General features: G+C 34.8%; 1 protein-coding gene and 2 non-coding genes across 4 annotated transcripts; 1 reads left to right on the forward strand and 2 right to left on the reverse strand.

Moving 5' to 3' along the window:
* Positions 1–5683: 5683 nt before the first annotated feature.
* LOC128287666 (small nucleolar RNA R71) lies at positions 5684–5790 on the reverse strand. The gene has a single exon (XR_008278365.1). It is a non-coding gene; the product is annotated as a small nucleolar RNA R71 (small nucleolar RNA).
* Positions 5791–57668: 51878 nt separating this feature from the next.
* Positions 57669–68238, forward strand: LOC108456982 (type II inositol polyphosphate 5-phosphatase 15-like). Of its 2 annotated transcripts, XM_017755766.2 has the most exons (11): positions 57670–58609; positions 59121–59373; positions 60144–60954; positions 61911–62083; positions 63411–63495; positions 64210–64375; positions 64478–64518; positions 64624–64891; positions 65169–65292; positions 66005–66365; positions 66909–68238. In XM_017755766.2, the coding sequence occupies exons 1-11, from the start codon at positions 57952–57954 to the stop codon at positions 67263–67265; spliced, it is 3297 nt and encodes a 1098-aa protein (XP_017611255.1). In that variant the 5' UTR covers positions 57670–57951; the 3' UTR covers positions 67266–68238. The 2 variants fall into 2 exon arrangements, with proteins under 2 accessions (XP_017611254.1, XP_017611255.1); XM_017755765.2 differs by having other exon boundaries at positions 57669–58609; positions 64210–64518.
* Positions 68239–90359: 22121 nt separating this feature from the next.
* On the reverse strand, positions 90360–90466 carry LOC128287485 (small nucleolar RNA R71). Its single transcript, XR_008278185.1, has one exon. It is a non-coding gene; the product is annotated as a small nucleolar RNA R71 (small nucleolar RNA).
* Between the last annotated feature and the right edge of the window lie 53713 nt (positions 90467–144179).

Below are 144179 nucleotides of genomic sequence, written 5' to 3' on the forward strand. Positions count from 1 at the left end.
TCCATTGTTATGTTAATTTTATTAATTTTAAGCATGTGTAGCTAAATCCTTTAAGAGGTTAGTTGATGGAGATGTGGATAAACTAAAATCTTTGGACAAAGGACTAAATTGTAACAAATTGGACTAATTTGAATAGAACTAATTACTTAGGTAGTGACGGCCCTAAAGGAATTTTAAGATAAAGTTTGAACGAAAGGTAATCTTGTCATGCACCAATTTGTTAATCCCGGATTAATTGGCGAGATCAGAAGATAAACCAGACCTAATTCATCTATGTCAGTAAAATTGAGATCAGAAATCAACCAACCCCTATTAGTTATTTGCGCGATTTATGTTTCTAGTCCAAGATTTGGTGAACCACATCGAAGTCAACCAACCCCTATTAGTCATTTGCTAGATAATCCATCTAGTTTACATTTCTTGCAATTTAGTCCCTAGAGTAGAATATTTAATTTTCTTGCAAACTTATCTTTTATGAATCATCGTAATATAAAATCATATTAGTAGCCACTTATCCTCTATTGTGTATACTAGTTATTGCTTAATTGCCTCTTCCTTTGGGTTCGATCCTTGGAATGCTTTGATGTTTCAATGTAACACTATAATTATTACAACTGAACTATATGCTTGCAGTAAAATCAAACTTTAAAAAAATTTCATAAATTAGTTGTTTTAATGCGCACGTGCGTAGATGATCAAGTTGTGTGTGAGGTAATTCTCTTACAAGTTTGGTGTTTTAACCCTATTAGTCCAAGGGTCGTCTTTTTACATGTTTTGTGTGTTTACTTGAAGACAAGAAAGAGTTAAGTGTGGGGGAGTTTGATCTGTCGTATTGTCGTAATTTGATATGTCAAATTAGGCTTCCTCGTTATACTTAAAGAGCTTATTTTTAAGTATTTTTTATGTCTTTTTCGTATTTTTTAGGTTTCAAATGAATATTTAAAAATTGCCTCATTTTACTCATTTTGAGACCCAAATTGGCAATCATGCCACTGGGTGCCCTAACCTTCGTTTTAGTGGTGTAGGTAATTACCAAAGGCCAGCACGATATTAAGGCATCAAGGCATTAAAATCTTGATACCCTCATCAGTCTCGGGATCAAGAGTGATATCGCAATATCCCCTTAGGGTATCGTGATATCCAAGTGACAAGAAGACCCCCCATTTCAAGACTAACAACAATATCACAATATCACTGTCATCAGAGGGCAAAAAATGACACTAGAGGCAATGTTTGTCCATTCGAAGCACCAATCAGGAAAGTATCATTCAAGGGAATTTTGACCATAACTTTGGGTCAGAATTGCTGCTAAAATCAATGAAAAATAGCTGAGGAGAGAGGAGGCCACACTTGGGATAGTTTTTGCTTTAGTTTTCTTAAGTTTTCTCTTGGTTCTCCTTTTTTCTAGGGTTTCATATTTTTCATCTTCTTACTTAGCTGTAGATTTAAACTTTCTGAAATTTCCTTCTTGTTTTAGTTGTTCTTAGTGTTAGTTAAGGTAATTATTACTGTAACTAGGGTTTTTTTGCACTTTCATTCCATTTCTTCTTTTTAATGACATTTTCAAATTTGTTTAATGCATTTTTAGTTTCCTTTAGTTTTAGTTAGCTTTCATCTTTAATGTTCCTTTCTTCTTATGTTACTATTAGATGTTTATCTTTACTTTGGATTTATGTTTTTTCCATTCAAAATCTCAACTTTCTTATTTTTCTTAAGCTTTACTTTAATGGTGACCATGTTTCTTTCTTTTATGCCTATTAGTTTAGGTTTTATCATAAGTAACTAAATTCCTAAGGGGGTTGGTTGATGGAGATGTGGGTAAAGAAGGCATTCTAGGAAAAACTGTTTGAATTCTCCAATGGGAGTTTGGCATTTGTAAAAAAAAAGGGGTAAGCATAATGTGTCCATACTCAAGAGTTCTCCGTCAAAAAATTGATTTCGTTCAGGAAAGCAGTCTGATAATATCTTTTAAGACTTTTGGGGAGTATGACAATAAGAAAGAAAAAAATTGAAACGTGTGTAAGGGAATTTGTGCCATCACTGATTTTTGGTTGGTGAGGACAACTTAATTAATTTTGGAAATTGAGATTCTAACGAAAAAGAAAATTTTGGGGACAAAATTCCTCAAGTTGGGGAGAGCTGTAACATCTCCCCCAACAAAACCCTAGTGTTCAAATGATGTCTATGGAAGTATGGCAAAAAGAGTAAGTTTTGAGTGTGTGTTAAGTATAAATGTAACAGTCCGTTTTCAGTGAAATTGGAACAGTGGTTTTGAGACAACAAATTTGACTTCGAAAGAAAATTTATTTTAATATTATTTTATTGTCAGTATTACGATAGGAACATCGTGTAAAAATTTCGTTAAGAAAATTTTACTAATATCATGATTAATTGAGAAAAGGACCAAATTGCATAAAATGCAAAAGTTGAGCTAGAAGGATCAAATAGCTATGGGATTCAAAATTTAAGGCCCTTATATGGCAAATAGACCATTAAGAGGAGTTAGTAGATAAGTTTAATGATTCATCTATGAAAAATTAGAAAAAGAAAAGGATAAAATTGGAAAGATGAAAAATAAGATGATAAATAATAAAATAAAGAAAATATCATCATTTTATTATCATCTTTACCAAATAAAATATGGAAACCCTAACCATGGAGAATTGAAGAAAGAGAAAACTTATTTGGCCAAATTAGGTGAGTGCTCAAGTCCCGTTTTTAGTAATTTTTATATTTTCGAGATCGTAATAGCTTAATTTAGTTATCTCGGGGATTAATTTGCAAATTTATTAAAGTAATAAGATTTTTACATCGATGAATATGCATGAATTATGAAATTTATGGTAGAAAATGAAAGGTTGTCGATAGATAAACAATTTTTGTAAAGTGAATTTTCATGAAATTTTGATTTAGAGACTAAATTGTAAATATGTAAAATTTATGGAAAAATTCTAAATTTCATAAATTATATGAGTTGCAAATGTTATGTGTAAAAATTGGTTAGGCTTGGAATAAGAATTAAATTGCATAAATTTCATTTTCCGAGCCGAGGGACGAAATCATAATTAATTAAAAGTATAGGGGTAAAATGGTAATTTTGCCTAGGATGTAAATTGAATTGAATTGAATAAGAATTTTATTAAATTGAACTGCATTTACTCATATAGATCCGGATAGATCAAATACAGAGCTAGATCGAAGTAAAGAAAAAGTAACGGATTAGTAGCATACAAGTTCACGAACATTGTCGAGGTAAGTTTGTGTAACTAAATTGTGTATATTTATATGTTTGAATTGAATGTTGTGTATGCTATTGTATTGTTGTTATGAAGATGAAAATTAATATTATATCCGACAATGCCTGACAAATATCAAGTCCCGATTGAATAAATGAAATTGGTTGGATACAAGATTTCCCGAATTGGTTGCGGTTCTGTATATATTGCGGACACACCATAGCTCGAAAGAGCGTCCCATTGTTAGCCCTCTCGAGCTTTTTGTTATATGGTTCTTACGAGCTTCCCATTAATAGCTCTTCAGACCATCCCAATCAGTTGTGATTCTGCATGTGTTGTGGACACGTCATAGCTCTTTTCAGCGTCCCCTTAATGGCTCTTCGTGAGCTTTCTGATTAAAGGCTATTTGTGAGTGATAAACCGTAATTTATACATATTTTTATCCCATGCTTAGCATATTTTTGGATGAATTATCACTAGATTTGTGGAATTCGATGCTCCTAATCCTTTAATTTCATGTTTTATACTGAGGTGAGCATAGGAGAGTAAAAAGAGTGGGAAATGGGCCAAAAACGGAGAAAATGGGTCAACGTGGGAAATCAACACGGCCTAGACTTCCTTACACGGGTAGACCACATGCCCGTGTAGTTTTAGCAGACTCTAAACACAGCCTGGACTTCCTTACATAGGTAGACCACATGCCCGTGTCTATTTAACAGGCTTTAACATAGGTTGAACCACTCGCACATGGGCGTGTCACACGGGCGTGTCCCTGTCGAGCCCAAGTCTAGTTCTAATCGAAAAAGGGCACTTTGGAGGGCTTTGAGGCATTCTAAAGCCTATTTAAACACATGAGAGGAGGACTAAAAGGGAGACACACAGAGGAGGGGGCAAGGAATTACTCGAAGAAAGCCGATTGATCCATCTCAGAAGCCGGATTCTCCTTCAAGCTGAACATTTCCCTTCGATTTCCTTCGGGATTTTTGGGTTTCTTTATGTTTTGTTATTATTATTATTCTGAGATGTTTTCTTTTACACTTATGAACTAAATCCCCTAAATACCTAAAGGGAATGAAACCTAAGACGGATCTTGTTATTATTTTCAGAATTATATGATAAATATTTGATTTGTTCTTAATTATTAGTTCTTAATTCTTACTTTAATATTCCAGGATATTGATTCAAGTATTGATGTGCTTATTCAGAGGAGCAAAAGTCCCTGTCTAAGAATAGATCTAGCATAATTAAGCGGAGTTGATTGTACCCCTAGACATAGGGCGACATAATTTTTCTAGATTAGGGTTAAACCTAATAAGGGAATCCATACATCGAGTTAATGCAGCACTAGGGGTTTTCATTAGAAAGAGATTTCAATTAATCAACCTACAGTTAGACGTTGTTAGTCTCGAGAGAGATAATAATATAACTTAGGGATTTCTACGGATCAAGTCAAGTGAATAAATCGTCTGATTCAGAGTCAAATAACAAGTGAAGTCTAGGTGGATTTTTCCATGGGTATTGTCTAAATCAATCAGTTTTCCCAAAATTATTTCCCTAATTTACTTTCTGTGCATTCTTAGTTTAGTTAATTAGTTTAGTTAAAACAAATCCCCTTAATTTTAGGTTAGATAATAAAAAGAAAGTTAATACTAGTACTTTTAGTTCCTGTGGGCTCTACATCTCAGTCTTGCTATAAACTATACTACTGTTCGATAGGTGCGCTTGCCTTCATCGTGATAATAGTTGGTTTTCATGTACGGTCAATTATAAATTTAAAACTTATGAGGATTTGACGATCATCAAGTTTTTGGCGCCGTTGCCAGGGAACTAGGATATTAGGAACACTTAATTTTTATTACTTTAGCCATTTATTTTATTGTAATTTAAATTTTATTTTGTTTTTTGTTACTAAATTTTCTTTTTTCTTCTGGCAGGTTTTTATAGTTTATGACTAGAAGAAACCTGTCAGGGCCATTACTTTTTGATAGTGAGATCAATCGCACAGCTCATAGAAACAGAAGAGAAATAAGGTGAAGCCTAAGATACATAGAGGAAGAGCAAGAAGACGATATTCACACCACAACCAAAGAGATGGATGAAAATCAGGAAAATCCGCTACCTCTTCCAATTGCTGCTGATCCAGTAAATTAGAATCCTGCTCCACGCACTATGTATGATTATGCTAAACCTACCTTAACAGGAGCTTAGTCAAGTATGGTTTGCAAGATGAGGATCCAAACACTCATTTGGCAAATTTTCTGGAACTTTGCGACACATTTAAAATCAAGGGCATTTCTGATGATGCCATTCACCTTCAGTTATTTCCCTTTTCATTAAGGAATAAGGCTAAACAGTGGTTGAACTCGTTACCACGAGGGTCAATCACTACTTGGGAACAAATGACCGAAAAGTTTTTACTTAAATATTTTCCGCCTACTAAAATGGCTAAATTGAGGAATGATATCTCTTCTTTTGTACAAATGGATCTAGAAACACTCTATGATGCATGGGAGAGATATAAGGATTTATTGAGAAGGTGCCCTCACCATGGGTTACCTCTATGGCTGCAGGTTCAGACGTTTTACAACTGTGAACCCTTCAACAAGGCAACTTATCGACGCAGCCACCAGTGGAACTTTGAACAACAAAACACCTGAAGAGGCTTACGAATTTATTGAAGAGATGTCATTGAATAACTATCAGTGGCAAGTCATGAGAACAAAGCGGACAAAAGTAGCCGGTGTTTTCAACCTTGACGCGGTCACTATACTATCAAATCAGGTAGAGCTTTTAAATAAAAAGATTAACGGTTTGGGTGGTTCTACTCAGGTACATCCAGTGATGAGGTGCGATTCAAATGGAGGAGGAGTACACACAGAATATCAATCCTTCAACCATAACACCGAGGAGGAACAAGTTCAATATATGGGTAATAATTCTAGACCTCAAAATAACCCATACAATAACACTCATAATGCAAGTTGGAGGAACCATCCGAACTTCTAGTGGGGTGGCCAAGGAAATCAAAGGCCACAATATCCCCCAGGTTTCCAACAACCACCTTACCAATAAGAAAAGAAGCCGAACCTTGAGGAGATGCTAACAAAGTTTATCTCGGTGTCAAAAACTCATTTTTAGAATACCAAAACAACACTTAAGAATCAACAAGTGTCGATCTAAGGGCTCGAAACTCAGATAGGATAGCTCGCTAAATTAATTTCTGAATGACCACAAGGTAACCTATCGAGTAACACTGAATCTAACCCAAGAGAACAGCTCAATGCGATTACCATTCAAGATGAAGAAGGGTTAGTTGAACCTGAACCAGAACTAAGGCAAGGAATTGTGGTAAGTAAAGGTAAAGGTGAGGTAAACCACAGTGAGCGAAAACTGAAAAGTAAAGAGTACAAACCTCGTGTGCCATACCCCAATGCGACAAGGAAAGACCACACAGATGAACAATTTGGTAAATTCCTTAAATTATTAAAGAAATTACATATTAACTTACCATTTATTGAAGCTTTTTCGTATATGCCAAACGCAGTTAAATTTTTAAAGGAGCTTTTAGCGAATAAACGGAAGTTGAATGAGGCGTTGCATGTGGAGTTGAATGCAGTTTGCTCAACCATTCTACAGAATAAGCTAGCCAAAAAATTAAAAGATCTAGGGAGTTTTACGATTCCTTGTTTAATTGGTAGCTTAGATGTTAATAATGCATTGGCTGATTTAGGGGCTAGTATTAATGTCATGTCCTATAAAATGTTTAAACAACTAGGTCTTGGGAAAACCAAACAAACTAGGATGAGTATTCAGTTAGCCAATAAAACCATTAGATTTCTTAAGGGTATCATTGAAGATGTACCTGTCAAAATGGATAAATTTATATTCCCAATTGATTTTGTTGTTCTAGACATGGAAGAGGATAATGATGAGCCTTTAATGTTAGGAAGGCCCTTTTTAGCAACTGCTAGAACTATTATCGATGTTGGTACAGGTGAACTCACACTTCGTGTGGGTGATGATACAATCACTCTTCAAGCTTGTAATTCGAGTAACAAATCCAATATTGAGGGTGGTTGTATAAATCGTGTTACTAATACTGATCATGTGGTGCAACCTTCTTTGCAGGAAACACGTTTGACGAGCATAAATGAGCCTTGTTCAAGTAACAACAAAGGACCCATCTATGAAGAACGAAGGCTACAAATCGAAGAACTAGATGAATGGCAGACACGGAACTCGAGAACACACGATAAACCAAAACCACGCCATGACGGACTCAATGTTTCACCAAATCAACTTAAGGTTAGAGACCAAGTACTATTAGATGCAGCAGACGCTCGCATTACCACGTCTGAACCCAATGGAGCAATACCTTTTACGGTACTTAACATTTTCCCATACGGTACAGTCGAGGTAACTCATTCCAAATTCGGCATGTTTAAGGTAAATAGTACTCGTCTAAAACCTTATTTTGATAAAATTGATACCAGGAATGAAGAGTGTACACTCCTCGTACCACCATAACCATGCAGTAGAGAGGTAAGTCAAGCTTAGACTCTAATTAAGCGTTTCTCAGGAGGCAACCGGAGCACTAACAATGTTGATTTCTTTACATTTTTGTTTTTAACATCTAAATCATTAACTGAGTCCTTAAACACAGGTTTTCCAAATCCACACGGCCAGGCACACGGGCTTGCCTTCGGCCGTGTGCATACCACGGGAGGCGACACGGTCGTTCGATACGGCCGTGTGAGAACAGAGCAAAATTTTCCCCAACACGGGATTTGATACATTGCCACGGTCGTGCGACGTGGCCGTGGGCAATTCTGTCAAATCAACACGCACGTGCGACCCGGCCGTGTCTATAAACCGTGGTCAAAACTGCCAAATTAACACAGGCGTGTGACTCGTCGGTGCCCACCAGTCGTGTTCGATACTGTCAAAATAACACGGGCTTGGGAAAAGCAAACGAAGTAGGGCACGGCCGCACGACACGGCCGTGTGCATCAATACGCCCAAAGAACACGGGGGTGGGCTGAATTTCAGACGCGCCCAAATTTGAAAATCACGAAACACACGGGATAAAATAAAGGCACATGGACGTGCCCTAGAGCCGTGTGCCCCAATATCTATATAAACCATTCATTATTCATCATCCCCTTCCCCAAAACCCTAACCCTAGTCGCCAAAATCTCTTCCTTCCCACCAATCGGCCACCCCTAAACTCTCCACTCTTCTTCCATTTTCTCCCATTTCTTTCCCCTTTCCCCTTTTCTCACCCTTGCAAGAATCACACAGCCTCAATACCCACGCCCATGGCCGACCCCAACAACACCCCACAATCACGCGGTCACTCCTCCAGCCACCGGTCCTCCACTAACGATTTTCTCATCTCTTTTATTTTCTTGTGATGCATACTATCATGATAATCTTAATTTTTACCCTATTATCTACATTTTGCTACTAATTGCTTATCATATCATCCTCATTCTTAGGATTTATTTCACGTATTTTATACCATTTTCTTACCATTATTAGCTCCTTTAATCTTTTTTGTGTTGAATCTAGTCATGCTATCACTACGCCATTTGCCATAACATCTCTCTCATCAAGTTTGATTGCTTTTGGTTGAGTCTTGTTAGTGTTAGTAGTTTTTGTTTCAATTTGTTTGTTTAATTCATGGTTAATTTCTTGTCAAATTTGTTAGTATATGTTATCTTTTCTATTTAGTAGGATATAATAGTAGTTCTTCTTGCAGGTATATCATGTCAAATCCACGAGACAAGAAGACTGTCGTCCCCTCCTCGAAGAAGCACAAAGGAGCAGCATCCTCCTCGGGTCCTACCACCAAAATCCAGCACCCATTCCTACAGTTTACCTTGGGAACTCAAGAGGAAATTTTTCAGATACTATGGGACGGACCCCTAGGTGTGGGCTGTTGCATTGATTGGGCCGCACTCAAGCAGATCCAACTCGCTGACGCTGTCCAGGCCCTCTTGACTACTGACCCGTGGGGGCTCTTCTTCGAAATCATCGAGCCGACATACCTTGAGCTCACACTCGAACTCTGTTCAACCTTCCACCTTTAAGTCGTTATGACAGAGTTCAATGATCCCAGAACGGTCTAGTTCCGTCTCGGCGGTTTAGTCCGCCAGTTGAGCGTACCTGAGTTTGGAGTCGCACTGGGACTTTATACAGAGGAGTTCATGGATGACGACAACCTCGACAGCCTCCATCGCTACATCCACTACTCTCCTTCAAACTACTGGAAGGCCCTAGTCCCTGCTTCAGCCACTTATGACCCCAGCAGGTCCAAGGCATTGGCTCTTGCCAATCCCTGAGATATTTACACGGCATCCTAGCCCACACCCTGACAGGGCGAAAAGAGAGCACCGGCGTCATCAACACCAACAATGCCTACTTCTTATGGAGCATGGCGTATGGGCATATCTTCGACCTCGCTTATTTCATCACTCTCACCATTCTCCATCAGACGAAGCGGCATAGAAAGGGAGTTATTTCCATCGGCCCTTATGTGACTTTCCTGGCGTGGTATTTCGGTCTCCTCAACATGGCGGCACAAGTATCCTCCCTCACTCTCATCGGTCAGATGTCCCCACAAGGCATCTCGAGTATGCTGCATATGAGGATGATCGAGCGACGACGTGGATTTGATTCTCCTCAGTACTGCCTAGTCCAGTCAGCTGAGTAGGAGGACCTAGAGGACATTACTGATGATGTCCCTCCACCTCACGAGGATCTAGCCTTTCAGCCACCACCTATTCATCGTCCAGTTCATGTGGCGGCTTCACTCTCAAACATCTCTGAGCGCCTCACTCGATTCGAGCAGCAATGTTTTCAGCGCTTTGATCACATTGATGCAACTCTACATTAGATTTGTCAGCACCTTCACATCTCATCGCCGCCCCCACCTCACGAACCATCTGGCGATGAAGATGTTTAAAGACTTTTATTTATTATTTTTATGTTTTTACTTTTATCTTTTTAAAACAACTTTTTATTTTATTTTTCTTTAATTTTATTTTTACTTTATCCTTAGGTTTTATAATTTATATTAAAAAATTTATACTTTCGTCCATTTCTTTACGAGTAATCATGCTACTTTATATTTCCTAAAGAGTTATTGATTCTATCGCATTTATAAAGAGCTCCAAAGCTCACTATTACTTAGGAATTTACAACTCCACTGGAAAAGGTCCTCCACGACCGCCACGCCCTGCTCGACCACGACCATAGCTACCACTAGTTATAATATTCTTTTGGCGCAGCACATGTGGAACCCAACCTCTACCACCACCGGAGTATCCTCCTCCAATCTCATCCTTACCTTGGCCGATTACTCTCCATAACTCCAACTCAAGGATTCCATTTAACATTCATGAAGTTTCACCTCTCTCCCTATCCTATGATCTTATATCTATATTTTTCAGTAAATCTAACTTTGTATATTGAGGACAATGTACATCTAAAGTGTGAGGGGGTTATTTATATTATTATCAGAAAAATCCCTGAATTTTTTCTTGTTCTCAAATAATCTTCTCATATCATTATTAGAATGAATTTTGATTAACTTATGATTTTTATTGATATGTCTTGAATTAAAACATAAGCATTTATGCATTGATTGTTAGATTTTAAGGAATTAGAGAATCAAACATGATAAAGTTGATTTTTGAGAATTAAAAATTTTTTTTAGGTTGTTCCCCCAAGTTTAGGTATTATTTTAAGTTGAAATTCATAGGTTTAACATAAAAAAGCCATAATTTTTGTGAGACCTTGAGCCTTTAGAGCATCTATTATTTCTATCATGTTCACTTTTATTATTGCTATGAGTGCGTCCATATTGATTTGTTATTTTAGAACTTACTTCAATTATGCATGTCAAGACCACACTATTGATTTGATATGTCGAGATGATAAAGGCACTTAGGTTTAACCCACTCACTCCATGAAAGCCTACCTTTATAATTAACCCTTAGTGAACCCCCTTTAGCTTAACAAGTCATTCATTGATTTACCTTCAATACTAACCCATAAACCATTATTGTTGAAATCCCCTCATTTAATTTGATCCTTATTTTTGTCGAGATTTGTTTTGAATAAATTACTTAGCTATGTTTTATTTTTATCAAAATTCTATGTTATTTTGATTTGTTCTAAAAAAAATTATTATGAAATTATGTAATGCTTAGATTAAAACGATGTTATCCATGAAAAAAAGCTCAATTAGGAATGTAAATTGTCAATTGTAGTATTTTTCTAGTTAGGTAATTTTTCAATTCGACCCTGATTCTAACCTTCTTTTTCAGCTTATGAACACACCTCCTAACCAAAGCCACGTTACAACCCTCTAAAGACCTTTTGATTGATGTATCATCTCAATATATAGTGGTGGAGATTTGATTTTCACGTAAGCCTATGGTAATAACTTTTCATATTGACTGATGAGTGCTTAATTTGTTGTCCTTAAACACCTCGAGTGATTTGAGTGAATCTTTAGTGAGGATGTTGAATTCTGTGATATTTTGAATCAGAGGTGATTACTTAGATGAGGGAAGACACCTATGTTTTCGTGGTAAAATGCTCAACTTGGAATGTTTGAAACTTTGATGTTCTTCTAGTTGAATTCTCAATGTGTGATTACCTATGGTTTATTTTGAGATATTATTGATAGAAATTATAAGTTGAGAAAAATGCATTCTTAATTGTGAATTGAGGATTTTTCTTAAGGACAAGAAAACACTTAAGTGTGGGGGTATTTGATAAATCGTAATTTATACACATTTTTATCCCATGCTTAGCATATTTTTGGATGAATTATCATTAGATTTGTGGAATTCAATGCTCTTAATCCTTTAATTTCATGTTTTATACTTAGGTGAGCATAGGAGAGTAAAAAGAACGAGAAACAGGCCAAAAACAGAGAAAATGGGTCAACGTGGGAAATCAACACGGCCTAGACTTCCTTACACGGGTAGACCACACACCCTTGTAGTTTAGTAGACTCTAAACACGGCCTGGACTTCCTCAAATGGGTAGACCACACGTCCGTGTCTATTTAACAGCCTTTAACATGGGTTGAAGCACTCGCACACGGGCGTGTCCCTGTCGAGCCCAAGTCTAGTTCTAATCGGAAAAGGGCACTTTGGAGGGCTTTGAGGCATTCTAAAGCCTATTTGAACACACAGGAGGAGGACTAAAACAGAGACACACAGAGAATGAGGCAAGGAATTACTCGAAGAAAGTCGATTGATCCATCTCAGAAGCTGGATTCTCCTTCAAGACTGAACATTTCCCTTCGATTTCCTTCGGGATTTTTGGGTTTCTTTATGTTTTGTTATTATTATTATTCTGAGATGTTTTCTTTTACACTTATGAACTAAATCCCCTAAATACCTAAGGGGAATGAAACCTAAGACAGATCTTGTTATTATTTTCTAAATTATATGATAAATATTTGATTTGTTCTTAATTATGAGTTCTTAATTCTTGCTTTAATATTCCAGGATATTGATTCAAGTATTGATGTGCTTATTCAGAGGAGAAAAAGTCTCTGTCTAAGAGTAGATCTAGCATAATTAAGCGGAGTTGATTGCACCCCTAGACATAGGGCGACATAATTTTGCCAGATTAGGGTGAAACCTAATAAGGGAATCCATAGACCAAGTTAATGCAACACTAGGGGTTTTAATTAGAAAGAGTTTTCAATTAATAAACCTAGGGTTAGACATTGTTAGTCTCGAAAGAGATAATAACATAACTTAGGGATTTCTACGGATCAAGTCAAGTGAATAAATCATCTGATTCAAAGTCAAATAACAAGTGAAGTCTAAGTGGATTTTTCCTTGGGTATTTTCTAAATCAATCAATTTTCCCAAAAGTATTTCCCTAATTTACTTTCTGTACATTCTTAGTTTAGTTAATTAGTTTAGTTAAAACAAATCCCCTTAATTTTAGGTTAGATAATAAAAAGAAAGTTAATACTAGTACTTTTAGTTCCTGTGGGTTCGACATCCCGGTCTTGCTATACACTATACTACTGTTCGATTGGTGCACTTGCCTTTATCGTGATAATAGTTGGTTTTCAATTACGGTCAATTATAAATTTAAAACTTATTAAGATTTGACGATCATCAGTGAGCTTCCTGATCAATGGCTCTCTGGAGCTTCCTGATATGGCTCGCTTGAACTTCCCTATGCATGGCTATCCAGAGCTTCCCATTAATGGCTCTTCAAAGCTACCCATTATTGGCTCGCATGGGCTTCCTGATTATGGCTCTTATGAGCTTCCTGTTATACAACCCAGATAAGCCTCCCGTTACATGGCTCACATGAGCTACTTGTTATATGGCTCGAGAGAGGGTTTCCCGAATATATCCTCTAATGAGCACTCCTGAATATAAATTAATGGATTACAGTTTATACACTTCTAGTGTACTACCTGTGTGTCCATTGATATTTCAAATAAATTTAACCGGCAAAGTTCTGACATGGAATAATTTGAACTTAAGATGAATTATTATGGAAATCTACATGTTATATGGATATATGATGTGGAAAGCATATGTATATGAAAATTGTTACATGATGAGCTCATTCTTGTTTAATGATGTTCACATGAAATACATGACTAACATGTTTCTTGAGGTTATATGTGTTTGGGTAAATTGCCAAAATTTTTTGGATGAATTTTGCATGCTTAATTTGAATGTAAATGATTAGTAAGTTAATTTCCTGTTATACGAACTTACTAAGCATAATATTCTTACTCTGTTTTATTTCCCTCTGTTCTATAGTAATTCAGAGGCTTGTTGGGTTGGAAGCTTGGCAAAGATATCATCACACTATCTCTCGGCTCATATCGGTATATTTAGTAAATTAACTTTGGTTATAATGACATGTATAGGTTAACTTGGCCAATGTTCGCATATAAATGTTTTGGTTGTAATTAGCCATTGTAGGTGGAAGACAAGCTTGGGTGAGAAATGTGGCTAGGAAATAACCTTATTTTGTCCACACGGGCATGTGTCTCGACCGTGTGTGACACACGGCCTAGCACATGAGCGCGTGTCCCCTGCATCATTAAAAATTTAAAACAGAATGTTCAGGATTTTTCACATGGCCTGGCACACGGGCGTGTGGCTTGGCCTTGTGACCCCTGCACTTACACATGGCCTAGCACACGGGCGTGTGACTTGGCCGTGTGACCTAAGTTAGAGAGTTACACGGTTATCGAACAGGCTAAGACATGATCGTGTGCCCTATTTTGATTACCCACATGACCAGAGACACGGGCGTGTCTCTCGACCGTGTGAGCCACACGGCTTGACCACACGGGCGTTTGTACCCTACAATATGGAAAAATTTTGAGATTTTGTAAAAAATTCTCTAAGTACCTAGTTTAGTCCCGGCTTGTTTCTAATGCATAAATTGAGCCTTGAGTGCTTAAATAAGAGACAATATGATTGTATATGATTAATTTCTAATATGATTGAAAAATGATATTAAATGTCTATATCTGATCTGTAAATTTTGGTAACACTCCGTAACCCTATTTTGGTGACGAATAAGGGTTAGGGATGAATTGTCTTGTACACTAGCTGAATGTCTAAATTGTGCTGTATCACTGCTAAAAGACTCAGCTTACCAGTGGTAGAACACTTTAATTTTTGTTGTACCAAAGGAGATGGTCAGTTGGGATTTTTTTCCAAACTGAATTCAAAAAGAAATATATCAGTCAAAGATTCCTTGATCAGAAATGGAAAGAATTTCTGGAGCTTAAATAGGGTTGTATGATGGTAACTGAATAGAAAGAGAATTTGTTCGACTGAGTAAGTATGTCAGAGAATGTATCCCGACTAAAATCGCCATGTGCAAGTGATTTAAATAGGGTTTAAATGAAGATATAAAGTTGTTAGTTGGGATCCTGGAATTAAAATAATTTGTGGTATTGGTTGACCGAGCACATAAAGTCGAAGAGCTAAGTAAAGAAAAGAAACAGGCTGAGATGAAAGCCAGAACTTTGAGTAAAAGATTTATTGGAAAGTCACAACAGTTGGCTTCAAAGAAATTGAAGAAATATCATGACCGTTTTGCCACTTCTACGGGGTATTCTAGGAAAGACAAATGTAACACCTCTAACCCGTAACCGACATCGGATTAGGGTTACGAGGCATTACCAAACAAACAGAGCATTTCATAATCACTTTTCAATCAAAAATCAAGCATCGTTATATTATAATCAAACATAAGCATAAAGTCCCTTTCTTAGGTCAATGAGACCATAAACATGCATTAAGAAGAGGTCGGGACTAAATCGAACACACTCGTAAATTTTAGAATTTAGAAAAATTTTCCATTCTGCTAAGGTCACACGCCCGTTTGACCAGGCCGTGTGCCTTACACGGGCACCAGACACACCCATGTAATCCAGCCGTGCCAAAATAGAGCATGCATACTGACTTTTCCCCACGACCAACAGACACGCCCGTGTGCTATGGCCGTGTGATACTTAACCAGCTACTGGCTTAAGCCCACGGCCACATGACACGCCCATGTGTTGTCACCGTGTGATCTTAAGGAGATACTGCTTTGCATACACGGCCACAAGGCACGCCCATGTTCTATGACCGCGTGGCACAATGCAGGCTTGATTTAAGCCAATTTGCCACCCCTTTTTGGGTCAATCCTACAAGCAAGGAAACAAGCATATATGTATCATCCAATCAACCATTCTTTATGCTAAAACATACCTCATTCATGCCATAACATTATCAACCATTTACATACTTATAAACCTTACCTTTTTATACTAAAACATATTGTAAGATCATATCAAAAACATCATTCATTCTTATATCATGAACTCACCGAACTTACCTTCTCCTTTATCCAATTTAAGACATGCCATAATTGAAAATTAACATCACATATCATAAGCCATTATCAAATATGAGTTCAAAACACAAATTAGCCAAATCTCATGGCTAACTATATACATTACAAAACATACTTCACAACTAGTAGCCTATACATGCCATACTTCAAATATATATATACGTTTCCAAAGTACCAAAATAGGGTTTGATAGTGTGATGACATTCCTTGACAATCCCTGAGCTTGGTAGCTTCGATATCTACAAAAACAATTCAAACAGACACACAAAATAAGCTTTCAAAAAGCTTAGTAAGCTCGTACTCAAATCATCAATAATATATGAACATAAAATAACAACATATGAGTATTTGCACAATTTCAATCCATAAGACCATATCATCTCAATGACATTCACATTCATAACTTTATCTACCACTTAGGTGTCATACATACCTGAATCTTTTCGTACTTGTTCACTTTCGTACTTACCTCTTGTTGAATGTTATAAGACTTTCCATAAGTTATTCGTATTTTATACATCAGCACACTTAGTGCTATAAGGTTAGCCGAAGCTAAATATTTCCACACACTTAGTGCCATCTCAAATAACCGAGACTAAGTCGGTATCGCACACTTAGTGCCTCAAGTAGCCGAAGCTAGTTAAATCGCACACTTAGTACCAAAGCTAGTTTAAATTGCACACTTAGTGCCAAAACTTCCGTTTCATCACCATATTATCCAATTCAGATATATACAACCCATGTATAATAAAGGCATCAAAACTTACTTAACATCATATTTTAAGTACGAACTTACCTCGTACTCGAAGGTGTCGACTCGAACGTTTATTCTATAATCTTCGACTTCCCTTGATCTAAATCCGAATTCCTCTTTTCTTGATCTATAAGTATTCAAAATTAATCCTTTTATTCACCAAATAATTAAATTCAATCCATAAACACATATTTAGGGCAATTTGCAAACTAGCCCTCACATTTTGACACTTTAGTCCCTATTTCACAAAATCACAAAATACACATAATTTGCATAAACACAAGCTTAGCCGAATTCTCTTAGTACTCATACTATTCCACACATTTCATTTATTTCACATTTTAGTCCCTCAAAATAACATTTTCACAAATTAGCCCAATTTGCTCAAATCCAACTAAAATCCAAAGACAAGACATATAAACTCAACATCAAGCTGTCATATTTCACCATTTAACAACACAAAACTCATGAATTCATCCATGGCACATTTTAAAATCATCATCAATTTCTCAAATTTAAGCATGGCCTTTATAAAACACAAAGCAACGATCTCAAAAGCGTAAAAATCATCAAAAACCAAACAAAACTCATACCTCAATCAAAGCTTTCAATGGCCGAATGAAATGAAGCTTAAAAACCTTTTTCTCTTCTATTTTTGGTAGAAAAAAATGAACAAAATGGCCACACTTTGATTTGTTTTGATTAATATTAACATATTAATCAATTTTCCATTTTGCCCTTTCCATTAAACCATTAAAATTCACCTAACACATGCCTTTTTATGTCCATTCAAACATCCAATGGTTAAATAACCACATAAGGACCTTTACTTTTGAAAGCCAACTCAAATAAGCACTTTAACATCTAGCACTCAGTTTTTACATTTTATGTGATTTGTTTTTTTTTTTTTTTGCAAATTAAACACACAAACAGCTAATTTTTTTTGACACGAGACTGTCACACATGTCAATTCACTTATCAACGACACAAAAATTAATATTAAAATATTTTTCTAACTCAGATTTATGGTCCCGAAACCACTATTCTGACTAGGGTCAAAACCGAGTTATTACAATAAAAGTATTCAACGTTCTAATCTGAGATCTCAGGCTACATCTATAGCAAGTACAGGCAGTGTCAGAAACACCAAACCCAGGTGCAAACATTGTAATAAATTTCATTTTGGTGAGTGTCGCATGAGAAGCAGAGCATGTTTTAGATGTGGTTCTTTTGATCACTATCTCAGAGACTGCCTGAAAAACTGTGAGAAAGATATTGTACAGACTTCAAGGCCGAGCAACTCCGCTACAAGAGGTAGACCACCTCGTAACCTCAGCAATGTCAGCAATGCCTTTGCACCAGATGTTATTACTAGTACTTTTTCTCTTCTTGATACTAATATAACTGCTTTAATTCATCCTGGTTTAACTCATTCATATATCTGTAAAAATTTAGTGTCTATTAAAAATTTACCTATCGAGTCCACTGAATTCATGGTTAAAGTATTAAACCCCTTAGGCTAGTATGTGATGGTGGATAAAATTTGTAAAAATTGTCTGTTAATGATATGGGGTTTCTGTTTTCTAGTAGATTTAATGGTATTATCGTTTGATGAGTTTGATGTAATTCTGGGTATGGACTGGTTAACTCAGCATGATGCTGTAGTAAATTGCAAACAAAAGCATATTGTGTTGAAATGATAGAATGGTGAAATGATTTGTATTGAATTTGATAATTTGAATGGGTTGTCTAATATTATATCAACCATGTTAACGCAGAAATATGTCAGAAACGGTTTTGATGCTTATCTTGCCTATGTATTAGATAATAAAGTATCTGAATCCAAGATTAAATTAGTGCAAGTAGTCTGTGAGTATCCTGATGTGTTTTCGGAAGAATTACCCATATTACCACCGATTAAAGAAGTGGAATTTTCTATAGATCTTATTCCAAGAACAACACCGATATCTATAGCACCATACATAATGGCCCTTACAGAATTAAAAGAATTGAAAGCACAGTTACAAGAACTGACTGACAAAGGTTTTGCTTAACCTACTTTTTCGCCTTGGGGTGCGTCAGTTCTATTTGTTAAGAAGAAAGATGTTTCTTTGAGATTGTGTATTAATTATCAACAGCTTAATAAAGTTACAATCAAGAACAAGTATCCACTGCCTCGTATTGACAACTTGTTTGACTAGTTAAAAGGTGCTACAGTGTTTTCAAAGATTGATCTCTGTTCTGGTTACTATCAGTTACGAGTGAAAGACTCGAATGTAACAAAAATAGTCTTCAAAACCAGATATAGGCATTATGAATTTCTGGTAATGTCGTTTGGCTTAACTAATGCACCTGCAATATTTATGGATTTAATAAATAGAATTTTCAGACCATATCTATATAGATTTGTGGTGGTATTAATTGATGATATTCTAGTATACTCCTAAGACGAAACTGAGCATGCTGAACATTTGAAAATTATTCAGCAAACACTTTGTAAGAAACATTTGTATGCAAAAGTCAGTAAATGTGAATTCTGGCTTCGAAAAGCTGGTTTTCTTGGACATATAGTATCTGCTAAAGGCATCAAAGTTGATTCGAATAAAAATTCAAAAATTATTAATTGGAAGCCACCGAAAAATGTGTCTGAAGTTAAAAGTTTTCTGGGATTAGTCGGTTATTATCAAAGATTTGTACAAGGGTTTTCGATGATAGCTTCACCAATGACACGATTGTTACAGAAATATGTGAAATTTGAATGGATTTATAAATGTCAGTAGAGTTTTGATAGATTAAAAGCCTTGTTGACTGAAGCACCAGTTATGGTTTAGCCTGAATCAGGTAAGGAATTTGTGATTTACAGTGATGCATCGTTGAATGGTTTAGGCTGTGTACTGATGCAAGAAGTTAAAGTAATAGCTTATACTTCTAGACAGCTAAAACCACAAGAAAAGAATTATTCGATACATGACCTGAAATTACCAGCTATTGTAACAGCCCAATTTTGGGCCTAGTCAGAATAGTGGTTTTGAGACCACCAATCTGAGGTCGAGAAATTATTTTGACTTTATTTTATGTGTTATAGCATGACTATATGGATGTTTGAAAACTTTGGTGAATTAATTTAAGTGATTGTATGCTTATTTTTGAAAAACGGACTAAATTAAATAAAGTATAAAAGTTTTGTTCTATTAGCCATGGGAGCTTGAAATTTTTAGCAACTTTAGAACCTTGCAAGTAAGTGATTTTGATGATCATTTTTTGTTGATTTTTATGTTTATGGAACCCTTATAACTTAATCTAGGTAATGAGGGGACTATTTTGCAAAATGGTTGAAAGTCTAGGGTTTTCCCATGAGAATATTCATGTTGTTTCTACATTTTTATGGAAGAAAATGGATATTGGTTGTTAAATAAACAACTTTTGTTAAATGATTTTCATGAAAACGCCTAAAATGGACCATTTTGTAAAAGTTGTAAAATAGGTGGTAAATGTGTGAAATAATGGAAAATGTTGGCTGATCTAAGCATGAAAAATGTTCAAATATGCATGGGTAGTAAAGAAATTGAACACATTTCATTTTACGAGCCTAGGGGCAAAAGTGTAATTATGACAAAATATAAGGGTAAAAATGTAATTTTACCAAAAATGTGAAATTGGGCTAATTTGAGTAGCATGATGAATAAATAAATTAAATGTGTTGTTATAGATCAAGGAAGATGAAATTCGAAATTAGATTAGGGGAAAAGTAAGATAATTGAGTAATTGACTTATTTCGTCGTTTCATACCAAGGTAAATTCGTATGTTAATAAGCATTAAATTTGATATGTTTAAATGCTTAATCGATATCATGTATTATTTCGTATGTTATTTTTGGATCATGAATAATATAAAAATACGAGATCGTTTTGAAAGATCAAATTAAGAGAAATGTAGGGTTGAGTATGATCGAATTACGACATGTTATGAATTGACGGTAAAGACCATGGTTGGACCATGGCAATATGTGTAACCGTGTAAGACCATATATGGGATATGGCATTAGCATTATTATGCGATCCCATATAAGACCATGTCTGGGACATAGCATCGGCATTGTTACGTGAGCCAGTGTAAGACCACGTCTGGGACATGGCATCGACATTGTTATGTGAGCCAATGTAAGACCATGTTTGGGACATGGCATCGACATTGTTATGTGAGCTAGTGTAAGACCATGTCTGGGAAATGGTATCGGTATTATTATGTGAGCTAGTGTATGTGAGCCAGTGTAAGACCATGTCTGGGACATGGCATCGGCATCATTATGTGAGCCAGTATAAGACCATGTTTGGGACATGACATCGGCATGAGGCATCGTGTAAGGCCATAGTTGGGCTATTGGCATTGGTATGAGATTTCCATGTAAGACTATGTCTGAGACATGGCATTGGTATGATACATCATGTACGAGTTTTCTCGAGTATCCTTAGTATCCCAAAAGGTTCAACAGGTAAATCCAAAGATTATGTCAAAGAAATGACAAAGTATGATCATGTCGAAAGGGTACAGGTATGTAACCAAAATTCATGAGTAATGAATTCAATGTATATGAGACATTTGGTAAGAATGTAAATGAGTAAGTCCTACCTATGAAAATGATCTTGTGATGACCTTGTGATTATATGTGTAAATAGGTGGTAAATTTGATTGATGATCATGTGTGAGGCTTTTAGGCCAAATTAAATTGAGACATGATAAGTTTAAGTTTTGTTGTTGATGTATAGGTTAAATTGGCCAATGAATGCAATGTAAATATTTGATAATGACTAGCTATTGGAATGGCTAGTTAAGGATATGCTTTGGTGTTATGTATGATTAAATGGATGTCAATACAAAGAAATCGTGAAAGAGTAAAGTTAGCAGTAAAACAGTTCTAGACAGGAGCAATTGTATAAATTTGCAAAATCACAAAAAATTGTGGAAATTGAACTAGAGGTTGAATAAGATATGAAATTAAATCTTATTGAGTCTAGTTTCACATAGAAGAAATAGTGTAAGAAAAATAATTTCATATTATGCGATGTTTGAATTTTTGTGGGACAAGGTTAAGATGAATTTGGAATCCCCTATTTTAACTTTGGAAAATCATTAAAATTTGTATAAAAATAATTACGAGTTATAATTTATATTTTTTTAATTTTTAATGAATCTATTTTAAAGAGAAACAAACGAGAACATCATCTGAGTCCTGTACAAGGAGATAATTAATTTTTAGTGAAAAAGAGTCGAAACTATTGGATAGCAGAATGGGGACAACTTTAAAGAATAAACTGTACTTATTGGCTAAACTAAAAATTCTGGAAATTTTATGGTAATGAGATATGTGAGTCTAGTTTCAGGGAAAATTAGCAGAACTTAATTTGGAGTTCAATAGTTCAAGATATAAATAATTTAGTTACTATAGCTCTCGTAGATAGCTTGATATGAACATAAGTGAATAGTGGAACTTGGTGCAATTATGATTGCATTATCTTGAGAACATATTATGAGGATTGTTAAAAGCATGTTAATAAATTGTTTATTATTTACATACCTACTTACTAAGCTATATGCTTACTCTCTCTTCCTTTCCTTTTTCCTATAGTATTATAGATGCTAGCTAGAGTTGGAGGTCATCGGAGATCCTATCACACTAACAAGCTATTGATGGGTATCAATGATTTTCTATCATTTTAAGTGTATGGCATGTATAGGGATTTGGTTATTGTGTACATGATATTATGAGTTGGCCTAGAATATTGGCCTATTCTAATTGAAGGTCATTGTTGTATAAGGCCATTTAGTGTGGCCAATATTTGCTATGTTATAAGTCTATGATGAAGCATTACATGGATGTGCATGCTTGTTTGGGTTGGATGAGTGAATGTGTAATAATTATGTGTGGAAATACTAAATGTGAATGGTTGAGTAAGTTACATGTTATAATTAGTTAAGTGTGTGAGTGGTTGTGCATAATGAATATGATTTATATATAGTGTGTGAATGCCATGGTGTGGTTATTAGGATGCCTAAAAATGCCATGTTATGCGTTGATAAACTTAGTGTGGGTGTGCAATTGTTTTTGGATGGAAAAAGGCTTGCTAAATAGCCTAACTATCATCCACACAGATGGCCACACGGCCTAGCACACGGGCGTGTGACATGGCCGTGTGACCCTAAATGGGTGATGACATCATAAACAGAGAGTTACACAGGTGGGGGACACGGGTGTGTCCTGAGCCACACGCCTGCCCACACGGGCATGTGACTCTCCAAAATATGAAAATTTTCTTAGTGCCTCAAAAGTTTCAAAAGTTCTCGATTTAGTCCCTAACCATTTCCAATATATGTTTTGGGCCTCATAGGCCCATATAAGGGACTTTAAGATAGAAATTGAAAAGTTTTAAATTTGAACGAAATTTTATGACCTGGAAATGTTTGTATGCATCCATTTGAGTCTGGTAAAGCCTCGTACCCTATTTCGACAACGAACGTGGGTAAGGGGTATTACAGCTATTGTATTTACTTTGAAAATTTGGCGGCACTACTTGTTTGTTGAAAAAATTCAGAAAGATTTGAATATGAGACAATGGAGATGGCTTGAATTGTTAAAAGATTATAACTTAATAATTGATTATCATCCAAGAAAAACAAATGTGGTTGCAAATGCTCTAAGTAGAAAGTCTTTATTTGCTTTATGAGCAATGAATATTCGATTGTCACTATCTAATGGTGGTTCAATCTTAGCTGAGTTAAAAGCTAAGCCTAAATTTCTACAGCAAATTTGCGAAGCTTAGAAAAGTGATAATGATTTACAAGTCAAACGAGTACAGTGTGAATCGACTTCCGATTCAGAATTTCAAATTGGATTCGATGATTGCCTGTTGTACAGAAGCAGAGTACGTGTACAGAGAAATTCAGAACTTGTATAGAAGATTTTGCACGAAGCTCATAATGGTACTATGTATGTTCATCCGAGGAGTAATATAATGTACAATAATTTGAAACAGATGTACTGGTGGCCGGGAATGAAACGCGACATTTTTGAATTTGTAACTTAATGTTTGATATGTCAACAAGTTAAAGCTAAACATCAGGTACCTTCAGAACTGTTACAACCAGTTACGATACCGAAATGGAAATAGAAAAGAATTACCATGAATTTTGTGTTAGGATTACCCTTATCTCCGAAAACGAAAGATGCTATTTGGGTAATCGTTGACTATTTGACGAAGTCTGCACACTTTATTCTGGTACGTTAGAATTTCTCCCTGGGTACGCAATTGCATTTTAATACCACGGTTCACATCCCGATTCTGGAACAAATTACAGGAGGCCCTGGGTACACAATTGCATTTTAGTACCGCATTTCATCCTCAAACTGATGGACAATCCGAATGGGTAATACAGATTCTAGAAGATATACTTTGGTGTTGTGTTTTAGAATTCGAAGGTAATTGGAAAAAGTATCTGCCCTTAGTCGAATTCGCATATAATAATAGTTATCAGTCAAGCATTAAATGACACCATATGAAGCTTTGTATGGTCGTAAATGTAGAACTCCATTGTATTGGACTAAGCTCAATGAGAAAAAGATACATGGAGTTTATATGATCCGTGAAACTGAAGAGAAAGTGAAAGTGTCCAAGATAGTTTAAAAGCAGTTTCTGATCGTCAGAAATCCTATGCGGATGTTAAATGGAAATAAATAAAATTTCAAGTTGGTGATAAGGTATTCTTGAAAGTATCACCTTGGAAGAAAGTTCTTCACTTTGGTTATAAAGGTAAATTGAGTCCGCGATTTATTGAGCCATATGAGGATATTGAAAGAATCGGACCCGTTGCATACCGATTGGCATTACCACCAGAACTTGACAAGATTCATAATTTTTTCCACGTGTCTATGTTAAAGTGTTATCGATCAGATCCTTCACATGTTATCTCTCCGGCAGAGGTTGAGATCCAGCCTGACATGACTTATAGTGAAAAACCAATCAAAATCCTGGCACGTGAGATGAAAGAATTGAGAAATAAAAAGGTAGCTTTAGTAAAAGTCCTTTGGAAATGTCACAGAATAGAAGAAGCTACTTGGGAATCGGAGGAAACTATGAGAAAGCAATACCCAAACCTCTTTACTGGTAAGATTTTCAAGGACGAAAATTCTTTAAGGGGGGAGTTGTAACAACCTGTTTTTAGTGAAATTGGAACAGTGGATTTGGGACCACAAATCCGAGCCCGAAAGAAAATTTATTTTAATATTATTTTATGGTCTGTATTATGATAGCAACATCGTATAAAAATTTTGTTAAGAAAATTTTACCGATATCATGATTAATTGAGAAAAGGACCAGATTGCATAAGACGTAAAAGTTGAATTCTAGTAGCTAAAAGGATCAAATAGCTATGGAATTCAAAATTAAGGTCCTTATATGGAAAAAGACCATTAAGAGGAGTTAACAGTTATATGGCAAAAGGCCATTAAGAGGAGTTAATAGATAAGTTTGATGATTCATCCATAGAAAATTAGAACAAGAAAAGGATAAAATTGGAAAGATGAAAAATAAAGATGATAAATAATAAAATAAAGAAAATATCATCATTTTATCATCTTCTTTCCAAAATAGAATATGGACACCCTAGCCATGTAGAATTGAAGAAAAAGAAACTTATTTGGCCAAATTAGGTGAGTACTCAAGTCCCATTTTTAGTAATTTTTATATTTCTAAGATCGTAATAGCTTAATTTAGCTATCTCGGGGATTAATTTTCAAAATAATTAAAGTAATAAGGTTTTTCCATGGATGAATATGTATGAATTATGAAATTTATGGTATAAAATGAAAGGTTTTCGATAGATAAACAACTTTTGTAAAGTGAATTTTCATGAAATTGTGGTTTAGGGACTAAATTGTAAAGATGTAAATTCATGGAAAAATTTTGAATTTTATGAACTACATGGGTTGCAAATGTTATGTGTAAAAATATTTAGGCTTGGAATAAGGATTAAAATGCATGAATTTCATTTTCCGAGCCTAGGGACGAAATATTCATTAATTAAAAGTATAGAGGCAAAATGGTAATTTTGCCTAGGATGTAAATTGAATTGAATTGAATATGAATTGTATTAAATTAAGCTAAATTTACTCGTATAGATCAAGATAGATCAAATATGGAGCTAGATCAAGGTAAAGAAAAGGTAACAGATTAGTAGCATACAAGTTCACAAACATTGTTGAGGTAAGTTCGTGTAACTAAATTGTGTATATTTATATGCTTGAATTTAATGTTGTGTATGTGATTATATTGTTGTTATGAATATGAAAATGAATATTATATTTTACAATGCCTGACCAATATCAAGTCCCAATTGAATAAATGAAATTCGTTGGATACAAGATTTCCCGAATTGGTTGTGGTCCTGCATATGTTGCGGACACACCATAGCTCGAAAGAGTGTCCCGTTATTAATCCTCTCGTGCTTCCCGTTATATGGTTCTTGTGAGCTTCCCATTAATAACTCTTCAAAGCATCCCGATTGATTGTGATCCTGCATGTGTTCTAGACATGTCGCAGCTTTTATGGGCGTCCCGTTATATGGCTCTTCATGAGCTTCTTGATTAAAAGCTCTTTGTGAGCTTCCTAATTAATGGCTCTCCAGAGCTTCCTGATATGGCTCGCTTGAACTTCCTTATACATGGATATCCAAAGCTTCCCGTTAATGGCTCTTCGAAGCTACCCATTATTGGCTCGCATTAGCTTCTCAATTATGGCTCTTATGAGCTTCCTGTTATACAGCCCGAATAAGCTTCCCGTTACATGGCTCACTAAGCTTCCTATTACATGGCTCGAGAGAGGGCTTCCTAATTATATGCTCTAATGAGCACTCCTGAATATGAATTTATGGATTATAGTTTATACACTTGCCCTCCTGATTATATGCTCTAATGAGCACTCCTGAATATGAATTTATGGATTATAGTTTATACACTTCAAGTGTATTACCTGTGTATCCATTGATATTTCAAATAAATTCAACGAGCAAAGTTCTGACATGGAATAATCTAAACTTGATATGAATTATTATGGAAATGTATATGTTATATGGATATATGAGGTGGAAAGCATATGTATATAGAAATTGTTACATGATGAGCTCATCCTTGCTTCTTGATGTTCACATGAGATATATGACTAACACGTTTCTTGAGGTTATATGTGTTTAGGCAAATTGCTAAATTTCTTTGGATGAATTTTGCATGCTTACTTTAAATGTAAATGATTGGTAAGTTAATTTCCCGTTATACGAACTTACTAAGCATAATATGCTTACTCTATTTTATTTCCCTCTGTTCTATAGTAATTTAAAGGCTCATTGGGTTGAAAGCTTGGCAGAGATATCATCACAGTATCTATCGGCTCATCTCGGTATATTTAGTAAATTAACTTTGGTTATAATGACATGTATAGGTTAACTTGGCCAATGTTGGCATATAAATGTTTTGGTTTTAATTAGCCATTGGAATAGCTTGTAATGGTCATGTTTTGGTAAATATATAGTATTATTATGTTTGAAGTATGAAATTGATTAATCATATATGCAATTGGTATCTAGGTAAGTATAAATTTTGGAATGACATATTAATAAATTGTCTATTGGGGTGCCTAAAAGCACATTGGTTGTATGTGTAAAATGTTAACTTTAAGACATGGTGAAACACCCCTCACCTGTATTCAAGGTCAGAATAGGGTTACGAGGTATTACCGATCAATACATATCATTTATCATTTTATAACTCATACATTTAAGCATCCATATTCAAATATCATTCAACACAATCACATTGTCCCTTATAAGGGCCTACGAGGCCTAAAACATGCTTTAGAATTGGTTCGGGACTAAACCGATAACATATGAAAATTTTGGAAACTTAGAAAAATTTCAAACATAAAAGGGTCACATGCCCATGTGAACAAGCCGTGTGCCTCACACGACTCCAAACACGCCCGTGTCTCAGGCCGTGTGAAAACAGGGGATACAAACTGACTTGGGTCACATGGCCGACCACACGCCCGTGTGTACAGCCCGTGTGCCCTTCAAAGTGGCCAGACACGCCCGTGTACCAGGCTGTGTACTAGGCCATGCCAATCCTATAGGGTATACTAACTTATGCAACACAGCCAAGTCACACGCCCATGTGCTAGGCTGTGTGCCATTTAGGGGGTATATTGACTTGTGCCACTCGGTCAGTCACTCGTCCGTGTGTGAGGCCGTGTGGAGCATACTGACTTCAATTTAATTTCATCACCAGAGGACACATGACCGTGTAGCATGACCGTGTGTCGCACACGGCTGAGACACACGCTCGTGTCTCTACCCGTGTGGACAAAAATAGGCCATTTGCAAGGCCAATTTGCCACCCCTTTCTCATGCTCACCTAACAACCAAAATAGTACCTTATTATCATACAATAGGCAACCAAAATCATCATTCAAATGCACATTTCATACCATACCCAAATCAACCATATTCAACATTTAAATTAATGCCAAATACCTATTCAAATAATTATCAACTCAACTTCTAAAATTATACTTCATCAAATGTATTTCACAAGTATTAAACTCCATAATTAAATTAACCACTTGCAACTATAAAACCACAACCATTTTCATACCAAAAATGCCAAAATAAGCTATCACTTATGGCTATATACACAGCCAAAACATCATAAGTAGCCTATACATGCCATATACCATAAGTACAATTCAAAAGTACCAACTTAGATGTCCAATAGTGCAATGATGTTCCGGACGACTCCTGAATCCGAGCTAGCTTTGATTCACTATAAAACATAGAAAAATAACACAAAGTAAGCTTCATACCTTAGTAAGTTCACAATTGAATAAATCAATTCATTAAATAAATGTAATTCAATCAATTACACATTACCAAATCATAACCACATTAACTACAAACCTTTCTCATGTCTCAAAACATAATTAAGTACCATCTCATTGAACTTTCTCTATTTAATACTTGAATAGGTTCCGTACATACCTCTGTCACCTCGTACTAACCTCTTTCTCAACCACATCATTCGTTTAACCGTTGAACCATTTGAAATAAAATTTGGATACTCAAGGATCACAATTGATAAGTACCAATACCATGGCCCGTAGCCAAATCAAAGTAACTTATCCCGGAGTACCTATACCATGGCCCGTAGCCAAATCAAGGTAACTCCTCTCTGAAATACCTATACCATGGCCTATAGCCAAATCAAGGTATCATTCACACCCGAAGTGCCGATATCATGGCCCGAAGCCAGCACAATAACTTAATGACATGTCACTAGCATCCTAAACTATTCCTAAGGTTCAATCGGGAAGTTTCACTTCTTGATTTCATCGTCGAACACATCCGTGGAGTCGTATTCACAATTCAAACATTATCCATAATCTCATAATCATAGTTTTTGCAATATCAAAGCATTTAACATACATTTATAATGAAATTACCACATACGAACTTACCACGGGTATGAAAATAGCGGAACGAGTCAATTACTCAATACTCTTGCCTTTCCCTCGATCTAATTTCGGATTCCTCTTGTCTTGATCTAAATGTATTCAAAATTAATTTATTTGATCACCTACTCATTCAATTTAGTCCAAAAATATATATTTGGGCATTTTTACATATTGGCCCCTAAATTTTCACATTTAATCAATTTAGTCCCTATATCATAAATATACAAAGTTCACACAATTCAACTTAACCCATGCTTAGCCGATTTACACTAAGCCTCTAGCAGCCCAAAACTTTCATTTATTAAAATTTCAACCTCTCAATTTGCATTTTTTACAATTTAATCCTTATTTGACATTTTTGTCAAAAATCACTTTACAAAACATGAAAATCTATCATCAAACTCTCATAATCTATCATCAAACCTCAAACACATAGATTCAACAATGGAAACTCTCAAAATCTTTAACAGTTTCGAAATTAAAGGTACGGGCTAGCTAGAACACAAAGTAACGATCACAAAAACATAGAAATAATTAAAAACCGAGCTCAAAACACTTACCAATCAAGCCTTGCAAGTGCCGAATATCACAAGCCCTAATATGATTTCTTCTTCCTCTTATTCGGCCAAATAAAAATGATAATCAAACTTAATTTTGGTTTTGTTTTAATATTAACCTTATTTACTAATTTACATTTTTAACCTTATTCATAAACCATTAAAACATTTATATTATGCCCATAATTTCCACCCAATATAAAAATGTTGTATTTATAACATAAGGACCTTCACTTTAATAAGCCATAGCTATTAGACACATTTAACTAATAGCATACAAATTTTACACATTATGCTATTAAGTCCTTTTTTTCTCGAATTAACCATTTAAACGATAAAATTACTTCACGAAAATTTCACACCTTCATACTTTCATACTGTAAACACATAAAATAATATTAAAATAATTTTCTGACATCGAATTTGTGGTTTCAAAACCACTATTCTGACTTAGCTAAAACCGGGCTATTATACATGGTTTTGTTTTGTTCTAAGTGCTTTGATATGATTTGTGAATGTATTTAAGTATTATTGTAGGTGGAAGACAAGTTTGGGTGAGAAATGTGGCTAGGAAATGGCCTTATTTTGTCTACACAGGTGTGTGTCTTAACCGTGTGTGACACACGGCCTAGCACATGGGCATGTGTTTTGGCCATGTGTCCCTTGCATCATTATAAATTCAAAACAGAATGCTTGAGATTTTTCACACGGCCTAGCACACGAGTGTGTGTCTTGGCCGTGTATCCCCTGCACTTACACACAGCTTAGCACACGGGTGTGTGACTTGGCCGTGTAACCTAAGTCAGAGAGTTACACAGGTATGGACACGGGTTGAGACAAGACTGTGTGCCCTATTTTGATTACCCACACAACCTGAGACATGAGCGTGTCTCTTGACCGTGTGAGCCACACAGCCTGACCATACGGGCGTGTGTACCTTGTAATATAGAAAAATTATGAGATTTTGCGAAAACTTCTCTGAGTACCTGGTTTAAACCCGACTTGTTTCTAATGCATAAATTGAGCCTTGAGGGCTTAAATAAGGGACAATATTATTGTATATGATTAATTTCTAATGTGATTGAAAAATGATATTAAATGCCTGTATCTGATTTTTAAATTTTGGTCATGCTTCGTAACCCTGTTTTAGCGACGGATAAGGGTTAAGGGTGTTACAATAAAAATTTGACTAAATATAAGAATTCTTTGAGCAAGCTTATAATGCCTCGGTTTTGGCGGGTACAAGGTTTGGTGTACTCTTTAAAAAGTACAATTAGTGAATTGATAATTGCCCAAGTGCTCTTTCTAGCATTTATGGGGGTGGACACAATTTTGTGTTCAAGATGATGAGAGCTCTATGCCAGGTTATTGTGATTTTTTGGAAGAAAGATGTGGTATGGTAAATAGATCATAAAGGTATCAGCTCATGTCATAAGTAGTACACCCTTTTCCCCATGAAACTGTACAGGTTAAGTTATATGGTAAGTTGGCTAGGAATTAATCAAACATGAACCAAGATAGTTAAAAGACAAAGGGAGTTCCAATAAAGACAATTCAGTAGTAATGTGACATTTTTCAAGTTTCAATAAAGACTTGGACTATTTTAATAGGTCTTCAAGTTGAAATAAAGGGAGTTCTCTTCTTCTCTTTTGAAATATTGAAATCTAAGGCTAGAGGAAAGAAAAAGCATTTTTCTTTAAGCTGGATCTGAAGCTCTGGATTCTTCTAGAAATTTCTTCATGTCGAGGTTAGTTTTATGGCTTTGAAAAGTAGATATGCATGAATATCGAAAGAAGTAAGAATTTGTTTATGGGTTATTTGTGTTTAAGATAATGGAAAGGCTATTCGAATGGGTTTTTATGGTGTTCTTTTGTTTTAAGAGGCAGTGGTTGTTGCAACTCCTAAAAGGATCATGGATCTGGAGCTCAAGCTACTATACATTCTTGTCAAGTGAGTCCCTAAGTTGACTCTTGTGTATGTGATTGTGCATCTTAGAAACTTTTTGTGAAAAGTAAATAAATTATGGAACTGAAACTAGAGAAGTATAGTGTGACGATCCTATGTATAATAAGTGTTTGATGGACCCTATATGTATAAATTGCATGAGATGTGATAAACGAAGGATATGATGTGAATCTAGAAATAGAAGGATGTTTGTATATGAACGATTGGAATGTATAAGTGTATGTTGAGGGCATGTTATGAGTTATGTCTGTCAAGAGTGAGTCAGAGTATGATGAGTCTATACCTATCTCCGCGAAGTTATTTAAAGGGGTCCATCGGGACTTTAAACATGATTCTCTAAAAGGAAAAGTTTATGGCACCATATTGAGTAAGACCATAACTGGTAGGTTATGGCATCATATGGAAAAAACTAAAGAAAGATTATTACCTAATGGGGTTTTCTGCGTGACCCAAGATGATGAGGGGCAAACCTCATGTAATATGAGGCTAGGCAAATCCCTATCATGAACACACCATAAAAAGGAAGCCTTTGTGGCAATCTATGAAATGAAAGCCTTTGTGGCGATCTATGGAAAGGAATACCTTCGTGGCACATTATAAAGGAATGCGCTAATGGCTATCATCTTAGAGGAATGGTAAGTGCAGTAAACCCTAAAAGAATGATATGTATGGCTAACTTTGAAGAATGGTAAGTATAAAACCTAAAAGAATGATACGTGTGGCTAACTCTAAAGGACTGTAGATATGGTAAACTCTAAGAGAATAATAAATATATCATAAACTCTAAAAGAATAGTACTCTGAAGGGACAGTTCCATAGTAAATGTTGTGGTGTATCCTGCGTAGTCTTAAGATATGAATAGAGAAGATGGAACGCGCCAAGCTATATGGTGAATTCATAGTATGAACCAAGTAGACTAGAAGAACAACTCGATCAACAGTGTTTTGTATGTATGAGTCCCGGAATGGGAATAGTTAAGGAATCACAAGAGGGTTGGACGAAGAACGTAAGTAATGTACTAAAGATACGAAGGGATTGGCATGGTCAAAAAGCAAGGTATGACGTCTATGGTATGAAGAAGAGAGGTACTTGCCAAAGTCAAGTCAAAAAATGAAGAACAATAAGTTGATAATGAAATTCCTAGATGCATTGTATTAAGACAATACAGGTAAATGGAGTTTAACGCACTAAGTTCACATGAATTACCTTTGTGTATTATGTTAGAGGTAAGTTTATTGGGTTTATGCCAGGAGAGACGACGCCAAGGCTACGAAAGAGATGGTGAAAAGGGCTATTATGCATACAGAACGAGTTGGAAGCACAATTATAGTCAGTATTATCACTAAGGGTTATTATGCATAAAACAAATAGAATAACATATTTAAGTTATGATATTCACTTGTAAGTCCTTGCTATTTGAAGTCTTGTATAATGATTATAAATATCTACAGTACATCCAGTTGTAAGTTAGTAGGAACAATATTCTTAAATAAGATGTAAATGTTGAAAAAAAAGTTTTGTATGTTATATTTTTTAAGTGAGTTTGTAAATAAAGGTGTAACACCTAAGATTCAAATCCGATGAATCAGATCAAGTTGAGGGCGTTACATTTTGGTACTCTTTGGTGTGGTGTGTTACTCGTATCCAAATTTATTTACTAGAGTTTATCGAGCTAATTGGTATATGAAAATTGAGAAATGAAAAATAGATGAAATGATATGATATTTTCTATATATAGATAGTTGAACGTAGAATGAATATTCGAAATTGTATTGGATTGATGACTTCATGTGAACAATACTGAATTGAAATGTTAAATGTTTATATTGTACTAAGATATGTTATACGATGAAGTCACCTTGTTCAATTCTGTTACCATGTTTAGGTTTATTTGTCAAGTTAAATTACTTATTGTACTTATGTGTAAAGTGAGATAAGTTGTTATTTTATGCCTATGAACTTACTAAGTATTTGAAAGTGTTTACTCTTTTGTTGTTTCCTTTTTATGTAGTTTGTCTGTTTGCGGAACGTGTCGATTGGATTACTTTCGAGCTCACACTATCCAGCTGCATTTTTGGTAGTCTTATTAATGTTTTACGTCCAGTTAGTGGCATATATATAAGTGTATTGAATGTTAGCTAAACTTATAGTATATATATTTGTGAATTGCAATATGGCTTTGATATCGTATATGTGAATATATGAATTTAATTCTGTCATGGATTCAAGTTGGCAAATATAGCATAACGTTGAACGGAAATGCATGGGAAAAGAATCACATGAAAAGGCTAAATGCATGGTTAAACTAAGTTGATTGTGTGGTTTTGTACCGAATTTTAGTATATTAGCTTGTTCAAATCATTTGAGTTAGAACATGGTATGTGGTGTGCAAATTGTTATTCAATTGTGAATTTTGTAAGTTAGAAATGTTGTGATTAAGTGTTTATATGATTTATGCATGTTTTGAAGTGGTTTATGTAGGTTGGCAATGTGCTTATAAGCACAAATTAAGTTTGTGATAGTTTGGGTATGAAAAAAGGACCATAATGCAGGATTTTGATATATTTGGCATAAGAGTATAGATACCGTAGATGAAGTATCGATACTTAGTATTTTTCAGTTAATTTTTCAAACATTAAATTGCAAAATGATACCGATACTAGAATTCAATATTGATACTTGTAAAAAGAGTATCAGTACCATAATTCTAGTATCGATACTTGTTGATTCAAGGATGAATTTTTCAAACATTAAAACTAAATTTAGTACCGATACCTTTCAGGAGGTATCGATACCTATTTTGAAATTTTAAAAATTTACAATTTGGCCCTATTTCATGTTCAGGTTAACAATTAAGCTTTTGTATATTCAGCTATGTTCCGAAAATTTTATTGATCATATAATGACTGAAATTTTGAAATTTTTATACGTTTGAATGGTTTATTATCAAATTTTTTTATGTTAATTGCTTCGAAAATGACTATAGTATCCCGTAACTTGAACCTAACGATCAGGTAATGTGAGGGTGTTACAAATATGATACATCAATGGATGAAAATATCATTAAAGTATTGGTTTCATTCTATACATATATATAATATATTGTTGGCCTATATATGATCCATGCTAGCCTTTTGTATCATTGGCAATGAATTTTTTGGTTTTAAGTATTTGTCAATTGCTTTCATTTTCAATTTAATACTCAAAATAATGTCATTTAGTCAAGTTAGGTAATTCCTTTGCTCTTTCATGCATCTATGTACAATTTTTTCTTGTTTTGGAATTTTCTTTAGAGTTATCATATATATCCTAATTTCCAGTAATCAAATCTAAAAAAAACTATTTACAAAATCCCAATAAAATAAATATATGCAATAAGTAGTTTAATATTTTCAAGCAAGCCAAAGGAAAATGTTAATTCATTAAAAGTATTCCAATTATCACAACCATTTATAAGAACCAATTTTATATGAAAAAATACATACATTAAAAGCATGACCATTTATCACAATTTCACAATTCATATAATTATCAAAACAACACATTAGTTTGCTGCAAGGTTAGTTTGACTGTTCAATGTCATGTTCAGCCACAATATTGATCAGATAATAAATAAAAACGAAAAAATAGAGAAGTAAAGAGAGGTTTTGCACAAAATCGTTTGTAAAGCAGTTCAGAAACAATCTTACTCTACAGAGCCTCACTCAATGAATGATTCTTATTCAACAATATATGAGATCATTTATTGGTTTAATCCCAATCTACCCTTCATTTATTGGTTTAATCTCAATCTACCCTTACATAGAGAAGTAATTGCAACCCCAACATTGACCACGTTGGTTACAAATCACTTACCCCAAAAACCTCACTTACATCAAATATAAACTCTCTAATAAAATCCTAACACAAAAGTGAAAAAAAAATACCAAGTAAAAGATAAAACAAATAACCAACCAAAATCACTCTAAAATCCACCTACAAATGTGTATGCACAATAGCCTATTTATAGACTAAATTTGATATCTTCTCTATGTAGAGTTGATAAAGTAAAACTCTCAATTTGAATATGAATAAAACTTCTTGAATTATCTCTAATAATTATCCAAAAAAAGTAACTTTAATCTCCTTAAAATTAGTCATGAAACACATCCTTGAGATTGAGAAAAACTTTCACCATAATCCAAGTCAAACTCAAACTCTTAAACATACTTAAACTCTTCACAAATATATACCACTTTAACTCTAGCTTTAAAGACTAGAAGTAGAACGTCCAAAAAGCTCATTTGCTTATTAAAACAACATCCAATAAGACCTAAGTAAAAAGGGCCAACATATAATATGCTTCGGCTGTAATACCGCTAACCCGTCCTTGTCGTCGAATTGGGGTTACGGAGCATTACATTACAAATAAAGACATTTATCATCAAACAGAAACAAAAATATAAAATAAATGATAACATTTGATATCTTATAAACATCAGGGTAAAAATACACTTACAGGCCTTAAATCGAGCTTACGGTGCCCTAAAACTATTTTGAGAACAATCTAGGACTAATTTGAACCAAAATAGAAAAATATGTAAAAAATTTGAAAATTTTGGAAATAGGGGTCACACGGCCATGTGGCCAGGCCGTGTGGAATAGCCTAGGCCGTGTGGCTTCCCCACACGCCCATGTGGCCAAACCATGTAACTAACTGTGACCATGTGAAAAATCTTGCACCTAAAAATTAATAAGACACATGGCCGTGTGGAACAGCCTAGGCTGTGTGCACCTTAAAAAGCTTCTAAAACAAGGCAAACTTTCATCCAACACTTAGGTTCCAAGCCAAATCAAAATCAACCATTCCCATAATTTAAAAACACATTTAAACAAGCCTAAAAAATGCCAAAACAATCAACCTATAAGTTTTAACCAATGTGTCATTCAAAGGCACCTTAACTTAAAACAATTTACTATCACTCAATAACCTAAGCTTACTTCACTACAATAATAAACATGTCTAAAACATACATTTACATGTCATTCAAAGTGACCCAAAGACACTTATTTACAAAGCTTTACAAGTCCACCAAAAAACATAATCTCTAAAAGATATGACGAAACCAAGTGGACCAAGTAACATATTCGTGACACCTTTTACATATGAGCCTTATACATGCCAAACACACATCACACACTCACCATTTTCTTACTTCATTCTCAAATTATATCACTTAGTCACATTCCTTCATAAGACATGCATAAGAAACCAAACTCACCTATTAACACAAGCATATACCACTTATTTCAAAACATATATATACGCAAGTATGTTAGGCATAGGCTCAAAACATAACAAACTAACATACAACCCTATACATGTCATTTATAACCATTAGCCCAACTTATTCAAAAGCTACCAAAATAGTCAATGGATAGTGTGCTTGTGCTCCGATGAAGATTCCAACCGATCAAGCCTTCCGATGATCTACAAAATAAGGAAAACAACTATATAAGCAACTAGTGCTTAGTAAGCTTGTATAAAGGAAACTTAAACTTAGTGAACATATTAAATTAAACAACCAACATGCTTTCTTCATGTCATATGCCAAACTTCCTTTCCGATACATACCACCTCATAAAGTTAGTAAGTATAACATTACATGTAAGGTCCAAGTAAATTATGGCATATAAATAATACAAATTTAGGCTTTCTATATCATCCATCACATATATATATATCCATTACACATTTTTCTCATTTGAATCCACATAATTAGTAGATGATAAGTAAACATAACATCTATGGAACATAACATATATTAAGAAATAAATTCCATGCATATTTCATCCATCACATGATAAATTTTCATCATTTTCATTTCATATATGCATATCCATCTTTCCATTTCATATGAACATTAGTAACATTAAGTTTTTATACATGTTTTTCCATTAACTTTTACTTACCCGTTGAACCATCTAGAATTTCATCAGATACTCGGGAATGTTCACACATAGTGTGCCTTTTCATGTAATCATAAACTTTCCTTTGTGCTCACACGAGCTGTAAAATGGGCCTACTCACATGAGTTGTGAGTCAGAATGTTAGCTACACGATGCTGCTCACACGACCTGTGGAGAATCTGCAACAAATGTAGGACCTCAGTGATCGATAGGACATTTAAGACTAGTACCCGAAACTGCATAAACCCAAATGACATGTCATTTGTATCCTAAAAATTCTTAAAATTCAAATGGGACTTTTACATCTTAAATCCTTTACTTCCATTACATAATAACATTTCTGCATATCATCATGATTTTCACAATTCTCAATTACAAGCTTTAAATAAACAAACCTTACAAATCAATCTATATTATTAATTACCAAACAATTTACAAATCAAGATTTTAATTTACATAATTGTTTATAGTAACTCATTTAAAACATCAAATAACAATTTTAAATCTATACAAACTTACTTGTACCAAAATGATGCCCTAACATGATTCAATGACTAATCCATTATTTTGGATTTTTTCGCGATTTGTGTCTATTCAAGTTGTTTCTTAATCTTGATAAATATTCAATTAACCTCATTCTAGCATTTAAAATAATTAATTCAACTTATAACCCTTAATAATGAAAATTTATGAAATTACCCTCAAATTTTAACTTTTATGTAATTTAGTCCCTAAACTCAAAACTTGCAATTTCACCATTTTTAACCATAAATCATGCTAGCCAATTTTATCTAATCATACAATAGCCTATATTTATCATCAATTTACAATATTTTCCTTGAATTTTACTATTTTTATAAATAAGTCCTTATACCTTAAAATCATCAAAATTACTTAACAAAATATGTCTATTTAACAATCAAGTTTAACATCTACCAAAAACTTCAAAAACATATCAACTTCACCCATGGCATAGTTTATAAAATTTAACAGTTTTACAATTTGACCCACCGGTTAGCGAGATTAAGCTTATATGAGTTCAAAAACATAAAAATCATTAAAAAGGGGGATCAAAATCACATACCATTCATCAATAATCAACTTGGTTGAATGCTTTCTACTCAAAAATGGAATTTTCTTCCTAGTTTCGGTGGTGATAGTCTTTTTGAAGATGATAACCTATTTTAATTTCTTTTAATTTTTGTTTTATTTATTTAATTACTAATGCAACCTTTAAAATTCATGAAATTTACCATGCAACCTATCCATAAATATCCACTAACTTTAAATATGGTATAATTACCATTCAAGTCCATTAGTTTATCTTTTTAAAGCTTTTTGATCCATTTGACTAATGGAATTCAACTTTTGTATATTTTATGATTTAGCCCTTTTTGATTAATTAACTATTTAAATATTAAAATTTCTTAACCAAATTTTAATATGACCCTAATAACACTCTGTAAATATTTTATTGGCTCTGTTTATAGAAACAAGGCCCCAATACATCAATTTCTAAACCCATTTGACTTTATGGACACACCACTTAAACTTAGTTATTCATTCAAATAACATAATTTACCATATCAAAATCAAATATAATACAATATTCGACTCATAAATATTAAAAAATAATATTTACAGACTTACTCATAGGATTTGTGGCCCCAAAACCACTATTTTCAACACCACTAAGAAATAGGTTGTTACACTTGTTGTCTCATGTCTTGACTAACAAGGTCTTTGACTGATCAGGTAACTGAACAAACATTGCTAGACAACCTTACCTCTAACAATATGCCCCATTTGGCTTTTTGACTCTCCCTATCAACATGCCATCAATACACAAGAGATACCTAGGAGAAAACTTACATAAATCTCAAATTCCTAAACCATAGTCAACACAAACATCAACCATACCATTATCAAAATCAACAAACTTATTCCCTTTTACTCGATGCCCCCCTTGTTTGTTTTCCTCAAGTTTATTCAAGGGGGTTAGATACAACCTTTTCAATAACAAGGATTATAATTCGTGGAATAACAAATGTCTTTTCCAAGAGATGGAGTATGTTTGATATTTAAACTCTCTTTGATATCATCAACATAAGCTTCAACCTCATACTTCACATTAGCATCATTAATTTACTGATCTTTAGATCTCAAATATGGCCGATCTTTTCTCAACCAAACTTGTTTCACATAAAATCATCTTGTTCTTCTATCTATTAGAGCAACTGTTTGATAACTTGTTTGAACAATCATTGCACCAGATTTAATTTTCCATAAGTCTGTTTGCAACATGTAACAATAAGTCTTCACATGACCATCCTTCCTACAATAGTGGCAAATCATCCTCTTGTTTTTGGTATTCCCTTTCTTCTTGTTGCAAACATATCATTGTCTAAGTGATTTTTTGTTTAGTGTTGCAACATTAGATTGAACAAACTTAGCTTTCATTTACTTTTGATATTTCGTCAGCTTGTAATAATGAGATCTAATATGTTCGGCCTTTCCACAATAGTAACAAACATATGTTATATTCTTTTTTTTCACCAATTTCATAATGACAATATTTGGATCTCTCAACAGAAAATATCTTATCAATTTCTTTGATAGTTTTATCAAGCATCTCATTAGCCTTCTTGAGATCAACAATGTATCATCTTTCTCTTGCACTTCCATTTTGAGCTTCTCATTTTCTTCCTTTAAAATGTGCACATCATTTATTAAGTCATCATTCATCTAACACAATTTCTAGTTTTTAACCATTTCGAAATATTCATTTTCAAGGGTACCAATATCATAGTCTAATTCATTAGGATTTTCATCATCTGTTTGAACAAGTGATTGAAAAATTGTATTAAAGGCCATATAATTTCTTATCTCTTCATCAAAGTTTTAAAATTTACTTTTATCCTCCTCATCACTCAAGGTGACAGTTAAGGGTGTAACAGCCCGTTTTAGGGTCAAATTAGTATAGTGGTTTCGGGACCACAAATCCAAAGTAGAAATGTTAATTTTATTATTATTTGAAGGTCCAAAGTATGATTGAATGATTGTGTAAAAATTTTGTTAAGGAATTTTATCAATAGGGTGTTCAATTTGTCTAATATGACTAAATTGCAATAGGTGCAAAATGTGTGTTCTAGAAGCTAGAGGTGTCTAATTGCTATGAAATTTTAAATTGGAGGTCCTTAAATGGTAATTAGACCATTATACTTTAATTTGGAAAAAAATAGACATGGTTAGGTGAAATTTCAAAGTTTCAAGCGAAGGGCATTTTAGTCATTTGGTAAATAAAGACAAAAATTAATAAATAAAAGATGTCACCTTCATCAAATTAGTCCTCGTAGATGAATTTTACAAGGAGAAGCCATAGCTAGGGTTTGGCCAACTTCCAAGCTCGATTGTAAGTCCGTCTTTGTCCCGTTTTTAATGATTTTTACGTTTTTGTGAATGTTGTAACTTGCTTTAGCTATTCTAAGGGCTAATTTGAAAGAAAATCAAAGTCTAAAATTTTACCCCTGTTGAATATTTGTGTAATTTGATGTTTAATGGTAGAAAATGTATGTTTGGTGTTAGATAAACAACATTTACCAAGTGATTTTTTATGAACATGTCAAATAGGGACCTATTTGTAAAAGTTGTAAAATGTGTGTAAAAATATGAATGAATGAAAAATGTGGGTTGTTATGAGCAAGGAATAGGTTCGGCTAGGCTTGGTGTGATGAAATCGAATGAAAATCATTTTACGAGCCTAGGGACTAAAATTTAAAAAGTTGAAAAGTAAGGGGAAAAATGTAATTTTTTTATAAGGTGTTTTTGGGATTAAATTGAATAATGTGATGATTAAATAAGTTAAATGTGGTATTATAGAGCAAGAAAGACGAGGTTCTAACCTAGATAGGGGAAAGAACAAGGTTGTGGACTAAATCAAACAATTAGTCATTTTGTACCGAGGTAAGTTCGCATGTTAAAAATAAGCTTTAGAATAATATTACTTAAATGCTTAAATATTGCATGAATTGTTTGTTTGAGTATGTGAATGAGTATAATTCTACGAACGAGTTCAACGACGAATCGGCAAGTGAGAAATCCCGTTGAACCTTAGGAATAGATTAGGATACAAGTGACATGTCACTAAGGTCATTATGTGTTATGTGATTATGTGATCCGGGTGTTGGTCTTGTATGTCCTACCGGTGGCTAAGTATATCAGCATATGTTGCCAATACTTGACAGCTTGTGTGAGCAACACCCTGTAGCTACATCCTGACTGACAACTTGTGTGAGCAGGCTCGTTGATAGCTCAAGAGTGAGTAATTATGTGATATGAGATTGAGGTAGCATTGGCTACGTATGTGGCACTTAGTATGAAAAAATCTCGAGTATCAAACATTATTATTCCGAGTGGTTCACGGGTATGTTAAAGATGAGAATATGTGTAAGTTCATTTCGAGATGGTTCAGGTATGTACGTAAAGCTCATGTTTATTAAATGCTTGAAATAATGAAAATGAGGTAAATTTTGTGATGGAATGAATTACGATCATGATACTATGGTAAACTTACATTTAATTATGTTATAATATTCAAATGTTATATACACGGTGATGTTGCTTATTTCTTGTATATAGCTTACTAATCTATATAGCTTACTCTATTTATTTTCCATTTTTTTATTTGTGTTGCCAAGCTAGCTCGGATTGGAGATCATCGGAGATTCGAATCACACTATCAAACTCTCATTTTGGGTATTGATGATCTTAGTATTTGAAAGTGTGGCATGTATAGGGACTTGGTCTTTTTGTTATATGTGTCATTATGATTGGCCAAATGTATTGGCTTGTAATAGCTATTGGTTGATTTGGTACCTTGTTATGCTAATTGGCTTATTTTGGTTAACATGGTCGCAAGCCTAAGTATATTGATATATGTGTCAATGTCAGTGGTGATATGGCTATGATAAATTTGATGAATGACGGAATGTGATTCATAGCATGAATATGTTATGTTGGAAATGTGATTTATTGGTGAGGTGATTATCTTATGCACAAATAGGTGTCTTGAAGGTAGTTTAATGATACTTAGTATATGTGAAATTAGCATGATTAATTTGGGACATAATAAATGTTGTGAGCATGATAGTGGATGGTATTGCATTGATATGTATTAGTCTTGATTGTAGATGTTTGGTTGTCCAAATATGCTATGTCATATGACATCAAAGTTGTTAAAAGGTTTGTACTAATAAGGGTGGCAAATGGCTTGGTAAATAGCCTTTATTTTGACTACACGGGTAGACACACGAGTGTGCGTCTAGGCCGTGTGTGACACACGGTCTGCCCCATGGGCATGTGTTTTGGTCGTGTCCCTTGCACCTTAATTTTGAAAAATAGAATGCTCAAAATTGAGCACACTGGCAAAGACACGGGCATGTGTCTTAGCCGTGTGGATGACACGGCCTCAGGCACGGGCGTGTGTCCTGGCTGTGTGAAGTCTGCACCTATTTTGTGAAAATTTAATTATCCATACGGCCTAGCACAAGTGCGTGTGACATGGCCATGTAACATTAATTTTTTCATGCATTGCAAAATAGAGAGTTACACGGGGTAGGGACACGGGTGTGCCCCATATCCACATGGGCGTGTGACCCCTGTTTAGTGGAAAAATTTTCTAAGTTTTGTAAAAATTTCTAAAGTTCTCGGTTTAGTCCCGGACAACTTCCAATGCATTTTTTGAGCCTCGTAGGCTCGCATTAGGGACTTTATGATTAATTGAAAATGGTTTTTAATTTGGAAGCAAATTTATGCTTGGAATCGTATGATTGCATGTGATGTGAGTCCGATAATACCTCGTACCCTGTTCCGGCGTCTTATACGGGTAAGGGGTGTTAAAAAGGGCTTCTTCTTCTTCTTCTTCTTCTTCTTCTTCTTGGTATTTGTACATTTGGCCTAAATGTGGTGTTACCCTTTGCATTTAAAACATTGAATAACCTTTTTTTTCAACTAAGAATTCTCCCCCTTCATACGAATCTTCATTGTCTCACAAGAACTTGATTTTGTTCCCTTCTAAGAGGATCTCTTCATGCTCTTTGTGAGCAAGGATAATTTCTTCTTGATCGCATCAATAGCCTCTTCAGTCTGCTTTTGTAACATCCCGAAAATCAGGGGTTAGTAGAATTAGGTTTGGGAATCGAGAGAGAGAGTGGTCATGCCTTAATTTTTAAGATTATCTACGCGTTTTTAGGAAATAAATGAGATATTGGTTTGTTGGTTAAGTGTTAGTGAAACATTCCTTGAAACCCAAGTTCAAATCCCTTCTCTTTCCCCATTTTTATCATTTTGCAAATTTTGCCTTAAACCTTAGTATGTGAAATAACTTGTTTTTAAAATAAACATTGCAAAATTATTTCAAGAAGGAGGAAAAAACCTAATGGTTAAAAGAAATATGAGAAAGCATGAAAATTAAATGAGGTCCCAAGTTCGGATCCCTTCCCTTGCGAAATAATTAAAATTTTCAAAATCTTTTATTTTTTTAATGTGTGCGCCATCCATACACTTGAACCCTGGGTATAAATATAACTTTTTATTTTATTTTTCAGCCTTTAATTCAACTTTTACCCACCCAAGTCGTTCCCCCTCTTCCTCTCCTCTTTTCTCTTTAATTTTCTTTATTTCTCCCATTGTTGTCGTCGCCTACACCTAGTTTTACCATTTCTTTCTTCTTTTTTTCTTTTTGCCACAAGATTTGTTAACATATTCTCCACTATATTGTTGTCATTTTTCCTCATTGAAATCAGCCCCAAATCTGAAATCTTGAACTCTAAGATCGATCCCGAACATTGCCAAGAAAGTGTCATTGTCGTTTCTCTCGACTAGCTTGGGTCTCTTCTCTCTTCAATTTCTTAATCTTGTCCATTAAAAAATCTAAATTTCTAGATCTGTAATTTGGGGGGTTTTAAATGATTTCAAAGGTATTTGTCCAGATTTCAATGATATCTCAAACCATTTTAAAATTCAGCCCCAATTTTGGCCACCGCGAGTGGTGGTGCATGCACCTATGAGCAAGAAATGGGCTGTTTTGTTTCTTGGTTCTTGACTATATTTTTCCAAAATTAATTTGAGTTCTTAAACCCTCATAATCAGCTTTTAAATCCATTTCAATTAGGGAAAAATTTTCTTGATCGATTGGCCATTCAGATCCCACAAATCGTGAAGCGTAAGTGCAATTAAGGGTAACTAGTTTGTTATTTCGACATAGTTATTGGGTAAAGGTTATGATTTGATTAAATGAAGGAATTTAATCATTAATTAGATACTTATTTTTCAGTATATTATTGAATTATGTGCTGACCCAAATGCCTCAAATCATCCGTAAAGCTGAAGAATGATTGTACGTACGATTTGCATCGATACAGTGTAAGGTATCTAATTAGTTTGGATTTATAAAATAGTTATAATTTCAAAGATTGGCTTGAACTCATAAGTGGGTGTTTGGGGGGTGGTTTAATGGTAAATTGATTGAATTCGTACTGAATTTTGGTTTAGGTTCGTTTAAGGAATTATTAAGGAAAATTGGAAGATTCACTAGTGCGGTACGGGGAAGCAAAAAATAAGGTGTGGATCCTAAACTCATAAAATTGTTTGAAAATGTTAAATATCATGTTATATATGATAAATAGCTTGCTGGTTGGATTGTCTTAATAGCCAAATTATTGATTTTGTGAGTGGCTAAACCATGTATGTTTTGAGCATTAAACGATTGACATGTTGGCAAAATTGCTAGTTTGATAGTATAGATGTTTGATTGAGTTTGTAATTGCATATTTGAGTTATAATATATAAGAATGTTTGACTGAATGATATAATGTGTTGAGATATTAAGATTTTGTATGATTTAAATGCATGAGATATTTGTTATATTGTGTATTGAAAAGGGTGTTGTTTATGCATAATGAAATTCCGTAAAGTATGTGAAATTGAATGATATTGGTTGATACCAACACAATGGTAATTTGAAAGATTGGAACACTATTTCCATTTACTGAAAGTATGTGATTATTGAGGACATGCTGAGCATGTGAAACGAATGTGAAAAGTATTGGGATATGATTATGTATGAGATTTTTGATGTATTGCATATGCATTGAGTTGGGATTTTGTGGTTGGCGGAGGAGTTCGGTGGAGTACTGGTGGCATATTAAGTCCGCATTATTTGTAGTCAATGCACTGCACCTGGAGTATCGAGGGGATTGGCGATTTTATCGCATATTATATGGTATTGGCAATTGTATCACACTATTTTATAGCTAGCAGATTTTCTGCATTATTGATTATTCGGTGGTTTTACCACATCGAGTTATGCTCATAATGTTTTGGAGTTTCGCAGACCGGTTATGGGGAACTTGTGGTGTGTAGCAGATGGTATGAGTAGGAACTTTTTTGCATTGCATCATGGGCACGACATATTTGAGTGTTATTGATTTAAGCTACGCATTATACTTTGTTGTATTGAATGGTATCAAAATTAATGATTGTTAATCAAATGAATGATGACCTTTGCTCATACATTATTTGACATAAATTTGATAATGGCTATGTAATGCCATGAAATTCCTATGATAGTTCTGTTTTCTTCTATTAATGCTAATATGTTTCACTGTATTTGATGTTTTTGCCCGTTTAAATAATTATTCGACTCACACTAATCTTTTCATAAGGTCACCCCCAATAGTGTTTAACTTTTTAGGTAAACCTCGAAATTAGGACCGGACTCGACATTCGGAGAATCACTTTGGACCTCATACTATTCTTAATAAGTATTATTAAGTCTTTATTGGTTTTGGCTTGTAATTTTTAATTATCTCTGATCTGTGGCTTGGTAACTTTTCTTTTGGGAATTTTTACATGCATAAATTACTCAAGTATAATAACCGGATAATGCATTATATCTAGCTTAAGTAAAATTTGATATTGTTCCCTAGTTTCCACTACCTTGCAAATGAATTATTTTGAAAAATAAATCGATAAGGCAACTAATTTTCCAAAATGACTTGAAAAATGGTTTTTCCGCTACATTAGTTTAACTTTGAGTTTTTTTTAAAAGAAGAGCGACAAGCAAACGGTTTTTCTAAAGCAGCACTGTCAATAATAAAATGAATCCTAAGCATATACAACCTAATGAATGAATGCTTTTAAGCTAACTCAAAGTACAACTACGATTTTCTCTAAAATGAGTTTTTTTAAAAAAAGTCTTAAAAAGTAACGTAAGTTAGCTTAGCCATTTCGGTAGCTAATATAGCCTTCTCAATCTAGCCATAATGTCTGGGTCGAGTTTGGGAGGTTACAGCTTTCCTGCTTGAACAATAGGTTGAACATCAAAGGGAGTGTTCTTTTGAGGTCTCAATTTGTCACGCATTGCTTATTCTAGATTTAGCTCAAAAGTTCTAAGAGAACCAATCAATTCATCCAATCCGAGAGTGGTGATATACTTGGCTTCTTCAATAGATGTGACTTTACTAGCAAAATATTCTGGAAGATACCTTAAAACTTTTTTTTTACCAGTTTCACCTTGAAAAAATTGTTCACCAAGACAAAATGCATCGTTAGATATGTCGCATAGTCTTGTATGAAAATCTGAAATAGTTCCATCTTTTTACATTTTTAGATTTTCAAACTTGGTAGTCAAGATTTGTAGTTTGGACATTCTGAAAATATCAGCCTTTCATATTTCTTCTTTTGTTGACTAACAAGTGGAAATCATCTTAAATTTCTCGATGCCAACAACACTAAATATAGCGTTTAGAGCTTGTGTGGTGTCATCGAAAAAAGTCACAATAGGTTGAGTCTACCCTTCTTCAATAGCTTTTCAGGTGGCTTCTGTAACACCCCTCACCCATCTCGATTGCCAGACCCAAGTTATGGAATGCTACAGCAAACAGCAGAATATTCACACATAAATTATTACATTGAATTCAATTAAAATCAACAAATTAATCCAAATTCATGCTTAATAAAAGTTATTAGTAAAGCATGGACTAAATTGAGAATACAAACACACACACACCTACACAATATCATTTAAAACATTCCAAAACATATTACATATTATCCTATGAATGCCTAACCAATATGCCTCAATGTGCCATCACAAACATATTACATCATCAAGCATTCCATAATGTCAAAAAGCATAAAATCTTGACCTATAGGTCCAACATCACAACTACCATAAGCATATAAACCATAATAATCTTTAAGTTCAATCTTATAAGACAATCATTATAAACACCTGACAGATTTCAACTTTTAAATTCAAAACATAAACCTAACATATCCTTATTCATTTATAAACCTTATATACATGCTAAATTATCATAAATCTCCCTTTCAAACCAACGAATCTAACATTCCACAATTTAGCATTAAAAAATATCAAATTTACTTAAATAAACTCAACCTTATCAACCAAGACTTTTATCCATACCATGAAATCTTATTACCTATGTAATTGCATACCAAAATGCCAATTCAAATACCAAATGCACAATTTAAACCATCTACTATATGCATAAGTTTCCAACTAAGCATATTCTTTGTCATACTCAGACCAACAAGGATTTCAAGTCCTATCAATATACAAGTGAACCAAAACAAATCCTAAGTACATGCCACACATAACCGAGTCTTAATATGGTTAAAAGACTACCGAACTAATACTGGGATAGTGTGAGCTTCTTGATGATCCACCTGACACATTACGCAAGTTGACCATCTATAGGGAAAAGGAAACCAAAGGAGTAAGTATTAGAAATGCTTAGTAAGTTCACAGGTATTTAAAATCAAATAACTTACCTCAAGTTATAATTATACCTTACATGTTACTTAGCTTGGTAAAGTTTGCCTATTACGGCAATTCAAATATAAAAAAAAAGTGAGTTCGACATTTATCAAACTATATAGTAACTCAATCATAAAACAATTCAATTTAACATTTCATCATCATTCATAAAACAAATAATCATCTAATCAATCCACTATCTTAATCATATCATACAATCTATTTACCTATAATACACCCCATTTCAAATAATTGTCAAAACATTATTTTCATTTCATAATTTAAATTCTCAAACCAAATCATGTTAAACCATATGAATTTCATTCTCATTTCATATTAATTCATCTTTGAACCATATAAATCAAATGTCAGTTTATTGTCAATTACTACTTTATTTCATAATATGAATATCTATTCACATTCATTGATTTGTCACGTTTCCATATTGGCCCTTTGGCTTATATAACTAATTCTCAATATGTATATGCATAATCTGATCATTGTATCAAATCAATCTGAAGATCATTTATTCCAATTACATTATACATATCTCTATTAACCTGACTCAGACTTGAACGGATACACAGATCTAACCAACATACCAATTTAGCACCTAGTGCCCAACAGATAAATTCATAATAATGAATTGCACCCTGCGCTGGCCGGTAAAATCAAAAAATAAATGTGCCTAGCACTAGTCAGTATAACCAACAAATGGGGTGTCCAACACTCCCTGACACGTCGTATAACCTTGAACTCTTTCTATCATATGGCATGTCAATTATACCCAACCCTGCCCGAACAGTTAATAGGGTAACAAGTTTTTCATATTCATTTTAAACCAATTCTCAATTTCAATATCGTAATCTAAATCAACCAAATCAAGAATTTCATATATATATATATATATATATATATATCATAATTCATCACCACATTTGTATAATTCCATATTTCAATTAATATTTAATATTTTCGAATTCATTCAATTTAATTCTCTTCACATACAACCAACTTAAATGGAATCAATTCAACATTTTCGATCAAATCATCACTTTATCACATAACATATCCTATTTCAATCCAATTCAAAGTCAATTCCTTAATTTATCGAATTATACTATCTTCAATTCTGTTCAATTTAATCTTCTATCTCAACTTTTTGTATCGAATTGTAAATAACTAGAATTTCAGTTAAACATATTTATAACTATAATTTCAAATGCATAACAATTTAACACAACCATATCATGTGAACTTACTAGGGCTAAACAACAAAAAATTTAATGGCATAGACTAATAATAAATTTTCTTTTCCACAATTATCTATCGGCTCTTTATCTAAATAGTAATTTATTTCAATTATTAGCCCAAATATTTAATAATAATCCATTTAATGCATATGACTTCTTTATTGACACTTTTCACAATTGCCCTAAACTTGTACTTTTTATTCAATTTAGTCCTTAATATCAAAATAAGCTTATTTTTACAATTAACCTATAAACTCATATAGCCAAATTCTTAAACATCATCAGCCCTTTGAAACTGATATTTTACAAGAAAACCATGCCAAATTTAACATATTTTCAATTTAATCCTTAAGCTTAAAATCTATACAAAATTTTTACAAAATAGTCCTATTTCAACATCAACCTTCAAACTAAACCATTAGCAACTAAAAAGTTCCAAAACTATCAATGGCATGTTTTCCAAACATTGACATTTTAAAAATGGAGGTACGAGTTAGCTTGACCTAGTTGCAATGATCTCAAAAACATAAAAATCACAAGAAATATGCTTGAAATCTTACCAAATTGAAGGACCAAACGTCCAAAGCCCCAAGAACTTTTTTTTTCTTTCGCTTCGTGACGAAGATAAGGTTGTTATTTTTTTATTTAATGTATATATATTTAATTAAAAATTAATCAATCATAGTTTATTTAATTAAATATATTTAACTAATATTAAAATCAATAAAAAAGTTAACGGATAACAATTGGATTTCACCACCGTTTGGCATACATAATAAGGTCCAATTGCCCAATTGATCTTTCATTTAATTAAAAATTCATAGTGATTGAACTTTTATCACTTTTACAATTTAATCCTTTTTCATTAATTAACAATCCAAACATCAAAATTAATGGACCAAACTTCAATCCACTTATGCTAATATTAAATACGAGCTCGGTCTATGAAAATGAGGTCTTAATACCTCATTTTCAAAAACCATTGACTTTCGGTACATACCACTTATACCTTATCTAACTGACCAATTTAATAAAATCAATTAAATCATGTTTTACTATAACACTATTTTTAACTCGTAAAAATTAAATAGATAATAGTTACTAACTTACTAATCGGAATGGTAATCCCGAAACCACTGTTTCCAACACCATTAAAAAATGGGTTGTTACAACTTCAACTTCATTACTAGACATGATGAAAACCCTCATATGAGCCTTCCAATATGCATAATTTTCTGAATCGAGTAACAATAGGAATCGATCAATTGAACTATCTTCCCTAATGGATTCCATAATTGCAAACCAAACACATGATGACCTTCAAATAACTCTTGAAGCCTGCTTTAATACCACTTGAAAAAACACATTAGTTTGCTGCAAGTTTAGTTTGATTGTTTAATGTAATGTTTAGTCACAGTATTGATTAGACAAAAAAATAGAAACAAAAAATAGAGAAGTAAAGAGGGATTTTGCACACAGTCATTTGTTAACGCTATTCAGAAACAATCGTACTCTGTAGAGTCTCATCCAGTGAATGGTTCTTATTCAACAAGCTTCCAAATCACTTATTGGTTTAACCCCAATCTACCCTTACACAAAGAAGTAATTGTAGCCTCAACACCAACCCTAATTGTTACAAATCACTCACCCTCAAAATCTCACTTACATCAAATATAAACTGTCTAATAAAAGCCTAACACAAGGGTGCAAAAATACCAAATAAAAAAAACAAATAACCAATCAAAAACACTCCAAAAGTGTATGTACAACAACCTATTTATAGGCTAAATTCGACATCTTCTCCATATAGTCTTTGATAAAGTAAAACTCTCAATTTGAATCTAAATAAAACTTCTTAAATTATCTCCAATAATTATTCAAAATAAATTAAATTAATCTCCTTAAATCAACCATGAAACATGTCCTTGAGATTGAGAAAACCTCTTACCATAATCCAAATCGAACTTAAACTCTTCAACACACTTAAACTCTTCACAAATACCCACCACTTCAATTTCAACTTTAACGACTGGAATAAGAATGTACAAGAAGCCCATTTGCTTATTGAAACAATATCAAATAAGGCTCAAGTAAAGAAGGCCAACATATAAATATGCCCAGACTATTTCGTATCTTGACTAACCAGGTTTTTTTTTTTTTGAAATTAAATTTCAGATTGGGCTTTATTGAAAAAACTTAATAGTTACAAGGAATAAAAAAGCAAACAAAGCAGAAAAATAAAGGAGCCCAGCTATATAGCTTGACCCAACAGTAACGTGAAAACAGAAACCAACCTAAATGCAAAAACCAGAAAAAAGGCCCAAAAATAAGGTTCTAGCCTGTGAAAAAATTAGAAAATCAATCAGATCTCTCTAGAAGCGTATTAATTACTTCTTTTTCTTACCCAGTCAGAAATGAATGGTTGTCATCTTGTCCCCTCATCTGACATTTCTTCCTCAAGACTCTTCCATATTTTCAAGAGGAACGTTTGCCATCAAATCAATGGGTATCCCGCTTCAAAACTCCCCTTTTTCATTTACTTCTTTCCATTTTCAATCTGTTTCGCTCGTCCTATCCCTCTCCGCTTGCTTTTCTGCCGAATCTAGAACACTTCCTACCAAGTAAACTTCCTTCTTATTCTTTAACATTTCAACTGCTAAAGAATGCACTAAACTGTTTGCTAATCGTGGGATGCATTCGAATCTACACTCCTTAAACTTTAACAATAGCTAATGAATATCATGAATATAAGCACCTACCAATGACTTTTCTGATCTTTTCTCTTTGCAGTTTTTTATTATTGATAAGGAATCTCCCTCAATAATGATTTTTTGCCATTGCATGTCAATACCTATCTGTGTCGCTACCCAGCATGTAAGTGCCTCAACAGCAAAGGCAGAAGCAATTCGTTGCTGGAGCAACGAACACGATAAGAGAACACCTCCTTCACTATTCCTTGCCACAACTCCTACTGCCGATTGGAAAGTTCTCGCTTTATGTGCTGCATCAAAATTAATCTTCACAGTTTATTCAAGTGGGTGCCTCCATTTTCAAGTAGAAAAAAAGTTTTTTGGGTATCTTTTATCATTCTCGTCTATTTCTGATATATAACTGTTGACAAAACTTACTATTTCTTTTCCAGATTTGCTAGTCTTCTTATGCACTCTAGCGTTCCTGTCTCCCCAAATGGCCCATAATACGCAACAAAAAAATCTACACTGAGATAGCGAACTTTGCAAAAAGACCCAGGTTAGCCATTGTATAAACCCTAGATGGGTTTCTTGTATATAAAACTGGCCTGATAGTTCTCTCCAAACTGACATTGAAACAGGGCATGCACGAAAAAGATGGTCCATATTCTCTAATCCATTTCCACACTGAGGGCATATAGATGTATTCATTAACTTTTTTTGTAATATGTTAACTCGTGTAGGTAGATAGTTCCACAATATTTTCCAGACTGTAATCTTTACTTTAGAAGGTCGATTGAGTAGCCATAGTTTTTTTTATAGAATTCCTTATAGTTGCCTTGTAAAATTTAAGCTGTAGGATCTTTTTCGATGCTTTGTAATAGTTTATAGGCACTGTGTACGGTGTATTCGCCTGACTCCTCACCACTTCAAGCCCGAAAATCGTCTTGTGGGTCCTCTGCCAACGGGATACAGAGAATCTTCTCAGCTACTTCCTCCGGAAAGGTGGACTCTATCAGCTCTTTCTTCCATATTCTGCTACTTGGTTCAATTAACTCAGCAACTTTAAAATCGTTCAAATTATTAATTAAAGATGACAATCTGGTATTTTTTCACTTGGAATCCAAAAATCATTAAGAGCGGAAATGTTCGTACCCCTACCCACCTTCCAACATAATCCCGCTTCTAAAATGCCTCTTGTAGCCCAAATACTCTTCCATGTATACGAACTATTATTCCCCACCCGTGAATTCAAAAAACTCACATTTGGAAAATATTTGGCTTTTAAAACTTTCGCAACTAAAGAATCTGGATTATTTAAAATTCGCCACCCTTGCTTAGCTAGAAGTGCGACATTAAATTGAGCCATGCTTCTAAAACCCAAACCACCCTCGTCCTTAGACCGGCACATATACTTCTACTGATACCAATGAATCCCTCGTTTCCCATATCTCTTTTGCCACCAAAATTTTGCAAAAGTCTTTTCTAATTCCCCACAAAAAGAATTTGGTAAAAGGAAACAAGACATAGCATAGGTTGGAATAGCTTGAAGCACCGACTTTATAAAGACTTCTTTACCTCCTTATGATAATAATTCGGTACTCCACCCTTCAATTCGAGCATAAACCTTCTCTTTGAGATGCTGAAAAGACTCTTTCTTCCGTCTGCCGACCACATTAGGAAGACCTAAATACTTTTCCAAATTTGCTGAGCTTCGAACCCTTAATATTTTCGAGACTACTTTCTTCTGTTCTTCTGTAGTGTTCAAGCTATAGAAGATTGTCGATTTATCAAAATTAACACACTGGCCTGAACACTTTTCATACTCCTTTAAAATTCTTTTTAACACCGTTGCTCCCCTACCTGATGCTTCACCGAATAAGATACAATCATCTACAAAGAGTAAATGTGAGATTTTTGGGCCTCTTCTACTAGCCTTTACTCCTCTTAGTAGCCCATCCTTCATTGCCAGTCGCATCAAAGATGATAGTCCTTCACTATAAAGTAGGAAAAGAAAAGGACTTAAAGGATCGCCCTGCAGCAAACCCCTAGTCGGTTGAAAAAGTCTTCCTCTCCCTCTATTTGTATTGAATATATAAGTCGTTGTGGTAATGCATTTCATAATTAGTTCTACCCAATCTTTTGCAAAACCCATTCGTAACATAACTTCCTAAAGAAAACCCCATTCAACCCTATCATAAGTTTTGCTCATATCCAGCTTCACAGCTCTATATCCTTTTTTCCCTGTACGCTTTTGTCGAAAGGTATGTAGAATTTCATAAGCTAAAAGCACATTATCAGAAATTAGTCTCCCCGGGATAAAAGCACTTTAGGCTGCATCAATGCATCTTCCAATAACTACTTGAAGCCGATTTGCAATTGTCTTCGCCACAACCTTATAGAGAACCGAACATAACCTAATCGGTCTAAGTTAGCCAGCCTTGTTGGATTAAAGGTTTTTGGGATTAGCACAATATTTTTTTGGTTGAAAGAGCCGAAACTATGATCATTATTTAAAATTCCCAAACAAAATTTTGACACATCTTCACCTACAATGTGCCAATATCTCTGAAAGAAAAGTGCTGGAAATCCATCAGATCTCGGTGCTTTAGTAGGTGCCATTCCTTTCAAAGCTGTAAACACTTCTTCTTCTGTAAAAGTTGATAGTAAAATAGAATTAATATCTGGAGAAATTTTATTTTCAATACCCGATAGGAGATAAGAAAGTCCCCAACTCCCCTAGATGTGAACAACTCTTGGAAAAATAAAGTAGCAACTTCATTAATCTCTCTTACTTCAGTAGTCTCTCCTCCCCCATCTAATTCCAGCTTAGATATAGTATTGATGCGTCTTCGAAAAAAGGAAAATCTATGAAAAAAAGTTGTATTCTTGTCCCCTGCTTTCAACCAATTTTCCCTTGCCCTTTGCTCTTAGTAAGCTTCATCTTTATCCATTTCCAAATTCAAATGAATCTTAGTATCAACAATTTTTTCCATTGTTTCATCAATCCTCTCCTTTGCCAATAGCATCTCCAATTCTTTCATGAGCTTTTGCTTAAGTCCCTCTCGCCCTTTCTTAATTACTCTCATGCATACTTTTAAATCTACTTGTAACCTTTCGATTTAATTGATAGGTAATTGAAAAAGCATTGCTGGACAACCTTGGCTTTAACAATTATAGTTTAAAGTAGAGCTCTCAACTTTGAAATTTCTTTGAAAATACACATTAATCCAAATAATTTCAAATAAAAGAGAATATGAAAGATAAACAATCACCACTAAAAACAAACATGAAGCATTAAGCATATGATGAAATAATTGAAGAGAGAAATGGGTATTGATTATCAAGAATATCAAATAGGAACAACAAAGTAACAACAAACTTTTTTTCTCTGAAAATAATCGTACATCAAATTCTATACTTCCCTAAGAAAATAATTGAACACAAATGTCAACTTCAGCCAACATTTCACTAAATCATTATAACATTTCCTATAAAAAATGCTAAAAACATGTTAAAACGCAAGAATAGATTAATGAAGTTTATCACTTCCTCCCCTTTCCTTAATCAAAATGTTTAAAATCGTCTAACCATTTTCAAAATGATGTTTTGCTAATATCCTATATTATTCTTAAAATTGTTGAACAATACAGAACACTAACTTTGCAAAAGAAACAATGGGGGAGATTTAGATTAATTAAAGGGTAAATTACACCATTAGTCATTAAATTATGAGTACGATTTTGTTTTGATCAGTTAATTAAAAAAAGTTACACTTCGGTCACTTAGTTTTCTAAAATTATTTATTGTGGTTACTCAAGAGTTAAGTGGAACTTTTTAGTTGGTATAATAATAATTCTAGTCCTTAACTTTTATATTTTTTGTCAATTTGACCCTAGTTCTATATAAAATTATAAAAAAACTTAAAATTATTTTAAAATAGAAAATTCTATATAAAAATTGTAGATAAATAAAATCTATAAAATATTATTGTTGAAAAACTAATATATATGGGAAATAAAAAACAAAAAAACTTATCATTCAATAGAATCCAATAACAAATAAAAACAAAACACAACAAAAAGTTAAATCATTACATGTTTCCTCAATGTTTCTAAAACCAAATTAATAACATCTTCTAATCAAGTTCCATACATACAATTTTTTAGCAAAAAAAATATAAAATATACTATAAAATTTTCTTTTTTCGACTCAATTCAAAATTTTAATTCATTTAAATTACTTTTCAAAACCCAAACTATAAATAAAATTATATTCTATTTTTTAAAAAAAGTCATGGTAAGAAACAAAAGAGGTAAAAAAGAAGAAGCAATAATTTGTCTTAATTTTTTTTCTATTTTTAAAAATGGGTATTGTATTTGGAGGGTTTAAAACAAATTTATCTCATTTTCTCACTTTATCAATTTTAAAAAATTTATTTACTTTAATTTTAAATTTTATAATTTTCTAAATTTTTTAAAAGAATTTCAAATTTTATTATTTTATATATAATCAAAGTTAAATTGATAGAAAGTATAAAAATTAAGTACTAAAATTAGTATTATTCAAACTAAAAAGTGTCACTTAAAAGAAGGAAAACTAAAAAAACTATTTCAAAAATTTAATAATTAAATTATAAAATTTTAATTAAATAATTAAAACGAAAATTTATTTATAATTTATTAACTAATGATGTAGTTTACTCTTATGGTTACATTTCATTGTTTTTATATAAACATAAGAAACCTATTTTGGTGAAATGGTTTTCTGGTCAACCTCGCCTGACAACACATCTTCAACAATATTTAGTCGGTGGCATGTTTTTCATTCTTTTAACAATTTAATTATTTTCATTTATATTTTAAGAATTGGTTTTCTTTTTTTTTTGGAATTAATTGGACGACATGTTTTGTGTAAAGGTCTAATTTGAAGTTCATTCCCTGTTTTATGAAAACTAAGAATGAGCCTCTCTATTTTAATTTATTAAAATTCAATCCTCATGTGTACAAAAAGTACAAAAAGAATCCAATTGAGGGAGGGAGGGATGAAATTGAGAATAGAGGTGTTGTAAACTTTTAATTTATCGGAAGGAAAAACTGTAATTGTAGTTACGTTACTGCGGGGTATGCGGCTGAAAGCGTGAATAACTAGCTAAATGTCGCTCCAGAGTCAAATTTCCTCCTCACTTATTCATTCTCTAACCAATAACACACTAGGTTCTACATCCCGACATGGACGCCAACGACGACGTTCCCGATCTTAGTCCCAGAATCTTCGACCGTTACGCCTCCTCTTCTGACGATGATTCGCATCCCTCTTACCCTTCCCTCCACTCCACCAACCGACGCCTCGACTACATGATCCAATTCCTTGACCGCAATCTTCTACCGCAAAACACCTCTCGTCCCAAACCCTCCCTACCTGAGTTTGTGGCTAAAGGCGGTGGCCAAGGCATTTTCACCCTGCCTGATCGCAAACCCCTCCACCCTAATCGCCCTCCCTACCTCCAGCTTCGACCACATCCCCTCAGGGAGACCCAATTCGGCCGCTTCTTGAAAACGATTGCCTCTACCGACGGGCAGCTTTGGGCCGGCAGCGAGAGCGGCGCTGTCAGGGTTTGGGAATTGAAAGATTTATACGAGGAAGGGGAGGAGGAGGAGGCTGCGCCGTTTAGGGAGTCGTCGGCGATATTATCGAATGGGAACGGGAATGGGAATGCGGCGGTGATGTGTATGGTGGGGGATGAGGGGAATGGAGTTGTCTGGAGTGGGCATAAGGATGGAAAGATCAGAGGCTGGAAGATGGATTGTGAGAGTGGTGGGTTTAAGGAAGGGTGGTGTTGGCAGGCTCATCGCGGCCCCGTGCTTTCCGTTGTTTTCACTTGTTATGGTCTGTTTTCCCTTTTGCTTTTCTCTACTTATGCTTTTTGGTTTTCTCCCTATTAATGTGGATCCACTGCCAGAACATTTACAAGAAATTAATAGATTACTTGTAATAGTAATAATGAGAACTCTCAATCTAACCTCTATTGAATGTGTTACGTGCAATTTTGATGGACGGTTGATTAATAATAGATTAGCATATTTTTAGATTTTGAAAGTTTTAATTATCACCACCTTGCCTCTGAAAAGCCAAGGAGCAAACACATAGCCTGGCATGGATCTAGAAATTTTTAGTTAAAAAACTCCATCCTCCATAAACTGTTTATTCTTAAAACTGAAATTCGTCTCTAATAAATACATGTCAAGAAGAGCAAAATGTATCTTCAAGAACTATTTATGCATCCCTACTCAAAGTTTCCTGTTACAATTGCTTGCTCGCGTCCAGTGGTAAGAATGATGATCTCTTTTGACATAATCTTATTTGCTTTAATTTTTGTTTTTGTTTTACTTTGATTCAGGGGATTTGTGGTCTGGTTCAGAAGGGGGTAATATCAGGATTTGGCCATGGGAATCTATTAACAATGCGCTCTCTCTGTCAATGGAAGAACGGCATATGGCTTCTTCGTTAATGGGGAAATCATTTATTGACCTTAGGAGTCAAGTCGCTGTAAATGGCTTCAGTTCTATATTAAATTCAGATATCAAGTGCCTTCTGTCAGATAATATTCGAGCTAAAGTATGGAGTTCTGGTTATCTTTCTTTTGCATTGTGGTATGTCTAGACCGTGGAAACTGCACCCTTAAAATTAACAAAGTTCTGTTGGCATATTGTTACATGTTCAGTTCCTCTTTGATAAATAATAAGCTATAAAGACCTTCCACATCTACCCCCTTATTGATAGTCTAGATCAGCTATGATGATCTTGTACCTCTTGCTAATACACTGTTCTTCTACGCACTGTAACCTGTCAGTTTCTAAATATTTCTACAAGACATCATCATTCCTTTATCACAGTTCTTGGACAGAGGCCCTTGCCATTTAAGATTTGTAATAAAATAAAAAGTCAACTATTACAAATAGGATCTCACTTTGAAATCTAATTTATTTGCTCTGTGCATGAAAGGAGATAATTGTATAATTTTTTTTGTGAAAAATGTGACACTGAAAGCTTTTTACATGTAAAATTGTTAAAACTTGTCATTTTCTGTCCAAATATGGGATTTTTGAAATTATAAGTAATAGATCAATCTGATTTTACCCCAGATGTTGGCTCTATTTCTGTTCCTGTTTATAGGTTAGAAGGATATAGAGATTCTTAATGTATTTTTGTTTATTTTTGAGATATTTGAGGTTGCAAAATCAAGAATGTGGATCTTAATTAACTTCTTGCACAATTAGAATTTCTAGTTACTTTACTTGTATTAATTTAGCTCCAATTTGAATTTAGATCATCTTATCTTACACCGCTCTTGTAAAAGATTTCTTTTTTTGTCTCCTTTCTGTTACTTTTGTTAGGTTTTCTCAGAATTTCAAAATTTCAGGGATGCTCGGACGAGGGAGTTACTCAAAGTTTTCAACATTGACGGTCAAATTGAAAATAGAGCAGATTTGTCATTGGTTCCTGACTTTGCCATGGAAGATGAGATAAAGATGAAGATTGTTGCAAGTTCAAAGAAGGAGAAAACACAAAGTTCCTTTGGTTTCTTTCAGCAGTCACGTAATGCCATAATGGGAGCAGCTGATGCTGTTCGTCGAGTTGCAGCAAAAGGGGGCTTTCTTGATGATAGTCGGAGGATTGAAGCACTCACAATAACTATTGACGGGATGATTTGGGTTGGCTGTGCGAATGGTATGCTTATTCAGTGGGATGGAAATGGAAATCGTATTCAAGATATTCAGCCTCATCCTTCTGCGGTTCTATGCTTATGCAGCTTCAGATCAAAAATATGGGCTGGTTATGCAAGTGGCACTGTCCATGCTCTAGACCTTGATGGTAATAAGCTTGGAGAATGGGTTGCTCACAGCAGTCCTGTACTGAAGATGGCCATTGGCGCTGGTTATATCTACACCCTGGCAAAGCATGGTGGTATACGTGGATGGAGTATCACATCCCCTGGACCTCTTGATGGCATATTGTATTCTGAATTGACTGCAAAAGGATTTCTATATACAAGGATGGAAAATTTAACTATATTAACTGGTACATGGAATGTTGCGCAAGGGCGAGCATCTAAGGGCTCGCTTGAATCTTGGCTACATTCTGCTGTTTCAGATGTTGGAATTATTGTTATTGGATTGCAAGAAGTTGAAATGGGTGCAGGTTTTCTTGCAATGTCTGCAGTGAGAGAATCTGTAAGATATCTTCTTCATTATGGTTTACAATGCATTAATGTTGGTAAGCTTAGCATTATGATTCTAGAGTAATATTTCTGAAACAAAGAACAGGTCTCAGTTGCTGAATTGATTTCAGTGCAAAGTGGTAATCTGTTGCATGTGATCTCTTTCAGTCAGCGAAACATGTTAAATACATGCTGTTTCGTAATAATCATGCATGGGTTAAGAATGTCTGGGTTTCGGTTGGACATAATGTTTCACTGAACAAGTGCACAATATAGCTTGTGTATGGTGGAGTGCATATCTGTTTTATGTTACTAGTATTAAAGAGGAAAGATATATGTTAGGTTTATGAGCAATTAACATTCATTGCACAGACTTGTGCGAATGAAAGGAAGGGGGGTGGGGTGGGAGGGCATTTTGGGACAAGTTTCATGTTTCACCATTGTCTTCTGCTTAAATAAGTAAAGTATCTAATCAGTTTAAGTAAAAATGTAGAGATTCCAAAGAAGATGATTAAGAATTATGGGAGAAACAAAGAAATAGATATCTAAGCAACTTGTGCTTTTTTCTTTTCTCAGAATGCTCTTTATTTTTAGTTACTTTGCCATTTGAAGAGATGGCCGACAGTTAAGTGATCATTTTTATGCTGAAATCAATGGCTATCTTTAAAATTGGGGTAGAAAATAACGCAGTTGATAACTTTAGTTCGTATAAGGACAGTTGGAATGAAGATTTTCCCTTCCTATAAAGCATGCTATAGTTTTCTCTATCAAACTAGCTGTATGTATAAGACCTAGAAGGAGAACTGCACTGAAAATAATGATTTATGGAATAGATGCCTATCATTTTAACCATAAGCATTATTGAAGCTACATGCTGAATATGAAGACCAAATCCTTGTGCATACAAAGTCTGCATTTTTTTTAACACTCTATTTATGACAACTTATTTACCTATCCCATTTACCATAGGTGGGGCGTGACGGGAGTGCTGTTGGACAGTGGTGGTTGGATATGATAGATGAAACATTGCATGATATGATGGAAAGAAAATCACAGGATGTGATGGGAAAGCAATCGCATCAGTGGAGAAAATTTGAGCGTGTTGGATCTAGGCAGTTGGCAGGCATGCTTATTGCTGTTTGGTGAGTGTCCATCATGTTTTTCTGTTATTCTTTTGCTCTTCTCCTGTTGAAGTTTCTTTTTTGGAACTATAGTTATGTTAGATATACAGGAATATGTTATGCGCCTTGGCGTAAGATTTAGTCACAGGTCTAGACGAGAAAGTATCCTTGCTTCGACCTATGGTTACTCAAAGGCAGATTCGTCTTTGACTGAACCCCCTTCCCAAACTAACGCTTGTGATAAAAAATTATTTCATATTGGCAGCCTTTTTATAGGCTGTTAATTACAAAGGAAAATCCTAATCTAATTCCTATTTTAAAGTCCTAATAGAATTCCTAATTTAAAGTTTATAAGGAAATAGAAAACCTAGTAAAACTAAAACTCCTAAAGAAATTAAATAAATGTAAAACTCTAATTCCTATTCCTCCGGTGATATTGTTTTCCAATGAAAACATCTATATCAGAATACTTGTTCTTATCATTTGTTTCTTGCAAGGCTGAAAGGCATTTCAGGATTGCTGAATATTTTTTTATTCTAATTTCTTAACTTTTATTTCGTGTGAAAATAAGGAATTCTACAGGAAATAAGTTTTGCTGTAAAACTGAAGTATCTGTGTTCCAACCCATAAATTAAAACTCTAATACGAGGATATCTCACTTTTATTTTCTCATTTTCTGTAAGAAAGGTTGTTTTTTATTCTTTTCCTCAAAAAGTTTCTAAAAGGGTTGTTTTTGAGACTCTTCCTCTACAAAATTCTAAGAAAATATAGTTTTGAGTCAGATCCATTCTTTTCTAAAATTTAAAATTTGAATTAATTATTGCCGATTTGATTGCAACGAATATCCTTCATTCTAAATTGAGGTAATCCTATTTATGTGAATGATCTTTCACCATAGCTATGTGTTATTTGATTCTTTCTCAAATCAGTGAGGAAAGAGAGTGATAACGAGATTGTGCAGTTTTAATGACGAATTAGACTTCAATGCTCCATGCATGCATTGTTTATCAAAGGAACTATTTCGAAGTATGTGCTGACTAGGCTTCTAAGGGGGCACATAGATTCTAAGCTATTACATGCCACGTAGATGTATCTTTGAATAAAACACAAGAGGAAATAAATTACTTCCCAACAAATTTACAGTATTTAAAAATAAATAGAAACGGAGTTCGAACTTGCTGATTGAATGATTTGAATTCCGTAAGAATCATTCGGTCTTTATCTGCTAGAACTAGTCTTGTTATTGATCTGTTTCTTTATTCCTTACCATTTACTCAAGTTCGCTTTCATGTTTTATTTGTGCTTGTTTCCTGAATTTTTATATCTAATGGTTGAATTTTTGTTTTAGGGTCAAGGATAATCTTAAACCAGATGTTGGGGATATTGATGCTGCTGCAGTCCCATGCGGCTTTGGGCGTGCGATTGGTAACAAGGTATTATTCTTCCTTAAATTGGCATGACATGTAAATTCGTTCTGTGTAACAGAGATTTTAATAAATATCAGTATAGTTAGTATATAAGCATAATCATTTTCTTCATGAGCAAATATACATATTTATATTGGACTTGTTTTTCATACATATCATCATAAAAGTTTTAGTGCAAATTCTAGCTGCAAGGTATTTTTCATCCCTAAAGAGGCATGTGATAAGTGAATGATTTTCTATATAATGTAGATATTAATAAATCAGCCTAATATAATTTATAATGCTCAAGAATGTTTTCTTATGTTAGAAATGTATACAATGCATTTCGGCATAAAAGTTTTAGTGAATGAAATACTAGACTCAATGTTAAACTGAAATTTAGAGTGCTATGGAAATGGATATATGGTTTCTTCTTAGTATTCTAGTGATTCTTGGGTTAAAGTGTGGAGAATAGACTATAATTGCGTATGAGAACTTTGTCACTGTTTCTTGGTGCTACCTTATTTAGTTCCTAAACTCATAAGTATGATGGATTAGAGTCATTGAAAATGTTATACTTTCTCTCTAGATATTTGGTTTGCACATGGGGTTCTGATTGACTATGAAAGTTATAAGAAATATATTGCTTTTGGCTTGTGAACTAGTTGGCTTAGAAAAAATAAATTTTAACAATTGATAGGTTTTCGTTTAACAATATTATACATTTGCTTGTGCACCCAGGGAGCTGTTGGTTTAAGACTGAGAGTGTATGATAGAATCTTTTGCTTTGTTAATTGTCACTTTGCTGCTCATTTGGAAGCTGTCGGTCGTCGCAATGCTGATTTTGACCATGTATATCGTACAATGACGTTTAGTCGACAATCTAATCTCTTCAATGCTGGCGCTGGTATGGTGTTGTACCTGTTATTGTGTTGCACGCTTGCCTGCTCAATATATTTATTTTGGCTTGTTTATAGATCTAGCTTGCCATTGGTCCTTTCTATTGCAGCTGGTGCGTCATCGGCCGTTCAAATGGTTCGTGGAGCTAATGTATGTATACACCTTGGTTGCTATAATAGCCACCATTTTTGTTTCATTTTCCTTCTAAAATATTCATCCCTTCTGGTTAGTGTGTAAGGGTTGATGCTTTTACAGGCTACGGGTGCCAACTCTGTTGAAGGAATGCCTGAATTATCTGAAGCAGACATGGTTGTATTTCTTGGCGATTTTAATTATCGGCTTGATGATGTGTCATATGATGAAGCAAGAGATTTTATATCTCAAAGAAGCTTTGATTGGCTCAGAGAAAGGGATCAACTCCGAGCAGAGATGGAAGCTGGAAATGTTTTCCAGGGAATGCGGGAAGCAGTTATTACTTTTGCTCCCACATACAAATTTGATAAACATGTAGCTGGTTTATCAGGTATCTTGTATGTTAGTTATGAATTCCTCATCTTTTTTCTAAACTCTGTATCAGCTAAGTCACATGTTTGTTTTAACAATCCACCTTCTGCTGTGCATTTTATGATTCATAAAGTGGTTCAGCAATTGCTCTTGTTAAAGTTTGAAGTAGTCTATTAAGATGTTTTTCACTAGGGGTTCACGAAAAAGGTTTCTTGGTATGACTGGTATTATAATTTTTATTGTAATTTCACATATTTAATTGGCTAAAAGTACCTTTACAATGCTTAACTTTAAAGGCTACGATTCTGGTGAAAAGAAGCGCATTCCCGCCTGGTGTGACAGAATCTTATATCGTGATAGCCGGCGAACATTGGGATCTGAATGCAGTTTAGAGTGTCCTGTTATCTCTTCAGTATCACGGTAAGTTCTGATTGGTTTCTGTTTTGGCAATATTTAGGGATGGTTTAATTTCTTTCAAATAATTGCATGCTATGATTCTCTTTCATAATCTGTTGTGATCCTTTCTGTTGAAGGCAATGCTTTAACAGCCTTATGTGCTTATCAACTTTTTCAAAAAGGTTTTCACACATTGATTATTTTCTGATCCAGATATGTAATACCAGGAGTAAATTGCACCATTTAGCAAATTTCTTTTGTCTTCCATCTGAGATCTAAAATGGCTTGATCATTTATTCACAGCTTTTTTAATTTGTTCCAAATCTATCTATCTATCCCATCAACCTGGTATCAGAATATGGACAGAAATTTCTACATGTTATGCCGACTAAGGTGGCTCATGGCAAATTCCATCCGTTTGCTGACATGTTAATGGACAGATGGATTTTGATAAATTCAAAGAGTCACATATTATGGCAGACTAATCAACTTGTGATTTGTTTTCCTGTAAATGAACATTGTGAAAAGGTCATGGCAGACTGGTTGTTCTCTTTCCTTGTCTCCTTTTTTCTCTTTTTTTTTGTTGTATGTGGAAAAATGGGTATGCTTGTTAATATTACCATTTCAATACACAGATTTTGTAATTTCAGGCCAGACTGCATTTTTTCCCCCTTATCATCTATTTTTTTGTTATCAATAATTATCTTGAATAAATCCTGATATATCTCTTGAATAGGTACGAGTCTTGCATGGATGTGACAGACAGTGATCACAAACCTGTCATTTGCTTATTTACTGTTGAAATTGCTCATATTGATGAGTCAGTAAGGAGACAAGAATTTGGAGATATAGTGAGATCAAATGAGGAAGTTAGATGCAAGCTTCAAGAATTATGCAAAATTCCAGAAACAATTGTCAGCACCAACAATATAATCCTCCAAAACCAGGACACATCAATTTTGCGCATCACAAATAAATGCACAGAAAGCATTGCTTTGTTTGAAATAGTTTGTCAAGGTGAATCTACAATCAAGGATGATGGACAGGCATCATATCATCATCCAAGAGGTTCCTTTGGCTTTCCACGATGGCTTCAGGTAGGTTTTCTTTTTGATTGAAGAGAAATTATTTTACCCTTAATGGGGTAAGAATTGGTGCTGGTTCATATTGCTAGGGATTTGAAATCCTTTGTATTGAAAGAAAAAAATCAGTTGAGGGAATTGTCTTTGGAATCTTTCTACTAGGTTTTACTTTACTAGCAGTGAGCTTTAGGTGCAATTTTGATTATCTTTGGATCAAAGTTGAACTGCTGCAGACTTATGGAGCAAATTAAAAGTTGTTTATGGCCTTGGCAGGCTGCTCCTTGTTTTTCCTGTTTAAAGAAGGCCTTTTCTTTTAAGTTACTAAATATTTCATGCTTAGGGATCAATTTTGTTTGCAAACTCAAATTCATGTCCATCTTGTAATGTTGAATATGGTCAGACATGGTTACAAGCTTCAATAGGGCTTTATTTTTTTTATTGTTTTTTATTTTTTTGCAAAAATATGAAGTAAAAGAAGTTCATATTCATGATCTGGAGTGTTCTGCTTGTTAGTCTTTGGGATAAAAGTTATTAACATATATGTGATGTTTGGCCCAGGTTACTCCAGCTGCTGGCATAATTAAACCAGATCATGTAGCAGAGGTATCAGTTCATATTGAGGCATTCCACACCCAGGAAGAGTTTGTCGATGGTGTTCCACAAAATTGGTGGTGTGAAGACGACCGAGATAAGGAAGCTCTATTGGTGGTTAAAGTTCATGGCAGGTATACGATGGAGACAAGGAATCATCGGATCCGTGTTCGTCATTGCTGTTCAACCAAAATGAGAAAGACAGATCCTAAGCCTAGAGATTCTGTACAAACTCAAGGAAATCTCCTTCACCGTGCTGATTATCAAAAGCTTAGTGTTTCCTTTGATGTGGTTGATCATCTCCGGAATTTGCATAGTCCATAAATTAACGGTGGTAAGATGTCCACAAATCACATGCTGTTGCTGTGTGTTGTGGTTGATAATGCAGCTAATGGAAAATGTTTAGTCTTTTTTTTTTTCTTGTTTTTCTGAATGATGTTCATATTTAGCGTGAATAGAAATTTTATTGAGTCAAGCTGGTGCCGATTTTTTATGTCACCAGTACTTTGTTTTTGTAAGAATGTCATTTATATATTGTACAGTATGAAAGAATGCAGTGAGCATGAGAGAAGTGTGAAGCATTTCGCTTTTTTTTTTTTTTTTGTTATAACACTAATTTCCTTTTAATTTATGGATATTAATATTTATATGATGAATTTCTTCAAGGGGAAAAAAAAGCTTTGATCAAGATTCTTGATTTCAATTGATAACTCACAATTATGGATGTGTTGAATAAAAGGTTTGATAATTGGAAATTTCAATTGATCTTAGTGCCATATTAGGTAGCTTGGTTGAGTCTACGGCAGAGGCATGGTGGATCTTTGTTGGACCCTCGCTGTCCTGAAGTAGGGGTATTTCATCATAGCTATCTGGGTTGTGAATGGAGGTCGCCTGGCTGGGTTTCTTCATTTTGGGGCTTGCTTCTTTTCGTTGCATCTTGGGTTGGCGGTGGCTGGCTTCCTTCAGAGCGTACAAGGATGGAGTTTTGACACCCATCTATACTACTGTCACGGTAATTGGGGAGTAGATATCTCTGGTAATTTTGTACCTGCGATGCCTCGTACTTGACTTGGATTGATGAGTGGAAAGCTGCATTGCTTTAGACGTCCATCTAAAGGCTGTTACGCTCCGAAGGGGTATGCTCCCTTTGTTTTGTTTTGTTTTTTGTTTGTTTTTTTTTTTTTAGTGTGTACAGAGCCTGGAAACCTTGGTTACTTGTTGGGCTCCCTTTTGTCTGGACCTAAGCTCTCTCGTAATCGGATCTTTATCCAATAAATTGCTCCCTTTTTTCTATAAACGTATACATAAGTAGACCTATTCATGAGTTGAGCCATCCGGCTTAGTCTGGCCTGAAAGTTCGCTTAAAAAGAGCGTGGATTTGAATAAAAATATAAATTTGAAAAATAGATTTGGGTAAAAAATAATACCTGTTTAAAAAATAGGTCGGTTATTGGGTAAGACTTTTTCAGCCTAGGTTGGCCCGAATATGCAGTTTTTTTGTTGCTGTTTTTTTACTCTCTTTTTTTTTTGTTACTATTTTCTTATTTTTTACTATTTTGTTATCTTTTCAATATTACGTTGCTACTATTTTATTGTTATTGTATCTCTTGTTTTATTGTTAATTTTGTTATTGTTCTATCTTTTAGTATTTTTGATGTATTATATTTTTTAAATAAAATTTATATTAAAAAATAATATAAAAATGGGTCGAGCTCAGGTTTCACATTTTTATCCGAGTCAAACTTAGGCAAAATTTTAGGTCCATTTTGAGTGTTGGGCCCAACAAATGGGCCTAAAATTTTGGTTTGGCTTGGCTCGGCTCGGCCCATAAGCACCTCTATACATAAGTACTTGAATTTGACAACTTGTATTTATTTAGCACATTTTTCTTAGACTTGACTAGTGCCTAAATTTGAAAATCATAAGTTAACTTACACTATGTGGTATTGACGATCAATAACAATGTGACACGCGCAGCTTACATTTTGCTATGGCAAAAAAATAAAAATTATTAAAAAATTACCACATATTAAAATATAAGAGACCATGTGTTATCATGCTATTGGTCATTAGCACCATTTCATTATACTTTAACAAAGTTAAGTACCTAAAAAAATACTAAATTAACTTACTATTTCTAAATTTAAGTACTAATTAAATTTAAAATTTAGGTGCTAAATAGGTAGTTGAAGTAACTATATATATTAACCTCTTATGAACAATAAATTACAGTTTGAAAATAAAAATAAGTAATATTGAGCTGACAAATCTTGAGTTTAGGTTTTTATGAATTGAAATTTGAGTTGGGCTTTTAGTCGGTAATTTCAAGTCTAAATTGTTTAATTTTAAAGTAAAATTATTTTAAATCTATTGTAAATTTGAAATCCAATCGTGAAGCTGGGGATTCTTTTTCAATTAATTTAGGCTTAAATTATAAAATAGTATTTAACTCATATCCTTTTCTCAAGTTGGTATTTTAATTTTCTTTTTGTCAGTTATCTAATTAATTTAGGTTTAAATCATAAAATGGTGCTTAATTTATATCATTTTTCTTAAGCTTGATTTTTTTTTTTGTCATAAGTGGTACCTAAACTATATTTTGTTGCGTAAATTGGTTCCACTGTTAAAAGAATCTCTTAACTAATCCTTTTGTGATATATGACACTTTTTAGTTAATTTTTTTTAAATTAAATATTATTTCCTTATAAATATATTTATTTCTTTTGTTCTTTACCCTAAAATTGTGGTGATGAAAAATTCAAAAACATGTTGAAGATCTCATCCACACCAGTTTTCAGCGACAAAATTCATATTCTGCGAGTTTCTTTTTGTTTTTAAACTTCAATTCCAATTCCTTTTTCACCTCAATTCAAAACTCATGTATTATTTTCTTAAAATAATTTTCTCTTTTCCTTTTTATATTTTGTATAAATTAGTTAATTGTTGGATAAGCCTCTCTAATGGAAATAACCCATATAATGCGTGAAATCCAAATATTAAGAAGAAGCTAAGTAGCAAAAGAAAAACAAATATAAGAGGATTGTAAAAAGAGTTATTTAACAATTAAAAAAAGTTACTAAAAGAGAAGAAAGAATAGTGAGAAGAGTTGGTGTAAAAAAGATTAGTTTTAATTTAATTTAAATTTTTTATTATAACAAAAGAAAAACAAATATAAGAGGATTGTAAAGAAAAATTATTTAACAATTAAAAAATACATTAAAAGAGAAGAAAGAAGCTTGAGAAGAGAGGATGTAAAAAAGATTAGTTTTAGTTTAATTTAATTTTTTATAATTTAATTATGTTCTTTTAATTTAAAACTATTAAGTGTCACAAAATGAACAACCGAGGTAATTTAGGTAATAAAAGCATAGTTTAGGTACTATTTATGATAAAAAAATTTAGATACCATCTTGAGAAAAATGATATAGTTTAGGTATTATTTTATTAATGTAATTGACATCAATTGAATTAACCTTTGTTTTTTTAACATTAATCTCATTATAGGTTATTATCTTATTTGCTCTTTTTGATACAATGCCTATAACTACCCATAGCCCTTCTCCAACCTTTAAATAAGAAGGTAATGTACTTTAGCGCACTCGAATCTATGTCCTATTGCATTGGCAACAATGCCTATGTCAATCGAATTAACCTTAGTCAAACAAACCATTTAAAATATTTTATATATTAAATACAATAAGCATTTAATAGAATATCTATTTTATTAAATTATACAAACTTTCATATAAGTTCATGTGTCACGAGCCAAGGTTCAAAGCTAGTTACCATAGCACAAAATGCGTCCCATGAAGGTTTATTGGTTAGATGAGGCTCATTTGACCCATGAGAATTGGTCTGATTCAAAGAAATTGCGGAGAAACCTGTCTATTTGAAGCCTAGGTGGCCCAATGAAGCAAATATCGAAAATTAGGCTACATTGGTAAAGAAGGAAATTAATCTTAGAAGATTGAAAGGAATAAAGATTAGATTTATTTTGATTGTGTAAATCTTGTAAATCTCTTAATTGAAAGGATAAACTTCATCTCGTTTATCGATGTAAATTTAGCTAGACCATTGGATTTAGGGGAGCTCAACTATAAATAGAGAGCCTTCCCCTCAGTTGTAAATCATCCATTTTAGGGACCTATTGTATTTCGTTCTTTTGTCTTGAGTTGCTTCATCTATAATTTGGTGCCTTGGAGGAATTTTGCAAGAATCCCCACTTTACGAAAGTTAGGTTGACTTAGGCGTATTTGAAGAGAAGGTATCACCTAAGGCCGTACAGATTGCAAAACTGAAAGTTTAGCCTTATGAAAATTGGTATCTAAGCAAGGTGTTGAAGGCACCATTGAAAGATGTTGAAAGAAGTTGTCGAGCAAGTTGAGCTAATGGAGACCCTTGGGAGGGCAAAAAAAGCAAACCTATTGAGGGACATGTTGTCAACTTTAGAAGAACGAGTAGTCAAGCTCGAGGAGTTCATAGGGGACATGATGGAGATGCTCGAGTTGGTCAAAAGACTTACAGGTGAGTTTGACTCAAGGAGGGAGCAGCTTAGGGATTTTGTGTTGGAGTCTCTCTGTTCCAATATGGAAAAGGTACAAGGGGTACTGAATTCCACTAGGAATAAGTTGATAGAGAGGAACGATGCATTTGAGGCCATGGTAATAGCTTTGAAGGAGGAAACAATGGCCACGATGATGGCTTTGAGCACAATAATTGAGGAGCTCAAGGAAGAGCTTGCTTTGTGTTGAGTAGTTGTGGCCAAATAAGTGTTGGGTGCAACACTCGATTGTGAGGTAGATGTCCCAAAGCTGAAAGAGTTTGTGGGGACAAGGTCCGCAAGAGATGTGGACAACTTCTTGTACAGAATGGAGCAACACTTTCATGCCAAAAGCATCACAAACGGTGTTCTTAAGGTAAACATTACATCCATGTTTCTTCCTAATTTTGCACTTTTATAGTGGCGGAGCAAGTCCACTGATAAAAGGCATAGTAAGATTGAAACTTGGAAGGAGTTCTAGAATGAGTTGAAGGGGTGGTTTTATCCAAAATATCCCAAGGAGGAAGCTTGAGAAAAGTTACAACGAATTATACAACGAGGTACAGTTGAGGGGTATGTGCGAGAGTTTAGGGAATTCATGCTCCAAATTTCAGATGTGAATGAGAATGAGGAGTTTCTTACCTTCAAGAATGGGTTGAAGCCATGGGTTAGACGGGAATTAGAATGTGGAAGATTTCAAGAGCTATCAAAAGCCATGACGGTAGTAGAGTCCGTAGTCAAGCTAGGTATAGAGAAAGACAAGCTTAGGTCTTCCAAGTCTAAGGAAAAGGGGTAATGGTAGGGGAGACCACGAGGATGATATTGGCAATGGCAACGACAATGGTAGTAATGTGAAAGCATAAAATGGGAAGAGGAAACCCAACAACCTGAAGGAAAATAGGAGGAAGGTAAAATGTGTCCTTTGCAATAGTTCACATATGGTGAAACATTGTCCGATGAGATCCGTGCTTTCTAGAAATGACAAGCTGGAAGGAAAGGCTAAGAGATTTGGTTCGAGCACAATGTGGTGCTGAAGCCAAGAAGGCTAAAGAGAGCGAGAAGAAGCTAATGGAGTTTTTTTTGTGTCGTGGTCCACATAGGTTGTGGAACTGTCTGGAAAAGTATGTCATTGAAGGGGACAGTGGGTCAAACAGAGAGCCCATAGGACTTTGTTCGGAGGGCAAAAAGGAACAAGAAGAAGCAAGTGAAATGTTTCTTGTGTTGTGGTTCGTTTGAGTTGCGGAACTGTCCAAAGCAATCCAAGTTATCCATGGTCAAGAGAAAAGCAACGAAGCTTGTTAAGTCGTCGGAGAGGCTTCCACCCAAGGAAGATGTGAGTTGTGCATCAGACTTCGAGGAAAAAGTAGCGATGCAAACATTGAGGCTAGGATCAATGAGGCTCACTTCTAGTAAAGCATCAAAGCTTGTTGAGTCATCGGGAGAGATTTTACTCAGTGTAAGAACAAAACATCACACTAACGAGGAAAGTGCATGGACTTTTCGCAAGGAATCACGATCCTTTCTATAATGTTAAGGGTTCAAAACCAAATTTTTATTGTTCCTATTTATCTTGATATAAATTGCTCGATAGTTAGTTAGATCGTCTAGTTAGAAAATTTATCGAAAATGCCTTCGAGAAAAACTAGGAGAACTAACAAACCCGAACCATTGACAGCTACAAACCTCGCCAATTTTCCAAATCCAAACATTGAAAAATTATTTTAGAACTTCAAGGAAAGAAGTTTATCTAAGAATGGGGCTTTAAATCTTCGGTGATTCTATATGAGGACATATGGCCACTGGTCCAATATCATAAGCAGGAATGTTTTGGCGTAACCCCTAAAGACTCTACTGTGGTCCTAGTGGTACAAGAATTTTATGCATCTTTTAGAGACCAAGAGTCTAGAAGATCATAAAGTGCATCGTAGGAAACAGTACTAGTACGATGGAAAAAGGTACGAGTCAACCTTCAGGCTATTTGTGAATTTTATAACGCTCCATATTATGAAAATGACTTTGGGGAAGAAAGTGACTTATAATATTTTAGAGACATTAATATGGATAACATTTTAAATTATATAATGTAGGGTAAGGATGAATGTAAATGTCACCTCGGTACTGATATTCCCACATCTTTTAATCAAGCAATTATGTTCCCTATTGCAAATATGTGGATACAATTTGTATGCACTCGATTTGCTCTTGCCTCAATAATTTTTGAGTAGTACTATTATATGTTGTTTTGTAAAAGAAATAGGTGTGCATCGGGACATGGATCTACCATTATATGAAACGGTGCATTAGTGGCCAGAAAATCGAGGTTTTCTTTTCCCACTTAGTGACGGCTTTGTGCAAAAAGGCTGAAGTTCCAATAAAAACCACTTAGCAATTCAAGAAACCATCCAAGAGTTTCACAGGAGATTCATTATATAAAAATATACGAAGCTTCAACGAAAGCAAACAAGGGACTGGAACAAACACTGAAATAAAAAGGTGGACGTTCCGGCTTCACTTAAACAAAAAACAAGACCGATGTCTCAAAAAAATTGGCGAGAGCAATATTCCACAAATGGAATGAATGATAAGATGGATGTAAGAGACAGACTCAGTTCTTCAAGAATTTGAGCAACAGAACAATATGAGAATACCAAACTATTCACCAAACATGTTTGGTCCGATACATTCCCATCATAAAGTAAAAGAGCAATAAGCGAGGAAAGGGAAGACAGTGAAGATAGGAAGGTGAAGAGGAAAGGGATGAGATGGATTCCCAAGAGGAGGAGGATGATTGACCAAATTTTTAAAATTTATTTTTGGATTGTAATTAAATTTTATTTTTATTGCTTTAGGAGTAAAAGTAACAATATATATATATATTTTTTTTTTGTTCTCGAATTTTCTGTGTAGGAACCTCACATAGAAGAAGCACGACATTTACGAGCTTTCAACGAATAAGGAAGCATCCACCATTAGACTACAGTAATGCCATAATTAATCGGGTAATTTCTTTCTTTATCTATTTAGGGTTGCTAATTAAGGACAATGTGTTATCTAAAGTGTGGGGGTTAACATAGGGAATTTTTGTTTTTATGCTTTTTCTTCTATTTTTCTTGTCAAAGTTTGCTTGAGCTTGTAGAAATACGAGTGATTGGTTAGGAGCATATATATAGGTTGATTGTGTTTACTATAAATTTGGCATAATAGTGAATGATTTTCAATTTTCAATTTTCAATTTTTAGACTAATAAGTTCTATATCTTACACTGTAAATAAGAATTAAGTAACTAAATATACCAAATGACATAAAAATATAGGAAACTAGCATGCTAGTATGAATGATAAATTGTTAAATTTGTGACTAATTGATTAAATTTGTGAATATTGATATACCTTAGAATGACCTAAGGCATTGTTTGGTATAACCTAGAGAAAAAAAAACTAACCCTATTTATCAATCCTCTGTACCAATTTTGAGCTAGAAAACTCTTCTTGATGAACCTCTATAAAAAAACTAAGCCAAAACATCAATTTGTACTTACCCTTTTTCTTTGGCCCCAGAATCGCAAATTTAGACGTTTGGGCATATGTATTGAGGGTTAAGTAGATATATCATGGTGAATTTTGTAAAAATCAGAGCGAAATAGGAAGAAACAATTTGATATAGTGAGCCAACATGTGCGAAACAAATAAAAAAAATCAAAAAAGTACTTTTGCAATGAAAAGCAAAAGCGTTGTGAATAAGATGCGTTGAAAAGAGTCAAAAGTGACAAAGTCATAAAAGTAAAAATAAACTCAATCATTAGTGCATAGAAAATCGTGAGCTAAGCCTTAGTTATTTTATCATACTGTGACTTCATACATGGAGAAATAAGGAAGGTGAGAAAGGAGAAATAAGGCGGTGAACGGGCAAGGGTTATTAAGGAGAATAATATGGAACTATACAATGTGCCAGACTACTTTCATGCTTGAAACTATTTTGAAGCTTCCTATTCTTGAATTCCATATTTGTCCTAAGCCTTAGAACGTTACAAGTTGAAAAGCCCTATCTAATCTAAGTAAATCTATTCATGAATTGACCTCATATTGAGTAAATATAATGACGACTATTTATATTTTGCTAGGATAATCAAAATACTTGTATAATTTATTGATGGATCCATATATTTGAGGACCTTACTATTTGTATACTTTGTAATATATTTAACTTATGTGTTTGAGATTGAAAATAGTAAGTCGTTTATATATCATGCCAGAATTATGTGTAGATATGAATATGCCTAGTTATGTGTTCCAAAACTAATCTTTTTATCATATTTGTTCAAAGTTCATTTTATTTTTCATTTTATCTTTCTTTGCTTGAGGACAAGCAATGACTTAAGTGTGGGGGAGTTTGATCTGCCGTAATTTATTGTAGCAAATTAAACTAGTTTTCATACTTAAAGAGCTTGAATACAAGCAATTCTATTATGTCTTAGTTAGTTTTTCTATTTTAATTGCAATTCAATAAAAAGTGTAATTTGAACTGTTTTATGACCTTAGGGGTCGAAAGAGACCTAATGGAGGACTACCGTACTTAATAAGTGTGTAGAACACCATTCAAAGGCATAAGAGCTTGAGGCTCGTCGCAATGTTGTAACACAAGAGTCAAATGTTGCAACACAGTGGATAGAGTGCCAAAATTTCAAGACTACCTTTAGTGTCGCGACATAGCCAGTGGATGTCACAACACAACCCTAAAGCTAAAGCTGAACCTGAAGGCAAGCAAACTGCTTTCCATGTCGCGACACAGGCACTAGATGTCACGACATCGACCCTGTACGTGAAAACATTATTTAGTTTAGGGCATTTTGGTCCACACAGTGAAATTAACTTAAAAGAATTAGCTGACCTAGGGTTAAAATGATGACCAACCCTAACACTATAAATAGACTCATAAGACATTTGAGAAAGATGACTTTCATCACTTAGAATTTTCTTTGTAATTTAGTGGTTAGTTTTCAGTTCTTTTTTGGCTTAGGATTTCTTAGTTTTTTCATTCATGTTTATCAAAAGATTTGATTTTTAGATCCAACATGAATTATGTGGATTTTTGTACATAAATTAAATACAATTTAGGATTCTTCTTAAACCGTTACGCTTGATTCATTCTTTATGTTTATCTTATTTATCAAGTTTACTATGTTTATGGAATCCAAAAGGAACTAATCCTCTTATGTGGATTAGTGAGTGAAAGTGTGATTAATTAATTTCTATGTAGGGTTTTTCTTAAAGGATCAGCTGTTTGGGATAGGAAGAACTTAAACCGTAGGCTTGAAAACCTTAGGAAGTCATCTAGGTGGGAATTAACCCAAAATTGGTATTGCCTATCAGTAGTGTAACAGCCTGTTTTTAGGTCAAATCAAAACGGTGATTTTGGGACCACAAATTTGAAGTCAAAATATTTATTTTATTATTTTAATAAGCTTTACAGCATGATAGATTAACTATGTGAAAGTTTCGTAAAGAAATTTTACTATTTAAATGCTTAATTCGATAAAAAGGACTAAACTGCGTAACGAGTAAAAGTTGAGTTCTATTATGTAAATGTGTTAAATACCTATGGTTTATTAATATGGAAGTCTTTATAATGTTATTTTTCCAAGATTAAGGTTAATGGACATTTATGTCCATGAATTATATGATATATTAATGTGTAATAATAAGGTTATAAGTGTAATTTAGTTAATTATGTTATTTTAAACAAAACAAAAACCATTTTCATGCTATCATCTTCTTCAATAGTCGAATGTGGGAATGGAAATAAGGGTTTTTAAGCTTTTAAGGTTTGGCAAGCTATTTGTGATTATCTAGGTACAGTTTTGACTCGATTTTTAATGATTTCTACGTTTTTGAGCTTATTGCAGCTTAATCTAGCTAGCCCGTACCTTTGTTTTTGAAACTGTTAAAGATTTTGAGATATTCCATCGTTGAATACTTGGGTATTTTGAAGTTTCTTGTTAGATTATTGATGGTTGTTAATAGATATACAAGTTTTATAAAGTGACTTTTGACAAAAAATAAGAAATAGGGATTCAAATTGTGAAATATAGAAATGTTATGGTTAAAAATGTGAATAAAATGAAAATATGGGATGCTATATAGCTATGTGAAATTCGGCTATGCATGGGTTAAGGGTAAATTGCATAAATTTTCCATTTTGTGTAAAAAGGACTAAATTGTAAAATAGTCAAAAGTCTAGGGGTGTTACCTTTGTTGGTATCAGAGCTACGGTTTAGTTGATTCTAGGACTAAAGTAGCATACGTGAGTCTAGCTATACATGTTATATATAAAACTGTGATAGTGTGATGACTCCTGACATTTCCAAATGTGTTTTTATATAGTAATGAATCCCAAACGAGCTGTTGCGGACGACGTAGAAAGTAATGCACCAGCTCCCACTCAAGGGACAACGCCTTCTAAATCCAAACCTATGACGAATAGTCACGGGGGTGAGGATAAAGAATCCTTCTTTCAGATATTAAATGAGTGGTTCACACAGTACATTTGTACGAACCCAGCTGTTCCGCAACCTTCACCCCCGCCTATTCCCTAACTGATCCCTGTAGCTCCTCAAGGTACCAATCCTTTGCGATTAAATAAAATAGAATATGGAAACATGAAGCTGAAGAATTTAGAGCCACTACTAATGATGATCCTGATGGAGCCGAGTTTTGGCTTGAGAACACTATTCGGGTATTCGACGAATTATCTTGCACACCCGAAGAATGTATGATGTGTGTTGTATCCCTGTTGAGGGATACTACGTATTAGTGGTGGAATACATTGATATCCGTAGTTCCACCAGAAAGAGTCACTTGGGATTTCTTTCAAGTTGGATTTAGAAAGAAGTACATCAGCTAAAGGTTCATTGATCAAAAGAGAAAAGAATTCCTTGAATTGAAGCAAGGTCGTATGATAGTTACAGAGTATGAGAGGGAGTTTGTACAATTGAGCAAATATGCTCGTGAATTTGTTTCTTCTGAAGCTATAATGTGTAAAAGATTTGAGGATGGATTGAATGAAGAAATCAGAGTATTGGTTGGAATTCTTGAGCTGAAAAAGTTTGTTGTTCTGTTTGACCGAGCCTGTAAAGTCGAAGAGCTTTGTAAAGAGAGTCTACAAAGTTTGTAACCAAAGTATCGAACCTCTTAGGCAAGTTTGTTTTAGTTGATAAAATTTGTAAGAATTGTCCTCTGATGATCCGGAGTTACTATTTTTGGGCTGACTTGATGCTTCTACCATTCGATGAGTTTGATATGATTCTGGGTATGGACTGGCTGACTGTGCACGATGCAGTTGTGAATTGTAGACAGAAGACTATCGAATTGAAATATCAAAATGGTGAGATTCTTCGGATTGAGTCTAATGATTCGAGTGAATTACCTACTATGATATCGTCTATGTTAGTTCAAAAATATTTGAAAAAGGGCTATGATGCATATCTTGCATACGTTTGGATACGAAAGTGTCAGAATCAAAGATTGAATCCATACCTATTGTTTGTGAGTTTTCGGATGTATTTCTAGAAGAATTACCGGGATTGCTTCAGGTCAGAGAAGTTGAATTTGGTATTGAATTAGTACCAGGAACAACTCCGATATCAATAGCTCCGTATAGAATGGCTCCAACGAAATTGAAAGAGTTGAAAGCTCAGTTGCAAGAATTGACAGAAAAAAGTTTTGTACAACCGAGTTATTCTCCCTAGAGTGCACCGATATTGTTCGTGAAAAAGAAAGATGGTACTATGAGAATGTGTATTGATTATAGACAGTTGAATGAAGTGACTGTAAAGAACAAATATCCTTTACCACGAATTGATGACTTATTTGATCAGTTGAAGGGAGCGTTAGTATTTTCAAAGATTAATCTATGATCGTGTTACTATCAATTGCGAGTTAAAGAGTCAGATGTGCCAAAAACTACTTTCAGAACAAGGTATGGACATTATGAATTCCTTGTTATGCCTTTCGGTTTAACTAATGCTCCTGCCATTTTTATGGACTTGATGAATTGAATATTCAGACAGTATTTAGACAAATTTTTTGTTGTATTCATTGACGATATTCTGATCTATTCACGAGATGAATCTGACCATACCGAGCACTTGAGAATTGTGTTACAGACTCTACATGATAAGCAGTTATTTGCAAAGTTTAGTAAACGTAAGTTCTAGCTCAGAGATGTTGGATTTTTGGGACATATTGCTTTAGCCGACAGTATTAGAGTTGATCCAAGAAAAATTTATGCTATTGTTGATTGGAAACCTCTGAGAAACGTATCTGAAGTCCGTAGCTTTTTGGGCTTAGTGGGTTATTATCAAAGATTTGTGAAAGAATTCTTAATGATTGCGACACCAATGACTCAACTGCTACAAAAAGATGTGAAGTTTGAATGGTCAGAAAAGTGTCAGCAGAGTTTTGAATAGTTGAAAGCACTATTAACAGAGGCACCAGTTTTGGTTCAACCTAAATCGGGTAAAGAGTTCGTGATCTATAGTGATGCGTCATTAAACGGACTGGGGTGTGTTTTGATACAAGATGGAAAAGTTATAGCTTATGCTTCTCAACAATTGAAACCGCATAAAAAGAACTATCCGACACATGATTTAGAGTTGGCTGCAATTGTGTTTGCATTAAAGATTTGGCAACACTACTTATATGGTGAAAAATATCATATTTATACGGATCAAAAAAGCTTGAAATATCTGATGTCACAGAAGGATTTGAATTTGCGACAACGAAGATGGCTTGAGTTAATGAAAGATTATGACTTTGTGATTGATTATCACTCGGGAAAAGCTAATGTAGTTGCTGATGCCTTGAGCCGAAAATCATTGTTTACGTTATGAGCTATGAACACCCAGTTGATGATATGTGATGAAGGGTCTATTTTAGCTGAATTAAGAGCTAAACCGGTATTTCTTCAACAAATTTGTGAAGCTCAGAAAGATGATTGTGAACTACAAGCTAAACAAACTCAATGTGCATCTAATTTTGATTCAGAATTTCATATTGGAACTGATGATTATTTAATGTTCTGAAATAGAATTTGTGTACCGAAAAATACAGAGCTATTCAGAAAATCCTGCATGAAGCACATAGTAATTGTTTTTCTATTCATCCGGGTAGTACCAAAATGTATAATGATCTGAAACAGATGTATTGGTGGTCGGGAATGAAACGGGATATAGCGAAGTTTGTATCGAAATGTTTGATTTGTCATCAAGTCAAAGCTGAACATCAAGTACCATCAGATTTACTACAGTCTATATTGATTCTTGAGTGGAAATGGGATAGAGTCACTATGGATTTCGTATCAGGATTACCCCTAACTCCAAAAAAAAAAGATGTTATCTGGGTTGTCATTGATCGACTAACAAAATCTGCTCATTTCATACCGGTACATACAGATTACTCTCTGGATAGACTAGCTGAATTTTATTTTTCTGAAATCGTACGATTACATGGTGTACTACTGTCTATTATCTTCGATAGAGACCCGAAATTTACGTCAAGATTCTGGAAGAAATTACAAGAAGCTCATAGAATGAAATTGAATTTCAGTACAGCTTTTCATCCCTAAATTAACGATCAGTCCGAAAGAATTATACAGATACTTAAGGATATGTTGCGTTGTTGCATTCTCGAGTTTGAAGGTAGCTGAGAGAAATACTTGCCTCTGATTGAATTTGCATATAACAATAGTTTCCAAATGAGTATAAAGATGGCACCGTACGAAGCTTTAATGGTCACAAGTGTCGAACACAGTTATACTGGACTGAATTGAGTGACAAAAAGATTCACGGGGTTGAATTAATCAGAGAAACTGAAGAAAAAGTGAACACGATTCGAGATAGTTTAAAAGAAGCTTCAGATTGATAGAAATCATACGCTAATTTGAAACATAAAGAAATAGAATTTTAGGTTAGAGATCGAGTATTCTTAAAAGTGTCACCGTGGAAGAAAATTATTCGATTCGGTTGTAAAGGAAAGTTGAGTTCGCGTTTCATCAGCCGGTATGAGATTGTTGAAAGAATAGGGCCTGTAGCATATTGACTATCGTTACCATCTGAGCTTGAAAAGATACATAATATTTTTCATGTTTCGATGCTATGTTGATACAGATCAGACACTTCACATGTGATTTCTCCCGTTGATGTAGATATACAGTCTGATTTATCGTATAACGAAGAACCAATCAGAATTCAGTCTCGTGAGATCAAAGAATTGAGAAATAAGCGCATAGCCTTGGTAAAGGTTCTTTGGCATAAACATGGGATTGAGAAAGCTACGTGGGAACCTGAAGAAGCTATGAAAAAATAGTACCCTAACCTATTTATCGGTAAGATTTTTGGGGACGAAAATCCCTAAGGGAGGAGAGTTATAACAACCCGTTTTTAGGTCAAATCAAAATAGTGATTTCGGGGCCACATATCTGAAGTTAAAATATTTATTTTATTACTTTAATAAGGTTTACAGCATGATAGATTAACTATGTGAAATTTTTGTAAAGAAATTTTACTGTTTAAATGTTTAATTCAGTAAAAAAGACTAAATCGCGTAACGGGTAAAAGTTGAGTTCTATTGTGTAAATGTATGAAATAGATATGGTCTATTAATATGGAAGTCCTTATAATGTTATTATGCCAAGATTAAGGTTAGTGGACATTTATGTCCATGAATTATATGATATATTAATGTGTAATAATAAGGTTATAAGTGTAATTTAGTTAATTATGTTATTTTAAACAAAACAAAAACCATTTTCATGCTATCATCTTCTTCAATAGCCGAATGTGGGAAGGAAAATAAGGGTTTTTAAGCTTTGAAGGTTCGGCCAAGCTATTCGTGCTCATCTAGGTACGATTTTGACTTGGTTTTTAATGATTTCTACGTTTTTGAGCTCGTTGCAGCTTAATCTAGCTAGCTCGTACCTTTGTTTTTGAAACTGTTAAAGATTTTGAGATATGCCATCATTGAATACTTGGGTATTTTGAAGTTTCTTGTTATATTATTGATGGTTGTTAATAGATATACAAGTTTTATAAAGTGACTTTTGAAAGAAATGGGAATTAGGGATTAAATTGTGAAAGATAGAAATGTTGTGGTTGAAAATGTGAATAAAATGAAAATATGGGCTGCTATATAGTTATGTGGAATTCGGCTATACATGGGTTAAGGGTAAATTGCATAAATTTTCCATTTTATGTAAAAAGGACAAAATTGCAAAGTAGTCAAAAGTATAGGGGTGATACAAGTAGACCCTTTACCCAAATCTGGTTTGGACTGTGAGGCCAAGAGATAAGTAGTTCTTGCTGACTCATTAATTTAGTTGAAGAACGAGAGATCTTATTAGGGCATTAACTAGTTGATTGAGTAGAAACCCGAAACAAGAATTAGTTATGGCCACTGAAGCGAGTTAATCACCCATGCCTTAGATTTGGTTGATTTACATCTTAGTTTTCCATGTTCACTTTATTTTGCATATTTATTTCTTTTCTTATAAAATCTAAACTTTTTTATTTATGTTTAATCGTAATATAATTTATTTAAAGTACTAATTAGATCTATTTTTGTTTATGTTAATATTAATTTAGTACTTACCTCCCTTGGGTACAATCCTCAGAGTACTTACCAACTCTGTTGTAAACTATATTACAACCTGACCCGTATACTTGTGAACACCACCTCAAATTTCGTATATTTAGTTGAAGTATTCACACTCTAGACGTTAGTACGTTCAGAGGCGGTTAGATTCTCAGAATACTTATCGGTGTTCCATTGTAACACTTCCATATTACAATTTAACTCTTACGCTTGCGGACACCCCCGATTTAATTTCTTATATTTTTTTGTTATGATCTTTTTACTATAAACGATAACATGTTTAAAGGCAATCAAGGATCAAATTGCTAGATCTGATACGACTCCACATAAAGGTAGATGACCTAGGAACAATAGAAACGTTGGACCGAACCAGGGAAAAACTACTGATACAATAGATCAATCAGAAGCTAGAGCACCAGCAAGGGCTTATGCCATTAGAGCTTGCAAGGAAGGTTCTGCCCCAGATGTTATCAATGGCACTTTCTTTCTTTTTGATGTTAATGTATATGCATTAATTGACCCTAGGTAAACTCATTCCTTTATATGCACTACATTAGTAAAAAAATAAAAGAACATACTAGTAGAGTTAACTGATTATACGGTCAAGGTAACAAATCCTCTAGGTCAGTATGTCTTAATTAATTAGACTTGTAAAATGTGTCCATTGAGAGTTCAGAGTTACGATTTTCCCGTTGATTTGATGCTACTATCATTTGATGAATTTGATATCATTCTAGGTATTGAATGGTTAACTGAACATGATACGGTAGTGAATTGTAGACAGAAACAAATTATGCTGAAGTGTTAGAGTGAAGAATCTATTTGTGTTGAAGCTAGTGGAACAGATAGCTCAACTAATATTATATCAACATTATCGACCTAGAAATTGATCAAAAAAGGTTGTAAGGCGTATCTCACTTATATCCTTGATATGTGAGTGTCAGTGTAACGCCCTCTAGCCGACCTGATTTGTCAGGTCCGGATCTTAGGTGTTACTACACATATTATTAACAAATTTAACAAAACATTCTAATATTTCTCATTATCTTAAATATTTTATTTATTATTCTAACTGAAAAACTTAATGTTCTAAAACAAGAGAAATATTTTAAAATAATTAGTTGAAACGGACCTGACGTGAATCATTACAAAATAGAGGTTTATTAAAGACATATACAGATGGTGTAAATCTTAGGTTACGCCACTTTTCCCTTTTTTATGCATAATAGCCCATCTGACACTATCTTGTTGTGCTCCTTTCGTTGTCCCTCTAGGGAAAGCCTCTTCATATATACCTAAGAAACAATAACAAACCTTGTAAGTACAATAGTAATTAGTGAGCTTTATTACAGAGATACTGTAACACCCCAAATCTGGCCTAGACGTTATGGCCGAATCTGGCGGTGTCACGTTGGAGTGCTTTTCGAAAACTTGCTCTTGCTGATGAAAACTCGTTTGGAAATTTAAAGCCTCTTTGTTAGAACTCAAATCATTCTAGCTATTCGTAGTTCATTTTAAATTGATATTACTTTTAAAACTCTGTTTTTTGCGGAAGCATTTCAAAAGTGTTGTGAAAACGTAGTGTTTTGAAAATAGTTATCGTTTTGGAAAATCGCGTTCTACTTTTAACATATATAAATCATGATAAGAAAAAATACCAAATTAAAAGCTAGAAAATTAGAGAGGCCTTATTACATAATTCAAAACCCAAAATGAAATCTAATAGCAAATGAACGCAAAATAAAAGAAAACAGGAGCAATAGTGTGGCCATCTCCGAGTCCCTCGCAACTCCGATCCGCCTAACGCTAGGGATTACCTACATAGTCAAAAGAAAGAGTGAGTTTACGAAAACTCCGTGTGTAATCCCCTATCAGTCAATCGGCATATAGAGTACAGTGATAGTCTGGGCCTGAGCCCTATTTAGAAACAGTACAGAGTGGGCCTTAGCCCAATACAGTATCAATACAGTACAATAATACAACCCATCCCGAACCAGCCAACATACCACTCCGTACCACCAACACACCATGTGGGGACAAAGTCGACACACCCAGCCAACACACCAATATCGCAGCAAGGCTGCTGATAACAGTATCGCATCAAAGCTGCCAGTATCAGTATATGTGGCAAAGCCACCAGTAGTAGTATATGTGGCGAAGCCACCGGTATAATACACTTCCTCCTTAACAGTATCCCAACCCCATGTAGAATGTCATGTCTTAAATCATACAAGTATGTTGAACGTCATGCTCAGTACAGTGAAATCATAGCACAAATCAGTCATTTACCTCAATAGGTAAAATAGTCATTTTACCCTTTAGGGGTATTTTGGTCATTTTACTAGTCTTAGGGTCTAGGTACTCTTATTGACCCATCAGAAGGTCTACAGTCGCCTCAAGTGACTTGTGTAATCTTAACGGTCCTAATAGTGTAAATGGACCCAAGGCCCATTATGCGGCCCAAGTAGGCCACACGCCTGTGTGGCCTATCGAGCCCAAAAATTACCACGACCATGCGAACTACACAGCCCAGTCTAATAATTACCATATACTGTGGAATTTATCCGTCTAGAGCCCACAAGGCCATTGGGCCCACACGACCTATTTTGGCCTATCGTAGCCCAGAACAGCCCAAACCCATGAGAATGCTCATGGCGGCCTCTACAGTCGAACACCCATGTTCCCTGGGCTTGGTTTACCATATATGTGTTCGCACACCCATGTGGCCAGAAGGCCATTCTTTTGGCTTTTCAGCTTTTTGGCTTTTGCTGTTCTTCAGTCTATTCAGTGTGTGAATACACACCTGTTTGCGAAATCGAGTGAACAGCTCACGAGTCCAAAGCCTATATTCCAATAAAACATACTGTTAGCCTTCCAATCGTTACGGTTCAAAACATTAAATCCCTAGACTTTCAATTACTACTAACCTTGATTGACAGCAATACAACATATTACCTTAAGATCACTGGCTAGAACCAAACGGACGCTCCTTGTCGATTAGCTGCATAACAACAGATCCTGTTAGATAGGATTGATCACAGATGTGGCTTAGATCCACAACATCAACTTACAATCTATAGGGATATTCGGCCTAACCCAACAGTAAGGTAGCATTCTTACCTTATTCAATTAATAAGAGGAAGGGGGTTGCTTCAAGGCCACATGCACTACTCTACTCCTCGAGGGACCTGACAACCCAACGAGCCACATATCATGGGGAAAAGATCATCATTCGGCTATCATGAACAGAAAGGAGGCATTCGGTTTAAAGAAAGAGGATAAGAAAGAACATATTGAATAAGAAGAGCCAATATGAGCACTTACCGTTCTAGTCAGGAACTCTTGCCGAAAATGAATTAATAAACTAATAGCAACGTATGGAAGCAATCATTCAAGAATAGGGAGAGAAAAGAAGGGTGAGTACCATCGATATTCCAAATCAAAAAGAAGAACAGAGGGAAGAGAAGAATGGGGAAAGAACAATTGGATAGGGAAAAAATTCAGAAGAAAAATAATATGGTGGGAGAGGAGATGATAAGAGGAGCGACTGGAAAGGAAAGAAAAGATCAGGGTGTTCGGTTACTTTACAAAGAAGAGAAAAGAGAAATGAAGGAATAGATGATACTGAAATAAAAGATTATATTCGGCCAAAAGAAGAAAAATAAAGCAAAGTAGAAGCAGAAAACCAAAGTCCCCAGCAGTAATCGGTATATTAGCAGAAGACAACCAAGGGTGTTAACAAAACCTAAAATGAAGAGAAAAACCCAGAACCCTAAAACATGCACAGCCCCTATCGCTTTCCCAAAGCCGAATTTCCTCAAAGCCAGAGACCAATTTCGGCACACACTCCCCTTCTCACTCAAACTCCTTAATTTTCTCCAAATATCTCTCCCTTTATCCCTCCACAATTCTCTCCATGAAATCCTTCTTGATTTTCTCCATTACCCGTTCAAATTCCAACCTGCAGAGTTCTAGTCAGACTCCACTTCTAATGCAGCAAAGAAGTAAAATAAATACTCCTTTGTGCAAAAAGTGACTCAAACCCCCAAACTCCTTAGAAGCACAACATGCCACTACCACTACACCACAACTCTCTTTGTATATTATATCACCTAATTTAATATAAGAAGCCTACTATCTAGAACCAAAGGCCCTGTTCACTAAAAATTAAAAATTTTGCTAAAGCCCAGGTTTGAACTCAAGACTTCTCCAGCACTTCTCAGGACATTTAACCACTAAAGCTAGTATGCATTTATGCTATTTTCTTGCACAACTAAATACTTACATGCAGTTTTCTAGCTGTTCCCATGCTCAAGGCTTATTCCTTCTAGGAACAAATTCGGGGCGTTACAGATACCTTAATGAATATTTTGCATTCTGGTATGAATTATTGTGCACCAACCATTCTTCTTAACCATTTATTTCGAGCAGATATCATTATAGTTTTAACATACACTTATACGCCAACTATCATGATCTTATCATTCTCATATCTTTCTTATCTAAATAATTGACGATCCTTCTAAACATATTCCTACGTCTCTTTAACACACATATATTTCTCAACAAAACATATCTTCCGACTCCACTTTTAACAACCCACACTTTAACACATATACTTATCTCAAACGGTTGTTCACAGACATTTGTCATGGGCGGATACATATATTTTTGGTGAATACTTATGCAGAACCAGATACCGTTAAATTCAAACTCAGACATACCCTGATTCGATACCATACATACTCATACTGATAATGTACCATAAACCACTCATGTGAATTCAATATCATTTTATCTCAGAATCCAATAAGCTCAAGAAAATACTGACTCAGATTCAGAATAATTTTACAAGAAAATACAATTCAATTCGGATATAGTGAATACCATATAACTCAGATTCAACCCTCACATAATATGGATCAACTCATTTAATAATTTTTTAAGACTCTCATAACTATGAGTACACCCATTTTCAATATTTACAGTCATCACGGCGAATGCTCTTCTTATCATATAGATATGCATCCCTTAATGCGAAAATGCTTAAGACTTATTCAATTGTATCATAGATCCTATTCAACTTTTAACCCTAATCATATTAATACCTTGCTTTAACATACATATTATAGAACTAACATAATTTATTCATATCTTGCTAGTCATTCATGATAGATTATGCCACATAAACCAAACAGTACACGTCATAAAGTCTGATAAACCGTAATTTATACATATTTTTATCCCATGTTTAACTCATTTTATGGATGATTTCCCATTAGAATTGGTGAATTCGATGCTCCTAATGCTTTAATTTCATGTTTTATACTTAGGAGAGCATAGGAGAGCAAAAAGAACTAGAAACGGGCCAAAAACGGAGAAAATGGGCCAAGGTACAAAATCAACACGGCCTGGACCTCCTAACACGAGCATACCACACGGTTGTGTCAATTTGGCAGGCTCAAGAATGACTTGAAGTAATCACACAAGGGCGTGTCCCTGCCGAGCCCAAGTTGAGTCCAATTCTGAAAAGGCTAATTTAGAGGGCTCTTAGGCATTCCAAAGCCTATAAATACACCCTAGAGGAGGAAGAAAAGGGAGACACAGAATAGGGAGTAAGGAATTACTCCAAGGAAGTTGATTGATCTATCTCAGAAGCCGTATTCACCATCAAGACTGAAGATCTCTCCTCAATTTCCCCTTCAGGAGTTTTGGTTTTTCTTTATGTTTTGTATTCTTTATTATTCTGAGATATTTTATTATTTAGTTATGAACTAAAACCCCTAAATACCTAAGGGGAATGAAACCTAAGACGAATCTTGTTATTATTTTCTTAACTTGTTCTTCATTATGTGTTCTTAATTCTTGTTTTGATATCCCAGGATACTATTCAAGATAATCCCTTATTCAGAGGAGGAATAGACCCTGTCTAAGAGTACATTTGTCATAATTGAGCGGAGTTGATTGCGAGCCTAGACATAGGGTGACAAGATTTTTTCGGATTAAGGTGAAACCTAATAAGGGGATCCATAGATCGAGTTAATGCAACCCTAGGGTGTTAATTAGAGAAAGGTCTCAATTATTCAATCTAGGGATTAGACGTTATTAGTCTTGAATAGGGATAATAACATAATTTAGAGATCTCTACGGAACAAGTTAAATGAATAAATCGTCAGATTCGGAGCCAGAATAACAAGTGCAGTCTAGGTGGATTTTTCCTTAGGTATTGTCTTAATTCAATCGATTTTCCCAAAAGCAATTCCTCAATTCTAGTCTCTGTGTGTTCTTAGTTTAGATAATTAGTTAGTTAAAACAAAACCTCTTTATTCTTAGGCTAGATAATAAAAAGACAATCATTACTAGTACTTTTAGTTCCCTTGGGTTCAACAATCCAGTCTTGATAAAATTATACTACTGTTCGATAGGTACACTTGCCTACATCGTGATAATAGTTAGTTTCAGGAATGATTAATTATAAATATTTAAAACCTATCGGGAAATCACGCGATCAAGTTTTTGGTGCCGTTGCCAGGGAACTAAGATATTAGGAACGCTCAATTTTTATTACTTTAGCCATTTATTTTTCTTGCAATTTAATTTAATTTTTTTATTATTATTTATTAATTTACTTTTTCTTTCTCTTAGCAGGTTTTTATAATTTATGACTAGAAGAAACCCGTCAGGACTACTACTTTTTGAAGAAGAAATCGATCGCATAGTTCGCAGACACCAAAAAGAAATAAGGCAAAGCTTAAGATACATAGAGAACGAGCAAGAGAACGATACTCAACCCCCAACCGAAGAGATGGCTGAAAACCAAGATAATCAGCTACCTCCTGCAATTTCAGTTAATCAAAATCCTGCTCCACGCACTATGTATGATTATGTTAAACCTTCTTTAACAGGAACTGAATCGAGCATAGTTAGGCCTGCTGTAGCTGCAAATACTTTTGAACTAAACTTAACACTATTCAAATGATACAGCAATTTTTTCTGTTTGATTGTTTGCAAGATGAGGATCCCGACGCTCACTTAGCAAACTTCTTAGAACTATGTGATACATTTAAAATTAATGGTGTTTCTGATGATTCCATTCGTCTTCGGTTATTCCCTTTTTCATTGAGAAACAAAGCTAAATAGTGGTTGAACTTATTACCACGAGGGACAATCACTACTTGGGAAGAAATGACCGAAAAATTTCTATTAAAATATTTTTCGCCGGCTAAAACGGCTAAATTACGTAATGATATCTCTTCATTTGTGCAGATGGACTTAGAAATTCTTTATGATGCATGGGAGAGATACAAAGACTTACTGAGAAGGTGCCCTCACCATAGGTTACCGCTTTGGCTATAGGTTCAAACATTCCATAATGGCCTAAATCCTTCGACTCGACAAATGGTTGACGTAGCTGCTGGCGAAACCATCAATAATAAAACACCTGAAGATGCCTATGATTTTATAGAGGAGATGTCACTGAATAACTATCAGTGGAAAGTCATGAGGACTAAGCCAACTAAAACAACAGGTGTTTATAACACTGATTCGGTTACTATGCTGTCAAACCAGGTAGAACTTCTAAATAAAAGATTGATGGTTTATTTGGTTCTACTCAGGTACATCCAGTAATGAGGTGCAAGACGAATGGAGGAGGAGCATGAACAGAGTATCAACCCTTCAACCCTAGCATCGAGGAGGAACAAGTCCAACATATGGGTAACAATAACTCTCGACCCCAAAATAACCGATATATTAACACTTACAATGCAAGTTGGAGGAACCATCCCAATTTCTTATGGGGCGGTCAAGGAAATCAAAGACCACAACATCTTTCGGGTTTTCAACAACCACCCTATCAACAGGAAAAGAAGCTGAACCTTGAAGAGATGCTCTCAAATTTTATATTGGTGTCAGAAACCCATTTTCAAAACACCGAGACAACACTTAAAAATCAACAAGTGTCGATCCAAGAGCTTGAAACTCAGATAGGCCATCTTTCCAAACTAATCTCCGAACTACCACAAGGTAGCTTGCCAAATAATACTAAACCCAACCCAAGGGAACAGCTCAACGCAATTAATATTCAAGATAATGAAGGAGTTATTGAGCCTGAACCAGAACTGAGGCAAGAAACTGTAGTAAGCAAAGGTCAAGGTGAGGTAGGTCATAATAAAAAAAAATCAGTGAATGTCGAATATAAACCTCGTGTGCCATACCCCAACACGACAAGGAAAGACCGCTCAGATGAACAATTTGGTAAATTCCTTAAACTCTTAAAAAATTACACATTAACTTACCGTTTATTGAAGCTCTATCGCAGATGTCAAATGCAATGAAATTTTTAAAAGAGCTTTTAGCAAATAAGCGGAAGTTGGACGAGGCGTCGCATGTGGAGCTAAACGCAGTTTGCTCAGCTATTCTCCAAAATAAACTACCCAACAAACTTAAAATGCAAGGAGTTTTACGATTCCTTGCTTAATTGGTAGTTTAGATGTTAATAATGCATTAACTGATTTAGGGGCTAGTATCAACATCATGCCTTACAAGATGTTTAAGCAACTAGGTCTCGGGAAACCCAAACAGACTACGATGAGCATTCAATAAGTAGATAAAACTATAAGATTCCCTAGGGGTATTATTAAAGATGTGCTAGTTAAAATCGATAAATTTATATTTCCCATTGACTTCATTGTTCTAGATATAGAGGAGGATAGCAACACTCCTTTAATTCTAAGAAGGTCCTTTTTAGCAACTGCTAAAATAACTATTGATGTTGGCACAGGTGAACTCACACTCCGTGTGGGAGGCGAAACAATCACCCTTCAAGCTCGTAAATCTGGCAACATATCAGAAATTGAAGGTGATCGTTTAACCTATTCTACTAAAACTGACAATATGGTACAACCTACTTTGCAGGAAATGAGCCTGAAAGAAGTACATGAGCCATTCTCAAACAATAGTAGAGAACCTATTCATGAAGAACGAAGGCTACAAATCGAGGAGCTAGATGAATGGCATACGCATAAACCAAGAACACACGATAAACCAAAACTACACCAGGACGAGCTCAATACCTTTCCAAATCAACTTAAGGTTGAAGATAGAGTCTTATTAAATGCCGCAGATCCCCACATTGTCACTACTACACCAAATGAAGAAATCCCTCTTACAGTACTCAGAATTTTCCCATTCGGTACGGTTGAGGTGAGTCATCCCATGTTCGGCACTTTTAAGGTAAACAACACCCGTTTAAAACCTTATTTTGATAGCAGGAATGAGGAGTATAAACTCCTCAAACCACCATGATCATTCAATAAAGAGGTAATTCGAGCTTAGACTATAAATAAGTGCTTCTCGGGAGGGAACCCGAGCACTAACTCTATTAACTTCTTTAAAATTTAGTCTTCAACACCTAACTTACTAACGGACTCTTGAATACAGGTTTTCCACAGAGACACGGCCAAGCACACCGGCGTGCTTAGGGCCGTGTGAAAATAGGGCAAATATTTCCCCAAACACGGGCTACGATAAAATGCCACGGCCATGTGACATGGCAGTGGTTGAGCTTGCCAAAACAACACGGGCGTACGACACGCCCGTGTGGAAGAACCATGGGCGAACCTGTTAAAACAACACGGGTGTGCGACACGCCCCTTGTCTAGCACCCGTGGTTGAACCTGTTAGATTGACACGGGCGTGGGTTTACATACACGGGCGTGGGAGAAGCGAAAAATGCCAGACACGGCCGTGTTGCACCCACACACCCAAGGAACACGGGCGTGGACTAAATGTTAGACGCGCCCACATTCAAAATTTACGAATCACACAGGCTGAAATTGGGGAACACGGGGGTGTTACCTGGCCGTGTGCCCCAAAATCTATAAATACCTTGCTACAATTCCACACGGCCTCCCTGCCATGACCGTGCGCCGCCTCCAACTCTATTTTTAACGCTCGATTTCTCTCCCTTAGCATTTGTTTACTCCTTTCAACTCTATTCTACTTACTTTTAATGTTTATTTTTAAAAAATGCTTATTTTTCTCTTACTATTTCCATTATGTTCATTATTTCTGCATTATTAGATTATTTATCATACATTTTATGTTAAATCGAGTTGTTAGGAAAGCCTCACTCTTTTATCACACACATGCCATTACTATGCCCATTCTCATGCCATTACAATAATAATGCCACGAAATTATGCTATCAAAATAATTATGTTGGTTATGTTTGGTTAATATTAGTAGTTGTGGCTGAAATTCTGATTTTTATTTGAAAATTGTCTTCATTTTACTTTGATCATTCCTCAAGATGAATTAATGGTTTTGATTGCAGGTACCATGTCATCTTCACGAGGAAAGAAAATCGCCGTACCTGCTTCAAAGAAGAGGAAGGGAGCATCATCTTCCGCGGGTCCAACCACAGAAATTCATCACCCTCTCCTGCAGTTCCCCCGAAGGCCCCAAGAAGAACTTTTTCAAATACTTTGGGCCCGACCTTTAATTGCGGGCCGCTGCATCGACTGGGCGGCTGTAGAACAAGTTTAGTTGGCTGATGCTATTCGGGCCCTCCTAACCACCGACCCTTGGGAGCTATTCTTTGGGATCATCGAGCCAACATACCTCGAGCTCACTATGGAACTATGCTCAACATTGTATCTTCAGGCCGTAATGACGAACTACAATGATCCCGGCACGGTCCAATTTCGCCTAGGCGGATTAATCCTCCAGTTAAGCGTCCCAGAGTTTGGTGCTACACTAGGCTTATATACGGAGGAGTTTAAGGAGGAGAATGAACTACATGCTCTCACTCGCCACATACACTTCTCTCCCTCGAAGTGCTGGCACACTTTGGTCCCTAGCGCTGCCTCCTACAATCTTGGCCGCTCCAAGGCATCAGTTCTCCCACCATCCCTGAGGTACTTAGACGCCATTTTGGCTCACACGATAATAAGGAGGCGAGAGAGCACTGGCGTCGTCAATACCCACGATGCATACTTTTTAAGGTGTATGTCACACGGGCACGTCATCGACTTTGCCTATTTCATTGCCTTCGCAATTCAGCACCAGACAGAACGACATAAGAAGGGGGTCATCTCCATTGGCTCCTATGTGACACGATTGGCTCGACACTTCGGGCTCTTCAGCACCGCAGCCCAAGAATCATCCTTAACCTTCATTGGTCAGATGTCTCCACAAGGCATCTCGAGCATACTTAGCATGAGGATGATCGAAAAACACCAATGAACCTACCCTCCTCAATATCGTCTCGCCCAATCTACCGAGGAGAAGGCCTATGAGGACATCCCTGATGATGTCCCTCCACAGCATGAGGACCCACCGACTCAGCAACCACCACCCTCTCGTCCAGTTCATGCGGCGGCTTCATATGCTGACATCTCTGAGCGCATCACTCGATTCGAGCAGCAATGTTTTCAACGATTTGACAACATTGATGCTACTCTACAGCAGATTTGTCAGCACCTCCGCATCTCATCGCCAGTCCCACCTCGCGAACCATCCAGCGATGAAGATGTTTAAAAACATTTATTTATTATCTTATGTTTTTAATTTTTATTAAAATTATTTTTAAATTAATTTTATTTTTATTAGATTTTAGAATTTTATTTTTAATTATCAATTTCAATTATTTCTTTATGAGTAATTATTCTTTCTAATATCCCCTAAAAAGTTCTTGATTTTATCACAGTTATATAGAGCTCTTAAGCTCATCATCGCATAGGAACTAAAAACTCCACCGGGAAAGGTTCTCCACGACTGCCATGTCCTAATCGACCACGACCAGAGCCGCTACTATATATAATATTATTTTGGTGCAGGACTGATGGACTAATGAACCTCTACCACCGTCGGAGTATCCTCCTCCACTCTCGCACCAATTACTCTCTAAAACTCCAGTTCGAGGAATTCGTCATACAGGAAGTTTCACTTATTTCCCTATCTTATTTTTATATTCTAATATCTATCTTTGTACATTGGAGGCAATGTACATCTTAAGTGTGGAGGGTATTTATTTCATTATCAGAAAAATCGCTGAATGACTGCCTTGTTCTCTTGAAAAGCTCTCATATTGTATTTAGGATAAATTTTGATTGATTTATGATGTTGATTGATATATCTTGAATTAAAACATAGGCATTTATGCATTGATTGTTTAAACCTCAAGACATTAGAGAATCAAGCATGATAAGTTGATTTTTAAGAATTTAAAATCTTAGGTTGTTTCCCCAAAGTTTAGGTATTACTTTGAGTTGGAATTCACAAGTTTTAAACATCAAAAAGCCATAATTTTTGTAAGATTTTTTAGCCTTTTGAGTATCTATTTATTCTTTCATGCTCACTTGTATTATTGCTTTGAGTGCGTTAGTATTGAACTATTATTCTAGAACTTGCTTGATTATGCATGTCAAGACCACACCATTTGATTTGATATGTCAAAATGATTAAGGCACTAGGGATTAACCCACTCATGCCATGAAAAGCCTACCTCCACGATTAACCCCTAGTAAACCCCCTTGAGCCTAACAACTCATTTCTTGTATTACCCTTAATATTAACCCTTAACCCATTTTTTGTTGAAATCTCCTCAATTATTTTTTATCCCTATTTTTGTCGAGATTTGAGTTGAATAAATTTCTTAGCTATGTCCTGTTCTTAATAGTTAGTCTATGTTATTTAACTTGTTCTTAATTTAAAAAAAAAGAAGAAAAAAAACATATATTCTTTGTAAGCTTCAGTATTTAAATTCCATATTCTGAGAAAAGCTCTGTTGTACGCAATTGATGACTAGCTATTTTTCTAGTTAAGTAATTTTTTTCAACTCAATCTCGATTCTAACCCTTTCTTTCAGCTTATGACCACACCTCCTAACCAAGCCTTATTACAACCCTTTAAAGACCTTTTGATTGATGTATAATCTTAAATTATAGTGGTGGAGATTTGATTTTCATGCAAGCCTATGGTAATGACTTTTCATTATTGACTATTGAGTGCTTCATTTATTGTCCTTAAACACCTCGAGTGATTTGAGTGAATCTTTAGTGAGGATGTGAAACTCTGTGATATTCTGAATCAAAGGTAATTACTTAGATGAGGGGAAACTCATATGTTTGCATGATTAAATACTCAACTTGGAATGTTTGAAACTTTTATGTTCTTTTAGTTGAATTCTCAATGTATGATTACCTATGGATTATTTTGAGATATTATCGATAGAAATTATAAGTTGAGAAGAACTTATTTTGATTATGAGTTGAGAATTTTCCTTGAGGAGAAGCAAATGCTTAAGTGTGGGGATATTTGATAAACCGTAATTTATACATATTTTTACCCCATGTTTAACGCATTTTATGGATGATTTCCGATTAGAATTGGTAAATTCGATGCTCTTAATGCTTTAATTTCATGTTTTATACTTAGGAGAGCATAGGAGAGCAAAAAGAACGAGAAACGGGCCAAAAACGGAGAAAATGGGCCAAAGTACGAAATCAACACGGCCTGAACCTCCTAACATGGCATACCACACGGCCGTGTCAATTTGGCAGGCTCGAGCACGGCCTGAAGTAATTGCACACAGGCGTGTCACATGGGCGTGTCCCTGTCGAGCCCAAGTTGAGTCCAATTCCGAAAAGGCTAATTTAGAGGGCTCTTAGGCATTCCAAAGCCTATAAATACACCCTAGAGGAGGAAGAAAAGGGAGACACAGAATAGGGAGTAAAGAATTACTCCAAGGAAGCCGATTCATCCATCTCAGAAGCCGTATTCACCATCAAGACTGAAGATTTCTCCTCAATTTCCCCTTCAGGAGTTTTGGTTTTTCTTTATGTTTTGTATTCTTTATTATTCTGAGATGTTTTCTTATTTAGTTATGAACTAAAACCCCTAAATACCTAAGGGGAATAAAACCTAAGACGAATCTTGTTATTATTTTCTGAATTGTATGATAAATAGTTAACTTGTTCTTAATTATGTGTTCTTAATTCTTGTTTTGATATCCCAGGATACTGATTCAAGATAAGCTCTTATTTAGAGGAGGAATAGACCCTGTCTAAGAGTACATTTGTCATAATTAAGTGGAGTTGATTGCGCGCCTAGACATAGGGTGACAAGATTTTTCCGAATTAGGGTGAAACCTAATAAGGGGATCCATAGATCGAGTTAATGCAACCCTAGGGTGTTAATTAGAGAAAGGTCTCAATTATTCAATCTAGGGATTAGAAGTTATTAGTCTTGAATAGAGATAATAACATAACTTAGGTATCTCTACGGAATAAGTTAAATGAATAAATAGTCGGATTCGGAACCAGAATAACAAGTACAGTCTAGGTGGATTTTTCCTTAGGTATTGTCTTAATTCAATCGATTTTCCCAAAAGCAATTCCCCAATTCTATTCTCTGTGAGTTCTTAGTTTAGATAATTAGTTAGTTAAAACAAAACCTCTTTATTCTTAGGCTAGATAATAAAAAGACAGTCATTACTAGTACTTTTAGTTCCTTTGGGTTCGACAATCTGGTCTTGCTAAAACTATACTACTTTTCGATAGGTACATTTGCCTACATCGCGATAATAGTTAGTTTCAAGAACGATTAATTATAAATATTTAAAACCTATCACGAAATCACGCGATCAAAGTCTTTATACACAGCCTCGTGTTTACTATCTTGATGGACTTCACAGATACTGTCATGGGTTTCTTCCTTATGGACTTCTTTGAAGTTTCATGTATCATGATCAACCAATTGAATTTTCTCATTATAGAAGGCTACACCATGAACATTCATAAAGTCATATCTTATCATGCTATGGGTCTTAACCAAATGGTCTTATACACATTCATGTATCATGCTTTGCCATTCCAGTTTCATCTTATTAGAAGCTACACCATGAATGGTTCCAATTCATACCAAGCTGCCATGGGCTTATACCTAATGGGCTTACACCTGTTACTAATATGTCATATGCCAGTTTACTTAGAAATATAACTGCCCTACCAAAGGCTTCCCAATGGAACATATCTCTTTTCTTACTTACCCAGTTGTGATCGTATTTTGGAATGACATTCTTTTTGTATCACAACTATACTTGCATTCTTACCAATCAGTATTCTTCTCAATAGAACATTACACATATCACCTAACACTACCTCACCTCTACTATAATAATGCATTTATTGATTAATATAGATATCATCATGTTTTGTATATAAATGCTTCTACTTGAAAAGTTTACACAAAAGATTTAGGGTAGAGACTCACTTAATTCTCACCTACTGCAATTCTAAGCTCCAAACTCAATCATCCCTCTTGAACCAGCAGTAACCACTACTTAGAAATAGAATTTCACTATTACAACTCATATACATACAATTTCCTCATCATCTCAATTGCTAAAAACCTCATGCAATACCTTGCACTTACAACTTATTGTTCAAATACCACATACAGACTTACTCATTCAGAACTTAGCATGTAGAGCTAAATTACTTACCTTGAGATGGAATAACTACTCATGGTTAAAGAATCATAGCTTCTAGATTATCGAAGAAGAGATACATTTAGATTTAAGGAATGCATCAATGAATACAACTTAAGAAAGAAGAAGAAGAAAAGAAGAACCTCCTTCAGAACTCATCTTACGCATATAAATATGACTTAACTTACTTAGTGGAATTTAACAAGTGTCATACATTTCAGAATTTGCATTAGCATATAGTTTTTGAGAGAAATATAAAACAAAAACTCAAACATTTCCTAAACACTTTTGCTGAATCATTCGAAATCCCTAACCTCTTTTCTGCTCAATCCTTTATTTTTTATCATCTTCAATCTCAAATTTCTTAAAGATAATCTTATCTTCTCTTCACCCCCTTTCGTTTTTCCCAATTACATTTTGTGATGTCTAGAAAAAATACTCGACGTAGAGGTTGAAACCAAAGTAGTTGAATCACCACTCCCAGAATTTCCTCCTTTTTCGGTCCACAAGGTCCCAATGGTACTCCTCCACACACATCAACTCCCTAACATGCCAAACCCCATCCTTTAGAAAGATCCAAGTATGACGTATCACTACGTACTAAACAATTTATATCTAAAATGAGTTTTAGTGTAAACTTTGCATAACTTCAGTTTTTAAATAAAACCTTTAACAGATTAAATGTAGCAATACATAAGCCATATGGCATGTAAGTTTGAGTATGATATTTTCATCAAGTAAAGTATAATTCTTTGAAAACAAACCATAAAAATTTTAAGAGACTTCATTAAAAACATAATTTAACATATATTTTTTTCTTTATACAAGTTCTTCTCAAAATACGCAAAGATATCACCCTCACATATCATGTAAAGTACCAACAAAATAGATATCTCACAACAGCAATAGCGCTCTTACGTAGTCCTTCAAAAAGATCTTCCTCCAAACAAGCTTGAGAAGGAAAAGGTATTGGTGTAAGTTCATAAGAACTTAGTGAGTTTCGAAGATACCTGAAATAAGAATACTAACTAAATAAATGGGCCTTTCAAAAAGGATTTAACAAACAATAACACAAAGTATGCCTAATGGCATGTATAGTTCACAGACAGACTCAGTACGTCGACAGCGTATCATATAGGCAAATTCTATACGCCAACTCAACATAACTCAAACAATCCATTTTCATGTCAGCCGCATACTCCATTTGCAGAATCAAATACATAACATACAGCTCCATTTCATTCCTAAACATTCTCCCCCTTAACTTCTAATTTCAGTATCATATGGTATAGCATGTTTTATCGTGATCTTCCAATCTAGTTTGCAATAAATCTTCCCTATCGGAGGCTACACAAACATATCTTCTTATCTTAATCTCCTCATATTAGATCATTTCATATATTTCCTATCAGAAGCAGAAGGTAGGGGCTTAACATAAGAATGACTTTCACTTCATAACACAAACATACTTAACTCAAACCAACAACTTTGGACAATCAAAGTTCACACACACATACACTTTTCATTCCGCACAAAGAAAGAGTATTTACCTTAATCAACTATCAAATAAAGAAAACCATAACATACGGAAGTAAGAAAGAACTCACTAAAAATAATACCAAAGTCTGTAAAATAGGTCATTTGCCTTTATCACTCAGACCTTCAATAGCTTCTTAAGCTAAAAATAAGGATAATTAAACATATCAGACCACTGATCTATCAAATCTAAATATACATGCAAGAAACATCAACTCTTAAACCAGAACTAGAGAGTTTCTTTCCTTACATACCATTATAATATTTATGCATGCAGAACCACAAACACGTTATTTAAGAATATTATAGGGTTCATTAACAATTACTAGTGAGCTAAAATGAATGTTTAAGTTAGTTGAATACAACGAACCCAACTGGAGAGGTTTTTTGGACTTAAGTTTTCAAAGAGTTCAAAGAAAATCAAGGGAATGAAGAAAATAAAGATAACGTAAAGGTTTTCCGAGAAGACACTATTATTGTTATATACTTAAGCTCAGAGACAAGGTTTAGTGGGAAAATTAGATGATTCTACTAACACTATTGATTCTCATGATTAAATGTGCTTATAATAATTTAAGTCTTTTCATCTACAGTAGCTTAGTTCCATTCTAACTAAACCTCAACTTAACTAACTGAATTACCTTACTAAACTATTAAAATAATAATTAAATATATTAAACTATGAACCTAATGAGTTTGTTAGGCTATCTGGGGTGGCATATTCTTAACAAAAGGATCCATTAAACCACATATCTCACCAAAATTAAGAGTTCGCCAAGTGGCGCATGCATAGAATCCTATACTTAGTCAAACAAACACTTTACTTACTCATCTCTACGCTTATTTTTCCAAAACGCACCAAACAATAACCATATATAGAGATTTCGCCAGGTAAGCTGTTACAATTCTTCCCCACTTAGAAAATTTCATCCCCGAAATTCATACTTGTAAATAATTGAGGATATTTCTCTTTCTCTGACTTTCTCTTTCGCATGTAGCTTCTTCTATACTATGATTTCTCCATAATACCTTCAGTAATGGAATCATCATATTTCTTAGATCTTCTACTTCTTTTGCTAAAATACGAATGGACTCTTCTTTATAAGATAAATTCGGTTTAACCTCTAATTCTTCAACCTTCATAACATGATTTAGAGTTGATCTATATCTTCTTAGCATAGATACGTAAAATACATTATGAATCTTTGATAACTTAGGAGGTAGAGTTAATATATAAGCTACCGGTCCAATTTATTCTACAACTTCATATGAACCTATAAATCGTGGACTCAACTTTCCTTTCAGACCAAATCTGATGATCTTCTTCCAAGGAAAAACTTTTAAGAACACCTTATCACATGCTTCAAAAGTAATTTATTTTCTTTTCAAATCAACATACGCTTATTGTCGATCCTGTGCAGCTTTTAAATGACTACGAATAACAGAGACTTTTTCTTTTGTTTCACACACTAACTCAAGACCTATTAACTTTCTTTCATTGAGCTCCATCCAAAAAAATGGGCAATTTACATTTTCTACCATATAAACCTTCAAATGGAGACAATTTCAAACTAGCATGACAACTGTTGTTGTAATCAAATTCAACCAAAGGAACATACCTTTCCCAATTCAACCCAAAATCAATTACACAACTTCTCAACATATCTTCCACAACTTGAATAACTCTAAACTTGATTTGAGGTCTGGATATTATCTAGTGAATATCAAAGGTAATGATGTGCCTAAAATTGCTTTTCGATCGTGGTATGGTCACTATGAGTTTTTAATAATGCCTTTTGGTTTGGCTACTACGCCTGCAATATTTATGGGCTTAATGAAAAGACTATTTCAACTATATTTGGATCAATTTGTAGTGGTATTTATTGATGATATTTTGGCCTATTCTAAGAACAAAGTTGATCATGCAAAATATTTGAGAATTGTACTGAAAAGTCTACGTGATAATTAGTTGTATGCTAAGTTCAGTAAATGTGAATTTTGGCTAGGAGAAGTACATTTTCTAGGCCATGTGATTTCTACTAATGGTACTAAAGTAGATCTTTCTGGTGTAGAGTATACAATTTATACAGATACATCTTTAAATGGGCTAGGCTGTGTACTTATGCCGAAGGGTAAAGTTATAGCTTATGCATTGATCTTTCGTAATATAGTGTAGCAGATTAAATTAGTTTTTGTACTTAAGAAGATTAAATACAAGCATTTTTATTATGTTTTAGTTAAGATTTCCATAATTGCTTTGAATTTAATAAAAAGCTTATTTTGAGTCTTTTTATGACCTTAAGGGCCGAATGAGGCCTAAAGGTGAGATAACTTACTTAGTGAATGTGTTGGATACTATTCAAAAGCATAAGAACTCAAAGTTGGTCGTTGTGTTGCAACATGGAAAGTTTGATGTCGCAACATAGGGAGTAGAATACAAGAATTTCAAGTCTGCCTTTGATGTTGCGACATGCCCCTCAAGCCAAACCTAAACCAGGCATATTACCTTCATTGTCGCGACACAGACATTAGGGTGTCAGACACCGGCCCTATACGAAATAATTATGAGTGATGGGAGTTTTGGTTAGCACGATGGAAATTAACATGAAAACATCATCTAAACTAGAGTTGAGGACGACAATCAATCCTAAATCTATAAATTGGTTCTTCAAACACTTGTTTAAGATAATTTTTCTCTATAATTTTAGTTTCAATTTTTCTTTCTTTTAGGCTTTAGGTTTATTTTTAGTTCTTTTATGTTCATGTTCTTCGAAAGAATTTCTTTGTAAACACGATCAAATGTTTCAGGATTATTACACTTCATTAATCAAATACAAATAGGATTCTCTAAACTCTATTCTTGATTTATTCTTCATGCATATATTTGTTATCATGTTTATTATGTTTATGGATTCCTCGAAGATATAATCCTCTTACAGGGAATTAATGAGTGGAGGTGTGATTAACTAATTATTATGCAGGGTTTTCTTAGCGGATCAACTATTTGGGAGAGAAAGAACTTAAACCCTAGGCTTGAAAACCCTAGAAAGACATTTCGATGGAAATTAACCTAAAATTTGTATAGCCTATCTGTGAACACCTTAGCGCTGAACCGGTCTAAACTGTGAGGTTGAGAGATAAGTAGTTCTTGCCAACTCATTAGTTTAGTGGAAGATTAAGAGATCCTGCTAGGGTAACGATTAGTTGATTGAATAGAACCCCAAAATAGGACTCAGTTCTGACCACTGAAGCGAACTAATTACCCATGTCTGAATTTGATTAAATTTAGAAATTAGTGATCTGAAGTCCATTTTATTTATGCGATTTATTTATTTATAAAAATCCAAAAACATTTTCTTTATGTTTTATCATAATATAATTTATTTAAATTACTAATTAATTCTACTTGCGTTTAGGTTAACTTTAATTTTATAATTGCTTCCTTTGGGTACAATCCCCGGATTACTTACCTACTTTGTTGTAAAACCATATTACAACCTGACCCGTATACTTACGGACACTGCCTCAATTCCATATCTTTAGTTACAATATTTACACTTTGGACATTTGTACGTCTAGAGGCGACCATGCATCACATCAGCTTAAATCTCATGAGAAAAACTATCCAACACATTATTTGGAATTTGCAGTAGTGGTATTTGTATTGAAGATATAGAGACATTATTTACATGGAGAGAAGTGTCATAAGTTCTCTGATAATAAGAGTTTTAAATATTTGATGACTCAAAAGGATCTAAATTTTCACCAAAGAAGAGGGCTAGAACTATTGAAAGATTATGATCTGACTATGAGAATCATTCATGTAAGGCAAATGTAGTGGTAGATGCTTTGAGTAGAAAGACAGTGGTAGCACTAGTATCTCTCTGAGTGAAAGTAAGTATGATTGATAATTGATCATTATTAGCAGAATTAATTGTGAAGCCTACATTTCTTTCTTAGATTTTATAAGAGTAGATAAAAGATGCACAGTGTGATTTGTATAACCAACAAATGATATTTGGCCAAGCAACAAATTTTAGTTTAGGTAAGGATGGTGAGTTAAGATTCATGGTATGAATGTTTGTACCACCTAAGAATGATTTAACAAAGAATTTGTTAAGAGAAGCTCATCAGGGACCCTTTTTACTAAATCCAGGGAGTATCAAGTTGTACCAAGATCTGAAAAGTTGTATTGGTTGCCTGGGATGAAAAGAGAAATTGCAAAGTATGTTTCAACCTGTCTGACTTGTCAAAGAGTTAAAGCAAAGCACTAAGTTCCCTCGGGTAAGTTGTATTCTCCAGAGATACCAGAGCAGAAATGGGATAGAATTAGCATGGATTTTGTGTCAGGGTTACCCCTCAGCCCCTCAAAGAAAAATTTAATTTGGATAATAGTTGATAGGCTTATTAAGTTAGCTCATTTTCTTCCAGTAACATTACTCATTCTCTGGACAAGTTAGCTGAACTTTATATTTCTGAAATAATATGCTTACATGAAATCCTATCTTCCATAGTTTCAGATAGAGATCCAAGATTTACTTCAAGATTCTGGAAGCAACTGCATGGATCATTGGGAAATAAGTTGCAATTCAGTATTGCATTTCATCCTCAAATGGATGGTCTATCTAAAAGAGTTATTCAAGTTTTAGAGGATATGTTGAAAAGTTGTGTAATTGATTTGGATTGAATTTGGAAATGTATGTTCTTTTGGTTGAATTTGCTTACAACAACAGTTATCAAATCCAGATCATGTTGTGAAGATTGAAGAATTAGAGGTGAACTGAATTTATCTTATGACGAAGAGCTCATTTTTATTTTCGCAAAAGAGGTAAAAGATTTGAGAAATATGGGGATTCCATTAGTAAAGGTATTATGAAGTAATCATGGTACAAAAGAAGCTACATGGGAAAGAGAAAGTCAAATGAAAGAGAAATATCCTCAGTTATTTATAGGTATGAATTTCGGGGACGAAATTTTTTAAATAGGGGAGAATTGTAACAACCCATCTGATGAAGTCTCTTTATATGGCTACTGTTTGGTGCATTTTGGTAAAATAAGCGCAAGTAAAGTGTTTGTTTCACTAAGTATAGGATTCTATGTATACGCCACTTTGTGAACTTTTAGTTTTGGCGAGATCTACGGTTTGATGGATCCTTCTGTTAAGAATATGCCACCCTAGATAGTCTGATGAACTCATTAGGTTCACAATTGAATAGATTTAATTATTATTTTAATAGTTTAGTAATGTAATTTAATTAGTTAAGTTGATGCTTAGTTAGAATGGAACTAAGGTACTATAGATAAAAATACTTAAATTATTATAAGCGCACTTAATCACGAGAATCAAGAATGTTAGTAAAATTATCTACTTTTCCCACTAAACCTTGTCTCCGAGCTTAAGTATTTAAGAATAACGATGTCTTCTCTGAAAACCTTTGCGTTATCTTTATTTTCTTCTTTTCCTTAATTTTCTTTGAACTCTTTGAAAACTTAAGTCCAGAAAACCTCTCCAGTTGGGTTCGCTGTATTCAACTAACTTAAATGTTCGTTTTAGCTCACTGGTAATTATCAATGAACCATAAATATTCTCAAAGTTATTTATGTGTTTATGGTTCTTTATGCATAAATATTAGAATGGTATGTAAGGAAAGAAACTTCTTAGTTCTGGATTAGAAGTTGATGTTTCTTGCACGCTTGTTTAGATTTGATAGATCAATAGTCTGATATGTTTAATTATCCTTATTTTTATCTTAAGGAGCTACTGAAGGTCCGAGTGATAAAGGCAAAGGACCTGCATTATAGGTTTTGCTATTAGTTCTAGTGGATTCTTTCTTACTTCTATGTGTTGTAGTTTTTTTATTTGATAGTTGATTAAGGTAAGTACTCTTTCTTTGTAAGGTATGAAAAGTGTATGTGTGTGAATTGTGATTGTCCAGAGTTGTTGGTTTAAGTTAAGTATGTTTGTGTTATGAAGTGAACTTCTTATGTTCAATCGCTACCTTCTACTTTTGATATGAAAGACATGAAATGATATGATATTAGGAGAAAAATAACAAAAGATGTGGTTGTGTAGCCTTCAGTAGGGCAGATTATTGTAAATCGGATTGGCAGATCACAATAAAACATGATATACCGTATGATATTGAAATGAGGAGTTAAGGGAGGGCAATGTAATAAATGAAATGAAACTGTATGTTATGTATTTGATTCTATAAACAGGGTATATGGCCAACATGAAAATGGATTATCTGAATTATGTTGAGTTAGCATATAGAATTTTCCCATATGACACGCTCGGCGTATTGAGTCTATCTGTGAACTGTATATACCATTAGGCGCACTCTGTGTTATTATTTGTGAAATCCATGTTGAAAGGACCATTTATACAGTTAGCATTCTTATTTAATATCTCTTTGGAACTCACTAAGTTCCTATGAACTTACAACGTTATCATTTCCTTCATAGACTTGTTGTGTGAAGGAAGATCTTTTTGATGGGCAACACTAGAGCACTATTGCTACTTTGAGATATCTATTTTGTTTGTACTGTGGATGATATGTAGAGGTGACATCTTTGTGTATTTTGACAGGAACTTGTATAAAGAACAATTATCTGTTAATTTATGTTTTTAATGAAATCTCTTAAAAGTTTTATGGTTTGTTTTCAAAGAATTATACTTTAGTTGATGAAAATACCATTATCAAACTTACATACCAAATGGCTTATATATTGTTATCTTTGATCTATTAAAGGTTTTATTTAAATACTAAAGTTACACAAAGTTTACACAAGAACTGATTTTAGATTTAAACCGATTAGTAAGTAGTGACATGTCATACTTGGATCTTTCTAAAGGATTGTAACGCCCTCCACCTGACCCAATTCGTCGGATCTGGATCCCGGGTGTTGCTACACATATTATTAACAAATTTAACAAAAGATTATAATATTTCTCATTATCTTAAATATTTTTATTTATTATTCTAACCGAATAACTTAGTGTTTTAAAATAGAGAAATATTTTAAAATAATTAGTTACAACAGACTTGACATGAATAATTGCAAAATAGAGGTTTATTAAAGACATATACAGATGATGTAAATCTTAGACTACACCACCTTTTAGCTTTATGTACAATAGCCCACTCTGACACTATCTTGGCGTGCCCCTTTCGTTGTCCCTCCAGGCGGAGTCTCTTCCCATATAACTAAAAAAAAATAGCAAACCTTGTAAGTACAATAGTATTTAGCGAGCATTATTACAGAGATACCTTAATGGATAATTTGCAATCTTGTATGAATTACTGTGTGCCAACCATCCTTTTGAACCATTTATTTCGAGGAAATATAACTATAGTTTTAACATGCACTTATATGCCAACTATCATGCTCTTATCATTCTCATATCTTCCTTACATAACTAACTAAGTATCCATACAAACATTTTCATACGTCTCTTTAACACACATATATTTCTCAACAAAACATATCCTCGGAGTCCACTTTTAACAACCTATGCTTTATCACATACACTTATCTTAAACGATTGTTCATAAACATTTGTCACGAGTAGATACATATATGTTTGGTGAATACTTATGCAGAATAGGATGCCATTAAATTCACACTCATACATACCCTGATTTGATACCACACCTACCCATACTGATGATGTACCATAGACCACTCATGTAAATTCCATATCATTTTACTTCAAAATCCCATAAGCTCAAGATAACACTGACCCAGATTTAGAATAATTTTAGAATAAAATTAAATATAATTCAAATATAGTGAATACCATATAATTCGGATTCAACCTTCACATAATATGGGTAAACTCATTTAATAATTTCTTAAGACTCTCATAACTATAAGTACACTCATTTTTAATATTTACAGTCATCACAGTGAATACTCATGGACATATTCAAAGTTTCTTGTATCGTGATATACCAATTCGATTTTCTCATTATCGAAGGTAGTGCCATGAATATTCATACTATCATATCATATCATGCCATAGGTTTTAACCACATGGCCTTACACACATTCATGTATCATATTCTGCCATTCCAATTTCATCTTACTAGAGGCTACATCATGAATGGTTCCAATTCATACCAAGCTGCCATGGGCCTATAGCTCATGGTCTTACACTCGCTTCTAATCTGTGATATGCCAGTTTAGTTAAAAATATAATTGCCCAACCAGAGGATTCACAATGGAGCATTTCTCATTTCTTACTTACCCAAATGTGATCATATTTTGGAATGACATTTTGTTTGTATCACAACTATACCTGCATTATTACCAATCAGTATTCTTCTCAAGTAAACCTCACACATATCACCTTAACATTACTTCACCTCTACTATAATCATGCATTTACTGCTTAATATAGATATAATCATGTTTTGTATATAAATGCTTCTACTTGAAAAATTTACACAAAAGAGTCAGGGTAGAGACTCACCTAATTCTCACCTACTATAATTCTAAGCTCCAAACTTCGTCACCCCCTCTCTAACCAACAGAAACCACTGTTTAGAAATAGAATTTCACTATTACAACTTTTATACATACAATTTCCTCATCATCTAAATTGCTGAAAACCCTATGCAAAACTTTGTGTAACACCCCTAACCCGTATGTATCACCGAATTAGGGTTACAAGGCATTACTGACCAAAGCAAATCCCAAAACAGTCATAATTCACATGCTTTATAACTCCACCATGCGAATCATATATGTATACTTCTCATTTATGGCATTCGAATAATCAAAGTATAAGATAACTTATTATTTTTCAAATTATATGTGCATACTTCAAATCATGCAAACATATATCATTTCATTTCATATAGCTAATATGTACCAATATGTCTATTTCATCTATCAAATATTAACGTACCATTTCATAACTCAGCACATGAGTATATCAAAATCAATAAATCATTTCACCAACTAATATTTAAACTTATATGCAACCTTAGTGAACTCAATTACCAAACCAAACTACATATATCTAACCTTTCACCTCACTATTTATCGGCTAGCTAATTAACCTATCATTATGACATTTGTTTACCTAACCACAAGAAAGCATATCATGGATATGTATATAAATATTCTACCTAGCATATGCCAAATATACCATCAACTTAACCTTCTTAGCTACCCAAATAAACTGACCAAAACATTCAAGTAGAATATTCATTATCTGCCTTAACCTTTCGTATCTAATCAGTCAACCACAACCCAATCAATTGAATACATATTTGGTCATTCATGACAACATTTAATACATAATATAATTATATAATTATGCTATATACCATATCACATACTTATCATTATGAGTCCAAAGCTTTAGCTGAATATACATATACACATTATTTATCATTTCTAAACCAAATTACCCATGCAAGCATGCCATTTCAAACCGGCACAAAAACCACATTCCTTAATCAAATTTTCATACCCTAACTTAGTCCACAGATGTCCAATACCACAATTTTAACATTAATATATAACTAAACACTTAATAACATGATTTAAACACCATTGCCGAATCATAAATAGCTTATAACCATCACCTACATTTCATCACATGACCAAATACATAATTTACATTATAAACAATTTTCAAATCAATTCATATTTCAAATTATGCATCTTAATAATAAGTTATTAACAATTCGTAACCCAAACACATTCAACACCCACATGTAACAAGCTTTCCAAATGAACTAATCATAAGCCATATATAATTGCTTCATGCTAAAACATATATATATCAAGCATATCACACACTTATACTATGAAACATAATACCCAACATGAACTCATATCACAACTAAAAATGCATAAACATAAGCATCATTTCAAGCTATTTTCGCATGGCCCATATATTTACAATCTCAAAACCAACCAAAACAAATATTAAGCTGTACATGCCATATGTTCATAGTTTCAAACTTCTGTAATACCGAAATAGCAATTGATAGTGTGACGGATTTTCTTGATGATCTCCGAGCTCGTAACTAGCTTACAAAATCTATAAATCAAAGAACAAACACACACAGTAAGCTTGAATAGCTTAGTAAATCATAAGCAAATAAATCATTTCAATGACATACATAATTCAATTAAACTAAGCCAAATCAAGCAAACCTTAACCACATATAAATTTATCATACTTGCAAATTCATATATCATCTCCTGAATATTAACATTATAATGCCATTTGACCTTATTTTCATGAACATTTAACTTCGCACGTACCTGAACCATTTAGCTCGATTTCACATTCGATCTTAACTTAATATTTCCCATTGAACCATTTGGAATCAATAAGGATACTCAGATAGCTCGAAAAGCTCGTACAATGCTTACGTCCTAGACGAGGTCTTACATGTAATCGACTATCGATACCACTGTCCCAGACAGGGTCCTACACGAACTCATATATGATGTCGATGTCCCAGAGATGGTCTTACATGTAAATCACAAATCCCTGCCAATGACCCAAACGTAGTCTTACACGAATCACAAATTGAAATCCTATGTCATGACATATGTACCCTAACTATTCCTAAGGTTCATAAGGGGTGGTCGGATGTTGTAACTCGATCGATTCATGCTCGTAACACATCATTCCATGCTTAATTCAATTCGACTAATTAGTTATACAACATAAAATTCAATTCGGCTATTTACAAAATCAATACATTCAAGTTAACAACATTTATTTACTTATGAACTTACCTCGGACGAAGACGAACGAACCGGTAGGACTATTCGACAACTTTAGATTTCCCTCGATCCAATTCTGATTCCCTCTTTTCTTGATCTAAATTAATATAAATTAGACTTATTTAATCACATTTACTCAAGTTCACCCAAAAACACAAAAAAGTATAATTTGCACTTTAGCACCTAACATTTCACATTTTTTACAATTTAGTCCCTATTTCACAAAACACAAAATACACATAATTTCATTAAACTCTAGTATAGCTGAATTTTACTAAGGTTCATAGTAGCCCATTTCTTTCATTTATTTCAGATTTTGACCACTCAATTTACAAAATTCACAATTTAATCCCAAATAGACATTTTTACTAAAAAAATCACTTAATTAAACATGAAAATCTATTAGTACATATTTATTTTTCATCATCAAACACAAAAAAAAATCATCAAACTTTCAACAATGGAAAAAAAATCATCATCGAATTCGAAAATCAAGGCATGGGCTAGCTAAAACACGAAGCAACGATAACAAAAACGTAAAAATTATCAAAAATCGAGCTTAAAACTTACCTAAATCAAGCCCCAAATGTGTCGAATGCTCAAACCTCAACTATGGTTTCTTTCTTTTAACTTTCAGCCACCAAGATGAATAAAAATGCATGACTTTTACTTAATGTTTTATTATATTATCATTAATTAACATATTTACCATATTAACCTTTATAAATTAATTATTAAACCATATGTTACATGTCTATATCGTCCACTCATAATTTCTATGGTAAAATTACAACATAAAGACATCATATAATAAAAGCCATAGCAAATAGGTACCTTTACATAAAGCATGCTAGTGTTGCATTTACGCAATTAAGTCCTTTTAATTAAATTGAGCAAACAAACGCTAAAATTTTCACACTAAATTTTCACACATATAATTTAACATGCTGTAGACATCAAAAGTAATATTAAAATATTTTTTTAACTTGGTTTCTGGTCTTGAAACCACTATTTCGAATAGGGTCTAAATTGGCTGTTACACCTTGCACTTAAAGCTTACTCTTCAAATACCACATACAAACTTACTTATTCAGAAGTTGGCATGCAGAGTTGAATTACTTATCTTGAGAAGGAATAACTACTTATCGTTAAAGAACCATAGCTTCCAAATTATCGAATAAGAGATACATTCAAATTATAGGAATGAATCAATGAATACCACTTAAGGAAGAAGAAGGAGAAAAGAAAAACCTCCTTTAGAACTCATCTTACACATATAAATATGAGTCAACTTACTTAATACAATTTAACAAGTGTCATACGTTTCAGTATTTGCCTTCTTAATGGCCTATAGTTTCCGAGAGAAATATAATTAAGTACATTGCATTCACAATTATCAAGCTAGGCTATCTAGTTGATTTCTAACAATGTTACTTAAAATCTAACTAGCACAGTATTTCATACAAACCAGACGTATTATACCATTGGCGGTAACTTAATCCATACTTACTCTTTATCACAAAACACAACACAAATATCTCTTAAACATAGCAGAATATCTTGGTATAATATCTTTACTCACTGATGTGGCGGTTACAATGCGCCCACACATATACGCCACAATAAGTCATTGTACGGATTACACTTTGCCAGAGAGACTATTCTCCTACTATACGCTAAAACATTAGGGAATGAATTTTCTAACATATTTCCTAAAGAATTACCAGGGTTATCGCCAGTAAGAGAAGTTGAATTTTTTATTGAAGTTGCACCAGGAACAGCTCTGATTTCGATTGCCCCGTATAAAAATGGTTCCTACTAAGTTGGCAGAGTTGAAAGAATAGTTACAAAAGTACTTAGAGTTTGGTTTTTTTCAATCAAGTGTGTCGTCTTAGAGTGCACTAGTATTTTTATTTGTGAGAAAGAAAGACAGGTCGATGAGATTGTGTATAGATTATCGGTAGTTGAACAAGATCACGATAAAGAATAAACATGCGTTGCCTTGAATTGATGATTTGTTTGATCAGTTGAAAAGAGCTATTGTATTTTCAAAAATCGATCTCCAATTTGTTTATTATCAATTGCGAGTTAAAGAGCCAAATGTGTCAAAAACTATGTCCAGAACTCATTACAACCATTATGGGTTTCTAGTAATGTCGTTTGGTCTAAACAATGTCCCTACTTTATTTATTTACTTGATGAATTGGGTTTTCCAGCGCACTTAGATAGATTTTTCATTATTTTTATCGAGGATATTCTAATATATTTCATGAATGAGTCCGATCATGCTGAACATTTGATAATTTTTTATAGACTTTGTGCGAGAAACAATTATATGCAAAGTTTAGTAAATATGAGTTTTGGATTCGAGAGGTTAAATTTCAAGGACATGTGATCTTCGCAGATAGTATCCATGTAGATCCTAGTAAAGTCTCTACAATTGTAAATTAGAAAGCCTCGAGAAATGTTTTTGAGGTATGTAGCTTTCTGGGCTTATTTGGGTATTACCGATGATTCATTAAAAACTTTTCGATAATAGCATCCCCGATGATGAAGCTATTGTAGAAAGATGTCGATTTCGTTTGGTCTGAAAAATGCCATAAAAGTTTTGAACAGTTGAAAACCATGTTAACTAAAGCTCTAGTTCTAACTCAACCTAAAATCGGGAAAGAATTTACTGTTTATAATGATACCTCGCTTAGTGGTCAAGGTTTTTTTATGATGCATGACAGAAAGGTAATAGCTTATGCCTTATGACAATTGAAACCTCACGAGAAAAAAATATTTGACACATGATTTGGACTTAGCAGCGGTTGCTTTTGCCTTGAAGATCTAGCAACATTATCTGAATGGTGAAAACTGCTATGTTTACAGAAACGTAGGTATCTTGAACTATTAAAAGATTATGACTTGGTAATCGATTACCATTCGAGAAAAGCGAACGTGGTAAATGTGGTAACTGACGCTTTAAGTCGAAAGTCTTTGTTTTCCGTAAGAGCAATGAATGCGAGTTTGAATTTAGTAAATGATGGTTCTATTCTTGCTGAATTGAGAGTTAACCGAGTTTTCTCAGCAAGAATTTGGGACTTACAAAACACAGATTTGTTGGCAAAATGAAAATAGGTGGTTAGTGGACACACTACTGATATCAGAATCAGTGTTGATGATTGCTTGTATTTCCAAGATTGTGTGTGTATTTTGGATAACTCAGAGTTGAAGCAAGACATGTTGAACGAAGCCCACGGGAGTGTTTATTCAACTCAACATAGAAGCAACAAAATGTATAATGATAAGAAGCAACTTTACTCGTGGTCAAGAATGAAATGTGAGATAACCGAATTCATGCCTAAATGTTTGATATGTCAGCAAGTAAAAATCAAGCATCAGGTTTCGACAAGTTTGTTACAGCCTATGATGATTCCTGAGTGGAAATAGAAGTGAGCTATGATGGATTTTTTTCAAGATTGTCATTGAATCCGAAAAAGAAAGATTTGATCTAGGTAATTGTAGACAGATTAATGAAGTCTGCACACTTTACAGCTGTCAGAACTGACTACTCGCTTGAAAAGATAGCTGAACTGTACATCTCAAAAATTATTAAATTGCATGATATGCCGTTATCTATTATTTTCGATTGTGATCCAAGATTTACCTCTAGGTTTTAGGGTAAGTTACATGAGGCTTTGGGTACCAGATTGAATTTTAGTACTACTTTTCATCTGCATATAGATGGTCAATTTGAACGAGTGATTTAGATTCTAGAAACATGTTACAGTGTTGTATAATTGAGTTTGAATGTAGCTGGAAAAACAGTTGTAGTTGGCTAAGTTTGCTTGTGATAATAGCTATAACTTGAGTATAAAAATAGCATTTTATGAAGCTTTATATGGATATAAATACAAAAACATGTTATACTACTCAGAGTTGAATGAAAGGAAGTTAGCTAGGAATGATTTGGTTTGGGAAACTGAGGACGAAATTAACATCATTCGAGATAATCTGAAAGCTGCCTCTGATCGTCAAAAATCATACGCCGATCTGAAAAGAAAAGATGTAGAGTTTAATGTTGGTAAGAATGTATTTCTAAAAGTCTTGCCATGGAGAAAAGTTTTACATTTTAGGAGGAAAGGCAAACTTAGTTGAAAGTTCATTGGGTCGTACAAGGTTTTGGAAAAAATTGGACCTATGGTTTATCGACTAGCGTTACCTCTAAAAGTCAAAAGGATTCATAATGTTTTCCACGTTTCAATGCTACGCCGTTATCGTTCTGGTTCATCATACGTAACATCTCTCAATGAAATTGAGTTACAGCCTGATTTGTCTTATAGTCAGAAACCAGTTAAAATTTTGGATCGAGAAGTGAAAGAATTACGAAAAAAACATGTACAATTGAGTCATTAATTATTAATTATTAATTTTTCCAGTCTATTATAGAGTTATATAAAATTTTGGTACGATAATTTTGTTGTTTGTGTAGTCAATTAAGGTATAAGGAATAAATTGTAAAAACTATAATACTTGATCGCTATCGAACTTTTTATTGATAAAAGGGTTAATTAGGATTTATTAAGGGAATTAAATGGTAAATTGCCATTTTTTAAGATAGTGGAAGAGCTTTTGCTTGATTTGTTATAATTTTACATGTCATTTTAATGTAAAAATAAAAATAATAAAGTTAAAACATGAAACATAAAGCTCCTCTTCTTCATTTTTCTTTTCTCCCATCGAAACCACTATTGTTTAAGGGTTTAGATTCGGCCAAGCTTCTCCTAGTTGCATGTAAATCCAATAAAGCTAACTAAAGGATTCTTTCCTAAAACTGTTAAAGGTTTTAAAAATTACCATTAGTTAATTATTGAAGTTCTTGATGTGTAATAGTAAACTTGTAAGTCTGGTTGTTAAATAAGACGAATTTGCAAAGTGATTTTTCTTAATTTTGAGCTTAGGGACTAAAGTGATAATATGCCAATTTTAGCATGAAATTTTTGTAATTTTCAAAGATTGAGAACTATATAAAGATAAGTTTGAAATCAGATTAAAATTTGGGGTTTAAATGTAAAAGATATAAAGGTTTCGATTTTAAGGACTAAATTAAATAAAATATAAAAGTTTAGGGTCATGTTGTAAAATGAAATTAATAGGTCATATGCATGTATTTGAATATGTTAAGGTATTTGGATTTGATATTTTGAACCTAATTATGGTTTAGATCAAGAATTTGTACAATTGGTTGATAAAAGAGGAAAAGGAGAAATTGTAGAATAGTCCATACGACCCAACTCGACAGCTGATCATACTAGGCAAATTCATAGGGTATAGTTAGGACTTTATTTGGATTAAATGTGGATGTTTTATGATTATATATTTTTAAATTGAAATTTTATAATGTTTACAATTTAGTACAAAGGGTAAGAAATGAAGTATCTAATTGTAAAATTTTTATACTTGATAAATATGGTTAATGTGGTTTGCTGAATGGATCTAATCTAGTAAAGGTATGTGACTTGAAAGTATGGAAGTGCCCCGTTTTGGTAAAGGTTTTGAATTTTGTATAAATATTTATTTGAACGTAGTAAACAATTAGGATACGATTGGAATACCAATAGAGTTAGATGCACACTTATGCTATTTTTACTTCGGTGCCCCTGTATGCACATTTGTGCCCCTATTCAGGATAATGGTGCTCCCTGATATATTTACCTAAGTATTTGAGTTACTTTTGCTACTGTTCATCAGGCTACCCAAATTTGTGAAAAAAAATGGAATAAAGATGTTTTGATAATTGATGATGCTATTTGATTGAAATTGCTTGAATGACATGAATGATGTTGAATTACTCAGTGAATTTGCATACGAAGAATTCACTTGTTTTCTTGTGAATTGATAGGTTAGGTTTTAGTATGTTATTTATTTTATTGCAAATATGCAACTCAAGATAAGTTTATAAGTAGATTTAATCCTGTGAACTTACTAAGCTATTAAAAGCCTACTTTATATCATTTCCTATTTTCTGTAGTTGACATTTTGCGGAACAAGGCTGTTGGATCAACTTCAATGCTCACACTATCAAGATTCAGTCTCGATAGACTTTGCATTTATTTTTACTTCGATTATGTGGCATGTATATAGGCTATTTTGGGATTATATCTTGAGCTTAAAGGTTGATGTTTAAAAGTGTTCGTAATGTTAGACATGTAAAGTTGAATTTTAAGCTTTCTATGGCATGCTTATATGGTAAATGATGAATGTTTGTATGGTAAAGGTATGCTTGATCTTGAATTATAAAATGTATGAAAATGGTAATGCTTGGGTGGAATGTTTGGCATATGTGATAAATTGTAGTTGTAATGTTTGAACTTATTAGATCAGGTTGGTTTTATGATATGGTAAGTTTTGGCATATTTCATGGTAGTTGTATGTTTGAGACCTAAATGGTCAAGTTTGGTTTGTCACTTCATAAACTTAGGCAAAATGGACTTTGATGGTATGTGCATGGTATCATAGGTATCATGCTTTTGAATTGGTAAATGTTTGATAATGTATTAACTTCGTTGTGATGGTGCCAAAATTACATATTGGTTAGGCACTATTAGGATGCTTTTGTGATATGTTTTGGTTATGACATGTAGCTATTTGAACAAGTTTTTTAAGTTGATATGATATATATACATGTATGGTTGTGTTGTCATGAATGGTAGGTTGTGATCTAGGCTTCTTTAAGGTATGTTTTAAGTCACACAGTTTACTACACGGTCATGTGTCACGCACAGGTGGTTGACATGGTCGTGTGTTATTAGATTTTAGATAACAAATAGGTTACACGGTCACAGTTAGTTACACGGCCCAATGACACGGCTGTGTGACTTTTGTTGAAAATTTTACTCATTGACCCACATGGCCTCAGTGAGTTACACGGCTTCAGCCTTTCACATGGCTTGGCTACATGGCTGTGTGACCCCTATTTTTCACTTTTGCCTCTCTTTTGTGTAAATTTTCATATTAGTCCTTCTTTGTTTCTGAATTGATTTAGAGCTTTCGTAAGCTCAATTTCAACTTGAACTTGTATGCAAAACACATTTTTTTGAATGATTGAGATTTAATGAATGTTTTAATGAATCTTAAATTAAATTCACATGTTCCTATTCTGTTTATTTTTGTAGCATCTTGTAACCCAATTTCGGCATTAGTGATGAGTGAGGAGTGTTACATATTTGAAGAGTTTATTCATTATATTGTGAGGTATTTGAGTGAGTGATTTGAGACAATCCAATTTGGTATTGGGGTGGTAATTATTCCTTTGTGTAAAAGTAGATTGGGCTTAAGTCAATAAGTGATCCAAACGATCGTTGAATAAAATCATTCACTGGGTGAGGCTTTATAGATGTAGGACCATTCTGTCTGACCCACGTTAACAAAGATCAATTGTGTCCACTTTTTTCTACTATATTTGTTTCACTGCCTATTTTCGTTTTAACTACCGTTACAATGAATGTTAAGCAACATTGATTTATCATATCTACAAACTAATTATTTTTTCAAAGATAATCAAGTTTCGTTTTTCAGTTTAAGGGAGAAAGACATCATCTTGATTGGGATATATCGAGTTGGTAGCTCAATGTCCTTTTTAGATATGTTTTAATGTTGTGTGCTTAAAGGGTTTGATAATGAGAATCGATTCCTAGTGCCTTTATTAAGCATTAAGGACAGGATCATTTTCATTGCCAACAATGGAAGATACAGGTGGTTAGTCCATTAGAAGATGGAGTTAGGATTTTGGAATTAGGCATGACCCTTGTTTTGGATGACTAGGGGATTATGTATCTAATAAAATTTAAAATGTTGTAATGGGTTTTTGTTTTTGGTTCTTTTGAGGGTTTAGATTTATAGATATGCATCTGGTGAATTTGGTTGGTTCAGTCTTTACATATAAAAGACTAAATAACCCAATTAAAATTATGGAACTGACCCAAATTTAAATCCAAAACCAAATTAACCAATTTTTTTTTTGGTTTGGTTTTATCGATTTTTGAAGCTTTAACAAGATTTATTTATAAAATTAATTGATTAATAGAGTTGAATTGGGTTGAGTTATGTTATGTTTTAGGGTAAACTAAGGCCTATAGATTGATTTTTTTAAATTAGGGTTTTAGGTTGGTTTTAACTTTTTAAATTAATTGATTGATAAAGTTGAGCTGGACGCACTTTCCTATTCTCTCTCCTAGGGTTAGGGTTTTGATTTTATTAGGGTTAGGGTTTAAGGTATTTTGAAAGTGTTCAGAGTTTTCGATGGAAATTCTTAGGTAGTTTTGAAGGGTCAGAAATGTGAAAACGCACCTTAGCACACATATATTTCATATGTCATGACGAGATAAGACTATGAGCTTAAAAACCCATCGTGGAGAAATTCGGTTTCGTTGTGATAATGCTTGATACAATCAAGGGTCGAAGTCATCGAGAAGGTCGTAGTAAAGGTTGTAATGCAGTCATGGGTTCGAGTATAACCGAGGGCCAGGTGGCAATTGTTATGCAGTCAAAGTTCAAGCTTTTCGGTACCCGCAAACAATGACCTCTCTATACCATACAAAATATTAAGGTCATAATCATACAAAAAAACTCTGGGACATCCAGTGTAATCAACGTATTTCTAAATAATGTTTCATTCTTATCCAAATGCTGACACTGAGGTGGACAAAAGAGTGTTCTCAAGAGGAGAGCGGATGATCAAGCATAGTAGAGGTCAAACTTAAGTCGGCACGATAGCGGTTGTAGTTCTTAATGGGTTGTGTAATAATGAAAATCGTTGTCACTCTGAAAGGAGCATCACCTTTACTGCACTATGACAGTCACTCCCCATTTAAGAGTCCTCTTGTGTCCATGACGGTGCCAGCCTTCAAACAAGAATGAAGGTTAAAGGTACCGGTTGCCTAAAAATGGAGAAAAAAATTACACCGATTATAGCTAGAAGCCCCTGACTTTTTCCGTATGAATATGACCTCAAACTTCTATATGGTATTTATAGGTCATCATTTGCAAGTATTTCAAAAAGATTGATGTCGAGGTCATGTAATGACTGTCAACTGGCTCCCTCAATATACTTGATTCATTAAAGCATAAAGGTCGTCGATTGAGACCTCTACGTCAACTTCCACCCATGAGTGTAAAAAGCAAAATCACCTCATAACCGACTTCCCTAGGATACACTTTAGAGGAATTGATCTCATATCGACATGATATATGAGATATGTACGGATCAGAGTGATATCGCATCACTAATGACTTAAAAATACCTCGAATGTAAATGAAATATCCTTCATGACGGAATTTTTAGGACCGGGAAATGGTTTATAGTGGACAAATAGAAAGGATTGGAGAGAAATTATATGAGTGAGGGATGATGAAGCTTGGAATGTGAAAGCTAATTTATAGGCGCATAGTAGGGTCTACTTGTAAAGGAAAACCATCAAAACCATGGTGGAACAAATTTTAAATGTGTTGAAATGTTTAAATCATCTGAAATATTCAAAATGTCAAGTTTTTTAGCCTGGGAAATAGTAAATTCATTAAGGGAAGCTCGCCCAGCTTCAAAAGTACCATACTCATACGGATTTACTGTAGGAACTCTAGGGCTGGGCGAGCTTCCTCTATCGAATTTACTACTCTCTAGGCTGAAAGCACCTTTTGGTATGATTGTTGTACATGTTATTTTCCCCGCAGAATCTAGATAAAATTATATGAGTTCTAAATGTGTGGTGAAAATTATTTGCACCATACAGTATGGAATGAATATGTACGTTATCTTTGTCCCTACATAATTCTCTTATAAAAGGGGCATAATTTTCATAACATTTACACACATCAAGTTAATATCAAACAACTCTCTACTTATTTTTGCATTTATTCATCCAAACCGTGACTGGTATTGAAATAAGTCGACGAGTGAATTTTGTTATATACTATGACAGTCAAATCTATAATACAGAGTTTGGAGAAGTGTTTGTAAGAGTGAAGCCCATGAAATTAGCATTCAATATTACCATTCAAATACGTGAGCTATGAACCAGATTCAGGAGGAAAATTGGGGGATCGAGCCGGGGAAAAATTATGAGGTATCCGATGTGATCAGTGAGTTGCATCTCGAGGCGGTCATATCATCACATATCTTAAGAGGAAATGTTGTTATTGAGTTATATGTTGAGTTCACTGAAGCTGATAGATATGGCCCATCTTCGACCTCCATTGGGGTGAATACTGGTATCGAAGATCAAGCAGAAATTCCTACACAGTTGTGCAATGGGTTTTCTAGCCTCCTTGAAAGTGGCTACTATGATGTTCCAGGAACAAACATGGGTAGACACTCATCGTTCTACGTATCAATCTAAACTTTGGGGATCAGTACCAATTGGGTATCGGCATAACCCAAATGTAGACACTCAGGCTCGACATTTAATCGGTTCATTCGATTTCAACTTTGGCACTGGGTTGATTTTATAGGCAGAAGCATTTATACCAAGCGATTGGAATGACGGAAATGTGCAAGTGTACACAATCGCAACAAGCAATAAAGTGACAAGTAAATGTCGAGTTATCGTACCCACAGGGGCTGTGAAAGAAAAATATTTATGAAATGTAAAGTTAAACACTTTGGTGATGAAAACAATTGTTGATTTGAAGAAGTGATCTAAAAACTAAAACTAATTTCACTAAGTAAATAAAAAGTAAATAATCCAATGCACGATTTCTAAAAGATGAGTTTAAATCAAGATGACATATATGTGTTAGATCAATTACATTTTTTAGCTTAAAATTACTAAACTCATGTTCATACTATTATGAATAATTTCACAACAACTTGGTATTTTTCTAACTAATGCACATACAAACTTACTAAACCAATTAATCTCTTGAACATATTCCTGTGTCAATTCAAACAATGAATCAATTTTCATAAACACGTAAAAGATTAAGTGAAGTAACAATATAGTCCTATTTTGAAACAATTTAATCACAATAATCTTGCAAGTTATGCAAGGCTAATGTACCTTTTAATATCGTCGCTAATTTAACCTTCTGCTACATTAGAAGATTAAACATGCATCAATTAAATACTATGTCAAGTAATTACAATTTTAATACGATTAACAACTAATTCATTTCTCACCTTACAATTATAATGCAAGTATAACATAGGCATGATTTTATTTAATTGAACAAACTACCAAGGCCTAATAACAACATGAACACGATTATAATAAGTTAAATGGAAAGAATACAATCAATCTAACACGAATTAAATTTAAGTAATTTTAATTAAATAAAGAATAAAAATACAACTAATATCCATGTTCATGATCACAACATAAACAAGAAAATTAAAGAGAATGGAACTAGAAAGAAAATCCAATATTTCTCCAAAGACAGACTAGTGGCTCTTCTCCTTCTCTGCTTGTTCTGTTGATCCAAGGCCTTCATTGACACTTGAATTCTGCTACTCCAAGGTGGATGAAAGCTCTTTTTCAATAGGGAAATCGAAAAAGGAATGAAACAAGAAAAATGAGAAAATAAAGAAGGGAATGGAAAAGTGAAAGAGAGAGATGTGTGAAAATGAATGGTGTGTGAAATGAGGAAGGGAAAAGGGGTTTATATATAGGTGGGAATGGTTGCTAAAAATAGCAAATAAATTTCAGCCACTCCTCTTCCCTTGGCTGGCCATGCATGGTGCTAGTTTGAATGGCTCAAACTTATTATTTTTAGCTTGAGGCAAAAGGTGGAAGACATGAAAAGTGAAGGGGCTTGAACGTAATTTAAGAAAACTTAAAGGGCTCTTTTGCAACTAATAAAATCAGCTAAATAAACTGATTGGATCAGCTATAAGGATAACTTTGGGCTGCCCATTTTCTTGGTGGATTAGTCTTCTTTACTTAGCACAACTAGGGCTCCTTTCTCCTTCAGACTTTATATTAATTTTTAACCAAATTAATGTTGGATCAAAATTAAATATAAAGTATGTTTAAAAAATATTTTTGGACCATCCATGACTGAAAAATTAATTAGCCTTGCTCTTGATTCACTTGATGCATAAAATTGCCCCAAAAGTTCAAGCCTCTCGAGGTGTCTGCCAAACCAATTTTCTCCTTTTGTGCAAAATTGTCGAAACTAAATAAATTTGTGAAACTTTATTATAAAAATAATTAAAATTCAGTATTTTAATAATTTAAATGCAAATTAATTATTTTGTAATTAAATTATGAATTTTGACAAAAATTACTACGAAATTGCATGAATTAGAGCTCAAAAGGTGCTGAAAAAGTCTATATATTTTTGTGTTTCCAATGATCATTGACGTACACTGGACATCAACCTGATGATTATTCTGGCGGGCATGTAACTTCCAAACTCGGCCTAGACAGTATGGTCGAATCATGAAAGTCACATTGGACACCTAAGTGTTGAACCTACGCTAATGATAGTTAAAGACCTTCAAGTACTCTTTTTTTATAAAACCGTGGTTTCTCTTGTTAATTTTCGGAAAAACGTTGTCGCGTTTGAATATGATATATAAATTGTGCAAGTATTCATGTCGAATCAAGTCATAAAGTGATAAGTAAGATCATCTCCATAGGGATCGAATAGGTATAAAATGGTTAGGTTATTATAGTAAAGTGAGATTAATGCTAAGGAAAAAACAATAATAACAATGCAGTAGCAATTAGGAGAATAATGTTATGTAAAATGTGCAAAACAAACAAGTAAACAATTAGGGATGCAAAAATAAAGATGCTACGGAAAAGGTTAAAGAATTTACGATGTTGACTTGGAAGGTTGGGTTTATTGACAATCTACCCTTGTTAACCAAATATGCCTCGGTAAAATCAATCTTATTCTACTACTCGGAAGAGATCTAAAATGGCCTACTTCTTTTGAGAGCATGACCTCAAGTTACCTTGCCTAAAGTGATGTATGTCTATAGGCCTTTAGCACAACTCCCAGCACTGTTTTGTTTTCTTTCTGTATGGAATGTTGCTCTATGTCTAGAGACTTCCACAAGTATTCATTCAAATACTTACGCATATTATTCATTTTCAATCTAACTAACCTAACCTTGTCAGTATTAGATTAATTTCATAAACATGTTGTACATTTATCATTGGCTAGAGATTATACACATGCAATTCATAAATACCATCAAATGATACAGTAAATTAAAACTAATATAGGCTTTACTCATTAAAGGAAATAAAGGTTTCATTAAGTAATCCCAAACCTATGATATTAACTCATAGGCTAGAAAATAACATTCAAATTCAGAATAACATTCAAGGTCATTCTTCTCAATTCAATTCACAAAACAATAAATAAAGAAGTAAAATAAGAACTTCAAGAATATGGCTTTTGCCTATCCAGCCCCACAGCTTCTGCGTCATAATCTAATGTTGGCCAAGAGGAAATGCCTTCTTCTTATTCCTTACAATCCTTTCTCGTTCCCAACTATTATCCTCTACTCTCATCTAAGGATTTTTTTTCCAATTGTCTCATCAACCGTCTATCTCTCTTTTCTTTTTCTTTTTGGGTTTTACATCTCTTCCTTTAGAGTAGGCCCGTCATCCCATGATCCCATGACCTTTCTCCTCTTTTTTAGGCTGATTTTTCTGGTATTCGTACAACATGGATGATAACGGTTAAGTGATGATTGGGTCTCTTCTTAGCATTTCCACGGCATTCGTGTTAGAAAACTATCTAGCCTTTTCCCACAAAAAACTTTCACTCCTTTACATCTTTTCCTCATTATACGCCTTCCACTCAATCAACAAATAAATCCTTCTGCAAATAATTAAAACTAACATATAATAACATTTAAGCACAATCCTTTTTTTCTTCTAACCTTGAAAGTATCGATAGATACTATCAAATAGCAGATGCTATGAATCAATTAATTGAAATTGAGTTCATTTTTCAAAAAAAAAATCATCTGAAAAAGTGATCTATTTGTTGTCATTTATATGACCAAAATATTATGATCATGATCATTAAGAATTCAACAGAACCCTTCCTCGCGAATCAGACAAAGAGAAAGGAGGCGAGCCCTGTTGAATTCTTACACTTTCATGCCTTTAACTTACTTTGCCCCATTATCCATTATTCCATATTATAGGGACGAACCCAATTCAAAATATGAACCATAAAAGAAAATACCTATTAAACCGATCATAAGAATACCAGTTACCGTACCTATTATCCAAAGAGGAATCCAAGCTCCCTAATGTAATGCCCTAAAAAAATGCTAATATAATATCCTAAAATGCAACTAAATTCACCTGAATACAAACAATTAACCAAGTCTAAAGGCATGACATATAACTCTTTTCAAGAGTTATCATGCCCCCAAATCTGAGTTATTACTTGTCCTCAAGCTAGATACGCATGAATACATGAATGTATGAATTGCCATAGCATCATAATCACTTTTGTGCTATTAGAGCATCAAAAGAGCATCCTGTACTTCAGTTCTCAGCAATCTTCTATGTCTAAAATTTTGATCAAGTTTCATAAGCTTATTCAGCAAAGGCAGCATAGAAAATATTGCCCTAAGTACTCATGCAACTTTCACTATAGCAAGTATCTCCTAATTTACTTAGTTTATCTTTTAACTAAACTCAAGGTCCTTTTTAATGGCATTTTCTTTTCTTTTCATTTTTTTTGAAACAGGGGTTTTAGCATGTCACACAATTCTTTGACTTGATAATCAAAATGGAGCATACATTAAATTACCAAGTACTCAACCATGTCACAATTTGCATAAAAATCACTCATGAATCTAAAGCTTTTAACTTAGAAGATGGATGGAGCAAACAATTACCTTCTTAATTACCCAGCCTGTTGCTACAGACAGTGGAGTGCCCCTAATTTTCTTTACTTTATTACACACTATTGCTTCAACTTACTTTTCTAGTCAATAGCACGATAGAGCAAACAAAGTGCTACTGACTTACTTGGCAATCTAAGTATTGGAGTATCTACTATTATCTCTTTAAATAATTATTTGGTAATTTTTTTTTTTTTTGAGTTTAGCTACAAGAATCTCTAAGTTTATTAAAAGAAATTCACAATATTCCAAATATAACTAAATTCATGACATCTCCCTTTTAGGAGGTAATTTCCAAGCAACCTTACCTAAGCTAAATTTACCTAATCTACTATCACATGTTCTAGATTTATTAAAGAATTTAAGCTCATCATCGAACATCACAAGTTAAAGTTGTACTCATCATAGTCAAAACAATCCTTGTCAGTTACGTGGAAAAACAAAATTCACTAAAATGAACATGCTTACTAAATATAAACAAAGTGTTTACCAAATAGAAAATGCATCCTAAAGGCTCAATACACTCCCAAACCTAAAGGGTGCATTGTCCTCAATCTATGTACATGCATGAAACATGAATGTAAGAAGATATATATGTACAAAACATAACATGAAAAAACAAATGGAATGCATGATGTAAGAAAAGAAATAAAACATCCCCAACTTGGAGCTTATTATGGTTATTTCATTCTTTTCTATGGGTGGATTTGTGTGCACTGTACTTATAACACATTTTCCTTTTTAATGATTAGAGTGGTACGTCCTTTTGTTCATCATCGAATTTGGTGATTTCATAAATAATCTGATTGATCTCGCGATCTTTTTCAGTTATTGGTTCAGTAAAGAGAGCCAATTTTTCCTGCACTTTATCCAAATTCGCAGTAAGCTGAAGTTGTTGAGTCTTAAAAAGATTATTTTGCTTCGGCAACTTTGCCAATGAACTGAGCACTTGTTGCTCAAATAAACTGTAAGAAGTGGAGGTGGTTGCAATGGCAAATGTTGGTGTAGAGAATATTGAGGTTGAGCTAGGAGGTTATTATCTTGGAAAATCTTCCCAAAAATCTTTGCAACAATCGATCCTGTAATGGACCTTTTATTTGGGACAACATTCTCATTGTCTTGGACTGAGACATTAACACGTTGGCAAAGCACGATGATTAAAGAAGGAAAGTTTAGACTCCCGACATTCTTCTACGCACATCGATAGACTTCATTGAATATAATCTTACCTACATTAATCTTTCTACCCTGCATGATAGAATAGAGCAACAACATCCGCTTTTTAGAAACTGTTGAGTTACGGGTAGAAGGGAGTAGGTGCACCTTAAGAAAATAATACCAAACCCTGCACTTGGGCTTCACAAATGACCTTTCAACGGTGTAACAATCTTGCCTCGACACAGTCTATTCAGTTCCCACCACACATAGGTCTTGAAGAACCTGAGTCAACCTATCAGCAGTGATGGTTGCAGCAAACTCAGTATGCTTATCTTGGATATTAAAAAGACCATACTAAGCATTAATAGTGCCTTCATCAAATAAAACCGAGATTCCTCGCACATATATAAAAGCAATATTTGGGGAGGTAAGGTGAGCATAGAACTCTCAATCAATCTTAGTCAGAACATCCTCTGGAAGTAAAAACAAAATTTACCATCCATGTTTCTTGACGATAGAAGAAATGGAAACGTCATATCTCATGAATTGTCTTTAAAAGCTAAACCTTTTTCCAAGAAAAAGGGTTGCTTGAAGATGTTGTTTTGATACCACTCTTCTACCGCAATGTTAAAGAAAGTGCAATGTGGCATAGCAGATGATTAAGGAATAGATCATCTGGCATTGGGGAAAGTCAAGGTAAACATTTGTGTAGAAGAGAAAGGAGAAAATTTGCAATTTGTAAAGAAGCACCAGTAAGTGGGGAGAGAAAAAAGATTTAAGGTACTGTAAAAAGAATTGAAGAGATTAAGTTAAAATAAAACGACGACAATGTAAGGAGTAAATGGGGTATGACGTGGGTGATGGGAGGGTGGTAATTATGGCATGACTTTGATGTAATGGATTTTAGAGTTAAAGTGAAAAAGTGGAAGGCCCAAATATTTGGAAAACAAATTCCAATGGGCCAACGAGTAACGTATGGCTTGACCTCACTTTTGCTGTTATGAAAACAAATATACCTGCAATACAAGGAAATAAAATTTATTAAACAAAGTAAATAAAATAACTAAGAGAAACTTAAAATTAGAAAAAAATGAAAAGGAATTATCAAAATGTTGAAGTTAAACATCTAGGAGACCAATAGACTGTTTATCTCGAGTTACATAAGAAACCTAGTAGTGCTTTAGGTGTTGTTCATTAACTTTAAATGTAACCCCTATTTTCATATCTTTGACATCAACGGCTCCAGAAGGGTATACTTGAGCTATTTTGAAGGGACCTGACCAATAAGATTTTAGTTTTCCAGTGAACAGTTTGAGCCTAGAGCTGCACAACAACACCTGTTGTCCTGGTTCAAATTACCTTCACATAATCCTTTTATCATGTCAGCGATTGGTCTTCCTCTTGTATAATTGAGCATTCTCATATGCTTGTGCTCAAAATTCTTCCATTTCATTTAGTTCCAACAACCTTGTATAGCCAATAGCGATCTAATCCGTATTCAGCATTTTAATAGCCTAAAATGTTTTATTCTCTAGCTCAACAAGTAGGTGACATAGCTTCCCATAAACTAACTTAAAAGGTGACAACCCCAATGGTGTTCTGAATACAAAACGAAAAGCCCACAGGGTTTTATCCAGCTTAGAGGACTAATCCTTTCAAATTGGGTTCGCCACTTTTTCCCAAATCTATTCAATTTCTCTATTAAAGATCTCCGTTTGTCCATTTGTTTAGGGATGATATGTCGTGGCAATCTTATGCTTCACCCCATACCTTTGCAAAACATTAGCAACTAATTTGCAATCAAAATAAGAACCTTCATCATTGATAATGACTCGAGGTGTACCAAATCTTGTGAAAATGTTCTTGTGCAAGAACTTCATCACTGACTTTAAATCATTAGCAAGGAGGGCAATAGCTTCGAACCACTTAGAGATGTAGTCCAGTGCTAAGAGTATGTAGAGATTACCTAATGATGGTGGAAATGGACCCATAAATTCTATTCCCCAAACATCAAAAAACTCAATCTCCAAAATGTTTTGCAGAGGCATTTCGTGTCTCTTAGACAGATTTCCTGTCCTCTTGGCAGCAGTTCTCATTCCTCTTAAGTGTCCTCCATAAGGCGTTGAGTGACAATGCTGTAGAATGCTATGTATTTCATCATCAGGGACACACTTTCTAATTATTTGATAAGCATAATGCTTGAATAGGAAGGGTTTATCCTAATAATAATGCTTGACACCATGAAGGAACTTTCGTCTTTTTTGGCTGTTGAGATTAGGTGGCATCAAACCACTTACTAAGAAGTTCACTATATCGGCATACCAAGGTAATGCCATTGTAACCAATATTTGCTCATTTGGAAAATCTTCTTTAATAAGTAGAATTTTTCCATCTTCATTTCTAACTTCTAACCTTAATAGGTGATCAGCCACTTGATTTTCAGTCCCCTTTTTATCTCGAATTTCTAAATCAACTCTTACAGAAGTATCCGCAGAATTACTATTGGCTTGAAATCTTTCTTGGTCACTAAATACTTAACAGCAGACTGTTCTGTCTAGACCGTGACTTTAGTTCCAACTAAAGAAGATCAAAATTTATCGAATGCGAACACCGTAGCCAATAACTCTTTTTCTGTGGTGGTGTAGTTCAGCTATGTATCCATCAGGGTCCTGCTCACATAATAGACTACATGAAATACCTTGTCTTTTTGCTATCCCAACACTGCTCCCACAGCATAATCGCTAGTGTCACACATGAGTTCGAAAGGCAGTGTCTATTCCAGCACTATTACAATCGATGCCAATACAAATCTTTTCTTCAATTCCTCAACAGCAATCAAATAATGTTTATCAAAATTAAAAGGTATATTTTTCTTTAGCAAGGCACACAAAGGTTTAGATATCTTTGAGAAATCCTTAATGAATTTTCTATAAAATCCCGTATGGCCTAGAAAACTTTTAATACCCTTGATACTGGTTGGAGGCAGAAATTTTTCTATTCCCTTAATTTTTTCTTTGTCAACTTCAATCCATTTCTACGATATCTTATGCCCTAGCATAATACCTTCACGAACCATGAAGTGGTATTTCTCCCAATTCAAGAAAAGATTTGTTTCTTTACAGCGGTGGAGAACCATTTCCAGATTTGACAAACAATCCTCAAAATTATTTTCAAAGATAGAGAAATCATCGATGAAGACTTTTAGAAAGTTTTCCACCATGTCAAAGAATATGGCCATCATCCAACGCTAAAATGTTGTCGAGCATTACATAACCCGAATGGGATTTAACGAAATGAAAAAGTACCATATAGACAAGTGATAGTTGTCTTCTTTTGGTCGATAAGAGTTATAGAAATCTAATTATACCCTGAATAACCATCCAAGAAACAGTAAGAGGCTTTCCCAACTAATCTATCCAACATTTGGTCAATAAATTGTAAGGGGAAATGGTCCTTCCTAGTTGTCTTATTGAGCTTGCGATAATCCATGCATATTCTCCATCCCGTGACAATACAAGTTGGAATAAGGTCATTATTATCATTGCTGACCACTATGACACCTCCTTTCTTAAGCACATATTGTACAGGACTCACTCATGATCTGTTGGAGACTAGATAAATAATGGCAATGTCAAGCCACTTGATAATATATTTTTTAACAAATTCCTCATGATTGGGTTCAACCTCCTCTGTTGTTCAATAGAATTGCTATGGCAATCCTCCATTAAAATTTTATGCATACAGATAGCAAGGCTAATTCTCTTGATGTCGGCAATTGTCCATTCCAATGCCTTCTTAGATTGCAGAATACTTCCAACAACCTCACCTCTTGATCGGGTGTTAACTCTGCAGAAATAACTACTAGAAAAGTGCTATTCTCTCTCAGATAAGCATATTTTAAGTGCATCGGCAAAGGCTTCAGCTCTAGCGTGGGGGTTCCTATATAAATGGTTTAGGAGGCTTGAAAAAGTGATATGATAAATCCAAGGATTCAAAATTCTTCCCTGGTCTATCCACAAACTGCTTGGCGTCCATAAGTTCACTAAGGTCTTTAAAAATTATTACATCACTTTGCTCAAGTGAGTCTTTATCACTATTAGAATTGCTGTGCCAAAATCTTGTGAACTCTTCCTCTACTACTGTTTCTATCAAATCAATGACATGGCATTCTTCATTCTCGTCAGCATATTTTAAGGCATCGAATCCATTAAATATAATCTGCTGTTCATTTACCCTCATGGTCAATTCACCTTTCTTCACATTAATTAAAGTCCTGCCTGTAGCAAGAAAATGACTTCCAAGAATAATTGGCACATCATGGTCAGCTTCATATTCTAAAATAAAAAAAGCTACCGGAAAAATAAACTTGTCTACTCCTACCAGCACGTCTTCAATTTTACCTTCTAGATGTGCGTAGGATCAATCAAATAGTTGCAACGCAACCGTAGTAGGTCTTGCTTTCCCAATTCCCAGCTTCCTAAAAATAGACATAAGCATTAGACTTATACTCTTTCCTAAATCACATAATGGCTTTCCAACATAATGATTTCCAATTGAACAATGGATAGTAAAACTCCCTGGGTCCTTCAACTTTGGAGATAATTTGCACCCTTCAGCGAGAGCAACAATCTCTAAATCTCCTAAATTACACTTCTATGACAGTATGTCTTTCATACATTTCACATAATTAGGCATCTACTCCAAAGCTACCACCAATGGTATGTTGATGTGAATTTGCTTAAGAACATCTAGAAATCTCTTGAACTAGCTTCTTATTTACAATTGTGGAATCGCTGAGGAAATGGTAGAGGTGGCCGTCCTTCAAGTTACTGATGCAATTTTATTGTATCATTTCCATCAATAAAATGATTTGATTTTGCTACATCGGTCTGTTGTTTAGCCTTTCCAGTTGCAGCGTGATTTTCAAATGTTTCTGAAATTTTTCCATGGTTGCACTCTGAATTTCCATCTTCTACAATGGCATCTTTAACAATTTCATTTAGCTGAGTCCCACTTCTAAGAGTGATTACCTTGCAATGTTCATTCCTTTGTGATCCTAAATTCCCGATATCATTCGGTAGAGCTCCTTCAGGTCTCGAATTTAAAGTATTTGCTATCTGTCCCACTTTATTCTTAAGAGCTCGAAGGGATTCAGCTTGACTCTAGATCACATCATCATTCTTGGCCATATACTATTTCAACAAAGCTTCAATAGGTGATGATGATGAAGGAATCGATGCCTGACCTTATTGGGCATTCTACCTCAGCATAGGTTGAGTATAACTAGGAGGTGCATTGATGTCACTCTATCTTGCAGTATTGTTAAAATTCCCCGCACCTTGATTACTCCAACTAAATTTTGGATGTTGCTTCTACCCCGAAAACATGGGGCTACTGAATTTAAAGCTACGGATAGCGACGATGCCGAGCAAGCTGAATTTTGGTTGGACAACACTATCCGGGTACTCGATGAGCTATCTTGTACACCCGATGAATGCCTAAAATGTACTATCTCCTTACTACGCGATTCTGCCTACTATTGGTGGAGTACTCTCACTTCTGTTGTGCCCCGAGAGCAAGTAACTTGTGAGTTTTTTCAAACTGAGTTTCGGAAAAGTATATCAGTCAGAGATTTGTTAATCAAAAATGGAAGGAATTTCTTGAGCTTAAGCAAGGTTCTATGTCGATTCTCGATTACGAGCGAAAATTTGTTAGACTTAGTAGATACGCCGGAATGTATTTCGTCCGAGGCTATCATGTAAAACGCCGAGGATGGGTGAATGAAGATATAAAATGTTCGTTGGCATTCTTGAAATACGAGAGTTCGTCGACTTGTCGAGCGAGCTTGTAAAGTCAAGAGCTTAGAAAAGAAAAACAAAAAGTTGATGTGGGAACCGGAGAGTTTCGTAAAAGATCCTAGAGAAAGTCTCTTCAACAGCATCAAGAAATTTCGTGATGATGTGGGCGGTCTAGAGGCACTTCGGCCTTTTAGACGAGATCGTGATCGACCCACGGGGTACACGAGGCACTTTGTCGCCGGTGTTGGGAATGAACGTCGAGACGAATCGAGTGTCGACATTGTGGCAAATGGCATTCGAAGTTGTAGATTCTGTGACCGCTCTGTTACAAGTGCGGATCGCTTGACCACTTCATTAAAGATTGCCCGAGGTTGTCTCGAATGAATGTAGATCGAGTGGGAGACCAAGCGCTACCATCGCTCAAGGTAGACCATCTAGAAATACGGGCAATACTAGTGGTGGTCGAGAGGATCTAGAGATGCTACGACCAGATCCGAGGCTCGCGCTCTGCTAGGGCTTATGCCATACGCCGCACGCGAGGATGCTTCCTCGCCGGATGTTATTACCGTACTTTCACTCTCTTTGATACTAATGTGATTGCTTTGATTGACCTGGTTCTACTCATTCTTATATATGTGAAACCTTAGCATCCAAAGAAGACTTTACCTATTGAGTCTCATCGAGTTCGTAATTCGGTGTCAAATCCTTGGGTCGTTACGTGCTTGTCGACAAAGTGTGTAAGAAATGCCCCTAGTAATTCGAGGTTCTGCTTTTCGTGAACTTGATGCTTTTGACGTTCGATGAATTTGATGCTATTCTTGGTTTGGATTGGTTGACCGTGCATGGTGCGGTTGTGAATTGCAAAAGCAAGACCATGGATTTGAGGTGCACAAATAACGAGATGATCCGAGTTGAGTCTACGGACTTAAAGAGGTTGCCAGCTGTAATATCATCAATGTTGGCCCAGAAATATGTAAGAAAGGGGTGCGAAGCATACCTTGCGTATGTACTTGATGATAAGGAGTTAGAAATAAAACCTGAATCTGTGCCGGTGGTTCGTGAATACCCGAATGTTTTTCCCGAAGAATTACCGAGTTTGCCACCTGTTCGGGAGATAGGGTTTGGTATTGAGCTTGTACCTAGGACTACGCCGATTTCGATAGCTCCGTATCGAATGGCACCAACCGAGTTAAAAGAGTTGAAAGCTCAGTTGCAAGAATTGACGGACAAAGGTTTCGCCGACCAAGTTTCTCACCTTGGGGTGCACCAAGATTGTTTGTAAAAAGAAGGACGGAACCATGAGGTTGTGCATTGACTATCGTCACCGAATAAAGTGACGATAAAGAATAAATATCCGTTATCACGTATTGATGATTTGTTTGACCAACTAAAGGGAGCCTCGGTGTTTTCAAAGATAGATTTGAGATCGGGTTATTATCGATGGATTCGAGATTCGGATGTACCCAAAACCGCTTTAAGCGAGGTACGGTCACTACGAGTTCTTAGTAATGCCGTTCGGGCTCACTAATGCCCTGCGGTATTTATGGATTTGATGAATCGGATCTTCGACGATGATTTGGACCGGTTCGTAGTTGTGTTCATTGATGACATCTTGGTCTATTCAAGAGATGAGACCGAACATGTTGAACACCGAGATTAGTGTTGCAAATTTTACGGATAAGCGGTTATATGCTAAGTTCAACAAGTGTGAGTTACGGTTAAGGGAGGTTAGCTTCTTGGGTCATGTGGTATCTCGACGGTATTCGAGTCGACCGAGCAAAATTTTAGCCATACTTAACTGGAAGCCTCAGAAATATTATGAGGTTCGAGTTTTTGGGACTTGCTTACTTACCGACGGTTTGTGAAAGGTTTCTCGATGATAGCCACACCCATGACGGTTACTTCAAAAGATGTTAAGTTCGAATGGATGGAAAAATGTCGAAAAGTTTTGATCAACTGAAAACTTATTTGATGAAGCTCTAATTTTAGTGCAAATTTAATCGTGCAAAGAGTTTGTCATCTATAGTGACGCCTCCCTACTTGGGTTGGGTTGCGTATTGATGCAAGAAGGTCGAGTTGTGGCCTATGCGTCGAGACAATTAAAGCCACATGAGAAAAATTATCCGACCCATGATCTCGAACTAGCTACCATCGTATTCGCTTTGAAAATATGGCGACACTACCTATTTGGGGAGAAGTGCCATGTATTTTCGGATCACAAAAGTCTCAAATATTTGATGACTCAAAGAGACTTGAATCTGCGACAAAGACGTTGGCTCGAGTTGTTAAAAGATTATGAGCTTGTCATTGATTATCACCCGGGAAAGGCTAATGTGGTTGCGGACGCCTTAAGCCGAAATCACTTTATTTGCTTTACGACGATGAATGTACACTTGTCTATTCTACCCGACAATGTGTTAGTAGCCAATTAAAGGCCAAACCATTATTGATTCATCAAATTCGTGAAGCTCGAGAAAGTCGACGATGAGTTGGTTGCAAAACGGCCGAGTGTGTTCGAACAAGGAATCGGAGTTTCAAATTGATGATGATGATTGTTTGAGGTTCGAAGTCGTCAGTGTGTTCCAAGGAATTGAACTCATTTCGATGATTCTGAACGAAGCCCATTGTAGCCGAATGTCAATTCACCCGGAGTACGAAGATGTACAACTATTTGAAACGTCGGTTTGGTGGCATGGTATGAAACGAGACATCTCCGACTTTGTTTCGAGATGTTTAATATGTCAACAAGTGAAAGCGGAACATCAAGTGCCTTCGAGGTTACTTCACCGATCACGATACCGAGTGGAAATGGGATCGAGTCACAATGGACTTTGTGTCCGGACCGCCATTGTCGACAAGTAAGAAGGGTGCGATTTGGGTTGTTGTTGATAGACCGACTAAGTCGGCTCACTTTATCCCCGCGTGCATGATTTTCATTGGATAAACTAGCTGAATTGTATGTTTCTCGTTGTGAGATTACACGGGTACCTATTTCTATTGTGTTGGATAGAGATCCGAGATTCACCTCACGATTTTGGAAGAAATTGCAAGAAGCTTTGGGCACCAAGTTACATTTTAGCACCGCTTTTCACCCCCAAACCGATGGTCAATCCGAGCGGATAATTCAGATACTTGAGGATATGTTGAGATGTTGCATCCTCAAGTTCAGTGGTTCATGGGAACGGTATTTACCTTTGATTGAATTCACTTACAATAATAGTTATCAATCAAGTATTAAGATGGCACCTTACGAGGCCTTGTACGGGCGTAAATGCCGTACACCATTGTTTTGGACCGAGCTCGGTGAAAGTAAAATTTTTGAAGTTGATTTGATTAAAGATGCTGAACAGAAAGTAAAGGTAATCCGTGAAGTCTGAAGGCGGCCACAGATCGTCAGAAATCGTACACGGATTTAAAACGAAAGGACATTGAATATCAAGTGGGAGATAAAGTGTTTCTTAAAGTTTCGCGTTGGAAAAAGATACTCAGATTTGGGCGCAAGGGCAAATTGAGTCCGAGGTTCATCGGGCCATATGAGATATCCGAACGAGTCAGTCCAGTTGCGTATCGTTTGATTTTGCCCCCTGAACTTGAAAAGATTCACGACGTCTTTCATGTTTCGATGTTCGACGTTATAGATTTGATCCGTCGCACGTAATTAGTCCATCAGAGGTTGAAATTCAAGCCGATATGAGTTATGAAGAAGAACCGATTCGTATCCTAGCTCGTGAAGTGAAGGAGTTGCGAAACAAAAGGGTTCCGTTAGTAAAAGTGTTATGGCTCAAACACGGGATGGAAGAAGCTACTTGGGAACCCGAGAACTCTATAAAAGAGCGATACCCAAACCTATTTACCGGTAAGATTTTCGGGGACAAAAATTTATTAAGTGGGGGAGAGTTGTGACAGCACAAAATTGACCTTAGTCGGGAAGTGGTTTCGGGACAGCTAAACCGAGTCACCGAAATGTTTGAACGTAATATTTATTGTCTAGAATATGTATTTATGAATGTGTGAAAATTTCAAGCTTCGATTTAGTCGATTGCATGTGAATTCAGATATTAGGACTTGTGTGACACTTTTGAAATGTGATAGGCTAATCTATAAGGGCCTAATAGTGCATGTAATCAAAAGGGAGGACTTGCATGTCAAATATCCCTTCTTTTTATAAGTGGTGGCCGGCCATGACAAAGAATGATGGGCAAAACATGTCATAGACATGTTTTGTTGGTGCATTATGGGAGGAAACAATAAACTAAGGTTAGGAATAAAGAAATGGAAAAAAAAAAGAGAGAAGGTGTGTGATCCCCCATTGCCGTGAGTTGAGGGAAAGAAAACAAAAAAAAAGTGTTCATCATTTTCACTTCTCTTGGCCGAAAATCCTAAGGAAGAAGGAGGGAGTTCTTGCTTCATGCTTGGGTTAGAAGAGGATTAGGAGGAGGTTTGGCCATACTTGTATCTAGATTAAGCTCAAGAGCAAAGGGGAACTAAATCCGATAAAGGGAAGGAAAAAGTGGTCGAATAGCCATCGGAATCGTTCGACAACATCCGAGGTAAGTTTTTTAGTAATGGAACTTAGATTATGAACTAATTAGATTATGTAATAAATAAATCAAAATCATGCTCTTGTATGTGGCTATTGAGCCGAAATTGTAAATATGATAATGTCTTGTGTTCGAGCTTTGGTAGTGAGAATGAAATACGGATGTGTTATGATTTGTTAATATATGTGCTTGGCTATTCGAATGACATCCGGGTTAATTCCCGAAGGCAGTTGTGCGAGTTACTAAATCGGGTTAATTCTCAAGGCATTTGTGCGAAGTTACTAAATCGGGTTAATTCTCAAGGCAATTGTGCGAGTTACCAAATCGGGTTAAGTCCCAAGGCATTTGCGCGAATTACTATAACGGGCTATGTCCCAAGACAATCGAGCGAGTAGCTATATCCGTTAAATTCAAGGTACGTGATTCGGGAATGAGCAACCTTGCTATAAAAATTTCAGTTAATACGCTTGCAAAATTCCAGCAATGAGGTTTGTTCGTATGTGCATTGGAATAGTTGATTCCTTCAATAATATTCGCTCAATCGAGTAGTGAGCTTCCTAGATTTGGCTAAGATGATCCTCGTGTATGAATTCAGGGGTTGGAATGTGAAGTAGGAATGATTTGAGAATATGTATATACGGAATTATCCGCTTAGTTATATGAATGCTATACCTCTGTTGTGCTTAAATTCTTTGCTCAAAACTTACTAAGCATAAATTGCTTAATCCGCTTCTTTGTTCTCTGTTTTATAGATTTTGGCTCGTCACCATCGGACTCGGGATTTTGGAAGTCAAGTCTCCCACACTATCAAAGCCCCTTTGGTACAAATTTTGGTTGAGCTTTGAAATGGCATGTATAGGACTACCCTTTGTCGTTTTTCAAGTACTTTTGTGATGTATGTGTGTACACCATGCGAAAATGGCTCGTAGAAGTGGAGTATGGCATTAGACCATTTGTGTTTATGTATATATATATGGTTTCATGATGTGACTATGGACTGGAATGGAAGTGTTGGGCAATGATCAGCCCTTGGAATGGCTAAATATGATCATATGTGGACCTATGTATGACAAAACTCTAGTTGGTCCATGGAAACCACGAAATAGGTAAAGTTTACCTTAAAAATAGATGCTGACAGCAGCAGTGGTGTGGATGTGAAAAATCACTAAAAATAGTAGGAATGGAATTAAATAGTGAATAAATTATGTAAATGAACCTTGATGAATCTACTTTCATATGGAAGAAACGAAACGGTCATATGAGTTGTATGTTAAGAGATATTTAGGTTTTCGTGAAATAGGGCCAGAACGGTTTCTGGATTCCCTGTTCCGACTTTGGAAATTCATTATAAATTAACCAGAGATAATTAGGAGTCATGCCATATATGTATAGATTCCTCTTTGAGTCTAGTTTCTATAGAAACAAAAGGGATCAGTATTGAAGCCCTGTACAGGGAGATATCCAATTCGTAATGCATGAAGGTCAGTGTAGTCGAACCCTGGAATAGGGGAGAATTTAACTAATAAACTGTACTAATTGGCTTGACCAAAAATTCTAGAAAAAAATCTGTAGATGGACATATTAGTCTAGTTTCAGGGAAAAATTACGAAACCGATTTTTGAGTTTTGAAACTCAAGATATGATTTTTAAGGCGACAGTGATGCAGTAACCAGCTTGTCTGGAAATTTTAAATGGATGTGAAAATAATTAAGTCTGTGCACCTTGTGTTCGACTCCCAGAACGGACTCGGCACGGGTGTTACAATTTTATTGGTATCAGAGCTACGGTTTAGTCGATTCTAGGACTACCGTAATGCGGTTGGGTCTAGCTATACATGCCATTTTATGTGATTATTTGATAGTGTGGTGATTTCTGACAATTGAAATGTGTTTATTTATAGTAATGGATTCCGATCTCGACCGAAGCGGTAGTGATGATCTTGAGCGTGTAGCGCTGCTCCCAAGACAAGGGACAGCGCCATGGACTCTCACCTAATGCTAGTAATCCAAATGATGAAGCTAGACAAGCTTTCTATAGCGTGATGAATGATTGGTTCAACCAATACATTCGAACTAATACGGCTGTTCCACAACCTCCATTCCCAACAAACACAACCCTCGCACCTACAATGCCTCCGGTAACTGACTAAATAAGGTCGAATAAGCCCCCAGTTGATAGAATCCGAAAACATAGGGCTACTGAATTTAAAGCTACGAATAGCGACGATGCCGAGCAAGCTGAATTTTGGTTGGACAACACTATCTGGGTACTCGATGAGCTATCTTGTACACCCGATGAATGCCTAAAATGTACTATCTCCTTGCTACGCGATTCTGCCTACTATTGGTGGAGTACTTTGACTTCTGTTGTGCCCCGAGAGCAAGAAACTTGGGAGTTTTTCCAAACTGAGTTTCGGAAAAAGTATATCAGTCAGAGATTTGTTGATCAAAACGGAAGGAATTTCTTGAGCTTAAGCAAGGTTCTATGTCGATTCATCGATTCGAGCGAAAATTTGTTAGACTTAGTAGATACGCCGGGAATGTATTTCGTCCGAGGCTATCATGTGTAAACGCTTGAGGATGGGCTGAATGAAGATATAAAATGTTCGCTGGCATTCTTGAAATACGAGAGTTCGTCAGACTTGTCGAGCGAGCTTGTAAAGTCAAGAGCTTAGAAAAGAAAAACAAAAAGTTGATGTGGGAACCGGAGAGTTTCGTAAAAGATCCTCGGAAAGTCTCTTCAACAGGCATCGAAGAAATTTCGTGATGATGTGGGCCGGTCTAGAGGCACTTTGGGCCTTTTTAGACGAGATCGTGATCGACCCCCTGTGGGTACACGAGGCACTTCGGTCGCCAGTGTTGGGAATGAACGTCGAGACGAACGGAGTGTCGACATTGTGGCAAATGGCATTCGAAGTTGTAGATTCCGTGGATCGCTCCTGTTACAAGTGCGGATCGTTGACCACTTCATTAAAGATTGCTCGAGGTTGTCTCAATGTAATGTAGATCGAGTGGGAAACCGGCGCTACCACCGCTCAAGGTAGACCATCTAGAAATACGGCAATGCTAGTGGTGGTCGGTGAGGATCTAGAGATGCTACGACCAGATCCGAGGCTCGCGCTCCCGCTAGGGCTTATGCCATACGCCAAGCACGCCGAGGATGCTTCCTCGCCGAGATGTTATTACCCACTTTCACTCTCTTTGATACTAATGTGATTGCTTTGATTGACCCGGTTCTACTCATTCTTATATATGTGAAACCTTAGCATCCAAAGAAGACTTTACCTATTGAGTCTCATCGAGTTCGTAATTCGGTGTCAAATCCCTTGGGTCGTTCGTGCGCTTGTCGACAAAGTGTGTAAGAAATGCCCCTAGTAATTCGAGGTTCTGCTTTCCAATGGACTTGATGCTTTTGACGTTCGATGAATTTGATGTTATTCTTGGTTTGGATTGGTTGACCGTGTATGATGCGGTTGTGAATTGCAAAAGTAAGACTATGGATTTGAGGTGCGCAAATAACGAGATGATCCGAGTTGAGTCTACGGACTTAAAGAGGTTGCCAGCTGTAATATCATCAATGTTGGCCCAGAAATATGTAAGAAAGGGGTGCGAAGCATACCTTGCGTATGTACTTGATGACAAGGAGTTAGAAATAAAACTCGAATCTGTGCCGGTGGTTTGTGAATACCCGGATGTTTTTCCCGAAGAATTACCGGGTTTGCCACCTGTTCGGGAGATAGGGTTTGGTATTGAGCTTGTACCTAGAACTACGCCAATTTCGATAGCTCCATATCGAATGGCACCAACAGAGTTAAAAGAGTTGAAACCTCAGTTGCAAGAATTGACGAACAAAGGTTTCGCTCGACCAAGTTTCTCACCTTGGGGTGCACCAGTATTGTTTGTAAAAAAGAAGGACGGAACCATGAGGTTGTGCATTGACTATCGTCAGCTGAATAAAGTGACGATAAAGAATAAATATCCGTTACCACGTATTGATGATTTGTTTGACCAACTAAAGGGAGCCTCAGTGTTTTCAAAGATAAGTTTGAGATCGGGTTATTATCAGTTGTGGATTCGAGATTCGGATGTACCCAAAACTGCTTTCAGAACGAGGTACGGTCACTACGAGTTCTTAGTAATGCCGTTCGGGCTCACTAATGCCCCTGCGGTATTTATGGATTTGATGAATCGGATCTTCGACGATGATTTGGACCGGTTCAGTAGTTGTGTTCATTGATGACATCTTGGTCTATTCAAGAGATGAGACCGAACATGTTTGAACACCTAAGATTAGTGTTGCAAATTTTACGGATAAGCGGTTATATGCTAAGTTCAGCAAGTGTGAGTTCGGTTAAGGGAGGTTAGCTTCTTGGGTCATGTGGTATCTGATCGGTATTCGAGTCGACCGAGCAAAATTTCAGCCATACTTAACTGAAGCCTCAGAAATATTACTGAGGTTCGAGCTTTTTGGGACTTGCTTAGGTTACTACGACGGTTTTAAAAGGTTTCTCGATGATAGCCACACCCATGACGGCTACTTCAAAAAGATGTTAAGTTCGAATGGACGGAAAAATGTCAGAAAAGTTTTGATCAACTGAAAATTTATTTGACTGAAACTCCAATTTTAGTGCAGCCCGAATCAGGTAAAGAGTTTGTCATCTATAGTGACGCCTCCCTACTTGGGTTGGGTTGCGTATTGATGCAAGAAGGTCGAGTTGTGGCCTATGCGTCGAGACAATTAAAGCCACATGAGAAAAATTATCCGACCCATGATCTCGAACTAGCTACCATCGTATTCGCTTTGAAAATATGGCGACACTACCTATTTGGGGAGAAGTGCCATGTATTTTCGGATCACAAAAGTCTCAAATATTTGATGACTCAAAGAGACTTGAATCTGCGACAAAGACGTTGGCTCGAGTTGTTAAAAGATTATGAGCTTGTCATTGATTATCACTGTGACAGCCTTAAAACGACCCTAGTCGAAATGTGGTTTCGGGACCACAAAACCAAGGCATAAAAATAATTTAATATTTATTTTATTGCCTATAATGTGTGTTAACTCATGTGTGATATTTTTTATGCTTTGATTTAGAATTATAGATGTGAATTTCACTAGAAAGGACCTAGTAATAAACTTTGAAAGTATGAGGGGAAAATGTGTGATGACTAATTAAAGGATGCATGCAAAACAATGGACTTGCATGTCAAATTTCCCCATAGCTAGTGGCCGCCATGACAAGGATTTATGGGCAAAAATCATGTCATGAAACATGTTTGGTAAATGGGTTATGATGGAAAGAATAAAATAAGGGTATGGAATAAACAATTAATGTTAGTAGATGAGAAACAAAAAAAAAGTGTCCATCTTCCTCCATAGCTTGGCCGAATGTCCTAAAGGAAGAAAGAAAAATTTTGTTCATCTCTTTTCACTCTCTTGTTGGTAGAAAATACTAAGGTTAAGGAAGGAGTTTTGCTTCATACTTGGTTTGGAAGAGGATTAGGAAGAGGTTGGCTAAACTTGCATCAAGATTAAGGTATGTTTGAGGTTCATGCATGTTTTAGTTGCTAGCTTAATGTTCTTGTTAGCCCATGGTTCAAATCCTTGTTATGTCATGGGAATGAAATTCGCCAAAGTGAATGTGGTGTTAATGCCATTGCATGTTAAATAACAAGCTTGAAAGTGATACATGTGATGGAGGATTGAAGATTCTTAGATTTTCTTTTAGCATTTTTTTTTTTTGAATGAGATACTAAGTTCTTTGTTTCACCATGACCAAATTGAAATGGTGTGGTGTTGTGGTATTCGGCCATGATATATCCATAAGTATAATTCATGCATGTTGCATGGTAAGTAAGATTTAAGCTTTGGAAATGTGTATAGATTTGGATATAAGCCACTTGAGAATTCGGCCCTTGCACCTACATGAATATATGTTTGCACATGATGGATTGGTATGACATATATACTAATTCAAAGTGTATATTTGCTTGTGATGATGTGTTGATTATGAAGTAAATAAGAGATGTGCAATGAATTACGATATGTAATGTGTTAGTAGTAAAATGTATGCTGTTTTTTTTTTTTTTTTTTGTGTGGTACTAAGTGTATATTCGGCCACATGAGGGGTAATTAGTGTGCATGCATTCGGTTTGAGGCAAGCATATTGATGCCTATTCTTGGCTTAGAAAATTCGGCTAAGAGGAATATTAACTAATGTGTTGAGTTCGATTTATGATTTCGTACATATACAACTTTGATGCCTAATGTATATAAGGGCCAAGTACTTTGAACTTCACGTTGATGTTTGAATGTATTGAATTGCTTGTTGTGATGTAAAAATGTGCATGACCATTGTGTATTTGAGCTAAAGGATGGCCATATGACCATTTACACTCCTTGTCATATTCGCCATAAGCTATCATGATGAGATTTTAATAAGTTAAATTTGTGTAAATTAGCTCAAGAGCAAAGGGAGCTAAATCCGATAAAGGGAAGGAAAAGTAGTTGAATAGCCGTCGAAATCGCTCGACAACATCCAAGGTAAGTCTTGAGTGATGACCCTACTTGAATTATATCAAAATTATGCTCCTTGTTTGTGTGGCCATTGAGCCGAAATAGTAAAGGTTGATAGATATTTTGTGTTAGAGCTTTAGTAACGAAAATGAACTATGGACGTGTCTTGAATATTGATATATATATGTAAGTGAACATTGGAAATATATCCGGCTAAGACCAAGGCATTCGTATGAGTTGATATATCCGGCTAAGACCAAAGGCATTCGTATGCGAGTTGATATATCCGGGCTAAGACCAAGGCATTCGTATGAAGTTGATATATCCGGCTAAGACCAAGGCCTTTGTGCAAGTCACCAAATCGGGTTATGACCAAGGCAATCGTCTGAGTCG

The sequence above is a fragment of the Gossypium arboreum genome, chromosome 13 (assembly GCF_025698485.1).
Source record: "Gossypium arboreum isolate Shixiya-1 chromosome 13, ASM2569848v2, whole genome shotgun sequence".
Taxonomy (NCBI): domain Eukaryota; kingdom Viridiplantae; phylum Streptophyta; class Magnoliopsida; order Malvales; family Malvaceae; genus Gossypium; species Gossypium arboreum.

Excerpts from the sequence above, each read along its gene's own strand:
- LOC108456982 (XM_017755765.2), top strand. The coding sequence starts at position 57,952 with ATGGACGCCAACGACGACGTTCCCGATCTTAGTCCCAGAATCTTCGAC. Across the intron at positions 62,084-63,410 it reads GGCATGCTTATTGCTGTTTG|GGTCAAGGATAATCTTAAAC; the intron begins GTGAGTGTCCAT and ends TTTTTGTTTTAG. Across the intron at positions 65,293-66,004 it reads GTTATCTCTTCAGTATCACG|GTACGAGTCTTGCATGGATG; the intron begins GTAAGTTCTGAT and ends TCTCTTGAATAG.